The following is a 121,896-nucleotide window of genomic DNA, read 5'->3' as shown; positions in this document are numbered from 1 at the left end:
CTCAATGTGACTAGTGAAGAAATACTCAGGCACATTAAGTCCCTGTAAACTTGTCATGTTTACTCCTTTTTTGTACAGATTCAGTAAACGAGATACACACATTCATTAGTGAGCTTTAGAGGCACTGGTAGGTGGATTTTTTAGGCAAAGCTATACTTGTTGTTTCCTCTTGTTTCTAGTATTTATGCTAGGCTAAGCTAACCAGCTGCTGGCTGTAGCTATATATCTAGTGAGCCGACATTGTAAGTGTCAGTCTTCTTATCTAACTCTCTGCAATAACACAGATGTGTTGTGGGGTTTGTTACATTCTGACAGAGCCAGGAAGCTGTTTCTCGCTGCTTTCTGGTTTTATGCTAAGCTAACTGGCAACTGGAATTAGCTTCCCAGTAAATGGACAGACACAAGAGTGGTAACGATGTTCTCATCTAACTCTTGGCAATAAAGTGAAACATTTTTTCCAAATGTGTTGAACTTTTTCTTTAACTGTCCGAGCACAGAGAACGTGATGAGCTGAGATATTTCCAGCAAAGCTACAAAGAAGAAAAAGGTTAAAAAGCCTTTTTTTCCAGTTTTATTCATAGAAGAAATTAAAAACTCCCCATGGAACATAAAGCCTCAGGCTCTTTTTAATATTTGAGCTTTAACACCTAATAATGACTATTTTCTACATTCACATTTCTCTCTTTACACCCTTTACTTTGTTTAGCGGCTATATTGGTAACCAGGCTGACGTGTGTGGGACACAGTGCCTGCACACGCTCCTTTGATCCCTGGCTGCAAACCCACGATAATGAGGTGACTTTATGATCATTGAGAATTTATGCTCATTGGATATAACAGTTTTCAATTCAACAAATTATGAGCCTTGTCCGTCTGACATTTTCTCTACTTCTCCCATTGCAGGAAAGCCATTAAGTGAGAGGTCTTATGAAGTTTGCTGTGGGTGTGACAAGTACTCATAAGGGTTTAGATTACCTTTGAAGTGGCGGCTAATCACTGTGGTGAAGCAGTTTTGGCTCAGTGGCAACAGCTGCTGAAACAGATGAGTTGATTTGGAGTTGTGGCCTTTTGGCTTATGGTTTCTACAAGGCAAGGTGGCACAATAGAGATTCTTCTAACATTACATGTCAGATTTTTGTCTCTGTCCCTTAAATGAAAGAGCCACGGTTGAGCAATCAGTACTAAGACGAATACAATGACAATCTTACACACAAACTTGGAGTGCAAGACATCATGACCTCAGTGGCTCCAGATGGAGGGTGATTCAATTTTGTGACAGAGGTGAGGATAGAAGTCACTTCTCTATCCAAGTGCCAGATGCTGAGTGTAACTTTCTCTATTATTATTTTTATTTTACGTGATGAATTTTTGGAACAATCTAGGAGGTGACAGAATCTGAAATTTAAGACACATTTAAGAGACACTTACGTCAAGGAACTGTTCACCCATAGCAAATGGTTAACTACAGTTATATTTGGTGGGAAAAAAACTTGCTCTTTTAGGGAGCTCTCATAGTATCCAAGAAGAAGCAAAAAAATTGCAACATGTATATACAGATTCTGACCTATTAAAAAGCAGTGCACTATTGTAACACAACATACACAACAGTGTGTTCAATGCACCACCATTTCTGTTGAAATTAACCTTTTGCTACAATCCGTTGGGGATGAATGTGCCCCAGGTAATGGCCATGCTGAACAGCCTGGTCTCACTGAAAAGTCGTTGAAATCTGATGCTTGGTCAGATCAGACACTAATGAAAAAAGCTGTCCTTTCATGGCATGATACCCGGCCAGTTGCAATGATAGTTAAATGGTGTCCAGTGGTGTCAGAGAAAACTTACATGACGGACAAGAACTGAAGTTAAGGCAGCGAAAGTCCAAGTAGGGTGGGCGGGAGCGGTGGTGGATGAGTCCAACAACTACCATCTTTAACTCAGGGGTTTGCTTCCGGTAAGAGTGTAAAGCCAAACCCTGTTCTTTTTTTCTAAAGCCAACCATGTGTGTGTGGTGGCAAAACATAACCACGTGTGTTTGTTGTTGAAGGAAAAAAACCTCAAATGGCTGTGTTGCACCGACGTAGTGCGTTAATTTGAAAGAGACTGTATGCACACAGTACATTTCCTGTGAGAATGGAAGTGTATTTTGAAAGAAGACAATGCATGTAACAGGCTGAAGTTAACATGGCTTCCCAGAACGTCAACAACCAACGCAACCAGGGTACACTGCATGTCGAATTTGGATGTGGGAAGTCTATGACCAAATGTCGATATGTGATGAGGTTGGAGTGAGAATGTGTTGTGCTGAATGGACGCTATGCTCTCTTTCCTCAAGCTGCAAAGATGTAGACCCTAGATCTCATATACACAAGCCTAACATGATAATTACTTATTGATTTATTATGGACATGACCTCAACCATTACACAACCGTATTGCCTGTTGTGTTTCCTTGTTTGTTTCGTCCGAATTAAGACAAAACAATACTTTAAAGACGAAACAGTGTAGCTTACTGGTAACCTGTAACTACAATTTTGGAGTGGAAGAGGCACAGTCCTGATAGTCTTTAGCTTGCCAACTTCTGGCATGAGTCAAAAAGTTTGTCATTTGTAGTTTGACCCTCAAACAACTTCATGTTCCACTCCGTAAATCCATCAGCAAACCACCCGGCTCCCAGACCATCTATCTAATCTCCGGGAGCTAATTGCAGCACACCAGCCAGATCATAGAGATAACTTTGGTGTTCCTGGACCTTTGCTAAACTTGTATATTAGTTTGAGACTTGGCCAACAAAAACAAAACCAAGTGATGCCTCTTGTGACTGACTATTTTTGTCCCATTCTTATGAAAGTACTATAATTTAGAACTGATATACATATTATAAAAAACAGTGTCGCTTTTTTAAAATATGTTAAATATTTTCCATATTCCAATTCCAATGTCTTAATATTCGTAAGAACAAAAGGTTCATTGCGCTTTGAAAGGGTGTACTTGCATTTTTTTGCTGTAATTTTAACATTATATTATTGGCTTAAATGTACTTGAAATCACAATAATATTCTTTATCCCAGTTATTTCTAGGACAAAATAGTGTCCAACAAAAGCAGTTCTCGTGACAAGGCTATGTATGTGATGCCAAATATATTGTGAGAGATTGTGCAAAATTATAAGATTACGTTAGATTTGAATGACAACTGATTGCAGCCACAAAATCAAACAGCAATCCATACTTTTACAAAAGCAGGAAATTGTCACTGCAGAATGTAGAGTTATAAATGAAGTGCTTGAACTCCTCACACCTAAACAACAAATAAGTTGTGTGTCATTGCTGTCCAAAATGATCCATGTGACTGTTTTCTGATCTGCTATCTGCTATTTGTAGGTAACTAAATCTTTAGTTAGGTTGTGGTCATGGTTAGAAGAACCCAAAACTGAGCTGCTGGTAGCAGATTGGATATGAGCTGTGTTCTCCAGCATCAAAGTCGTGCCCTTTGTGCCCCCAACCATCTTCCCTGACCTCCTTCTGAAGAGGGTTTGTGGCACTATAACAACGTCAAGCTACTTTAAGAGCCCAGATCCCAAGGGGCCGGTTGGAAATCAAGCCTCGTTTACTGTCGCCTTTGCTTCTAAGAGAAAAGAGTCATTATTCACATGACCAAGAGACACTGCTTGTCATGAAAACATAAGCCTTGGTTGTTTTAAGTGTTTGATCAGATGATTAATGTGATTGTTTTTACTAGTGAGGACAGTCAGAAACGCCATCAAAAGAAGACGCAAGAGCAACATTAGTTTTTCTAAGCCCATTAGAACCAATTAGACAAACCCACACTGAGTGATAACAGAGCCTGATAGCCCCCTGGGTGGAGACAGATGTTATCTGGCTCCTTCGTTGAAGCAACATGAACTTTAAACACACCAGTGTTTTACTGAAGGGGATCCCAGTCCCAGCAGAGTCCTTGTATGACACGGCGGTGTCAAAGAGCCCCTTGTGATCCCTTCAGGACCAGTAGGAGGTATTTTAATAGCTGTCTGACCCATGGTGGCTTTAGCCTGCTGCCATCTCTTTAACAGCAAAACTATTGTGCAGTGACAGAGAAAGTAGAGGAGACCCTAAAAAGACGTCCGGCAGTTCTTTTTCTGCTGTTGGCTGCTTGTCAGTCATCTTGACGAGTTATGGTCTTTCCTGAGGCTGAGATGAGAGTCCTCAGTGAAGTCCCCCTCACTGCCAGATGTACTGTGGTTTTATGCTTTTTGTAACCACTAAAAGCTGATACGACTGAATCAGCTTTGCAAACATACACAGGTCTACAGTTAACTTGAGCTTCAACTGGTGAACTTTAACATGCAAATTCATGCCACTGACCAAGCCTTCTCGACAGCTGTTAACTAGGAACAGAGAGTGAGAGGCAGGAGCTGATTAGAGGGCGTTAACATTCTTCAATTTCATGAAAGAAATAGGTCCCAAACGGTTGACTGTCAGCATAGCCTTGCAAGGTTTAGGGCTGATTTAAAATAGTCGTAAGTTTTTATTCCATGAAATGATGATTTTTAGAAGTTTGGAATGAAATGTCAATGTAGACAATGTCCCTACAGGGTTTATAGCCTGCAACTTCATACCAGTCATTTTGAACTGAAGAAGCTTCTTGGATGAGAGGCGAAACGTCTTCAAGAACCGCAAGCAAGTCCAGTTGCCTACGATATAGCACTTACCATGACCTGGATGACTGAGAATCTTCACCGACAAGTCATTGTAGACACCACCACTGATGTGTATCATAATAGCACAGTTGTATCATTTACTCTTCATTGAGTGACATACTATAAATTATGAGGAGAAAATGTGAGGGGGAAATACACACCACAGTACATAGAAACAGTGGCACCCCCAGGAATTTTTCATAGGGGTGGCCAGATGGGGTTACTGAAAATCTTGAGGTGGAACACCAAAGCTAAAAGTCATAAATGAATTTCAGGGCTTCACTTATGCTGTTGAAGTATATAGGCAAGTTGAAAACTGTCAATATGGAGAGGAATCACATACTAATATACCTTAGTTTCTTATTTTACAGTTAGGTTATGAATTCTAATTATCTGATGTGCATGGGTACATCTTTGAGTCCTGTTTTAATGTATTAAATGTTTTAATGTGTTATGTACACATGTTAGGCGATTCATTGTTACTCAAATAGGATGGTTGTCATTTTCCTTAAAAATACAAATAAATAGCTTTACTATATAAGGAGAACTTTGATGTCAAGTTTCTCAAGAATCATGGGTACCCATAAAACACATTTTCATTCAGCTATCTTGAGATAAGAGTTCAGGGGACCCCTTTGAAAATGACCATGCCAGTTACTCCCTTGGCAAAATTTAGCCTAACTTTGGAGTGTTATTTAGCCCCTTTACTAACTAAGCTATGCCGATATGGTTGGCTGAGTGCATCACAGCCTCTTTATGACAGAACTTTTGGCCTCCAATTATTTTTGCCCGAGGGGCTTGCAATTGCATGATGGGGGCCATTGTCCCCCTGGCCTTCCCTTAGGTGTACCATTGCAGAGAAAAATATTTTTGAAGTGACTTTTCAATGCTATGTACACCACAGATAAAACTCCATTCACCTGTTTTGTCCATAGCCTAAATAATGATAATGATAATAAAACAAATATAGCCTATAAAACATAGCCTGCATGTTGTGTGTTTAATCTTAATTATTTTTATGTTAAACTTAATAGCTTTATCCTCTTATAGGATCTTTATGTCTGGCCTTAAATAGCCGCACTGCCTGTGTGGATGTTGTATAGCTTTAATATTCTCGTGGGAAGCTGCTCTGTACTTTCCTTTGCTGCAAATCAAAACTCGTGAGCACTTCACTACAATGCTGCATGTTTCTCGTTGGCTGTGCGCTCCGACGCGTCACCATCTGTCAACCAGCAGCAGAGGTTCATGCATGCGTCCTCCCCCGCTCTCCTTCCATTGTAGAAACAGCTGTAGACCGTGAACCGTAGAGTGCGGGTCTGACACGGATTACCTGGATACCGGCTTGAAGTCTGGGTGGGCATCAGTGAGCGAGAGACAGAAAGGCAGCGCGCCTGTAACTTTTTACTGAATTAAATTATTTCTTTTTAATGGAAACATCTCCTGCAACATCAACCATGGCGAGCCGGCTTCTTCACACTCTGTATTTATTACTGATTCTGGAGTCGAGCTGGAGTAAAATCGTGCTGGAGGATCTTGGTGAAGCCGTGCGTCAAGGTGCCGATGTCTCACCGGCTGTGGAGGAGCGCGTCTTGGCGCACGAAAGCGCAAACCGAGACATGGTCTCTATCAACATGTTCAAAGTGTACGAGAAGTACAGTAAAGAGCCGCAGAGCCAGAGGGACGGAAACACCGTGAGAAGTTTTAAAGCTGTCCCGAGTGAGTGACCACAGCGTTTATTAATGACCTTACAGGAGAGAAATAAAATAATATTCACTGCTGGTGCTTTGCTTGTCAGTAGGGAAATCTAATTCTCATCATGTATATATGATCTCATATACATTTCTCTAAGCTTAATTTAAAGTCCCTTGGGTTTCTTTAAGTCACTGGAATTATTATAAACGAATTAATATTGATTGGCCACTTTGTGAAAAAGTCTAAATGAGTTTTGAAAAAGTAAATTTGTATTTTGAAGGCTGCTTTTGTGTCACTCATGTTATAATAATTCAACTGATACCCAGCTACATAATAGGCTTCTAGACAATGGACAAAATGCTTATTTCCTAAAGCACTTTAAAAATAGGAAAAGGAGCATCAGCATAGCCCATTCTTATTTATCTTATAAAAATGAATTTTAAAGATATGTTATAACAGTTTTATGCCACTTATCCTTGAATGAAAGTTAAGGTTCTTGTAATCTTTAAGTTTTATTTTACTTTATTTTTTATTTCTGTTACGCATTTCATTACAGATGAACCTTTTACAAATTGAAAATACAGAAAGAAGGCAGAAAGTTTATGTTAAACTTGCAATCTCCAATCTTGTGCACAAAATAATGGCTTAGAAAACAATTTGATGTTAATAATTTTATCAGTGCAACATCCTAAACAGCCCAAACACAGGTGTTTGGTCAATCTCACAGCAGCTCTCACTCCCCTTTGTGCTTAACATCTTCACCTCCATGCTCCGTCTGCGTTATGATTTAGTGATCTGGGGGACTTTAAGTCTGAGCACTGTTAGTTCCCCGGTAGCTGCTGCAGCCTAGGTGTTAGACAAGAGCCTATTATCACACCCAGACACCGGCTGCACAGCGAAAAGCCTCAGAGGAGCTCTTTCTGCTATAAGCATTTCCATATGCCTGCGACAGACCTGCTGGACCGATCCAATGTTTGTCTTTCAGGCTGCGGTGGAAGTGTGGCAGACGAGGTTGAACTTCAAGAGTATAGCCATCTAGGATGAGGCTTTTGGTGATTCGTGAGGCAGGCACTTAAGCGTGCCGCGCTTAATATTTTCCATGCTGCCGCTTATGTCAGTCAGATGTGTTGAGCAACATTTTGCAGAAGACATATTGGATGTTGTTGTTCATGTCAGTCAAACAAGCCAGGATGAGATGATAGAGGAGGGGAAAAGAGGAGAGGGGGAAAGGTTCAAGGCAGCAACTTGATCGCTTTAGTCGTCTTTATTGTTCATTTCAGAGAGAGATCCTACTTCATGGCTTTAGCATATGTTTGACAAAACATCTGTACGGTTGAACCGGCGAGCACATCACTGTTTATGAGTCCTTTTTAAAGCCAATAGATAAATTAGAAAAAGCATGAGAAGAAGGTTGTTTTCTCAGAAGAACGTGTTTTTCCAGTCAATCTTCTCATTCTTCTTCTGATCTCTTTTCCTCAGGAGTCTTGCACGGGAAAGAGGTGTTCCAGTTCAACTTGTCCTCCATCCAAGACTCAGAGCTCATCCTCCTCGCCTCTTTTCATTTCCTCCACAAGCGGCCCCGCCACCACCAGCGACCGTGGCGTTTCCGAAGGCCTCGCCACTCGTCCAGCGGCCTCCAGCATCCTTATCCTCCCTCCCCACTTCTCCTCTTCCACGGATCATCCTCAAAATCTTTTGCAACACCTCTGGGAAACATAACTCTGGCGCCCTTCAAGAAAGGCTCTTGGCAATCAAGGGATGTTACAGCAGTGCTGAAACACGCCAGGGATGTCAAAGAACTTGTGGTTATGGTGGAGTTTGATATGGGGTTTGGGGCAGCTAGGGGGCAACAAAAGAGCCCTCATGGCCAAGAGCGCCTCTCTCCAGCCAATCTGCCGTATATCTTGGTATACGCTGATGATCGAGCTATAGATGAGCCGAACAGTGTGGCCAATTCACTCCAGCGGTACGGACCCTTCCCTGTAGCAGAAGACACCTCAGCTTCAGCCTCAAGGATTCGGAGGGAGCTTCATCTCCAGATCCAAACCAACGACATTCCAGAAGTCCAGTACAACACTATGAAGAATCATGAATTGTGGCAGAACACGTATTTCCCAGCGAAAGCCAAAGCAGCAGTGAAACCGGGAAGGAAGCAAGGTCAGGAGAGCAGCGAGGGCCTGGGTAAGCCTCAGGTGCTGAGCTTCGATGAGAGGACGATGAAAAAGGCCAGGAGGAGACAGTGGAGCGAGCCCAGAGTGTGCTCCAGGCGCTACCTCAGGGTGGACTTTGCTGACATTGGCTGGAGTGAGTGGGTTTTGGCGCCAAAGTCGTTTGATGCCTACTACTGCGCCGGGGCCTGTGGATTCCCCATCCCAAAAGTGAGCAACAGAAGCCTTTAATTTACAGGGTTCATTATCCTTTTTGAATTCAGATAAAAGAAACACACCAAAAACAAGTAAAATGTTTGTATGTAAATTAATTTTTGGCTTTATTTTTATAGTTATAAAAGTAAGTTCTGAGAGTATTAATCCCTTTTCCTCCCACTCATTTCCTTAGGTGGTGCGTCCTTCCAATCACGCCACCATCCAGAGCATCGTCAGAGCAGTGGGAATCGTCCCTGGTGTCCCCGAGCCGTGCTGCGTTCCAGAGAAAATGAGTCCCCTCAGCGTTCTTTTCCTTGATACAAGCAGGAATATGGTGCTAAAGGTTTACCCCGGCATGTCTGTGGATACCTGCGCCTGTCGGTAGGGCCAGAGCCACTGGATGTGCGATTAATGAAGATAAAAGATCACAATGGGACGTAGATGTAGACTGAACATTTCCACATCAGAGAGGACAGTCGAGGATAAACTGATACGACGCACAGAGCACCAGTTCTTGAGTCTCAGTTTGAGAACTCTTTTCTGAATCTTGGACTAGTCTCTGTCATGATCAGACGTTGATTCAACTTTTTACAGCTTATCTAACAGTTAACATAGATTAGTCTCAATTATTTAATCTCTGAAAGCAGTTTTAAGAAGTGCACTTAATAGAAACCTGTGTATGTAATGTATTAACCAGCTGGACGCTGAAGTTAAGACACAACTCCTGCAGGTATCTTCATCTCTGTTGATCCTTCTGAAACTTTTTTAGTCCTTTTTCACTTTTATAAAGTGAGCTTGCCTGTTTTATTATTAGAAAAGATAAGACTTGATTTTCTCTGGACTCAGACCTGGACTCAGACCTGGTTTTGGACTTGGTTACAATTTGGAGACTGCATTTCAGAAGTTTCTGTGTCCTCAGCCGCTTGCCCCTCTTTGTCTTTGGGATTCAGTGAACTGCAAACTGACTCATAGACTCAGGAGGGTCTGGGAGACACAGCATGGACATTTACACACTTACATCCTATCTGATTAATCAACCCTCATTATGTAAATACAGTAGTTACTAACTAAATGGTACTCATTCTTAAGTGTTGTGTCAGACTGAGTGACGCATTGTTTCCATGAACACCTCCCGTATATAAGCAAGAAGCGGTATTCATGCATGAGAGGCAATATCTTCTTATCTGAACTATATTTCAGTTTGTTTATATCTTGTATATAATGAGTGTATTTTGACACCTACTGAGATTTAATGTACTGCAAGTGTTGAGTAGTTTCTGCACCATGTTACAGCACAGGGGAAAAGCAGTGCGTTGCCACCACCTGCTGTGCATTTTGGGTAAGTTAAAGGAACTAAGACAGTACTGTTTGTTAAAGCTATGTACAGTTTGTAATAATGGTAGATTTCCATAGTAATTAGAAAACAACAAATGTATCTGACCTTATAACTGTATGGTTAAAAGTATATTTGAATAGTTATGTGAAGTGTGCTTTAACGAATTATAGATATAATGTACGCCTGGAAAGGAAATAAACTGATTTGTACATACAGTCAGACGTGCTTTTCGACTTTCTTAGGTTTTATATAAAGAGTATAAAGTATAGGCTTTTTGTACACTTGACATATATCTTATTATAGGTTACTATCTGTCGATACTACACCTATACATTAGATCCTGGGTCTTCAACAACGGGTCTGTGACCCCTTGGATGTCCTCAAAGTTACTGTGAAGGGGGCTACCAAATTACTGTTAAGTAATTTCAGTTTTAATTTAAGTTTTATTTTGTTTTTCAAACATTAAAGTAGGTCTGAAAATATACATTAACATAAATCCGACATTTTATTAGAAAAGCCAAATTGGCCTATTCATTAAAAAAGATTACAGTACAAAACACTGATGGTAGGCTGTTACCCATGAATCCTTGTGCAATCGTGTGAGCTATCTAACACTAAATCATTGTGCAGCACCCATCCAAAACAGCGAGGTGACCTAGTTAGTTAACAGTTATGTACTATTGAACCATATAAGCCAGTCAGCTGAATTATTATCCATTGTGGCTCACAGTATTGTGAGCCACAGTGGATTATATATAAAGTATTAGTAAGTTCAGAGGGCCAGTGTACTTCTTGCAGCTTGTGTGTTCATCTCCACCCTAATAAACTGTAAACAGAAGCTCTGACTGTGTCCCAGTTTCACCAGAACTACTTAGTAGGTGTCCTGTATCAGATTTGAATGGACACCCTGCAGCCAATCAGAATCGGCTATCAGAATCTGAGTATTCCCCCACACCATGGTATAATGGACTTAAATTCATCAGACAGACAGAAACATGACTTTCAGAGAATTCTAACGTTGCTCCATGTGTGCGGGTGGATATGTAAATAGGCAGCTGTTTGCCACCAGTTTACCAACTCAACTTTATAAGGTGATAATGTGTCAGCATTGTGTTAACAGTTTGTTCCTCTGCCCCAAAGTAGCCAAAAAGTTAATGCCGCTTTAAAGATCTATTCATAAAATAGGTAATTGGAGAGTTTAAATGTTACATGATGGTCTAAATGTTTCAAAACCTTTTTCATCCTGATAAGTAAGAAATTCTGGAAGAAATGCGTTGATACTTTTGAACAACTTGAAAACAGCAACTACTGGGACTCAACATTGGCCATTGCAAGCCTCAGTATAATATTAATATCAACCATCGAACAATCACAAGCTATTCACCAAACTAATATAATTTAATGGGTTTTTCCTGCATATTTTTCAACCCAGTAATTTGGCCTAAAGTAATGTGATCTTTCTCAGTCTACTTTCCCTGCTGCGTTTGTTTCCCTCCTGCATGCCGACATTATTTGCTGTATCCATGCCAGTAGATTTTGTCGTTGCCTTTCATCACTGATTGACTCCATAGAGAGGAACTTGAAAGGTCCACAATGAAAGCATTTTTATGAAACCCGGCATGAACCAAGTACTGAGCGACTGCATGGGTGAAAGACAGAAATTCCAAGATAGGCCGGACTCAGGCCAACGTCCTCAGACACATTGGCTTGGTTCGGGCTTAAACCACCCACAGAAACAAGGGACGGATCCCACCATTGATCATCATGTGTTGCATTTGCTGGTGGTGTGAAATGATCTCTGCTCTCATGCCTATCAGATTTTATAGATTCCCATTATAAAGCTATATCAGTTTCAACATGTTTTCATGTGTCGTTCCGAACGTCTGTTTGTTCCTTGCTTAGAAGAATCCTGAGGAGCAAAGGAAATGTTTGCAATACAGAAGAGGAAGGTAGAAGTTAATGATTGCCAACATGGATAAACAAAACACTAAAAGAGATACACCTACATAACCTTACACTTAATATGGTACAAAAAATTACACCTGCTTTACGTAGCATTAAAGTTAAGGTGCATTTAAGGTGCTGTCATACATGAAGTGGTTGCTACCCCCTCCATTGTTTTCAATGTAATGTTGACGGCAGCCATACTGCTGAGGACAACAACACAATAAGGACAGGGAGGATAGTGGCCCCTCTTGTGAAACATAGACTGTATAAAATAATGGACGTAGCTACCTTGATATCACCCACTGATTTGTGGACTGCTGTGTTTGGCATTTGCCATCTTAGTTTTTTTGGAGCCAGAAGTGACCATATTTAACCAAGAGGGTGGAGCTGTGGAGGAACGAGGTGTGAGTCTGACTCATAAGCCCCTTTTACACTGCCAGATTTTCCGCGAATGTTGGGCCGTTTTGCCGGCAGACTGCGAGCGTTTAGACACACAGAGTGGGATTGGTGAGTTGATCCAAGGTGCCCAATTTTCCGCCTTGTAGGGTAGTCATATTGGCGCAACCCTTTTGGTTTAAACAGACCTAGGCGGCCTTCCGCAACAGGAGGAGCTGTTGATGACGCCGCACGTGCGAACCACTGGCGGTGGCTAAACAGAAAACAGCTGATAGCAGGAATTAGCGAGAGCTAGTAACAAGAGGGAAACACAAACCTGACAGACACTGTAAAGATGAGCAAATGGGGAGACAAAGAATTGCGCACCCTCCTTGTCCTCGCAAACAAAGAGACCATTAACTGTCAGATGACAGGAATGGTGAAGAACAGGCCGACTTACGAGAGAATTGCCCAAGGACTGACCAGCCGCGGCTTCCCTCCCACGTCACTGTTTACATCACATGCTGAGTTACACGTTTTGTTACTTGCTCAAGCCCACCATTGCCCCGGAAAAAGGCACATTCTGTATAAACAAAGGTAGTGTTTTTATACTGCCAATGCTGAATAAAGACTGATTGGGCTTTCCTGCAAATTTGCACAATTCCTATCTAAAAAGGGCTATAGACTGTAGCAAAGCCTTGCAGATAACCTGTTGCATAAGCAGTCCTGCCTTTCAATATGTGTAACGTTAAACCTGATAAAATGTAAATAAGTGAGTTATACAAAAATTCAACCCCCATAGAGTTCATCAAAGTTGAAAATAACTATAGAGACCCAAACTGTTTTTTGTACAGGTGGTAAACATGTTTCTTTCTGCTGTAAAGCTGGGCATTTTAATATGGGCTTCTATACAGATTGATTCTGTTTTGGAGCCAGCCTCAACTGGCCATTCGATAAATTGCAGTTTTTGGCACTTCGTTTATAGCGTTATTTGTCAGCCTCAGAGGTTGCCGCGTGTTGTGAAGACACAGCAGTGGTTCATCGTGCTGCTTTTACTAGTATCTGAGTTCCCTCTTCACCAGCTGAAAACAGACAGATCAATGGAGAAAAATGATCTTGGCGCAACATCAGCATCAGAGTCTAATTATTCATCTGGTACAGTAAACAATTCATGACACTAGTCAGCAAAACTTTCTAATCGTGTCATATTGCTTAACCTTTCCACTTTATTATGCTACAATTGGCTCTATTTAGCTATGTAGCTACTAAGTAGATAGAAGCAGCCTGTAGTGCGCAGGCTAGTAGGATCGTTTCTAGCCTGCTCCAGAACAAATACAGAACATTGACGTTGTTTGCTGGCGGCCATAGTGGTAGTTGCTCACTGTCTGAAAGCACCTTAAATAGTCTGTTCACACTACGAAAAACAAAGCTACACCATGGCCAGCTACATTGTCGCTGTCATTGACGTAGTTATGTCATCATGGGCTTGTGTGCGTCTGTGAACATATAATTGGTTGATGCCTCACCACGCCATTAGAGTGCTGACAAAAGTTGAGGCCAGCTTAACTTTGATATGTAGCATGTCTTGCCAGTCATGTAGCGTCAAGTGTTGGGCGTCATGTCAGCGGCTTCCATTGAAAAGAACTTGTAGCCTGTTGCGTTGTCACTGGTAGTCTGAGCGCAGCATAAGGTGTGTCTGCATTACAGCAGGAAAACAAAAATCTTTGCATATTCCACTTTGCATGTTCCACCTCCTGGTGGCACTGTACCAAAGAACGCCAGCCACAATGCTTATGTTGCTAGATGTAGATCTGCATGGTGATATTTTGCCAAGCAAATATCTCTTTTGTCTGGTCTGGTATGAGGTCAAATTATGATTTTACAGTTGCATTCAAATGTCCATAGTGTGTAAGATTTGCTGCTTTTTGCATTTGTGACAGCTTTATATCACTGATTGACTTACAAGATCATTTCTCTTGCACATTTCAATAACTATCTGTCAAATATGTTACCTTCCTTTTCAGTACCTTTGAAAGGATCAAGATCATTAAGTTTTAACCACATTTTGGTATCTGGAACATGTGCCTGACCTGCAATATGCAGCGGTTAAGCACAACTAATCTGTAAGAAATATGTGGCAATGGTGGCGGTAAAGAATGCAATTTGCTGTTGTGTTTCTTGTAAGCGTTTTGTTTCCACTGGCCTCAACACTTTCACCCTCAAGCTGGGAAAAGACTTTCAATGGAAATGTCTGTCTCTGAGTAACCTCACAGTTTCCTCTGCCTCCCTCATTATCGCTGTCAAGTGTTTACAGTGTCTTCATTAGCAGCCAGCCCTCTAATGATAACAGAGCTTAAAAGAAGGCATCAATGGCAGTGATAAGCTTGGCCAAGCTACTATTTTGGTGACACAATTCCCCCTGTTTACTCTGGGAGCATGGGAGCGGACATCAGGACTGTGGTCCTTGCATTGGGGATCTCCATTTTCAAACCTTGCCGTCGCAAAGCTGGGAAGAAGGTAAAGTTTGTGCAAGCTCAGTGGCTTAGAAAGGATCGGATTTCAAAATGTGGAGCTCCAGATCATCCCTGTTCCAGGTGTCTTTGTGTCTGCTGGTTTCTGTTGGCTCCTGCACCTGTAAAGCTCTCAATAATGACATCCAGAGCGAGATCCCTGATGGACTCTACTCTCATCTGTCAGAGGAGGACCTTCTGGAGGAGGAAGACACAGACTCCAGGATGGAGAACCTCCTGGGAACCATGAAGGAGGGCTTTCTGAGAAAACTCAACCTGTCAGACGTTCCTCACGAGAACAGCAAAATCTACCCTCCTCAGTTTATGATGGAGCTCTACAACAAGTACGCCTCGGACAGCTCGGCAAACCCTCAGTCTGATGTCATACGAAGCTTCACTGTCCAAGGTACATGAATAGGGTATAAATCAGAGGTTTTTTATAAATTATTATTTTATATTATATAAAGCTCCAAACCAGTGGTTTCCAACTTTTTTGCCCCTGATGCCTTTTAAACGAATCCTTTCTACTTGTGACTACTCATTACCATGATAAAAGCTGATCTTTTTCAGTACTATTAGAGGCCTCAAATGCAAATTGTAACGCAAAAGTTTGAGGCCAAATTTATAAAACAACAGTATAATTTTTCTGTCGCAGAATTTGGCTTTTTCAAGTTCCTAATTATGTCACAGACCCTCAGATGTATCTTGTGATCCTTATAGGGGCCCCAAACCCTTAGTTGGGAACCACTGCTCTAAAGTAGCCCGTAGCATTTTTATCATTGAATAGTTACAATACAGTAATTTATTTTCCCATGATAGCCTAATTGCTACCTCTAAAGACTGGTATGCTTGTATTTTACCAATAAATGGCCAAGTAGAAACATATTGAAATTTGAATTTTAAACACTTTTTTATAATTAAATATAAACTAAAATGATACTATTGTACATAATTTTCCATTTTTATCAAAAGAGGGTGAAACAGTTTTTGGACATATTTATAGGCTATACAGTCTAAGCTTCAAACCATTCAGATGATGTTGAGGCAGACTTGCTTCAAGACACGCTGTCAATGTCAGCGGTGTACTCTCATCTGGAGCACATAATGGCCCTGTAGCTTACAAATGTTGATAAAAGATGTTTTAGCATAGGTTATCAGCCTTTAGCAAATTCAGACTTCTGTCTCTTTACAACATTAAACATTTGGGAGGACCTTTTGCGTGATTAAGTTTGTATTTCCCTCTGAAATTGGAAGCTAGCAGGCAAGGCTAACAAGCTTCCACGCAGAGAGTGAAAGCTAGTTAGCTTAGCTTGCTAGCATTAGCACGGTAACACCTGCTGAGTCATTGACAGCTACAGCACACTCCGTGTAGTGTTCGTCCTTCATTATATAAAGGAGGGGGTCTAACTACTGTTAGCTGCGTCTCTTTCATGGGTCCAGTCCAAAGTCCAGCCTGCGAAAACTCACAAGTAGTCCTGTGACCTCAGCATTCTTCATGTTACTCTGTAATCATGACACAAAGTCAACATGATCTGTGTGTCGTATTGTTGGTATCTTGATGTAAAGGGGTTGGTGGTCATGCGAGCTGACTCTTGTGACTAAGAAAGGGTCAGCAATTAGGTTTAGGCAACACAGCTCCTTGGTTAGGGTGAGGAAAAGACACGACTCATGTGACAAAATAACTGCACATTGACTTTTAGTTTCACACTCGACACAAACGCCAATCTCCTGGGTTAAAGTCCTTAACCCGACCCATCCACCAAAGCAGACTCAGTATTTATTCTATGTCTGTTGCTCTAATAATGATGCAGATGGGTTTACATTGAAGCTGCTTTAAAGTCCAGTGCATCTTATATAGATGCTTATATAGATGCTATCGCGTCACTATAATGACACCGGGGCACCTTTTACCATTTACCCCTTTCACCCACTGCCCCAGGTGGTGTATATTAATGCACTTGGAGTGAGACCAGGTTGAAGTAACTAACATACAAATCCAGACAAAATTTTGTAGTAACATACAGATTGCTCAAATCGCAGATGAGGCAAAGCATCGGCTAACTGTTGGAACAACAGTGATGTCAACATTGTCTGTCTAAACCAAAAATTCACACCTGCTGAAGAATATAGGGGCACAATCAGAAGAAAATTAGTTAATTTGATTTATCTATTTTGTAATTAAAGTTTTGACTAAATCAGTATAAAAAGTCTAAAAAAAAAAACCCCACAAACAATACATTAACTGATTTTTTTTTTTTTGGGGGGGGGGGGGGGGGGGGGGTTACTTTAATGCAATTCAGTTCAATTCAAAACACTTTATTTATCCAATTTGTCCTTTGTCCTTTTAATTCCATTTGGCAATTAAAAGGCACACAGAGTAGCACAACAGCACATACAGACAATTGACAGGACAACATAGACAATAAAAAGGATGCTACATGATATGCAATAAGGTGCTGGAAGTGCTTAAGTCCATGAAGGATTTAATTTTGGTCAGACAGCTCAAATCTAGCTGCTCTACGATAAACTTAGAGCGTTTATTTGACCTCTGACCTTTTCTTATCTCCAACAGATATCCCTCTCTCTGAGACAAATGGCACAAAGTCAAAGAGCAGGCTGCAGTTTAACATCAGCATCCCCACCCACGAGAAGCTCACTACTGCTGAACTACAGCTCTTCTTCTTCCCAGATCCCAGGTCAACGGTCACCTACCACAGATTCAAGACCACCGTCAAAGTCTATGAAGTGGATTACAACAATTTCACATCCACCACCCAACTGCTGGTTGGAAAAGAGGTGACAAGCTTCGAGAGCATGTGGGAAACATTTGAAGTGACTGCGGCGATTCAGAGCTGGATCAAGTCGGGCCATAGAGCAACTGTTTTTGATGTCGTGGTGGATGGGAAGGACTGTGGGGCCTCTAAAGGTGAAGAAGAAGGAGCAGGCTGTTTGAATATGAGCGTGTCTGTTGGAGATAACACTTCAGCGGCTTTAATCATCTTCTCAGATGACCTGGGTAGCAGGAGGAGGGAGAAAAAGAAGGAACTAAGAGAGATGATCCTCCACGAAGAAGAAACCATCTTACACTCAGGTGCGGACTGGAACAGAGGAGATCAGCTTCCAAACAAGATCCCGGAAGAGCACCTACGGAGAAAGAAAAGAAAGGTAGAGAGAGAATACTGCCAGCGGACCTCTCTCAAAGTCAACTTTAAAGACATTGGCTGGGACAGCTGGATCGTGGCGCCTCCAGAATATGACGCCTTTGAATGTCGAGGACTGTGTTACCACCCGCTGACAGACGAAATGACCCCATCAAAGCACGCCCTTATCCAGACGCTGATCAACATCAGGAACCCCAAGAAGGCCAACATGGCATGTTGCGTCCCCATCAAATTGGACCCCATCACAGTCATGTATCAGGAGAACGGACGCCTCACTATCAGATACCTTTATGAAGAGATGAAGGTGGCAGAGTGTGGCTGCAGGTAGTCAGAGAGAATTGGTTTGCTCTGGTGGTAGGACAGGTGATTATAATAGTGCAAATGCTGCATTTCATTTAAGTCTGTCTGATGTTCATTTCCTGCAATGGTCCAGTAGAAGAGAAGTACCACAGGTCTAACAAAAAGATAAGATTTTATTTATACCAAGGAATTAAATGATTGTGCAACAGTTGCATTACAAAGTAGGAAACAGTGCAAGAAACATGGACGCCTCTATTATCTACCATGCCTGTTAGCATTTCACATGTCATCACCATCAAGCACGAACCAAAGGAGACAGATATCTTTATATTGTGTATTTAATACTGGTTATATGTACATAAAAAGCTTGCCCATACACTGTCTTGATCTAATGTGTTATAACAAAAAACAAAATTGTATTATGCAGTAAATAATGTAAAACAGAACAGAAAGTGTGTAAAAAGCAACAGTATTTTGGTGGTTAACAAACATCTTTGCATTGTGATCTCACATATGTGAAATGACTTCTACCTCTTAACACCGCATTACATGGTGGTAGCACGTAATATGTAAAATTACATGGTTTGAGCACGGCTGAGTGTAGGCACCAAAACTACTTGGTTAGGTTTAGGACAAGATTATGTTATGGGGTAAAATAACTTATGTTATGTACATGTTATGTTATGTTCTTATTTTACATAGGACACAAACAGTGCTCTCCCAGGTGAAAGTCCTGCATTTCTTTGACCCATCCACCTCAGCCTCCTCCCTACATGGACTTTCTCACTCATTATACAACCTAAGGGTTTGGATTGTTAACCACTGCCTAATGCGTGACATCATTGAACCAGGGAATTAGTGTGTTTACCATGACAAACAATCCTAATTGACTTTGCATTGGCATTTTTTGTAATTTTTACACACTGACACCGATATGTAAGGTGATGTGAAGAGGTCACGGTTATTTGTATTTGTGAGATCGGGTTGCATTCATTTTTTTTTTTTTTTTTTAAGATTAAAAAAATCTTGCCAAAGCAGATCTGTTAGTAATGTGAGTTTTGTAAAACAAATACAATAAATAGATTTGCTGGCATTAATAAGGTGACATTTAATCACAGCTGTTCGTCTGTTAATCCTGTGCTAGTTTTAATGTAAATCTGTACATTACTATTGTAACTGTAATTTGTTTATGTTAATATACAGTACAGGCCAAAAGTTTGGACACACCTTCTCATTCAATGCGTTTTCTTTATTTTCATGACTATTTACATTGTAGATTCTCACTGAAGGCATCAAAACTATGAATGAACACATGTGGAGTTATGTACTTAACAAAAAAAGGTGAAATAACTGAAAACATGTTTTATATTCTAGTTTCTTCAAAATAGCCACCCTTTGCTCTGATTACTGCTTTGCACACTCTTGGCATTCTCTCCATGAGCTTCAAGAGGTAGTCACCTGAAATGGTTTTCCAACAGTCTTGAAGGAGTTCCCAGAGGTGTTTAGCACTTGTTGGCCCCTTTGCCTTCACTCTGCGGTCCAGCTCACCCCAAACCATCTGGATTGGGTTCAGGTCCGGTGACTGTGGAGGCCAGGTCATCTGCCGCAGCACTCCGTCACTCTCCTTCTTGGTCAAATAGCCCTTACACAGCCTGGAGGTGTGTTTGGGGTCATTGTCCTGTTGAAAAATAAATGATCGTCCAACTAAACGCAAACCGGATGGGATGGCATGTCGCTGCAGGATGCTGTGGTAGCCATGCTGGTTCAGTGTGCCTTCAATTTTGAATAAATCCCCAACAGTGTCACCAGCAAAACACCCCCACACCATCACACCTCCTCCTCCATGCTTCACAGTGGGAACCAGGCATGTGGAATCCATCCGTTCACCTTTTCTGCGTCTCACAAAGACACGGCGGTTGGAACCAAAGATCTCAAATTTGGACTCATCAGACCAAAGCACAGATTTCCACTGGTCTAATGTCCATTCCTTGTGTTTCTTGGCCCAAACAAATCTCTTCTGCTTGTTGCCTCTCCTTAGCAGTGGTTTCCTAGCAGCTATTTGACCATGAAGGCCTGATTCACGCAGTCTCCTCTTAACAGTTGTTCTAGAGATGGGTCTGCTGCTAGAACTCTGTGTGGCATTCATCTGGTCTCTGATCTGAGCTGCTGTTAACTTGCCATTTCTGAGGCTGGTGACTCGGATGAACTTATCCTCAGAAGCAGAGGTGACTCTTGGTCTTCCTTTCCTGGGTCGGTCCTCATGTGTGCCAGTTTCGTTGTAGCGCTTGATGGTTTTTGCGACTCCACTTGGGGACACAGTTTTTGCAATTTTCCGGACTGACTGACCTTCATTTCTTAAAGTAATGATGGCCACTCATTTTTCTTTAGTTAGCTGATTGGTTCTTGCCATAATATGAATTTTAACAGTTGTCCAATAGGGCTGTCGGCTGTGTATTAACCTGACTTCTGCACAACACAACTGATGGTCCCAACCCCATTGATAAAGCAAGAAATTCCACTAATTAACCCTGATAAGGCACACCTGTGAAGTGGAAACCATTTCAGGTGACTACCTCTTGAAGCTCATTGAGAGAATGCCAAGAGTGTGCAAAGCAGTAATCAGAGCAAAGGGTGGCTATTTTGAAGAAACTAGAATATAAAACATGTTTTCAGTTATTTCACCTTTTTTTGTTAAGTACATAACTCCACATGTGTTCATTCATAGTTTTGATGCCTTCAGTGAGAATCTACAATGTAAATAGTCATGAAAATAAAGAAAACGCATTGAATGAGAAGGTGTGTCCAAACTTTTGGCCTGTACTGTATATTTAGCAGTAGTTGGTAAGTTACTGCCATACAGACAACATTAATGCTGTATTGCTAATGTTGCATCTACCATAAGAGAGAAAATTCTATATTGCAATGCAGGCTGGCTGTAACAAACTCCTGAAGTCATGAATCTGCTAAATATATAATGAGCTCTGCTGCTTCCTGCATGTCAGAGCTGCTACTCCTAACACAAAATTCAGACTACCAAGCTTTCAGTGGCAAGTTTTTATTGTACTATTTGTCTTATGATGTCTACATTTTGTTTTTGATGCTGTCCTACCCCGAAATCAATAAAAAACTTAATTGTTTATTTCCTACTTTTTTGACTTCCCATGGTGACCATATACCAAAAGGGCAAACGATTACTTTTGTCTGCAGCGTTAAACTAATAAATATCAGCAGTGCCTTTCACACACTTTTTATTGACGCCTTCTATCCTTGATTGGAAAAATAAATGGATTAAAAAAAATTGCTCAGTTTCTTGTTATAACCTTTTTATGTGATCCTTTTCACTTCATAACAAGATGTTTTTAATGTTATAGATACTGAATCATACTTTTTTTTCTTAGCATGACAGAATTATATATCAAAATTTATATATCAACCAATGTATCTTGTTAAAATAAACTTTTTATTGTTGTAACATAAATTGGTATTTAAACATCCAATGTTTTTTATGGTGTTAAGACGATGTAAAAATTGTAGCCCATGTTGGCTAGAAAAAAACTGTAGTGCCTGGTTTACAGGTTTACATATGGTTTAAGTTTTATTTGATGCTAATTTAGCAACTACTTTTGAGTTACAACAATAAACAAAACAGAAGATGCTGTATCAGCTCCAACAGCAACTGCTGCTCCTATATTTTCTCAACCAAAACTATCATACATGAGTTCCCACATGACAGGACAGTTTTCCAAAGTGTTTTCTCTGCCCTACAACAACTAAGAGGGATACACAATATAGAGCATGAAGAGAGAAACAAAGTTGGATAAACTACATTTTAAAATTATTAAGTAAAATAAAGCAAAACAAATAGTTAACAAAATGGTGAGGAGAGACTCTGGCCCTACGGAGTCTGCTTGCTGAGAGTGACAGTGAGCAAGGGCCTTTTGTAGGTGAAACAGGTGCCACTGATTGTCCCAGGAAGCTCCCAATCAGTTAACTCATCCTATCCAAAGAACACAATTCAGGTACACAGGACACTACATAAGTGATGACAAAATGTACATTTAAATATAGATGTTATTCTCAGTTATTTGAATTAGCATAACATTTCAAACTTAAAGTGCTCTGGGATGTTTCACCTTAAATAAATGCAGCAGCAGCAGCAGCAGGGATTATTAAGAGGCCGTTTACACATGGCCGGCTATTTTCATAAACGGACATTTCACCGTCTTCGTTTTCAAAAAGATCTTCATTTACACTTACCCGTGTATATATACACAAGAGCATGCCAAACCTGTAGGTGGCAGTGTAACGAGAAGCTCAAGCCTTCCATGTATCCATTGTCACCATAGCAACATAGGTCGCACTTTTTACACAGGCGCAAGTTCCAGCTCCGTTTATCTCAGTTTACATGCAAACGCGCAACCAGAGTTCTCCAAAATTTCCACTCTGGCCGGAGTTTTTAGAAAGACTTGTTTTCAGAGGAGAAATCTCCGTTTGCGTGTAAACGAAGGGCACAAACGAAGGAAGATGTCTCCGTTTATCAAAATCACAGTGTACGTGTAAACAGCCTCTAAGTCCCCACAGAAAGTGTAGCTGCATCCAACTGCTCGTTAGATGATAGTGACAACAGCTGTGCATCATTGTATCCCAGCTTAAGCAGTGACTGGACTCTGGACTCTCAGCTTTTCACATTGTATAAAGTTGAATCCTGTGGATCAACATAGGTTTTACCAGTTGCGACAGCAGGGGCTTGTATTATTTTCACCTTGTGAGTCTGTATGCGTGTGTCATCATGGCAAAATGTGGTCCTAGACAGGAACTACCACATTTTGAGTATTTTGCCAGGTGTATACATGTCTTTCTGTCTCTTTGAGGACAGATTTTGTCTGTATGACAGCATCACAACTGTACAAGATCACTGAACGTTACAGGTGTGTAGTTGACATCACAATGAAAGCTGAGTTCAAAAATTGGCATGGTCCGAACAAGGGCACTAGAAGTAGGGGGGTGGGAAAAAGCAAAGCCACTGGCAATCCAACTCTTTTCAGCTTGCTACGGTTACATGATGGCTTCTCATTCGGAATGAAATAAATCTGAATGAAATCATTCGGAATTAAAGTTTTTCCAGGTAGTTTACATGAGAAATATTCATTCCGAATGAGGGTTTACATGGGAGATCAGTTTAATCGCCTTCATTCAGGTCTGCGCAAGGTTTGGGGCAGGGAAGGTTTCTGATTGGATAGGGGGCGGGGCAGATGTTACGTGTTTATGTTTACCAGAAGAAAACACTGTAGTCCTCGCTCCGGATAAAGCCTGATTTATGGTCCTGCGGCGTACCTACGACTTACCTACGTCGTTGCCGTGACGCCGTCGTGAACCTTCGAACTTCTCCGTCACTCCATTTCGTCGCGGTGCAATTCACTGCCAGAGCGATAGGAGGCTGCGTTCCTTTCCTGAATGGCTATCGTCGTCTCTAGTTGATTTTTTGTTTAGCTTCCGGCTTTTCCGGTCACAGAGAAATGAACGCGGAGCACAGACTGATGGCTCCGTCCGTATCCGTATTGAACGTTGAGCATAAATGGGCCTTAATACTGCAACATCTACATTGCAACAGAAGATGTTTAAAGATGGCGGGGATGGCGAAATCTGGAAATACGGAACCGGAAATGCGTTGCTACCAAGCAAACCAATCACAGCCCTCTCAGTCTGTGCTGGGTCTGCATCGCCTCGACGTGTAGTTACATTTTTGGGGAGGTGCACGTCAGGCTACGCCGGGGGCTACGGCGAGCCTTCTGCGTAGCCACGTACCCTACGACGTAGCGACGTTGTTGATTTAACGCAGGACCATAAATCAGGCTTAACAAGATGCTTGACGACGCCATTCTTAGTGCCTTTTTTCGGGCGTGTTTTGCTTATATTCTTGAAGCAGCAGTACGACAACAACCTTGTTCTGCTAATGCTTCATCTGTTGAGGAGGAGAAGGGAGATAGAAGACTGTGCTGTGGCGAATGGAAACCGGTGAGTGCAACGAGTCCGACTGCTCTATCTCAGCCCGTTGCTATGCAGCCCGTTGCTATGCGCGCTATATACGTCATCGCACCAGAAGGGCAAGGAAATGAGCATGCACAGAAAGACTGGAATGAACTTAAAGAGGAATGAGTGTATACATGCACACAAAATTCTTTTATTCGGAATGACAAACAGAATAAACCACCCCCTTTAATCGGATTTAATTTTCAATCGGAATGACCATTTTTCAGTCGGAATGATCGTTTACATGACCACTTTTAATCGGAATGGCCTTTCATTTCGATTAAAAGCGGAATTAAACTGTCCATGTAAACATACTGAGTGTTAGCTTTGTAAATATTTGAAGTCAGTGACACGTCCTTATCAGAGCTCAAACCTCTGTGATGAAACCAGTGAGGGGACAAGTTCATGCACGTCCTTTCTGGTAACCCAGAATTACTCTTGTCCCAAAATAGCACCAATAACAAAGTTTCCCATTTTAATGTCCACAAAAATAATTGGCTCAGTTGACTTTTGCTTCTCAAGAGATTCCCCCTGTCATCAACATGTAACAACAGAGCCATATTAAAGGTTCTGACATTCAGAGCATTAATACAGCAGCAAACCAGTAATTAGGCTCGTTCGAGATGAACTGCGCCTCGCCTGGAAAGTAGACGAGAGCAGGCGGCCGCAGCAGGGGGCGGTGACAAAAAGCCGCGGTGAAGTCGAACAGTTTCCAGCAGCCTTCAGTCCATACAGGAAGTCACAGACACACTCACATCCTGCCTGGAATGATGTCAATTCATTAAAAAAGTGATCAGACCCATATATCAGTTTGTTTTTAGTCTCCAGTTGTTTTAATTATGATAGATTAATTTATTAAAATAAAGAAATCAGACAAATACAATCTTAATCTCTAACAAAAATGAATAGTTTATCTAAAACGTCATATTGTTGAGTCAACATCTGAACCAGTCAGCTGTTAGATCAGGTGAGAGTCAGGCGGTGCAGTCGGTGGAGAGCAACTGCAGCGCCTGGCTCTAAAAACTGCGGCCGCCTTGCTCTCGCGGTTTTATCACCGTCCACTTTTGTAATACGTCAGAGCAAGTCAGGATGAAGTCGGACACAAAACTAACCGGCATGGATTGTGCGCCGATCGCCGGTAATCGAGTCTGCACAGGCCTGGCTCATCTCAAATGAACCTATTGCTAGACACATAGTGCAGTTGTGGAGGAGGGTGTGGTTAGCAGTTGGCTGCAGGAGAGAGAGAGGGGTGTGGGGGGGGGGATGGCTCAGGAGAGTAGTGGCAGGTGAGTTGATTGGGACAGCTGCTGCTGATTAATCTGACTGCTCTTTCTCCCCTTTTTATGCAGTAATGTGCTGGTCCTGGAGCGACGTCTGCTTTACACAGGAAGGAAACCTCTGCCTGTGTGTTGGTTCAGTTTAAAACGTAGCCTACTGAAGAGCATGTGCCGCAGGAGCCGGGCAGCTGCGGGCACATATGATTTATTAATTAATTTAATGATTGTTGTTCGGAGCAGACAGCTCCAGACTGTAAACCTATCAGGGGATCTGTGTGTCAATGCTGGGGAACTCACAAACGTAGCAAGACGGCTACAGTAGTGTCTGAGCAGAGAATGAAGTCTCCTGTGTGTGTGTGTGTGTGTGTGTGTGTGTGTGTGTTTGTGTGTGCTATAATCCCAAGCTTGTGCCAACCCTGGTTAGTACCGTTAGCTTAATCAGCACTGTTGCTGCTGGCCAAAAGTGTTTATGGAGTTAGCACTGTTAGCTGCAGCTAGCCACTGGCCCAGCCTCCTCTATTTTGGAAACTATGTCCAGACAATTCATATGCTTTGAATTTTGCATGGAGGTCCTTTCAAATGTCTGCATTAGCGGTATTAAATCTTGAGCCTGTCTTAATTGACCTTTTTGGTCCACTTATGGGCAGTACAAAAAGCTGTAAATGCAAAAGTTACAAATTATGATCTTTCACAGTTAATATATTAGCAAACAAAGGCTCATTTACACACTGATTTACACAGTTTCCACTCCCTTTATTTCAAGCTAGTTGCTAACCTTGTCTGTTAGCTGTTTGGTGTTGGGCACGTAGCCTGTAGAGGGTTTTTGGAGCTTCAGCACTGAAAATAGCTGCCTGCTGTATTTGAATTTCTGGTCTTGTGATATAAGAATCTCAGCAGGCTAATTAGCTTACCAAGATAACTAGTCCACTGTGTATAGCTGTAAATTATCCAATGAGATTATTTCAACCAATACAGCAGCCTTGCCCTGAGAGAATATTTCTACATCTGAAATTCCACAATGTGTAACCTGTCCTTATATTTGACACATGAGGGCATAGTATGACACAATACAGTGTTCAGACATCTTGACTGGTTTACAGGGAATTGGCAGAGGGAATTGTATTATGTAAAGCAGGAGGCTTAAAAGTTAAGACGCAAAGATTAGCTGAGCACAGTCTAGCATCCGGAAGAAGATGACGGCTGGCTGCATATTTCTGAACTGCAAAACTGTCTGACTCAGAGTCTCACAAGGTCATTGATGTCGGGTTCAAGTTCAACATACAGATTTAGCACTTCAGCAAATATAGTTTAAATTAAATGTAAGACAGAAAACCTGTCACCTTGGGACTTGCAATGGACACCTTTTTATTAAAACAAAAAATCTAACAAGGGGAAACATTACTGTGATAAAATAGCAGAGCAGGAGAAAATGGAGAATAAGCAAATAATTCAGCATTTGATCCAGATTAAGACTTTCCAGTCACCCTTCTGTTCCTATATCCAGGGTGTGTATTTGTGTGCTTTTTTATTTATTTATTTTTTACCCAATCTGATCCTGTGTATATTTTAAGAAGGCTTTGCCACGTGGAATGACCCAGACATGACCCCTAAAGCTACCAACAGCACCAAAATACACCACCATAAGCTTTCATAACAGACAAAAGAGAGGGAGAGTTAGCGTGAGAGTTTGTGATCAGGCTTTCGCACCAATAATTCCACCGTTAACACATTTTACCTGCCTCTCAAACCAGTTTTGTATCTAAAAGAAAAGTTTCAGTATAAATATGATAACGTGACAAATTCAGAAAATGAAGGCTACAGACTGTAAATCAAGCCTAAATAAGACTACATTTTAACTGTTAGTAATAGTAAACTGTGTCAGGTTCATTAAGCCTCCTAGTCAAAGGACAAAAAAAACAAATGCATAAGAGTCCAATAAAAATAAGAACCCACACATGCAGTGGATTTGTGTAGGAAAGGAAAACACACTGCTCAGGCTCCCGTTTACCAATTTTTAGTCTCTGTTATTGTCTACTGGCTGAAGCACCAAAGATAATGCGATTAAAGGTTTATTGGGGACAAAAGCCTCTTATGTGGATGTTGTTGTTGTCCAAAAAACTCATGACAGTGACAGTGTTCCCTCCTACAAAAAAATCATCATCTTTCAACACGAACAAATGAGCTAAAGCAGCCCAGTGAAAGAGAGGACTGAGTAATTCTCTTTCTAGCAGTGATGATGAGGACATTGACGATGGCGCAACACACACCACCACTGCTATTGGTGCTTCTTCTATGTACTCTATCTGTCAGTTCATCATTCCAGCCTGCCCTGGTGTTAGAAATGGCCAAGATTCTTTTAGAAAACTACTGCTTTCCTGAGAACCTGGTTGGGATGCAGGAGGCCATCCAACAAGCCATCAACAGCGGAGAAATCCTGCAGATTTCGGACCGAAAGACCCTGGCATCTGTGCTCACAGTCGGAGTACAAGGAGCGCTTAACGATCCGCGGCTGACTGTATCATACGAGCCCAATTTTGTCCCAGTGATGCCACCGGCGCTGCCGTCTCTCCCCAAAGAGCAGCTGATCTGGCTGGTGAGAAACTCTGTCAAGCTGGATATACTGGACAACAACATTGGATATTTGCGGATAGATCGGGTCATTGGGGAGGAGACAGCGGCGAAGCTTGGATCTCTGCTGAGGGACAACATCTGGGACAAAGCTGCTCAGACATCCTCATTGATCTTGGACCTGAGACATAGCACAGCTGGAGAATTGTCTGGAGTTCCCTTTATAATCTCCTATTTCTCAGACCCTGAGCCCCTCATTCATATTGACACTGTGTATGACAGGCCCTCGAATACAACAAGGGAGCTGTGGACCGTGCCATCAATAGAAGGTGAAAGGTATGGAAAGAAGAAAGACGTAATTATTTTGACCAGTAAGCGTACCGTGGGGGCTGCTGAGGCAGTGGCATATACATTAAAAAACCTAAAGAGGGCAATCACAGTCGGGGAAAGGTCTGCTGGTGGGTCAGTGAAAGTCCAAAAGATTAGGATCCCTCAGTCAGAGTTCTACATAACAGTTCCTGTGGCAAGATCAGTTAGTCCGATCACCGGCCATAGCTGGGAAGTGAGTGGTGTTTCCCCAACAGTCAACGCTATCGCCAAGGAAGCTGTCACAAAAGCCAAGTCCCTTCTGGCTATCAGGAGCACTATTCCAAAAGTTATGCAGAGTATCTCCGATATAATCAGGAGGAATTATGCTTTCACTGACAGAGTCCCAGCTCTTCTTCAACATCTGCAGTCCACAGACTTATTCTCTGTTGTCTCCGAGGAGGACCTGGCAGTCAGACTTAACCAGGACCTCCAGACTGTGTCTGAAGACCCACGACTGATCATCAGATATGTGCAAGACAATGCTGCTATTACAGAGGAGGATCCTGCGCTTGACAACCCCCCAAATGATTTGAATTCATTAAAGAAACTGGTCGATACAACGATCAAAGTGGAAATTCTCCCACACAATACCGGCTATCTCTGCATTGACAAGTTTGTCAAGTGGTCTGCAGGGGCTAAACTAGAAGAGCTCATGGCTAAAAAGATATGGGAGCCCCTCAAAGACACTACTAACTTGATTATTGATCTACGCTATAACACTGGTGGATCCTTTACTTCTCTTGCCCTTATACTGTCCTATCTGCAGGACACTACCCAGAAGCATCATTTTTTCACGATATATGACCAAATTCATAATACAACAACAGAATATGACTCTCTGCCTCGGATTATAGGCCCATCCTATGGCTCCAAACGTGGGGTTTACGTGTTGACAAGCTACTACACAGCAAGTGCCGGCGAAGAGTTTGCCTACCTGATTCAGTCACTCCATCGTGGCACAGTCATTGGGGAAATTACATCTGGTACCCTGATGCACTCAAAGACATTTCAAATAGAAGGGACAGATATTGCCATCACAGTCCCTTTCATAAACTTTTTAGACAACAATGGTGAATGCTGGCTAGGAGGGGGTGTGGTTCCAGATGCCATTGTCTTAGCCGAAGAAGCTGTGGATCACGTTCACGAGATTGCAGATTTTCACCAAGGGCTTGAGATACTCATAGAAAAAACTGGGGAACTGTTAGAAAACCACTATGCAATCCATGCAGTTGCACTAGAGGTCAGGAAAGTGCTGCTGAGCAAATGGTCTGAGGGATTGTACTGGTCAGTAGTTGACTTTGAATCTTTGGCATCTCAGTTGACTGCAGACCTCCAAGAGAGTTCAGGTGATCACCGCATCCATGTCTTCCACTGCGATGTTGAGCCAGAGTCACTTCATGACGTCCCAAAGATCCCAACTGCTGAAGAAGTTGGATATATAGTGGAAGCATTGTTTAAAATTGATATTCTGCCTGGTAATATCGGCTATCTGAGGTTTGACCTGATGGCAGATATAGAGGTGGTAAAAGCCATTGGGCCTCAGCTGATAAAATTAGTGTGGAGCAAGATAGTAAACACAGATGCCCTTATCATTGACATGAGGTACAACACTGGTGGATATTCCACAGCAATTCCCCTCTTGTGCACCTATTTCTTTGATGCTGAACCTCTGAGGCATCTTTACACTGTCTTCGACCGCACCACAACCAACATGACAGAGGTCATGACATTGCCTCAAATCAGAGGTCAAAGGTATGGGCCCACCAAGGACATCTACATCCTCACCAGTCACATGACGGGGTCAGCAGCTGAAGTGTTTACCCGCTCTATGAAGGACCTGAATAGGGCCACAATCATTGGAGAGCCAACAATTGGAGGTTCTCTATCAAGTGGAACCTATCAGATTGGGGACAGCGTCCTGTACGCCTCCATCCCTAACCAGGTTGTGTTGAGTGCAATCAGTGGGAAAGAGTGGAGCATTTCAGGGGTTGAGCCACATGTTATAGCCCAGGCAAATGATGCTCTTCCTGTGGCACAGAGAATCATATCAGCAAGGCTGAAGAAAGATCAAGGAAAATAGATCTTCTTGTTGTATTCTGAGTATTAGTGAAAGGTGTACTATGCAGGATTTGTTTCTAAAAAAACAACGTACTCATGCATAAGTATTCCCTCTCAATCACCACTTATGACCCACTAGAAGTGTGTCGCGGCCTAGATTTATTATTTCTTCAAATTTTCTGTTTTTGGGACATTATGTGCATGTACCTTCACAGCGCTTAGGTGAGGTTGGGGTTTTATAAAAAAAAAAAAAAAAAGCCCAACCAAATACTAGACTATAAGCAGCAAATAAAGCAAGGTGAACTGCCAAATGAGAGTGAATCTGGGGTTGGCTTTTACTTTCAATTTTGCTAGTGAACGTGTAAACAAACAGTAACCAACAATCCTGCATAGTATTCCTTTAATTTTCTGGTATGTAGCCCCCACTTCAATTTCAAAGTCCAATTTATATGTGTGGCATGTGTAGCACTAACCAGATACACGGTAAATACAATTTAATAATTGAGTAAGGTATTTGATAATTACTCCTTAAAGGCAGTAATGTACCACATAGCTTTTCTTGCAATTTAATTATTTTTTTGTCTGGTTTTGGTTTAGAGTTTTAGAGTCCCTTATTCCTTCAACGGTTTCAGAGGCCTTTTCACAAGAAAGGAGAAAATAATCTTTGTACATTTTACATCAACATAGGTAGCTTTAATACAAAATGACAATCCTCCACAACCTGTATCTTTTACATTTATGCTATACCTCCCAGAATCCCAGGCAGTTGTCTCCACCTTTGAATTTATTGGTACTTTTAAGGTGTTAAGCTGATGCCTTCATCCAAGGGACTTGCATTAAGTGTTTATGGATACAATATAAGTCTCATTACAAGAAGGAATTTATTTGCTGTGGTTATAAACAAACCTCAAATGTACTTATCTGTCCCGGCATTAAAAACACTAAGAGGATATATAGTCTGATAACCCACGGATATTACAACAGCCTTGTTCCAGTGGAGCAGTAGCTTAAGTACTGTGAATATAACAACTGCTTATTAATAATACACCAAATATCATTGTTTCTTGAATTAAATTGCACTGTTTTTATTTATATGATGACCTTATAACTCCCCACCCGCATGTATTCATTTATATCATGTAAAGTTGCCTTTATTTTGCCTTTACATACATATTAAATACCATGTGTTTATCCAGTACATATTCTGTTGACCCATGTTAATGTATGAAATTATTTAATACATATGTAAATGTATGGTGATGTATTTCATTATGTTAGATTGTAATTTCTTGGCTTAATTTCTTGATTGTTTGCTGAAGTTCTTTGCACTGTGTTTTTTTCAGTATGCTGTAATAATGTTTCACTTTTTCTGTTCCTTTACAAAAATGCACCAGCAGAGGGCACAAGTATCAAACAAACCTAAACAGAGTCTTGCTGATCACTTCAACACCATTACAGTGGGGAGTCATCCACCACCAACTGAACAACTGCTATTAAATGTGTACCATTTATGAGACAATAAACAAATTCAGTGGTTATTAGTGGAATTATATTTGATTTACTTTACAGGCATTAATCGGAATATTCCTCTTTGGCTATGAAAAGTAAATGAGATGCTTTAAGTTAAATGTTTAATTAAATGGCAATCGTGAGTTCTCACATGCTTTATTTTGACATTTTCTCCTGTTTTTATCTTCAAAAATGGCACAAAAGTCACACACTAAAGATTCCACTTACAAACACTGACACCAAAAGTGCTTAATGAGTGAACCCACCAACCTTAATCCCTTTCTCGTCATTTGTCAAGTACAAAGCTTGCCTTATTTGACACAGGTAGCTTTGGATAGGTATTCAAAATACCTTGTGTAAATTTAAGACGATTATCTTTGGCAACACCTCCTTGTTACTACACACCTTCACGGCTAGGCTGTTATTGCCTTACAGAAGCACTTGGGATAATGCGTTTAGTGGTTTATTGTGGGGCAAATCCTCTTACGAGTGTGTTAACAGAAACCTTGCAGCCAAAACAGTGCCATTTGACAAAGCACCTCTCTGGAGAAGGAGGCTTGGCTCAACAACCTCCACTTCCCATCTACTCACTTTTTGTTTGACTAAACTTAACAAAAATGGCAAAGGCTATTTTCCTGTTGGCACCTCTGCTAGTTTTGGGGAATGTTTTCTTTATCCATGCTGCGTTTGATTCCAACCTCATCATAGATATGGCAAAAATTGTCATGGACAATTATTGCTCACCAGAGAAGCTGCAGGGGATGAAGGAGGCAATTGAAGCAGCCAGCAGCAACACGGAGGTTCTCAACATCCCAGATGCTGAAACCTTGGCAAATGTTCTCAGTGCTGGAGTCCAGACCACAGTCAGTGACCCACGCTTGATGGTCTCCTATGAGCCAAACTACGTCCCTGTGGTTCCCCCGAAGATGCCCCCCTTGCCCCCTGAGCAGCTCATTGCCGTCCTACAGACTTCGATCAAGCTTGACATCCTGGAGGGCAACATTGGCTACCTGAGGATCGATCACATCCTTGGGGAGGAGGTCGCTGACAAGGTTGGCCCTTTGCTCCTCGACCTGGTTTGGAATAAAATCTTGCCAACATCAGCTCTCATTTTTGACTTGCGCTACACTGGAAGCGGAGACATCACAGGACTCTCCTATATTGTGTCTTACTTCACTGAAGCCGAGCCTGCACTTCACATCGACAGCGTGTATGACCGTCCCTCAAACACCACCACTAAGCTGTTTTCTATGCCTGCACTCCTGGGGCAGAGATATGGTGTTACTAAACCCCTTATCATCCTCACCAGCAAAAACACCAAGGGCATTGCTGAGGATGTCGCCTACTGCCTCCAGAACCTGAAGAGGGCCACCATTGTGGGCGAGAAGACCGCTGGGGGCTCTGTAAAAGTTGATAAAATCAAAGTGGGCGACACTGACTTCTACATTACCGTGCCAACCGCAAAGTCAGTCAACCCCATCACCGGCTCCACCTGGGAGGTTACAGGTGTGACCCCTGATGTGGAGGTCAATGCAGAGGATGCCCTTGCGACTGCCATCAAGATTGTCAACCTCCGTGCCCAAGTTCCAGCCATCATTGAGGGATCAGCAGCCCTGATTGCCGACAACTATGCCTTTGAAGATATCGGGGCTGATGTTGCAGAGAAGTTGAGAGGGCTACTGGCAAATGGCGAATACAACATGGTTGTCTCCAAGGAAAGTCTGGGGGTGAAGCTGTCTGCTGACCTGAAGACCCTGTCTGGAGACAAGAGCCTGAAGACCACGAGCAACACCCCAGTCCTTCCACCCATGGTGAGTCCCTTGTACACAAGATTAATGGGGTTTGGTTCTTTAAACATTCTTAATAACATTCTTATTTATTGACAGAGCTTGAAATGCTCTAGTATTCACAACTTTTCAAAAAGTATTGAATACATTGTTGTAGTAATGTCAGGTAGATGACCAATGAAACATGTTTTTAATGCTTCTAAAGTCAAATTAAAAGAGAAAATTTGGCAGTACATTGGGTAAACATGTTTAGTCTATAAGGGATATGATATCAATAATACAATCTGGAAACATTTGTAATGTTCAGCAATTCAAATACATTTAATAATATGTGAAATACAAGTATATGTAGGTAATCTGCTGTTTATTTATTTATTTTAAGTGAGACTTATTGGCCATGCTTACAATCCATGTGTTGACTTGCCGCTTCTTCCTCTCCCACAGGATTATACTCCAGAGATGTACATTGAGCTGATCAAAGTCTCCTTCCACACTGATGTATTTGAGAACAACATCGGCTACTTGCGCTTTGACATGTTCGGAGACTTTGAGGAGGTCAAGGCCATCGCCCAGATTATTGTTGAGCACGTCTGGAACAAAATTGTCAACACTGACGGTTTGATCGTTGACCTCAGGTGGGTGATCCTGCTCATGTAGCAAGTCAAAGCTTCTGTCCAAAATGTCATGTGTCCATTCCAAAAAGCAAATGCCCATCAGTCCATGATTAAATAGAGGTGACTTAGTTTGCAAAAGTATTATTGTTTAAATAAGGATTTATCTCTTTACTTAATGATCATCTACATGTCATTTTAAAATATGGACCACCAACAGATAAAGAGGATGAACTAATTTGAAGATAGCTTCTTACGTATAAACCATGTTGTCAAGATATACTTTATCAATGCCTGTACTTATGCAAAGTTCATTAAGGATAATTTAATTATTATTTTTTTAATTGTCTGCAATTGTTTTGCAGGAACAACATCGGTGGCCCAACAACAGCCATTGCAGGCTTCTGCTCTTACTTCTTTGATGCTGACAAGCAGATTTTGCTGGACAAGCTGTATGACAGGCCGTCCGGCACCACCATCGAGCTCCGAACCCTGCCTGAACTCACTGGTAATTTACAAAAAAACCCCCTAAAAAGTCATTATATTTTACTGTGTATAGCACCACAGATTCCTGTTAGCAACAGAGGTAGCAGCTAGCTGGTAATGTTTTCTCCGGAGGTGGCAGAGACCAAAAACAAAGCTAAAAGGAATGTTATATTGGACTTATTTCGCCAGGTGTCGAGAAACATGACTCCAAATGAATGCTAACATTGCTCTGTATCTGGTGTGTCTGGGTGTGTAAAATTAGCAACTGCTTGCTAACAACTTTAGCGGATCATTTGAAAAGGTCACCAGTGTTTTGTTTCCACTGTGTTTCCATTGGACCCTTTGGCCCAAAATCAGTTACATGAAGGCTCAAAAATACAAGAATAAAGGTGCATTTGACCTTTTTAAGATGAACTGTCCTATTAGCCCAGTAAGCCATAAAGCTGTCTGGATTATTGTCCATATAGTGATAGGTCTTTAAAGAGACAATTAACCCCAAAATTAAAAATACACTCTCACCTGTTAGTATTTATCAGTCTAGATTGTTTTGGCAGAATGTTGGAGATATCGGCTGTCGAGATGTCTGCCTTCTCTTGAATATAATGGAACTGGATGGTCCTCAGCTTGTGGTGCTCAAAGCACCAAAAAAAATACATTTGAAAACTCAACAGCAATGTCTCTTTCCTGAAATCATGACCCAGTTACTGCGTGACCAGTTGCCAGTTGAAAATCCATAGACCTTGTTGTGAGCAGTTTCATGTAGGAACTATTTTCCTTCACCAACCCAACTTCACCCACTAACTGCATCATCCCGCAAAATGAAGCCTGCATTTCCTTATAGACGAGAGGTTTGGGCTCATGACGTAAGATGTAAACATTAATGGTGTCCTCCTCAGCTTAGCTGTAGCATTAGCTAGCTCAGTGATGCTAGCTAAGGTAGCAGTAGATTCATGTTTCCTTCTGCATGGTGATAGGTTTGCTGGGTGTAGTTTGGTAGAAAGAAAGTATTTCCTACATGAAACTGCTCACAACAAGGTCTGTGGATTATCTGGAGTCACCCTGTCACGATTTTTGAAAAGAGACCTTGCTGTTGAGTTTTTCAGATGGATTTTTTTGGCACTTTGAGCACCACAAACTGAGTGCCATCTAGTTCCATTGTAATTGAGAGAAGGCAGACATCCCTACTGCTGATATCTTCAACACTCAGCAACTCACACCAATACAATCAAGTTTAATAAATAGCACCACCGGTAATATGAAATACGTGTAGTTTTGATTTTGTTGTTTCTTCAAAGTTGTTTTTAAGGCAACTTGGTCAGCAAGACAGCTTTATCTCTGCAATGCTTATCTGTTTTCTGCAGCCTTTTGAAGGGAGGCGTGATTGCTATAACATTGCTTCTACTTGTTAGTCACCCTTCATCTTTTTCTTTACCTAAATAATTTCCTACCATTTTCACTATCCACCCATCATTTCCATGTCTTCTGCCTCAAATTGTTGGCATTGTCCTGCCTCCCTCCTCTTCCCCAGGAACAAGGTATGGCTCCAAGAAGAGCCTGCTCATCCTGACCAGTGGAGCGACTGCTGGCGCCGCAGAGGAGTTCGTCTACATCATGAAGAAGCTCGGCCGTGCCATGATCATTGGAGAGACCACTGCCGGGACTTCCCACCCACCCAAGACTTTTGGTGTTGGTGAGACTGACATCTTCCTTAGCATCCCCACCGTCCACTCCGACACTGCTGCCGGGCCAGCCTGGGAGGGAGCTGGCATCGCACCTCACATACCTGTCGCAGCTGACGCCGCCCTTGAGACCGCCAAGGGCATCCTCAACAAGCACTTTGCAGGCCAGAAGTAAACCATGTCCTGAACAAAACCAGGGGGTTTGCAACAGTCACTTTTGCTTTGGCCAAATAGTTTCAAGATTTCAAAACTAGACTGGTCTAAGAAGTAAAGAATGTAGATTAAGTACAAAGTACAAAGTGTAATCTGTTGTTCATTATGTCAAAACCTAAGCCTTTTTAGCCTGTTTGTAATGTAGAGCAAAGGTTCGACAGTAGGATCAACTTATAGGTATTATTTCTGTTGAATTTTACTGACTGCTGAAGGTTGTAAGAATGAATGGTGCTGAGAAGCCGATTGTTTTGTGTGTCAAAGATCAGTTGTAACATTAAAACAACTTTAAAAAATTACATTTTTGAGAAATCACATTTAACACAGATTAAGCACACACCAAAAATGCTTTCAAACTATGTTTGCGATTAATGAATTATGTTAGATTTTTGGATTTGGGACCTTTTGAAGTAATACACTTATTGCTCTGAGCAGCAAATCATCACACGATGTCCTCATTGTGTACGGGAAAAACTGTATGCCCAGTGGTGAGACACAATAAAAAAGACAACTGAAATATGAAAGTGTGTGTCATGTTTTACATCAACAGAGGAGGCATCACACAGACATGAAAAATCTGTATTTATCATTACAAAAGTCCTTGAATATACTGCGTAGGCTATCTATTCTACACTGAAGTGCAGGTAGTGCCCTTTATAATTTGATGCAGTTAGTTACTACATCATTAACCAACAGCTGTGAAGAGTAAAGAGAAACAGCACATTTCTTTTCGTAATGCTGCTAAATTGTAGCTTTAACTTGCCAAAAATGGAATAACATTACAGACTTTGATATCTGTACCGCAACAGACAAAGTCTTGGTACGTAAAGCATTCATTCAAGAGAGAAACAACATCAAGACTGAAGGTGAACTGTACAGCAGGGACAATTTGATTTAGGGGGTGCTCTTGTGTCACAAGATTACACTGAATTTAAAGGCAATCATATCAAGGACTACTGGACATGTGAGTCTTTGGTGGATGACAGTTCAATCAGGAGATACAGAAGATTGTAGTAAAGATAATATCTAATAAAGAATATTGTGATCGAGGGACTTTGAGCGACAGCAAGATAAATCCCCCCATGGAGTCCAGACATTGGTGGCTGATGTCTCTGAGGCTGCTGACTGCTGAGGTGGATGAGGCCGATGAACCCGTAAAGACTAGGTGGTGATGTGGAGGAGGAGGCCGCGCACAACTGCAGCATGAAGGAACTATGGTGAAGAAAGAACCATATTTAAAATGAGAAGCAGTAAGATGATAGGCTGACAGAGAAGGTGTGTCACCGTGCCGATGAGTTAATTGACCCAGACAATGACACCTAGAAATAGTAAGTGAGAATGTGTGCAAGAAGTGAACAACAGGGTGAGAAAGAACACTTACAACCTGAGCATGAAAAGTATTGTCTTCCTGACTGAACTTTCATTAGAGCTTCATCTTCAGAGGTTGGAGTCATTTAAGTTGTGACTGATGGGACCATGTTGATTGGAACAAAAAACAGTCTCAAAAGAATTTTGATCCCATGTTTTAAGAACTTGTCATGTGGTCCTGAAATACAACAAGGAAAATAAACTAAAAAGAAATACACACAAGAACCAGAGGTGGGACCAAATTATTGTTTTGCAAGCCATAAGTAAGTCTCAAGTCTTTGCACTCAATTCCCAAGTCAAGACTGACAAGTCCCAAGTATTAAACTTTGACTTTCAAACAACCCAAACAAGACATAATGCACCATTCAATAATAGTAATGTCAATATCAGATTTACAATAATCATGAACGCTTTTTTAATTTCCATTTATCTTTTGAAAACAAAAAAAAGTTTAAAAGTTACTTACAGTCAGGTCCATAATTATTTGGACAATGATACTGTTGTCATCATTTTGGCTCTGTACACCACCACAATGGGTTTTAAATGAAACAATGAATACCTGCTTAAAGTGCAGACTCTCAGCTTTCATTTAAGGCTTTTTTCAAAAATGTAGTATGAACCGTGTAGGAATTACAACCATTTCTTCACACAGTCCCCCGACTTTAAGGGCTCATAAGTATTTGGACAAACTAACATAATCATCAATTAAACAGTCAGTTTTAATACTTGGTTGCAAATCCTTTACAGTCAATGACTGCCTGAAGTGTTGGACCCATAGACATCATCAGATGCTGGGTTTCTTCCCTGGTGATGCTCTGCCAGCCCTTTACTGCAGCCGTCTGCACTTCCTGCTTGTGTTTTGGGTGTTTTGCCCTCAGTTTTGGCTTCAGCAAGAGAAACGCATGCTCAATTGGATTCAGGTCAGATGATATGACTTGGCCGTTGCAGAACATTCCACTTCTTTGCCTTAAAAATGTCTTTGGTTGCTTTTGCAATATGCTTCAGGTCAATGTCCATCTGCACTGTGAAGCATCGTCCAATGAGTTTTGAAGCATTTAATTGAATCTGAGCAGATAATGGTGCCCCAAACACTTCAGCTTTCATCCTGCTGCTCTTGTAAGCAAGACAAGACTTCACTAGAATAAATACAGAGGGTTTATCACAAGATGCAAACCATTAGTTAGCCTTAAAAATGGAAGGCCAGATTAGAGTTTGTCAGAAACCATCTAAAAAGCCTGTACAGTTGGAACAGCATACTATGGACAGATAAAACAAAGATCAACTACCAGAATGATGGGAAGACAAGAGAAGGAAGAAGGGAAGGAACTGCTCATGATCCAAAGCACACCACCTCATCAGTGAAGCATGGTGGAGGTACTGTTATGTCATGGCCATGTATGGCTGCCAGTGGAACTGGTTCTCTTGTATTTATTGATGATGTGACTGCTTACAAGAGCAGCAGGATGAAAGCTGAAGTGCTTGGGGCTACATCATCTGCTCAGATTCAACCAAATGCTTCAAAACTCATTGGACGATGCTTCACAGTGCAGTTGGACAATGACCTGAAGCATACTGCAAAAGCAACCAAAGACATTTTTAAGGCAAAGAAGTGGAATGTTCTGCAACGGCCAAGTCATATCATCTGACCTGAATCCAATTGAGCATGCGTTTCTCTTGCTGAAGCCAAAACTGAGGGCAAAACACCCAAAACACAAGCAGGAAGTGCAGACGGCTACAGTAAAGGGCTGGCAGAGCATCACCAGGGAAGAAACCCAGCATCTGATGATGCCTATGTGTCCAACACTTCAGGCAGTCATTGACTGTAAAGGATTTGCAACCAAGTATTAAAACTGACTGTTTAATTGATGATTATGTTAGTTTGTCCAAATACTTATGAGCCCTTAAAGTCGGGGGACTGTGTGAAGAAATGGTTGTAATTCCTACACGGTTCATACTACATTTTTGAAAAAAGCCTTAAATGAAAGCTGAGAGTCTGCACTTTAAGCAGGTATTCATTGTTTCATTTAAAACCCATTGTGGTGGTGTACAGAGCCAAAATGACGACAACTGTATCATTGTCCAAATAATTATGGACCTGACTGTAGCTGTTAAGCTAACATTAGCTAAGCATTAGCTCACTGACTCTGCTGACATTTGCTTCGACTTACTGTTCTATGTGCAACTTTCAATGTCAAACAAAGTTGGACGTTGTACATCGTTAGCAATTTTGACCCGCACATTTTGCATACTTCATTTCTATTTTTGTTGATCAAAACATTTTTTGTACTTGAACACAGTCTTAGGTCATAGGGGGAAGGTATCAAGTATTTTTAGGTCAAAAGACCCAAGTCCAAGAGAAGCCATAAGTCACTGGTGTTCAAGTCCAAATTAAGTTGCAAATCTGTTTTCAATGGCTCAATTTGAGGCTAAAGTCATCAGATTTGTGGCTTGAGTCTGACTCAAGAACGCATTTTTACTGTTGTGCATGCCATAAAGAAACCAAACTTTAGTAGCAATTATCAAGTCTTTCAGTGTCTTCTTATTAAAAAATAAAACCAACTCTAAGTGTGTCTCAGGTATTATAAGAGATGGCTGAGGTCATTTGTATTTAATGGTAACAGACTTGAGCTTAATTGTACACAAACCATTATTTATCTGTGGTGCATGCACCCAGAGAGTTGGGTGGCTCTTACAGAAGAGAATATACTATATATGTACATATATATATATATATATATATATATATATATATATATAAAACACCTCTTATTCTGCTTTAAGTCATGAATTCGTGAGTAAAATATTTTGCGTTCAGCATTCGGTTTTGTTATTGTATTTGTGTTTCTCTGTTAAGCAGAGTGCGAAAGTAATGATTGTGATTGACTGTATACACTGGACGTGGGTGTTTATAAGTACGTATGTGGTACATATGCTCATATGTGAGCGGATGTGAAGATTTATGAGTGCATGCGAGACAGAGGAGCCGGGCTCTGGAAAGCGCTGGACTTTCATTTGTAAACCACAAGGATCGGGGAGGGCGGTCAGCACACATCAACATGACTTGAGACTTTAACCAGGGGCCAGAGGGTTAAACGGTATTGTGTTTGTGTGTGAAAGGGGTTGGGTGGTCTGAAGCTTTAAGCCACGCAACTAGATTGACTGTGTGAAGAAGTCATGCCACTACCAACTTTTTAAGAATCTGTTTCGTGGCCTGGTTTGTGTGACAAGACAGCAGATTAAAGTTCAGTTCTACAAACATTTCCTAGTGAAAGAGTGGCTCTGGAGGAGGAAACCTCAGCAGGCATAGCTGAAGAACCAGCATTTTTGTTGTTGTTTGTTGGTGTAAGTATTAGCTGTAATACCAGATTTCAAATAAAAAAGGCAAACATAAACAATGCAAATAGTCTCCTGCAGATGAAGGCAATTTGAATCGTCAGCAGGAATGGCGGACCCCGCCACTATCATTAATAGTCTTGCTGAGAAAATGCTTATCATAAGGGTTTGATCTCACAAAGAGTTTAAGAATTATAACTTGATACAGATACATGGTGCATTTTCATAACACATCACAAATTGACACATTAACCCTGAGTCCATGTCACATTCCATCATATCCTCATACGTTGCCTCATATGATATCCTACGAAAATGCACACACAACTGCTCATATGATATCCTAGGAATTGGCACTCCACTAATGACGTTATGCAATTACTATAAATTTATACGCTCAGTGTAAAGTCACGTAGGTTGGGTTTAAGCAAGAAAGTTTGTTTCGTTATGTTAAGAAAAAGGAACATCATTGGTGGTCTTTTGGTTTAGGAATAGAAACATGGTGACAACGTAGGCTACCTTAAAATGACTCAGAGGTCATACTGTCTCGAACACCAGTGTCCTGGGAAAAGTCCTGTGTTTTATGTCCCATCCACAACCTAACCTACCTCCTTATGAGACCGCTTCCCCTTTTTATTCTTTAATCCCATCAGCGCATTGGTCACATGAACACAACCTTCCAAAATATGTGGGTTACACAAGAATTACTGGCTCATTACGTAGGATATATACGAAGTTTGGTGCAATTATTTGTGGTAGGAAAACATATGAACAGTACACAAGAACAGTATAAGCATTCAGGAATATTGTGCGAACAACAAATATAGTGAGACAACACATTCTCACTCCGACCTTGTCACATATCGATGTTTGATCATGGACTTTTCACAACCAGAATGTGAAAGGTATCCTGGGTGTGTTGAATGGTGACGTTCTGGGACAATGGGTCACGTTTTGCCTGTTACGTGGATTGTCTTCTTTCGTAATACACTTTTGTTTTCACAGGAAATTTACAGTTTCCAATCTGTCTCTTTCAAAATAAACGCACTACGTCAGCACAACACCACGAATTGATGTTTTTTTTTTCCTTCAACAACTAATATACGTTGTTGGGTTTAAGCAACAAAAACAGGTGGTTAGGTTTAGGAAAAGAGAACAGGGTTTGGCCTTATAATCTTTCAGGCCTCAAACACTGCTCTCCCAGGTGAAAGTCAGTGTTTGTTGTCCGGTGCTCAGACTTCCGCCACCTTAACTTTCGTTCTTGTCTTGCCACATGTCCCCCTGAAGACGCAGAGCGCTGTTAAATTATAATGGCAACCGGCCGTGTATCATGCCGACGTTAAGGTACAACTTTTTTCATCAGTGTCTGACGCCGCAAATCAGATTTTGACAACTTCAGAGTGAGACCGGGTTGAATGAGAGGAACTGGAAGTTCAAAGACCCTTGGCAGGTTACTCCGGCCATGCTTACAGAAAGGATGAGGATGGTTTACAAGACAAACATGCAAATAATGTGTGTAGAATTTTATACTTTGCACAGCTTGATAAATCATTTAGCTTTTCATGAGATTAAGAGCACAGTTTATCTCTGCAAATACTACACATCCTAGGGCAACCCAGGCAATCGTGTTTAAAAGGCTGTTGCAATAAACAAAGTAATCAGAGTACTATCAAGAAATGTGTTAGCCAGATTGCTTTTCATCTAAAAAAGATCTTTATGATGCAATCTATCCCTCCATCCTCCAAACTTTACCCCATGTTATACTGAACATCATAACTGATTAACAATGTGTGAACCACCTCCATTTGTTTGTACAAAAACAGATTTTATGTAAGTGTATGTTTGTTCTACCCTGTAAATATATTTTCCACATTACAGCCTCTGGTTTATGATGGTGTAATTACAGAGGATGTTGCTCTTCATGACTCCTGCTGCTGTAATTAACTGGTAGCTGCAGAGAAAACAAACTTGCAGTGATTAATGAGGACAAAATGCTGGGAAACTGCATAAATGCACACATTGGTTTAAAGTCGTAAGACTAATTTATGTTAATGTGCTTCAGCATTCAACAGAGACACCTCAGAATTATCATCCTATCCTGCTCTGCGCTGATTCTCCGCAAAATGCGCCAGTCTGCCACGTGAGGGAGGCGCAAAATGGGATCTTGACCCATTTTTACTCTTTCTCTCTCCTCCTCAGTTTGAAATATGAAACCTGGTCCATTTCAGCCAAGTCTGTCCCTCGGGCTCTCAGTTCCTCCAGCGCCAACACTGCTCTGCATTATCCTGCTTCATTTAGCCTTTTCAGACCTCTTTTGTCACTTTGACAGGAAACTTTTATCCATATTTTTTAGGAACCACCCAGTCCATCATTTGTAGCTCCCCTTTGACGCAGGTTTGGATTTGTTTCTGCAAAGATTGTTTTTAAAACTTTTTTTTCCGGCTCACTGCATGTGGATTCTGAAACATCCCAAACTTTCATCTTTAAGTCATCCCCACTGAGAGAAAGCATCTCTCCGGCTGGCTTTCTGACCGGGATGCGGGTGGCCATGATTGTTTACTGAGCTCGAACTAACAGAGACGTGGAAGCATCGCCTGCATCCTTTTCTTTTGTCTCGGTCGCATCTCTGCCTCTTTAATCAGATAACTGTCTCTGGGATGTAAGAAGGCGCTCAAACTTTTTTTGCTTTTTTGCTTGTTATCCACAAAGGAATTAACTTTTATTTTTCCTCGAGGAGAAACTATGGCGAGACTTTTGTTGAACATGCGTCTTGTTCTGGTTTTATTCGGATTATTTTTGCTGTCTTCTCCATCCGCAAGAGCCGAGCCGGAGCAGCCGGACGAGGAGGAGGAGGAGAGTTCCTGTCAGGGCGCTTTTGACCTGTATTTTGTGCTTGATAAGTAAGTGGAAACAGCTTTGAACTGTTTTATATTCATAACGACATAATAAGTATATCATTGGGTTGCTAGCCTACAGCAGTTTCAGTGGTGAAAGACGCTAGCAAAACACCGAAAATAAGCTAACATCTGCATTTACTTTCATGTTGCTGTTAACTTTATTGCGGTGTGTTATTTTAGCCCGGTCATGCTGTTAAGTGAGGTTAAAAACAGGCAGCTTTTCCTAACATGGGCTTAAATAAAGCAAAGTTTCAGTCTTTAATGTGGTTGTTAAAAAAAAGTAGATAAAGTTAGCTTTTTGATTTAGCTTGTTAGCATTATTAGTTTGTCTGTGCGGGCGCGTGCGGGCGCTCGCGCGATGACGCTGGAAAGGAGGCTGACTTGCGGAGTACAGTTTGCTGAATAAGCAAAAAGAGAGGTGACGAATTGGATGCAACTAGAATTATATCTCTCTTTCTTCTCAATTTAAAACCCCCACCCTCCTTCTCCACTTTGTTTTCTTATTCTCCTTAAAAAGAAAAACTTAAAGAGAGGTTGTTCTTTTATTCCACTCGTGCTACAGGGACTTTTTTATGCTCTTTACTCAGTGACTGCTCACCGTGCACTCTTTCATTTCCACTCTCTGTACGCCCACATAGGAAAAATGTTGTGGTTGTGTGACATCTTAGCGCTGGACTTCAGCTGAGGAGAAAATAAAATGTCAGGAAAAGCAGGAGAAGCCGCTTGAGTGCCTCCTTCTCTTTCAGTACCCTTACTGTACGGTCCATACACATTCAAGTGCACTAACTTGTGTTTTCTGACATAATACCATACAGAAATCACAAATTAAAGGCTACTTGTTGCATTTTAACAGCCTTACCTCATTGTTGCATTCATTTTAGAGATGCAGATAAAACCATAATTACTGTAACCAAACACACCATCATCATCATCAGAAGCCACTGGGGCTCCATAAGGAACCATAAGGAACTTTATTGCAGCTTAATTATATATCCTGAGTTTGCTTAACCTTGACTTAAAGCATATTGCTGTATCAGCTCTTCTCCTTCTCCTTGCATTAATGGAGCACTGCCAGGAGTGGGGAGGGGAAACAGGAAAGGACAGGAAGCAACAACATTTATGGAAAATGTGGTCTTAATTTGGAGAACAAAATGTTGCACGCAGCACCTTTAAAGGCCTGTTTTTTAGGGGGGAGTTTGTCTACAAGATGTCCCATACAGATTAACATCACTTCTGACCGTATAATATCTTAAATGACACTGGATTGATGGTTTTATCAAAAGGGCATCCAGTGGGAATCAATGTCTAGTGACAGTTTAAGTGCCTTGCTGTACCAACTGAACTTCGCAGCACCTTTGACATTATTCCTGGCTCTTGATTCCTGAGCCGAAGTGGACATAAAACATGGAACTGCATCCCAGATGTGGAGGGCTGCATTTGGCTTGTGCTTTGCGGTAAACACTGACACATGCTGCAAATAAGGAAACAGCCTCTTTGTTTTTTTCAAAGTCAGATGCTATTGTTAGCTGGTCTGCGTGCTTTGGTGCCCAATCTGGGGGTGACTAACATGGTTTAGACATGGGCTGTGGACTTCAAATGGGAGGAAGCTCATTAGAGACCTGCCTCCACCACCACGCGATTTCATCCCTCAGGCCTGAGTTGGTTTTATGAGACTGAACTCTCTGCCCTTTTTGATTCATATAAAAGGCGTGAAGTGTTTGAGAAGGAGCTTCAGCAGAGGATACAGAGTACTGAAATGCTGACATCCTTCAACTATTTAAGACACAAATAACCACTTTTTGTCACTTATATGGCTTTTCCATCTGCACTTTGGCCACACCGGATCATACCCCGTTGATTTTTGGTTTCCTCTACCAGTTTAAATGCACAGAGTTGTGCCAGAGATGGACCATCTCCGAAGTTGGATCAAAGCATGCCCACATCCCAGCTGGTTGCGGTGACATCATATGGGCTTTGACATCATTCAGGGAGTATTTGGGGTCAACATTTGTCAGTTCAGTGGTTTAGTGATATTTTTAATAGCCTCCTTCGTCATCCCATCTGCATTTTTCAAGCAATAGGCAGTAGATGCCAAGCAAAGCTGTAACAACTCCCTGAAAACCCATGATGATAAGTAGCAGACTACCAACAACTGCTGCACAGCACAGTAGTAAACAGTGCTAAAGAGGGTGCTGCTTTTAAACACCATTGACTTAAGAAATGCACGTTATCAGTTAAAGACGCACCTTCAAGTGGGTAATCCTGAGCAATAATGCATGGATGAGACTTCACATTTGAGTCAGAAAACCAAGATGTTGTTAGTGATACCACTTCTAACCAGGTCAGCCACTGTTAGCAGTACCAGTTGATCCACCGCATTACACAGTATTTTGCACATACAAACACTGCAGCAAAATCTCCACAGACAGAGGTTGGATAGTACTGTGTGGACGATAAATGAGACATAAATGCTAATAAACAGTATAGTACTGCAGCTTTGACCACTGTTGATGGGTAGAGCAGCCATACTTGATTTTGCAGTAAGGTTTGGTGGGGTTCCTCTGACCTTCTGAGTTGAAGATTTGACATCAGGAGGCGTTCCAGTTGAAATTTGCGACTGGGAACTTGGACAAAACTGAATTGAGCACTATGGTTGAGCAGAGGGGAAAACAAGGCTGACAGTTTTTATACTATGGCCACAGAGGATGTCTCTTATTAGCTATGTATCTCTCATTGAAGCTGTTTTGAAGCTGTTTTCATCAGTAATAGCTGCTGTAATATCAGCCCAGTCCCCTTGTAGGTACATCCTTACTGGATAGATGTGTAGCACACAATTTAAGTCATCGTTAATCGCCTGTGCTGGCAGCTCCAAGGTGAAAAGTAAAGCTTTAACCAGCTGTGTGTTGATAATGTAGGAATAATTGACAAGTTTTAACACCTTACACAAAGTACAACTGAGGCTAAAGGGAATGTCAGTTGTCTTATTAAGATATTTCAGTCAGGATCAAAGTGGTGCACCAACCAACTGACATTGCCATCCCAACAGAGAGAACATTAGCACTGAACATTCATCATCAGTAGACATGATTAGGGGTGTGGCAGATTTGTCCAATATCAACACCATGTCTGCAGATGGGATAGGTAGTGTTAAAGTAGAAAGAAAATGTATAGACAAACTGTAAAGGTGATGCAGTTGGTTTGTTTGATTGAAAATGAGAAACATGCTTTGGGCACTGTGTTGTAGCATTGTGAGCTTCACAGTAATGAGAAAAGGTAACTGCTGCGTTGGCTCATAAAGTTGACTCCAAAGGCATTTATTGCAGACTCGGGCAGATGATGTCATTGTACAGCTCAAACATGTAGGACAGTGCTGTCTGAGATGGGTGGCTGCAGTCTGAAGGGTAGAGGAAGTGGCTAATGCCTGTATGGTTGCCAGTTTGAATCTGGGACATCTGGGACTGGGTTTGGAAAATTTAGGCTTGAATGAGACACTCTATCCTTCATTGCTAAATGACCTGCAGAGGTATGTATGACATCCTAAAGGAAAGTAGAGGTGTTACAATACCCATTAGGCGTCACAGGCAGCAACACAACAACCACTGACAGGATGAAAAGCTTGCAACTAAATAAATGTACAGGTTGGTTGTTCCCTCAAGTCCCAGCAGCACATAGGTGTTGAACTGTGACTTTAGCACACAGACAGTAATAACTAATAGGACACAGCTGGTGGAGTCAATGGGAGACTGCCAACACATATGATGGTCGAGTAGGAGGAAAAACAGTCTGACACATTGAACCAAACCAAGAGCCACCAAATGACAACCTAAAAAAATTATAAATCAAGGGTGTTACATTAAAAAAAAAACTATATATGGTCCTAGAATCCTCCTTAATATGACACACAGGGAGACCTTTCAAAGGGTTTTATGTTCTCATTAATGGTTTTTCCCTCGGTCAAATGTTCGGTGTATGTTTCCCTGGGTCAGTATGTTGAAATCACCTGCCTTCAACTGACAGCCTACTGATGATTTACTCTTTGAAGCCTATGTCTTCCTATTTGTGGGCAATATTTCTTGAATTTAGAGATTAATATCTCCACAGTGAATGAATGGATTTTTAGCATTCACACTGCATTTGAAATGTCCATATCCCTTTGTTTTTTTGCAGTTTAAACTGCAAAAACAGCCCTTAACAGTCTTTTTTTACTCATGAGACACATTGTCAAATCAACACAAGGCTAGAAAAGGCCCATGGGAAATATAGGACCCTGGGAACAAAGGGATGACCCTGCTATAGGCGCACCCTGTCATCTGCAGTTTACGATGTCAGATATGTCCCCGTGTTGTGGTGGATGAGACATACAACACCACTTAACTGATTTCTCCTCTAACCTAAATAAAGGCACAGAGGAACTAGACTAAAAACTCTGCAGCCATGCTACTGGCTCTGTGAGGCTGCACTCAGTCCACTGTGGTGCATGGGCATTAAAAGTCATTAAATGGTCTTAAATTTGAAGTTGTGAGGCCTTAGCTGCCACAAACATTTGATCCAAATCCATTTATCCGTCTTTTAATTTTGTTTTGTTAGAATCAGTTAAGCTGTTCTGCATGAAAGTCCACATTTCTCAAGCCTGTGTTGTTGTTTTACTTTATACTTGCATTTACCCGTTGGCAAAATTCACATATATTTGAACCTTTATACCTACCTTGAATAAATTTGGTTAAAAATGTCTGAATAGATCTTAAAAACCATTAAATTTTAGCGGCTGATATCTTTAGACACCCTGTAAAAGCTAACCTCAGCATGCTAACATGCTCACACTGACATGCTAATATGCTGATGTTTAACATGTATAATGTTTACCATTTCAGCCATCTTCAGTTAGTGTGTTAGCATGCTAACACTTGCTAACAGCACTAAAACAAAGTACAACTGAGGCTGATGGGAAATTTTTACTGATATATGATCACAAAGCAATGGATAGCATCAAGTAAAATTCGACCTGATGATGGCGCTAGAAAAAAAATCAAAGGATCACCGAAGTTATCAGGATTCATCGACTGGAAACCATGAATGTTTGTACAAAATGTAATGGCAATTCAACTAATAGTTTTCCAGACATTAGTTCTGGCCCGTAGTGATGGACCAACCAACCAAGAGATCAACATTGCAATCCCTCAAGCAACACTAGCCTAACTCTGCTAAAAGTGTGCATACAACCAAAAACAGTCAATGGCTAATGGTAGTTTCGCACCCAGAACTCAGGAGACATGACGCCTACATAGTGAAGGGATTTTTAGGAATCTAAGTTTTGAGGAGATTTGCTTGTCAGTCAGTTTAGCTATCAAATTCTGAAACTATAGGCCTTAAAATAGTCACTGTGGTCATTTGGATTTCGTGTATACCTTTAAGCCCTACTGCCTTATATGTTTCAATGAGGATGTATATCTGCTGATTCAGAGCAGGCGGGCCGCAGCTTGCTGTTTTATATGGAACACAGAGCCAGAGGAACGGTTTTGGGTGTGTTCATATGGGAGATAAAGGAATTCACCTTTGGGTCAAAAGCTCACCTCTTAATGAAGACTGCATTTAACCACGTTGTTTATGTTGACTGGGCACAAATTAGAAGCATATACTGCACAGTATTGCTATCACTGTTGAATTTATGGATGGTTTAACAATACTAGAATTAGCCCCGTAGTAGTGTTTCATTAATTCACAGATAATGAGATCAACAGGCATGCGAACAGATACATGTATTCTTACAAGTGATCTTTCCCTCTTTCCTTTTGTGTCAGTCTCTGTCTGGTTTCTGACACTTTTCCACAGGCTCTTTCCATTTATCTTGTTTCCACCGGACTCCCATTACCGCTTCAGTCCACACTACTCATTGCCCTACTTGGTGTTACTGCAGTATCATTGTTTAAATATATAGTGATACAGTATTTTCTCAAGACTTTAGTGCTTCCATTAATAATAATCTATCTCTGGTAGCCCTGGGCCAAATCACAGTCATTTCTGTCTTGTCTTTGTTTTTCAGAACACTAATAATGGCTGCAAAGCGTTGTTGTTATTATTATTGATGTTGTCACAAGTTGGCGCAGTGGTTGGTTTTTCCGCTGACTTGCCAGGATTCAGGCAACATGACCCAACGCCCAAACTGCAGCTGCAGTCCATAAATATTTTGGATATGTCTCGAAGTGGAATACGTTCTAACTGTGGAATGACACCCGCTCTGTGTTTTGTCATTTTCAGCGTGCAGCCTCAGTGTTTTCAGCAGGAAGACATGTCTTGTTAAATGGGATCGTGCTGTGTGAAGTGCCCCAGGAACAAAAACAAAACAATAGGTTTTAAAGGGAATGAATGCCACTCTAAAGCTTATCCAGAACACCTGGTAAAATCTGACTTAATCGACAAAAAAAAGTTCATTACAAAGTCAGAAAAAGAAAAATCTGAATCTTTTGACACATCTCACATGCCTCTCCACCAGCTAGTTATCCAACAGTTTTTTTCCACACAATTCCTCTCGGTTTTGGAATAGACATGCAGCATTAGCTCAGCAATCACGCAGTAAAGACTTTGACTTCTGCAATGGCTGTAAAAGTAGGTTAGTGGTTTTAAACAAACAAATCCTTGTGCCCAGTCAGTTAAATTGGAGCACCATCATTGGTTGCAGGCTGGGGTGGTGTGGGTAGGCCCAGCTGGAATGGCAGACAGCCCCTTTAGTGGAGTTGGGATTTCTTTTTCCAATTTTTTCTTCTCCGACACTTTGAACCGTGAGAAACGAAGCTGAGAGCCACTTCTGAGATTTCTGACCGATGGAGCTTTTTCCCACATGCCGTCATCCTGCTGCCCTCTGGGAGAGAAGTGCTTGCTGGGTAGTTAAAAGGGGACTTGGTTGAGAAATTAAAGAAGACTTGATATCAAACATGCTTCAGTTGTAATATCCTTTGCTGGAGTTACAGGTTTGCAGGCATAGCAAACAATTCTCAGACTTTTCAAAATGGCCACTTTAGGGCCCTTAGCACAACATGTCTGTATGTTTCTACTTTTAAGGCACCTTGAAGCAGTATTAATTCATATGCTTTGCCACGTGGGTACAAATAAACAAATATTAGCAGTCTAAAATGCTAAACTGATGGGGACGGTCATTTGTTGCAAAGGCGTGTAATTCCAAAGCCCCAGTGGTCCAAAAATGTCCCACTGGACTGAAAGCACATTTGTACAACAGATCTGTATCCCAAAATCAAATGGCCATTGCTCCAAAGGGCCTTTCTCGAGTGGCACTCTACCAAATAGAAGCACATGGCTAATTGTTACTGTTTGCAGAATGACATAACCGGACCTTATGGTGCGTTCCAGGCAACCCGTAACCTGTGTTTTTACAACCTTCTATCTGTGAAAGTGCACTGCAACAGTAGTCAAAGCTGTAACTTACCACCCTAAACTCGTACCAGATTGATGCACTCCCAGTTACGCTCTCTGACGTCACACAGCCTTCTAAACAACAATGGCAGCAATACGAAATATATTTCCAAACACACAGATAACGTAAAATAAAAAGTATAATAGCATCTGTGACCTTATGCGCCGTTTCTCCTCTGTTTCGCTCAAATGAGCAAGGAACCGGCACCTTTGGTGATAGAAGTGATCGTAAACAAACATAAACCCTGCATAGTCCGCCATATTGGTTTGACAGTTTGGTGTGATTTGCCTGGAACGCAATGAAGTCGTGAGTCGTGACTTGAAGTGGTGACTTACGGGCTCAGAAACTTTCCTGGAATGCAGCATTAGTGTGGCCAAGGCCTGGTTCGCCCTAGTCTCCCTCTGATTGGCTAGTACTCAATCAATCAATCAATCATGTATTTGTTACATGGAATTATATATGTTGCCTTCATTGGTTGGGTGGGTTAGATTTAGCCATGATGAGTGGGATTGGTGAGGGTTTGGGTAAGAATATCAGGGTAGGCCAGAGAGAGGAAGATCAAGGCGGGTCATGCCTTCACCATATTAGGAAGGTCCAATGATGTCATTGTGCATAATAATTAGCCATGTGCTTCGGTTGGGAGAACGTGTGGTGTGTTTTTGGAGAATACACATTTGTTTTAAGGCTAACAGGCTGTCGGACAAATCATTTTTGGTCAAGTACAGCTCTATTATGCGGTAATGCAATGTACCTTTTAAATAAATCTTCACTTAACTGTATTATGCAATACTAATATAACACTGGCAAACATTAATTCAGACTTGGCATTCGATGTAATGAAACATCACAACAGATGTGATGCACAGCTCAAGAATGCGTCAGCTAATTGATTTACATACTGTATGGAAATTAATAGAAACCAGTGGAGGACTGGAATGTTAGAAAAATTACATCCACAACTCTGCATCTGTTGTATTTCATGGCATCGCCAGCTGTATTTTAAAAATATCACCATAAATGTAGAGTAAGCATTAGCCTACTTGTTTTGCTATTTTGTTGTCCTTTACTTTTCTTGTTCTGTTTCTGTCTGTCTGTCTAACTCCTTACCCTCATATATCTGAACTTTATGCTCCCCTCAAAACACACACACACACACACACACACACACACACACACACTGTCTGATTCATTTCCTGCAGAGCCAGTCTTGCAAAATCATCCAGTCAGCAGAAAAAGACATTATTAAAAATGACTGAAGATGTTTGTATCCTTCAGGTCTTCTCAGACCCCTGGGAGATATCTAGCAGAATTCCTGTCTCCTCTTGACATGGTCTGTTTAGCACCGCTGAACAGTAATGATGCGTATTACCTCCCTTTGTGCCCAGAGCAATTTGGAAACAGTAGATCACTGCCCTGAATGTTACATGTAGATATACAGATCTAGCAGCAGAGGGAATTAGTATTCAAACTAACTTAGGACAACATGACTTAGAGGTGATTATAACCTCAAACTGCAGAAAACGTCTAGCATCATCTTTGTCAGTAACAAGAGCCATGAGGATGGTAAAACAGGCGAGTGGTGCCTGGGTGGAGTTGAAGTTGATTGAGCCAGCTGCAACATCATAGCTGAATGGCTGTCGAATAAGCAAACCAAACCTCATAAACACTCCTTAATGTCATATTAATGAGGCAATTTTTACCGCAGAGCGTGGATAGTTTTAAATTTTGTTCGGCATCTGGACTAAGATAAATGCAAACAGACAAGACCAACACTGGTCAGTGGTTCCATAGAAGTAAAATCAACACAAAAACACAACTGTTAGGGGATAAGATGGAGAGAGATGCAACAGTGGTCCTCAGCTAGACCTGAACCAGGAACACTGTGGCTCATGATCCATTCCTTAAAACCTCAAGGCCACATGGGCACCCCAGCTTTTTAGATGTGGTAATGCTGATCAGTGGTCCCCTGTAAAAATGAGGTAAAGTGAAAATATTCAGGTTATTCTTAGGCACTGTTCGTGCATAAGTAATGCACCACAATTTTTTGTAAAACCCATGTAATCATGGTCTTCCCGATTACGTTGAAGATTAAACGTGCAGACAAAGTAAAGAGGGAGAGATTGTGTAAGGAGGCAGGTTGTGGTGGTGGATGGGTCAACCAAATATAGGACTTTCCACCAGGAAACTGGACTTTGGCACCATGTGAAACCAAGTGAACTATGATTATTTCAAGCTATTCCATCATTATATTTCTTTTCCCAAACTTAACTTATGTAACATAACATTTAATGTGTAAATTTTTGTCAAGTATGTAATATGACTACACACAACCACGTTTCTTTTCCTAAACCTAACCTCCGGACCTTTATTTTAAGTATGTAACTCTACATTATGCATGTAACATCACAAGGCCATTCATGGGGCATTAATATGTAAGAAATAATATATGCCATTATATGAGGATGCAAGGAAAACCAAATGCTACATTGTTGCATTTAGTTCTGGTTCTGTTCCTGTTCACACTGACTTTTTACAAATACACCCAGAGGAGTAAATGTAGTCATATCTACTAACACATAATTCATTGATTGGACAGTTAGGGCAATTGTCATCCTGCATCATCAGGACCCACATGGGGAAATCAAATTCTGACTGACAGAAGTGTAAGCAGTACTTTAATGCTTGTGGTGTGTGATAATTTTGGGCCATATTACTGTAGGATCACTGTCACACACTTTTAAATGGACTTAATGAACTGACAAAGTACACAAAGTCAGATACAATCACAGCAGCTTTTTAATCAGGGAAAATACCTGCGCTGATGTGCATACTTGTTACCCTGGTTACCAAATGACTTGCATAAATGGCCTTATACATTTTAAGATTGCTTCCTGAATAGATTTCACGATCAGCAGATGGATTTATTGGTGGTTCAGCTATTGAAAAATTACATCTGCTATGGTGAAATCCAGTGGTTGGTTTGTTTTTGCTTTCACACCACAAATGAACCACACCAGAGCCAGTTTGGAAGTGGACCGAGACCCACCTTTTCAAACAGTTTAGTTTCAGTTGTTTGAACCACACCTGGGTTTAACTGACAGCTTTCACACTGGTATGAATGACCAGTATTAATCTTGTAAATGGACCTGAGTTTGTTTTAACTGAACCAAACAGATTAGGTGTGAAAGCACATTTAGTTAGTTGTTGACACCTTGCTTTGGTGTTTGGTGCTGTTGGAGCTTCGGGCTGTTTTGTGTGCCAGCTGTGTTGGCTGAAGCGCACTGAAGCAGCTTGGAGAGAAACTTGGCTATTAAGTTGAAGTTTTCATCGAATCATCGGCATGTTTCCTCTGGCAGACAAAGTTTGCCACAGAGCCAACAGATTTTTTACGTTATCTCACTCCCAGTCATCTGAATGCACTGTAATCTCACTGATAAGGCTTTTTATCTTTCCCTTGCTCCTTCCTTCCTTATCTTCTCTTTTGTTTCTTTTTCTCTCAGTTCTCAGATGGCTTACGGCCATACACATGCTCCTCATCTTGCTCAGTGAATCTGTCCAATCAAGAAAACACTGTTGCTCGGCTTTGACGATTTGCTGTGACATAACTTCAAACTGCTGTTGGGGCTTGATCACTTTGTCGGCAAATCATAACGCCCCTCACCTCTCAAAAACCTTTAATTTCTGTGTCCAAACCCCAAACCACTGAACTCGAGGGCTCAACTCAGACCATTAAAATTAGATCAAAGGATTTAGTGGGGAAAAAGACACCGCATAAAATAGTTTCTTCAAGGATCATAGAACAAAATGGCCCACTTCCTTTCCCAACGCTGTTTGGACAGGTGAGTGAAACTGCAAGCTAGGTCTCGATCCCACGACTGCAGCCACCTCAGACAATCAAATCCTTCCAAGGCAAACAAGAGCCATTGTGGTTCAGAAATAAAGATAAGCAGCTGAAAACCAAATGTGGGAGTCCTCATATTCACCCTTATTTTAAATAAATACTCAAAAATGATCCCCACACCTCTACATGACTGTTAGCTGCAGGAGAGTTTTACCAGACTCTCTTATTCTTTTCCCCTCCTCTGTTGCTGTAATGGAACTATTTGCAACAGAAATTGGCGCCTGCCATTCCTTCAGGTCAGAGGCCGTGTGTGTGTGTGTGTGTGTGTGTGTGTGTGTGCGTGCGTGTGTGTGTGTGACTATTTCTGTTTGCGTTGCACATTTTGTTGTACATCCAAGCTAAACATCTCTCTTCCTCCACCTCAAGCTTTTTATATTTTGGGCGGATTTTGTTGAGCTTGTAAGGTCTTGTCCTCTTTCTTTGCTCAGTCAGCCTTGATGTGGGGGGACGAGTCATGTCATTAGATCAACAATAACACTGAGAAAATGCTTAGCTAAGATAATTAGTTGCCATAGCATTTGTTTCTGACTAGACAAGTAAAAACACTGAAACTTACCTAATAAGTACATGTTATTGGGGATGCTTTTATTGTGTTTGGAGTCAGGGTCCAGATAATACCAGCACGGGTGGCCCAAGGGAACCCAAACCTGAACCTCTAGCTTTGGCTGAGTTGCAGTGCTCTACTGTTTTTACTCAGAAAGTTGCTTTTCTTTTCAGCAGCTTGTTGCCTTTTGAGCAATCAATGTGCTTGCTTTTCTTGGATTTTAAGTTGACGAAGTTTGAGTGTGAGCTGGCTCTTGTCTCAGCTACCGTTGCTGGTGTTGATTCTCCTTGAAATGCTTCTAGCTGCAGAGTGTTTGTTTTGGGTTTTAGATGCCAGAAAGTTCAACATCTGCAAAAGTAATGGCTGATTAATAGCTCTGTCAACAACTTGTATATGTCACAGTGAAAAGCTGTTTCGTTGCTTATGTAAAGGGACAGTTCTCCCCAAAATCAGAATTACATAAAGATTGTGTTGGAGTGAGTTGCAGAGCGTTGGAGATGTGGGCTGTAGAGATGTCTGCCTTCTCTTGAAATAAAATGGAATGGTGCTCAGTACGCCAAAAAGTTAACTTTTGAAAAACTCAATAGCAATGTGTCTTTGCAGAAATCATAAGCCAGTTACTTAAAATAATCCATAGACCTTGTTGTGAGCAGTTTCATGTTGGAACTATTTTCTCTCTGCACCAGTCAACTGTATCACCACACAGAAAGAAGTGCTAGCTAAAGTTAGAGCTCGGCTGAGCAGGATGCCATTCATGATGCAGTTGGCAGGTGTATTTCGGTGGAAAGAAAATAGTTCCCACATGAAACTGCTCACAACAAGGTTTGTAGATTATTTTGAGTAACCAAGTCATGATTTCTGGAAAGAGACATTGTTGTTGAGCTTTTCAAATGTATTTTTTGGTGCCTTGAGCACCACAAGCTGAGTGCCATCTAGTTCTATTATATTTTAGAGAAGGCTGACATTCGGCAACTCACACCAAAACAATCTAGGTTGATAAACAGCACTACAGGTAAGAGGAAGAATACATATTTTTAATAGTGAGGTGAACTGTCCCTTTAAAGCGGAAAATTGGGGATAAGTAGAATAAGAACACACAGTATTCATCTTACATCGTCCAGTCTACCAAATAGAGCATTTAGAGCCCACTTTGGCAGGATAAAAAGCCCTGAATAACTGAGATGGGAAAGTCCCTGGTGCTCCCTGGCTGTATCTACCTCCCCAAGCCTGGCCAAATAATTACCCCTCTTCTGCCAAGCAATAACACAAAAACACCATAGGGTATAACCTCCGAGACACTCAATTGCAAGGCAAATAACATTAGTCACAATTCATTTCCATCTCAAGTTTTGGCCGCGTAACAGGTGCTCCTTTCCAAAGCAACCCACAAGACTAAGGATCTGTTGGTTCCCGTCTCTTCAAGTATCCAAATAATCAAAATACATTGAACAGAAAATAAACGTTGTTGGTAGTAATCTCATTTACTGAACAAATGTTATCTCATTAGCCCGAGGCATGAAAAGCCCATAAGCCAGAAACACTTCATTATGTTTATTATGCCTAGTGTGCTGGGAACTGATACAACTACAAGGTAAGCTAGGACAACAGTCACTGTTTAGTCTGTTTCCCATTAACTCCCATACACACTGTTTCGAACTGACAATTTCTTGCAGTCAACAATCAAAGTACAAAAAAACAGAAGTTTTGCTTTCACAGGAGTAAAGACTCCTCAGTGGACTCTGTGTAAATGGAATCTCTCCAGTGAATTGAAATCCAGCTAATCCCTGTGGATAAAAATGGTGTTGACCTCCTGTCCCACACAGGGAAATAGCAACACATCAATGCTGGCCAGTCCCAGTGTGTCTAATGCCGTTACATCAGTTAGTCGGCACCTAGAATAACATTCAGTCAGCCTTGCACTGTATGCTAAGTTAAGCCTCATCCTCTAAACAGGCCTCTAGTTTGACCACAGTCAATTAGCTCATTTCCCATGTGTCATCTCTCTGGCTCCCTTGTTAGCTAACGGATGACCTGCTGACTGGTCACATCATGTCGGAAGCCTTCCTTAATGCTCCCACTTAATAAAATTGCCACAAACACACACACATACACACATACACACAGTCTGCCCAGAGGAAATGAAGGTAGCTCCATAGGGAGTTTTTATTTTTGTCCAGTTTTATAGCAGTTCCCCTGGGGAGACCTGGACCTATTTCCTCAGCCTTCAGGGCCTCAGTCAGGATATAAGAGGGTGCTAAATTACACGCCAGACCACGCTACAGACTCTTTTATCTCAACAGGCCCCTGACGTATAGTGCGGGCTAATTGTTTTAACAGGATGGTCCATGTTCTTTATGAAATTTAGGTTTAATTTCCTTCCCTCTATTGTTTAGTTTCAGATAAAGGATGAATTTGCTTTCTGTTCCTAGCTAGACAGCTAAATAGCATTCTAGCTGGTATTGGCAACTATGGAATAAAAGTAATTTTCTTTTTGTTAAATTAACAAAAAACAATACTTTCTGTTATTATTTGCAACAGATTGTTAAGTTACTGTAACAAGTTGTTTTTTGGCCAGAATACATCACAGCTTGTTGGTGTTGTGGCGCTAATCATTTTACCCCTTGTCGTTTTTTGGCTAACAGAGCAGTTTTTTTCTTGTTTAACTGCTCTACCATATGGAGGTAGTGTGTGTCTGATAGATGGCACAAGTCCTGATGTTCTGATTGAGTTCTGGCTGAACAATTAATGTTTTAATCACATATCTATGTAAAAAATTATATTTTCCAACTGCTACAGTCATTTAATATATCTACAATCTCGGATTAAGGGTAACTGTGTTTCACACTTTTTATGCTAGCTGTATTTTGATTAGCATCGAACTACTTTTGCTTACTCTTGTTACGATTATGTTTTCAATCCTGTATGATTATTCATGACAGTTGAACACAACTGACTATTATTATTTTTTGTCCTAGGTCTGGCAGTGTGAAGAATCACTGGGAGGAAATCTACTACTTTGTGGAGAATTTAGCTGAGAAATTCAAAAGGTAAGAAGCACTTCATAATCAGGTATGTAAACATACATGCTAACATACAATAAACCCATCAAATATGCAGGAAAAACTTGAATTACATAGGTGAACTGTATACTATAACATTTGAAAGGTTTCACTACTGGAATGTAGGTCTCCAGACACTTAACAGCCTTGTTGCCTTTGTACTCCACTTCCTGTAGCTCTGAGATGTAGATCACTGAAGAGAAACACACACGTTACGCAACAGTCACCCCGGTAAAGTAAAATAAAATCTGTCCCTACAACGACAGCTCGCCATATGCTAAGTCACTCAGCATTCAGGCTGATGTTTCACTCTGTCTCTGCAGTAGCTGAGCTGATGTCAGCTCGGGTTTTACAGTCTCTTCAGACTTGAGGCAGGAACATGGTACACACAAATACGCAAATGACAATGCCTGGCCCAGCAGGCACAGATGTGCAATCCGGGTGGGTATACTCAACATGTGCTCTTATGCATTACATCAGTCCTCAAGAGTGCGATAAAGACATAATCAGAGCGTTTCCATGATCACACTAGTAAACAAACATGGCAGAACTCTGCGCAGAAGGATAAAAAACATAAACAATGGTATGTGTGTCTGAATAAGGAGGTGATAAAGTGTCTTGAATATGCCTTCACACATGGACATGTTTAGCTAGAGCTTCATCAGACTGATAAGCTGTGTTTGTCCAGAGCAGAAGTGAACCCAAACAGAAGGGGTCAGTTGTGTTTCATGTTAAAGCGCATCTAGCGGCAACACTTAGACTGGAGCTCGCACTATCGTTGCATTGTGATTTTTAGATGACACACTACAGAACGCAACAAGGCACGAAGCGTCTACACAGGCATACCGATGTGGACCGGATGCTTCCAAAGGACAAAGCTGACAAAAACCACAGCATGATTATCCCTAACTGACAACACTAAACAAACAGACTTTAAAGTTTATCCAAGTGACAGAAAACACATCTTTAAATCCAGGCAACCCAGAGAAAATTGGCTGTTAAGGTTACGTGTCATCAAGGTTCATGTAATTATCTATAATCTGCATCCTTTTTTGTTTTTGTAGCACCAGCTACACTGATTACACTTGTCAGACATGCAAACCAGTGCATGTTTTGCAGTGAACATCAACATTAAACTCAAACTGCACCTTTTAACGAAACATCTGTGAGTGTGTACCCAAGCTGTTGTGGACTGTAGGCTGTCAGTATGTTACTGAATCAGTGTCCCTTTGGACTGTGGCAGAGACTGCTGGTAGATTTCACTGTAAGCTAATGGACAAAACACTCAATATCATGATCCATTGTGTACATGGTCACTTTTATATGATGTCAGATTAGTCTTACTCCTTTAGAGCGTCATCCTGTATTTTGTAACTATTTAAGCAAATGAAGGGACTGTAAATATGACTTAAGTATTTGCATCCTCTCATGGCTATAATATGAACTATATTTTAATACAATACAGACTAACATGCTAAATTTCAACAGATGGCTTTCAGCTCGTGGGTGGTTTTGTTTTGTCCATACCACTCGAAAGCCACAACAACACCTGGAGCTTTGTGGTTCAGCCATAGCAAAGAACCAACCCTCCTTTAAGTTCCTGTTTTAAACAAACATGAGGACGTTTCAAACAGTCCAAATCTGCCTTCACTTACTTTCTCTCACATTTTTTTACTTCAGATAGCTGTGCATGTGTGTATGTTTACATGCATATAATTCCTTTCTAAATATAAAATTTCACCAGTAAACAAAAATAAAAACTTTTCCCCACATCTGAGGGTCCAGTGAGATTGTTTGAGCACCAACATTTGAGTCATTGTCACGCACAGAGGGTTCAGATCCTGCACACTGGCACCAATCTGTGCATGGTGTCACTTTGTGTCTTAGCGTGTTGAGCTGCAAGAAGCATTTCATACACAGCCTGTTGGAGCAACCTCAAAGGGAGCACAGTCATTTGTCCACGATGAGATATTTATTGTTTAAATGAAAGGACTCCTACATTGTTTGTCTGGCATGAAAGGACAGCACAAGATGGGTTGCTGCCAGCTATTTTCTGTGTCTGAGGAAAACAATATTTTGCTTTCGCAGAAATAGTGTAGCACAATGTTTCTAATTAATCTCAGATGTCGTAGAAGTGTTTATGTTACTCACATGTTGTGCAAGGTGGGAAATCACCGGCCAGATTCTGTTGAATTTTGTCCTTGACACAAATCATCAGTAACTGGTTTATCCATGGGGATTTTTCTACTGCACTGCCAACAGTGTGGGCTGCTGAACGACAAGTGTGATTATTTTTTTTCTATTGCAGTCCTATGCTGAGGATGTCCTTCATTACATTCTCCTCCAGAGCATCCACCATCATGAAACTGACGGAAAACAGGTAAATAAAGTTACATCAACATAAATTTTCAACGTAATTACTTAACTGCAACTCACTAACCCAAGCTGCATATCTGTTGTGGATAAATGTTATTCTAGCATGGAATGCTGTTACACAAGATGAACAATCAGCCGTAAAATAAACTCAAACTGTTGCACCAGAGTGAAAGCAGATGCTCTCTGAACTGACATGAAGCTGAAAATTGGCCTGTGTCACCGTGTGACTGTTGCTGCAAAAAACTCAGTGTTATTTTTGTGTGAGAAAGTATCACGGAAAACTGTGTCTCCACTTCCAACAGAAGTCTGCGTAAGTGCTCCAGTGAAAACAATGAAACAGAATCGGGTGAAAAACATTTGTGAAGGACAGAGACATAAAAATTTACACAGTTGAGAGCAACTATAGTGCTAATTGATGGGAAAACAGGGAAAAACACAAGAACTGCAGGGAGATGGATTAGTTAGAATAAAAAAGAGGCGGTCTACATCCCATGGGTGTAGCTTGTGGTACACAGGCACAGGTAATGTAACATGCACTCTTCTAATTATAAGAGATGGCACACAAGACAAAACAGCAGTTTACATGTTCCCCCATCCAAACCACCTCTCGTCTTCTCCTCCTTCTCTGCAGAGTGGACATCAGAAAGGGGCTGAACGCTCTGAAGAGAGAGATTCCTGGTGGAGACACATTCATGCACCTTGGGTTGCAGAGGGTAAGCCTTTGTTGTGATGCCTCCTTTTTGTGTTATTTTACACTGAGAGTCAAACAAAGAGCAACTCAAAGTGCATTGAACTGCAAATTTAAATGTCAAACCTCGGTATTTCCTGACTTTTTGTCCATGATGTCTCCTTATTTAAAGGCAAATGAGCAGATTTACAGGGAGAACTTTGGTAAGCATCATATAACTCATTTGTATAACAACTTACTTCAGGCTAAGTAATGAATAATGTTGAATTTATAGCATTACTGTATGTTTCTTCCAGGCACTGCCAGTGTTATTATTGCACTGACAGACGGAGAGCTGCAGGAACATCAGCTCATCACTGCGCAACAAGAGGTACCAACAAAAACGTTGCACCTAAAATCACAAACTATGCACTACATACCCAATATGTGAACTATTGTTCATACTTGAGTTGTAACCACCTGCCACTTCCTGAGAGCCTCGTACCAATTGGAGACATGAAACCATGGTAACTCATCAGCTCAACTGGCATCTGCATGCATGATGAATCTTTGTAGTTTCCGTTCACATCTGTAGGAGTAACTTTATTTTGGCTGTCATTTAACATCATTTCACAGGCACAGATAATGATATGTCAGCTAAATGCTAACATCAGCTGAGATATTTTAATCTGGGTCAAAGTGGCGGAGTGACCGACTGACATCTCTGGAGCCAGCATGGCTAACAAAAAGCCCAAACCACGTTATACCCAAAACAAAGCTCAATAATCATGTACTGTGTCATCTCTCTGTAATGATACCCCAAGCACAGTGCTTCATATTGTGTTCCTCAAATTGCACATCAGTCAGCAGACTTGTGACCAGGGTTTATGCTAGACTTTTTTTTTTTTTTTGATGGCCAATATGGCCGTTAATATTCCAGAATTCCAGCCATATAGATAAACTACAGGACATATAATTTATATAGCCGTATAATAGCCTACATTTAAACAGCAATAAAACTATTCAAATTAAATAACTTATAAAGTTAGCTAAATGAAGAAGCAGTCTATTGAACAGAGTGACTAATCATGGGTTTAGTGGCAGAGGCAAAGGAGTAAAAGGACTTGGTACACCAAGCGTCACCATAAATCAAGCCCGCTATTCACCGTCTGGCTCGCCATGGTGGAGTGAAGCACATCTTCGGGCTGTTCAAATAGGAGACCCTTGGTGTGTTGGTGGTCTTCAAGGAGAGCTTGATCCGTGATGCCGTCACCTAACTTTACCAAGAACATTAAGAGGAAGACCTATGGATGTGGCGTATGCTCTGAAGATGCACACTCTACACTCTGTATGGCTTTGGTGGAAAAATAGATCCATAATTAAAATCCTAAAACCTGGTCTGCATAATTAAAGTTTAAGTTTAAGGGTGACTTGGTAACATAACTTATAGAACATACATTATTAGGCTATTTAATATACTATGAATGAATTTATTTATGTATTTGGTAGATTTCCCACCAAACATTTTGGTTGCTGATATTTTCATTTGCCAGACAACTAAACGCGATTCCAGCAAAAGTTATTCATCTCTTTAAGTAATAATGACTTATTGATGTTGCAGAGTTGCCCTGGTCGCTGTATCCTGTTTTCAACATTGTTCTCACTGCTGCATTGCATTGTTGGGTATTTATGCTGGCGTAGTGTCCAGTATTTGCATACTGTAATATTTCACCACAAATAATATGCAATTCACATACTGGTGGTATCATACTAAGGTTTGTGACATGCTAAATAATCTCACATACTGTTTCAGCCTACCAAATAGCATGCCAGTATGGAATTTCGGACTCAGCCCAAACCTGCTGCAGTTCTATCTCTGGAGACAGATCATACTTTCATTGCTTGAATCCCAGTTTTCTGGAACTTATTGGCTTTATTGCTTGTGTCTTCCCACAGGCAGAGAGAGCCAGGTCTCTTGGAGCTATTGTTTACTGCGTTGGTGTCAAAGACTTCAATGAGACTCAGGTAACGCCAGTGTAATAAATCTGCTGTGCTGCATATGGTAGCTTTGCACTTATATCCCCTAAGAGTTATATATCTGGTTTGCAATAAAGACAGCACCATACATGTACTGTACCACATGTGCTCAGGAATCCAGACTTGTGGAAAAGCTGTTACTTTCATGTTGCATAGTGCGTATTCAGTGGCCCCTGTGCAATTTGGCTAACCCATAATTTAAAATTTCCTGAAAACCAGTCCAAGTAAATTTTAACCCCGAGCTGCCTCTTAAGGATGCCAACACACAAAGCTGGACTGGAGAAACGTCTGTAACTTCAATAATACTCAACAGCTAGCTTCAACATGATGATGGGAGGATGAATCAGGTTCCTGTATTTAATGTGAAAGATATATGAGGCCACTTGAGGGCTAGTCTCACGTCAGTAACCAGACGTGGTCTCCCTCATGTTTAATATGAGCTCCATTTGATTGGTTGTAAATGGGTCTATTACCTGACTGTGGATTAAATGTGATCATTACTGTGAATAGGATTTCCTGGTTTTACAGTGTGTGTAAGCAGTTCTTCATGGAGACTCATTGTTAGGATCTTCCTATCCTGGAACGTCTAAAATTATGTCACTAGTGCATTTGAGGTCGATTTCAGCCTGCTATGAAACATCAGCCACTCAATGTCATGTCTAGCCATAACCACAGTTACAGAGAACACAATTTTCCACAATGTTACTTATCCAGTCAATTGTTCATTAATCTTTTTTGTGAGTTATTTAATGTAGTTGCTTAAATCTTTTCCCCTTTTTCCTCCATCCACATCTCCATCTCTACCTCCCTCTCTCTCTATAGCTGGCCACCATTGCAGACACCATCGAGCACGTGTTTCCTGTGTTGGGCGGTTTCCACGCCCTCCGGGGAGTCATTGATTCGGTAAATAAACTCTTCTCTGTGCAGGGGAGCATTCCTGTAGCTGAAGCTCACAAACAGCGGACGTCCACATTCGTGTATTTATCCTGAGACTGTCTTGCATTGGTACAATTACCTTTTATTACTCCCTTGGGTTTCGGGACTTTAGAAAACAGTCTAGTATGAATAAACAGGAAACCTTGTTCTTCATCAGCCATCCAGTCTCTAAACTGGTTTGCAATATGCTAGAATTAAAATGTAACACTGATTTATAGCAAACTGTTGCTGTTTTGGATGAAGATTCAACTCTAACAGTACATAAACACTGTTTTTTATATGCACCAGGCAGAACTGTAAGTCTTTGTGTACACTGGGCTCATGAAACACATGCACATATTCAGAGAGTACAGTACGGGCAGAGTGAGGAAACTGCAACTTGCAAAATGAGAGAAGCTAATATTTTATCAGTTTCTCTGTTAGTCTGTTAGCATAAAGTTTTTCTGTCATAACATCCTCTAATAAGCTCCGCCCCCTGCAGTTACTGTTCCTTTGCTGTTAGGCTTCCCAATCTCACACAGCACATGCAGTTTACAATTATAATATTACAGATTTACTACTTCACAACATTATAGTGGAGCATACTGATGTGACCATAGTTGTCAAAATAAGCACAGTATAGATGGATGCACAGTCATAGCATATGATTAAGGAAATTACTTAATTCTTAGAGAACTCTAGAACATGTTTATTGAGCTTGCTAAAAGAATACCTCAACCCCAAATGACCATTTAGATTTGAATTATTCAGCCTGTGTTACATTGAATTCAAAGAAAACTTTTCTCTCATGCCTCCAGTAAACAAAGAATCCAAAAACCTGCATTTACAAACTCAAACACAACTCGTGCAGTATCATCCAGCTCTCATAATCCCAGTCGTATGCTTAGTACTTCCCAAACACATACATTTTCGCTAAAACCTTAGTGTTTAAAACAGAACTGAAAGTGATACTTCTCCATCTCTTCAAAGCCAGGCTCCATTGATAATTACAGTAATTTTACCTCAGTGAACACTGGAGCTCATGGTTTTCCACTGCTGTGATTGGTGTTTTGTTAATGTGTTATTGTGTGACTTTGGTGAATCCAATAAACCCTTTAAAACACCAAAATCACACAAAACTAACTAACTGAGCGAGGCAGTGGTAGACCAGCAGCTCCTGTGGTCATTACTGTAAAATTACTGTTTTTGTCGGTGGAGTCTGGCTTAAAGAGAGCGCAGATGAGCTTCACTTTCAGTTCAGTTTTAAATGGTAAGGTTGTAGCAAAAATGCATGTGTTTGGGAAGTACTGAGTATACAACTGAATGAATGAGACTTGGATGACACTGCAAGAATTGTGTGAGAGTTTGTAAATGGATATTTTGATATCGTTTTGCTGTTATTTAACACGGCCCCCTATAACTTAAATTCCCTAAGAATTTTCTCAGTGTTTGGATTCTTCATTGACCCAGGCATGCGCGGAAAAAAAGTTTTCTTAAGAAATTCAATGTAACATGGGGTGAATACTTGATATACTCATAATCATTTGGGGGGGAAAGTATTTCTTTAAATTTGATAAACCTGTCTGTTACTTCCAGGCCAGCATTAGTATATGTGTAGACAAAATAATTGCTGTCTTCATTTCCCCTCCAGATCATCAAGAAGTCCTGCATTGAGATTTTGGCAGCTGAGCCCTCCAGTGTGTGTGCAGGAGGTGGGGAGTTAGAAACACACCCACACACACACACACACACACATATGCATACACACTGCATCTCTGCTGTGTCACCCACACCGGTGCCAGCCTCCCATCATTTCTTGAACTGTATTAATTTCTGGCTGGGTGCCCCGTCTCCCCTTCCCTCACTCCAGTAATGACAATCCCAGGCTGAAAAATTACCATATATGGGCATCCAGGTCACTTACAGGAAACCTATGGGGACAGGGTCGTGCTGTGGGGATAATATTATAGGGTGTCATTAAAAGGACTGGCCGTGAGAGAGCAGCGGTGGTGATATTGGCTCCAGCTGAAATGTAAAATGGACAAAATCCTTTAGTGTCCAGCCAAGAGAAAGATTATGACAGTTAAAGGAACATTAAATGGACATTAAAAGGCACAAATGAACAGATAAAATTTGATTAAACACTTCTGGCGAGAGCAGAGGGACTTTTACGGCTTCTTACATCTGCATTTGTTTTTTTATTGAATTGCTTTCGCTCTTTATGAGATAAAATATTACTCTTGAGACTGAATAGCAGTCGCTGGCCTGCTGTGAGGAATGTTCAGTTCAGTCTTATCTTCATGTATTTATAGCTGAGTATTTTCCCTGTGTTACAGGCAACATTGCAATATTTGAAGTTAAATACATAGAAGCCCATTTACTGTACATGCACATTTACACTAAGTAAAAGTAATTTAAAAAACATGATAAATGAATGAAACACACATTTTAGTGCCATTTTCTGCATTCATTGTGTTTTCAAATGAACCACACTAACATTCTTAAGCTATGTTCAGACTGCAGGAAAAAGTCGCCCAAATCTGATTTTTTTTTTTGTTCATATGTGACTTAGATTTGTTTTATTTATATCCATGTGAACGCCGCAAATGACTGGGAATCTGTCCTCTTCAAATCTGTTATAGTCCTAAAATCAGATACAGGTCTAATTTCTTTGCATTGCGCTCTCAGTCTGAACAACCATATCCGAATTCATGTGTCTTTTACATCACTTACAGATGGATTGCCTGAACTGAGTGTGTTGCCGCAAGAGTCTTGTAAAGAGGTGCTGACAGATGTAGTTAAAAGTAGCCCTTGACATCCTGAAATTTTGGCTGAAATTTGTTTTAGAGAAGCCATTCACATCACAATCCCAGCACTTCTGGCTCTGACTCCACACCCACACACACCGTTATTGCACAAAGAGCCATATTTAAACATTTAGCTCTCTTTCTCTTTGTCTTTTTTATTATCTCCTCATCATTCCGCTGGCCTCCGCTGCACATTAACTTATAAATGAAGCTGTACACTGACTTCAGTGGTCTCCATGTTTACTTCACCCTGTTGTGATTGACTTCTTTGTTATTGCTCTTTTGAGCATGTGGGTCAGTTCAGGACCATGACCGGTTCACACCGTGAGCTGATATTGGCCACTTTTAAAAAAAGGATCATAATCATAAAGCACTAAAGCTTGCAGTGTGACCATGCTGATTTGAGGACTGGGGCCAATATCCTAGCTCAAGTGTCACTGTCCTTATACAGACAAATACACTGAATTAATGTAGGAAGCCATTCACAGTTTAAATATTGCCCATGTAACCATGCTGGGTGTGAAATGTAACTGGTCGTGGAAATGATGACCGAAATCATGTTTAATACATACAGTATAGAATATCATCTTGCTTGCCAGAGAGCGTAAAAATGTCAATCTGTGTTGTGTAACCAGAGTCTTTCCAAGTGGTGGTGAGAGGAAACGGATTTCTCCACGCCAGGAACATCAACCAGGTGCTCTGCAGCTTCAAAATCAACGACACTGTTACAGTCAGTGAGTACACCTACACTTGTTCTTTCATGTAAAGCCAACTTGTTTGAAACAAAGTTTATATCAGCCTCTGTTTGGGTCATTTTCAGTCTTAACAATAATACAGATGAAGGAGTCAATTTTGCATTTATTCGTGTTGTCCTTGCCTCCTAGATGAAAAGCCGGCACGTGTAGAAAACACATTCTTACTGTGTCCAGCTCCTGTCATCGATGAAGTTGGGAAGTAGGTTACTCTCTTTTATGATTTCACACGCATCTTAGATCACATTCTTTGCCTCAAACACAGAGAGACACATGTATGCATACACATGTGTACTGGCACAGACCATAAGAGGCCTGCCATACATTAGCTCCTTTTACGATCCCCATCCGTGGCCACATTCCTCTTTTCTAGATCCCAGAGCAGCTTAGCAAAATATAAGGGGCTCTGTAGCCATGCCAGCACATGCAGTGGTAAAGCCTTCATGCATTTGTCCTGCTTCTGTCCCGAATTAGAACACAGCACTGAAAACAACTGGAGACTTTTGGTTTTTGGCTTACATAGACACCAAGTAAGTCAAGACTAGAAACGTACAAATCCAAAGTGACTTGCTTAATCATTGGTATTTGAGATTTATCTGTTGTTTCTTTGTTCTTCATTGACTTCAGATCAGAATTTGTATGTATAATGTGAAAGGGGCAGTTTCTAGTGACAAACCCACAGAGGATTATCAGCCAGCTTTGCAGCTCGTCTCAGCTTTATAGGGCATTTTAGCATTTTTCATCTCATTGTTTTAGTTTTATGACCCACAGCTATACTGTTTTGGTTCAGTCTCACTGCTCATATCAGTCATTTACAGCTGCAGCATGAAGCTGTTTTCTGCAATAAAAGTTCTAAAAGCGCACTGTGTGCTACCTGTCCAGCAGCAAACAGCAGACACTGTTTGCCAGCATGTTCGCAACAAAACCCTGTTCAGACCAAAGATTTGTATCAAGATGAGCTGACACTTACAACTCCTCACAATGTGCCAGCCTGGGATGTTCTGAAACCGGTCAGTTTAAACCAATGCCATTAGTTGAGACAGTGTATCGTCTGCATAGCAATGACTCTTTGTACTACTGTTCCAACTTTTGGCTTTGGCACGTACATGGCACAGACTCAGGGTCAGTAGAATGGGAAGCTGTTGTCAGAGAATGCCACAGCGAATGAACACACCGTCTGCTGACAGTTTGTAACTGACTTGACCAGCTGACTTTGCCACAAGCTGATTGGCTGTTGAAATAGGTGACATGCCTTACGTTGTAAAAACAAACACTGGTGACTTGACAAGCTGTGTCGCAGGTGACACCATAAGCCAGAAGGGCCAGTTCACACCTCTGGAACTTTCTTAGGTGTTCTAGTGTGGTGTTGAAGTGGTTTCGTTGTGAATTTTTGGTCTGGATTGGACTTAGCAACTTAGTAAGATGATAATATGTCCATGTTGTGTTTAAAGCTTGTTGTGGTGCCCTAAATTGGCTAGAAAAAAAATCAAATGAAAGGCTTTCAAACTACTGTTTAATACACAACAATGTCCCAATGTACCATATACAAGTCAATACAGTGCCTGTCCCTAAATACCTGTACTGTTTTGTCACTTGGTACATGTACTTTGAATGATTGTTGAGAAAACTCGTGCATTTAAGAGCCTGATACCAGGTCTCAAATCAAACTTTAATGGGACTGTATAATATTTTCTGTTCTTATTATACCCAAATGTAGTGCTCCTTTGTTTGGTAACCGGTCATTTTGCCTGTGAGAAAACACACATTTTGACCTGAGCTGACGTACACTGCTGGCTTCAGACTTAGTTAAGTAGATCTGATTACAGTGGATTGTATTTGTTAGTTAAGGATCAGGTCTGTGGACACACGCATTAAAAGACAGTGTGTTTCAATCACTTCAGTGCTCTCTGGCTCACTGGAGGAAAAGACAGAGGCGGCGGGATGTGAAATCTAAGACAGCCTGGGTTGGTATACTCCAGCGTTTACCAAATGACAGTCACACAACTTTTTGGTGCAACCCGAGCGGCGGCCAGAGTCGCTCTTCATCAGCTGGCTGTGCTCTCTTTTTAGAGCTCAAGCACGTTCCAAGATCAACAATCCACAAACCTCTCTAACCTAAGTCTTTATGGGAAGAAAAGTACAACAGGCCACAGAGGACAAGGTTCAGTGGACGGTGGTTAAAGACTTTAAACTGCATGGCTAGACAAAGAGGGGAGGAGAAGGCCTGTTGGCCCATATAAGACCCTCTTTTCACACAGTTTCTTGACTTGTAATGGTATTTGTGATGGTCATAGTATACTTCTATAATTATAATACAAATAACTTCATCTTAGTCTCCCACAGAAGTTATAATTTTAATGTATTATTTGACCTGTCAGTGGTGTGGAAAGAGAGAGAATATGATTTTAACGGCAGTGAGGAGAGATTTAAACAACCTGGACTGATGACTGAAGTTTTGATTGATACCTTAGCAGAAAGGTCGTAAAACTGAGGGTACATCGTGTGCCTTCGCTTCCATTAAACGTCCCATTAAGCCGGATTTGCCTTTGTATATATTTTCTAATCTTGCCTTAGTTCTCTCAAACTTTCCATCCCCTTAACACTTAACCCCCTGACTCTCCAATCCCACACTTATCTTTTTTCTCCTCCCCCTTCCCTTTCTCTCTACCTCTTGTCTTTAATTTTGGTGCCACGGTGGCTCTTTTCACCATCTGCTGTGCCTTGCTGGTTGTTTCCAGCCCCCTCACCCACCCCTCTTTTTTCTGGCCGTCTGTTCATTTTCTGTCTGTATCTGTCTTTTATTTGTCTCTGTCACACAGAAACTTTCTTTCATCCCCTGTCAGTCTTTCACTCTCTTTCAACAGTCTACTCTGGCTGATCAAAGCCATGTAGCAGCTAGCCCGGTCTTTCATGTGTGTGTGGTCATATATTTGTATGCAGCATGACTCTCGGCAGGGTGGAAAACCTTCAGAGAGTGTTTGATCCATTAATACCTAGACTCGGAAAGTTAGTTTTTCACTAATTAACAGCCATTCTGTCATGAAACTGATTTATCTCTGACAGATATGTTTAAAACCCCAAACTTTATCACTGCTGCGCTGCATTCTGGTCTGTTGTCACATAGATTGTGTATAGAAATTAGTCTCTCTGCCTCTCTGGATATGACATTATGTCACCGGTTATACAGAAGAACACACAAAGTAAAAATGTCACACTACCTGTTGAAGTCTTTTAATGTAGATTTGTTTTTAAAGCTGGGCTGATTCACACCGCCTTATGAGCAGCAGACGAACTCTAGTGTTGTGTCTGCTATGTCCCTTGTAAGTGTGTCTGTGTGTGTTCATGACTGGACGGCTGGCCCTGTCTGTTTTACTTCCGCGCCTAACAGCTGTCAGACAGGGTGCTCTACAACTAACACTTCCTCCTAACTACTTTATTTCCTCCACATCCTCAAATTCACACTGGTCAGTTGTCTCTGGCTCTTTCCTCTCTTCTGTTCCAGGTCTCTGGGCATTCTTCTGACAGAAATATATCCAGTAAAAGATTTAATTATAAGGCTGGCAGTGTTTTATTGCCTGTGTAGCCAGAGCTTGTTATATCATATTGTCACAAAGCTCCATTGTTGTCCTAATGAAACATGTTCCTTTGTTACAAAGAATGCTGTAGTTTATTTTGACTCAATCCCGCATTCACCTGACAGAAATACTCACTAGAGAACCAAATCTGTGTTAATCCGCCACTAAAAACAGCCCCAGACAGATGCTGTATTTATTCCTGTTTGAGTAAGTTTTGCTATAACACGACAGCCAAGATCTCTAAAAACAAAACAATACATGTGTGACCCAAATTTAAATAATCATGTCTTGAAGAGACAGAGTAGAGAGGTTAGACGGTTATTGGGAGACAAACTAACATACTTTTGTTTTGGGCCTTTCATGGGATTTGTCGACAGTAAAACAAATAGAGAGTAACACTAGCCTCATGCTTTAAGCTACACCCATGAATAGATATTAAGGTCCACTGTGGTTGTCAAATAATGCTGCGGTGGTATTAAAGGGGACCTATTGTGCTCCTTTTAAGGTTCATACTTGTATTTTGGGTTCCAACTAGAACATGTTTACATGCTATTATGTTTGAAAAACATTTGTTTACCTCATACTGTCTGTGCTGGAACATCTGCATTCACCCTCTGTCTGAGACAATCTGTTACAGGACCTGTCTCCTAAAGCCCCCCTCCTGAAAAAAGGCCAGTCTGCTCTGATTGGTCAGCATTACCAGGTCTTCCGCATCTGCACTGTTGCTGCCTCTGCACCATTATTGCAGCTGAGGAATGACTGAAATGGAGTATAGCGGAACTTTATGCTGCAAAAAATCACCAATACAAGCTACTAAATACATTCAGATATGTTACAGCAGGAATATGATCCGAAATTGGGGAGAAATTAACAACGTCAGCAACTAAGATTACTTGTTTCCCTGACGTTAGCACGTAGCTACATGTAGCAGTGTATGTAATGTTAACACCGGCAGTAGTGTGACTGGAGTAGATGACCATATACGGAAATTTGTCACAAGCTAATGTGATTTTCTCACGAAAGAATAAAGAAACAGGAACAGAATGAGGTTTGAGGTTTTTTCTTACAGGGATCAACTTTACATAAGTTTGCCTCATTATTTGACACTATAGAGAAATCCATAATAGGCCCCCTTTATAGAACCTAAAATTTGTCATGAAATGCTTTCCAGTGCTATTTCACTACTATTTTATGTATGCCATTTATACCAAACTGTATCCAAAGTTGTGTGATCTTAGCACCCACGTTTTAGTTGCCTAAACTTAAACCCTAACTTAAATTTAAGGCAGTGGATTCCAGCTGGTCCAACCACAGGGTCCAGGTTTCTCCTTAGTCATCACTTCAAGGTCCACACAGTTCAGCATCATACTTGCATTTGGCCATGTAGTCGTGCTACTTTGTTGTCTCTGTCAAGTAGCCGTTTAGTCACTCACTCTACAGCAGGAAATGACACTTAAAATAAATGCTCTGAGCTGGAAATTCACTGCACTTTAAAATGAAATGTGTGTTTGACAAACTTGACATGTTTGTGAAACCCTTGTGTTGGGACCCACTTTTGGACAGCAACCCACCAATTGGGAACCACTGATTTAAGGGATGATTTTCATCCAGGTACATATGGCCATACTGTGCTGTATGTAGGTGGTCACATCTTTTACCTGCTCACACTAATGCATTGAACCACTCAGAGATACAACAAAAACATTAACAGAAACTGCTCTTTCTTTGGCTCTTAGACTGTTTTGAAGTTTCAGTCCCTTAGAGCCCAGCTGTTTATTGTCAACAAGGCCCGTCTGCTGTTGATCATGAACTTCACCCACCAACCGAGCTCTTCTCTCTTTCCCCCCTCCTTTTGTTTAAACCAGACAGACAGCTCACTGAGACAGAGTAAAGACAGGTTTATCGGTCAATGACCTGCTTTCCATTTGCCAGACCTCTCTCACATCCACCTGGTCCTCCACTGACTAAGAGCAGGGGGTGTTTTTTTTTAGATGCATACCTTTTATCCACATGTTTTGAAGATCTTAACGAGAACAGGCTCCAAGAAGGCCACTGGAGGTCACGTGAAATTCTCAGAATTGTTTTTCCTCACTCAGAGGAGGAAGGGATCCTTCAGACCATCAAGAAAGACTCACTCTGTTCCAAAAATCTTCGAAGGCTAGGAGAGGAGTTTGGACTGGAGGACGGGCAAAGACATGTTTTGACAAGGAGTTTATCCCTTATGTATGAGAGGAAAGAAGTTTTACTTTGGTGTATTTTACATTCCATGAAAGGAAGTGATTTTGTAGCACCAAGTGGAGATCACAGACTGTAGCAGAGATTGTTCTCATTCCTGAGAGTGAAATTAGTATGGTGTCATGTCTTGGAAAAATACACAACTCGGCCAGAACCATAAAAACAAAATCTGAACGAGCAGGTTGTGGTTTTTTTTTTTTTCCCATTTCGTTGAAGTTCATCTGTCCTGCTTTGGCTCGTGTGCCTGCTGTGCGGCTCAGTAGGTCACACGATCACACCTACAGTTTGTTTATTCTCCTTTGGATTTCAGCCACAGTGGAAAACTCAATTACATGTGAAACAGGGCTCGTAAACAAAAGCCACTGGACTCACTGAGTAGCTCATTTATTGGGCACAGTTTTGGTAACATGTTCTTCTGCCAGGTTGGAGATTTTGGCAGCTGAGAGAGAACACCAATCTGAGTCCAGCAGCCTTTGAAAAAATAACTGAATCTGATTATTAGCCTAGACGTCTCTTTGTTCTACCTCTCATAGTCCCTTGTGTTTTGTGGTTGTTTCCTGTTGGTTCAAATTACATTCTGACTTCTAACAAACTACCTCACAGTTTGCAGGCGGTTTGGTGACGTTATTTGGTGTGAACCCAAGTTCAAGTGACATCATCCTGGTCAAACAAATGGAGGTTGAGGAGGAAATGTTTCAGACTAAATAAACTGCTTCAAACATGCTTGTTTTTATTGTTACATCCCAACATGACGAAATAGTACTGACCTGCCCTGAATATGTCTGTTGTTTTGTTTCAGGGTGATTTATCTCCAAGTGAGCATGAACGACGGTCTGTCCTTCATCAGCAGCAACGTGCACATCACCACCACAGAGTGTGTAAGTGGCAGCTTTTATAAATCTGTTAATACATTCAAAGGGGACCCACAATACTCATTTTCAGGTTTATCCTTGTATTTTGGATTCATCAACATTTCCGGGTCTTCTGCATCTTGGTGTCTCTGCATTACAACCAGGGAATGACTGTAACAGAAATAGCTGCATTTTTTAATCATGATAATAATCACCAATAAAAGCTTGTAAACCAAAATCTTCCAACCCTGTCGCCAGAAAAAATGTTGGTGTTGTACATTTCTGTAAATTACAGATATGTTACTGTACATTGGCACGTTCTTATGTAGCAGATACGTTGAAATGTTAGATATAAACAATGCTGTGGTTAAAGTGTAACCAAAAACCACTTGGTTATGGTTAGGAAAAAAAATCATGTTTTGGCTTAAAATCCCCAGTTTAAAGGCCAAAATCCCAGTTGGAAATGCAGCGATGTCTTGGTAACAAAACAACCGCTGTTCATGGCACTATCCCTGAGGGAAAAACAGTGACAGGTTGATAAATCATTAGTGGTTTTGTTGTTTGTTGGTCTCAAATAGTGTCTTGTCAGCTAGTATGCTACATCCCTTAACAAACACTGATATGATATGAGTGAAATGTCCAAACATAATGTATTCCTGGTGTGCAGAAATGTACAATTTCCAATATTTTCTTCTGACAACTGGGCTGAAGTCTGAATAACCGATTACAAGCAGGAATACGATCTGAAATTGGGAAGATATTAACAGCACTGGCAACCAAGATTACATGTTTCCCTTACGTTAGTATGTAGCTACATGTAGCAGTGTATGTAATGTAACCACTTGTTGTAGCGTGCCTGGAGCAGATTGCCATGTAAAGAAATCTGTCAGGAGCTGACATCAGCTGGTTGTGAGAGTAGATAAAACAGTTGAGAACAGAGTATTCAGAACAGTCAAAGGCCTGAGGTTTACATATGTTTACCTCATTATTTAAAACTGTGGGCACGTTTAATATGAACATCTGAAATTATAACATAATGTTTATGACAGAAAAGAAGGAGAAGCATAATAGGCCCTGTCTGGCCTACATTAGTATTAAATATTATTCAAAGTGTGGTTCAGTTGGATCTTATTACTCAGTATTTAATTAAAATTAAATTTATAAATTAAAACTCTTGCAATTTTACAAGCATTCATAAACATGTCTGATGGCTGAAACAGATAGAAGTTGTTTTTCTCTACAGTTCCTCTTGGAGTTGCATTATAGTGCAGTAATGCAAAAAACATCATGCAGTGTGAGAAGTACTGTTTTAATTTGGAGTTAATATGGCTTAAGATACTCTTGTTATTTTGAGTGTTTTGTAATGTGATAAAAGGGGTTTCCCATTACTTTGCGTATTGCATGTGGTTTCCACCCTTCTTCCTTCTGCTTCTTCTGTCCTCTCCAACTTTGTCCCTTTTCCTAGAAGTTTGTTATTTTATTCTCTGCAGTCAGTCTCTGTACTCCCCGTTCTCTCTTTCATCTTCCCTTTCTCAATTTTGTTATTTTCCCTCTTTTTTTTTCGGGAGCCAAACCACAGGGGCGTATAGTAGCAATCCACCCAAAAAAGACTCTGAAGCCCCGGGGGGGGGGGGGGGGGGAGCAGGAGACAAAAGGTTAGAGAAGAGGGTTCATGACTGTGAGACTGCCGCTTCAAGTCTCAAGATTTGGGTTGTGAAAGTGAAAGACAAGTAGTCTGTCCTTGAAGTACCCTTGTGCAAAACTTTACCCCGCAGTTGGAGCACCTCCATGTTAATCCTCCCAGGTGTGTGAATGTATATAACTGAGTCAGCGTGAAGCCGGGTGGAGCTTCATTCCCTACAAACCAAGATTAAACAAGATGCAATTTAAGACAATTTAAAGCAATTTAACAAAATAAAACACGTATGTTGGAGCATATGGGCCGGAGCCACAGCAGATTCCCACCCAGCCAAAAAGAAACATGCTCTTTGAAGCTGTTCTCCCTCAGTCCATGTGACATCATAGCCATGAAAACACTGTGAATTCAGACTGCTATGTTGTGGTTCATGATATACAGGGCTCAATTAGACATACCATTGCAATTAGCCGCTTCTCACCACTAAACTCAACCATATAGGCTGAAGTCACACCAGGCTCAAGGAGGCACAACAAGTTGCTAACTTGTGATGGGTAGGCCTGGACCAATAAACAACATGCACGCTAAAGTCTATGGATAGATCAAGAGTGAAAACAAACCCCTCCCCAAATCCTCACACTGTGCCACTTTGAGCAGTTTAAGCCTTTGTAGTCCACAAAATGTGCCCATATAGCCTGAGAAAACACACGCATTGTATGTGCAAGAGTTACAAGACGCAGATGTGGTCACTATCTGTGGTTCGCTAAACCATTCACAAATTCTGCCTGTCAGCTGTTGAAAGTTATAGAGAACTTGCTGATTGAGAAACTTCTGAGGAAATAATAATTAGGTCCCAGTGACGACGGACCCCACTGCTGAGATGAGATAAATCCCCCGTGTCTTTGCCACGAGATAGATAGGGGGAAAGTGTAACCACATGTGATCCTCATCTGTGGTCCGTAATGGGAACCACGTTTGGCTCATGGACGCCTGCCTCGCTTAAAGTGAGCAACTGATGGATTCATTCAGGGATCACAGCTTACACTAACCACTGTCATCGAGAAAAACAAAAACATGAATATTTACAGTGACAGAAGTGATGAAGAAAATACTACTAGCATTATTACCGGGTGTGTGACATCCTCTGCTACTCTTTAGTCCCACCTCTACTTCTGTTACTGTAACTATTAACACTGCACTTACTTTTTAAAATTTCTTCTCTTCCCTCGACTACCACTTAGAGTTGTAACAATTAATCGATTGATTGTCAGCTATCAAATTAATTGCACACTAATCTAATAATCAATTAATCAGTTTGAATAATTTTTTAAGGAATAAAGAAAACTGAAAAACAGAAACTGATTATCTTTGAGTTTTGGATGAAACAAGACATTTCAGGACTTCATCTTGGGCTTTGGGAAACACCTACTGACATCTTTCAACCTTCTCTGATATTTTATAGATCAAATAACTGATTGATCAACTCAAAAAATAATCAACAGATTAATCGGCAGAGCTACTACGACTTACAGGCCAGCTGTGTGGGAATGTCTTCTCTGTACAGTAGCAATGTTGCTCATGTAGCATGTGTTTACTCTCCAGTTTGACGGCACCATTCTCCTCATCACCCTGCTGGTGTTGTTCCTGCTGCTGGCTCTGCTCTTCCTGTGGTGGTTCTGGCCTCTCTGCTGCACTGTGGTAAGAAAATGTAAACTACACTCAGGCAGGGGTCGATTTTAAACAGCAACACTTAAATTACAGTTATCGAGAGCTTCAAAGAGGTTTGTCTGAACTCCAGAGGGCCAATAAGCACCTTGGGGGTCCTTTTTGAAAAGAAACATAAAGACTCTCAGGAGGTCCTCTGAGATGTGATTAATGTCTCTTATTGTTCCACAGGTGATTAAAGAACCACCTCCTCCACCTCCTCCTGAGCCTGTGAGTCAAAACACACACATACTTACCCACCACTTCTGAGGAAGAATGTGTCTGATTTATATAGTACAGTTTTAAAAAGCAACCACACAGTAATCTTAACAAGATTAGAAAGTATTTAATAGTGGAAAAAAGACCGCTTTTGTGTAATTATTTGTGCTTTAGGAGAGTTCAGATGATGAAGATGGCATGCCCAAGAAGAAGTGGCCCACTGTGGATGCCTCATATTACGGAGGAAGAGGAATCGGAGGGATCAAGAGGATGGAGGTGACAAGTCCCCCAAAAAAGTAACAGAAATTAGACCACTGCTTATATTTTCTTGTATATTCATGTACTGTCCACTGTCTACAGGTGCGCTGGGGAGGGAAGGGCTCGACTGAGGAGGGGGCTAAGCTGGAGAAGCCAAAGAATGCTGTGGTGAAGATGCCAGAGCAGGAGTACGAGCCCTTTGAGCCCAAACCTAAGAAACCTCACAACAAGAAGCCGCCTCAGAGCCGGAAGTGGTACTCGCCCATCAGGGTAAGCACAGTCGCAAGCAGTTTTTTGTATTACCTCGGAACAATACGGGAGAATCAAGTACGGACTTTTTCCAGAGTTCCCCTTTCACACAGAGTTACCTTACAACAGGAGATTGCCTGTGTACCCTACTGGAAATAGTCAGTTTGGTTTAGGTGAGGGGTGGAGCCTGGGTAGAGCATGCATGAGGAAGGACATGATGCAAAATGTAAGGTGCAGAAATCGTAGTGTTTTGTGAATTCTCTGGACAGTCACCTGCTTCATTCACACGAGTTCAGTCTGACTTTGTACCAGGGAGCTGGGAGGGTAAAGTCTGTTTAATGTGCAGTCAACTTCTTTCAGACATTTGAGTTCTCACATACAACTTCAGAACACATCTCAGTGCATCCTTGCTGCCCTGCAACAAAATGTCAGCTTTTCAGGAACTCAAAAATCCGCCTTGTTTACAGTTTGACCACTGTGCGTTTTTGAGCTCTTGCCTGGCGAGTTTCAAATAACTGCGGGTGGTAGAATATTCTCAACCCACAGAGAAGCCTGAACTCCTTCAACTGAAGTTAAAACATGAAAAGCACCACGAGAGGAGCTGCAAAGTTTTCACAAGACAGCAGGGAGGAATAAAGCCTGCTCGGGACATATTTGTGTATAATTAGCTGCATAAGCACAAAGTCCACCAACTATCAACGTGCACACATAACCAAAGTAATGTAACATATTCTCCAGACAGAGAGCCATTATTGGACTTGGCGTCAGGGCTGTTTGTGCTTTAATCGTACACTACAATAGAGCTCTGTACAGCACCACTGGTCTTTCATACAGTAGCAGCACTCACTGTTATCTTACTCACTGCTACCTTACAGCTTTAAAGAACGTAATTTGTATATGACACAGACTCCAAAAAGCAATGCAGTGATTCATAGTGAAACAGAAACTGAAGGAAAAAAGTGACTTTACACACTGACCGGTCACTGTGTGTTGGGTTGTATTGCTCCCTGTGCAGCTCTGTATTTCTACACTTGAACCTTCCTCTCAAGTCAACGTGTCCTCGGACAAAGGTTTGTATGACATCCCACAAATTCGTAAAGTTATGTAGGTTATGTTTAGAAAAAGAAACATGGTGACGAGGTACCTTAAAATGACTCAAGGTTCACCCAAAGTTCACACAGTTCTGAACACCAGTCTCCAGGGGAAAGTCTGGTGTTTTGTGAGCCATCTGCCACCTTAACCTGCTTCCTATGAGACTGCTTCCTTCTTTATTCTCGTCAGTGCATTGGTCACATGATCGCAGTCTTCCCAAAGACGTGGCCTGTGCATGATTTACTGGCTCATAATTAGGTGGGATATGTACAAATTTTGGTGCATTATGTGAATTGATAAAAAATATACACTGCTTGACTTCACCAGACCGTTGGTGCAAAAAGGATTAAATGCAGGCATCATTTGACTGGAGATGTTTTGCTGCTTCTTGGCGCTGGGTTATTTTGGTCAATACCTTGAAGGAGTGGAAGACCAATACCAAGCCTTACCATCAACCGAACATTTACTTTCATCCACCATGTTTCTCCTTATATGACATCAGCTATCAGAGTCATCATGGTGACTTTCCAAGTTGTTGCTCCAACTTGAGGAGGTGTTCACTGAATTTTCCCTGTTGGAAACTCATTTTTCCGATTATTACGACACCACATGAATGAAGGGTTACACCTTATGTAAGGAAGGAGAATCTCTTTGACTCTGTTGCTGAACTGTTTTGTCCTTTGTTCCCTGACAGATTGTTGTATTTGTGAAAAGAACCACTTTGATAAGTGCTTTACTTGTGGCAGCAGGGATTCACGGGGAATTAAGGTTCATGTGTCTTAAGTTAAAGAAACATGAATCAAAACACGGCCAAGTGACTAATCAGCACAGCTTCAACCAGAGAGGAAAGAACCAATCAGTCGAATCAGCTGCTGCCGTGTTTGTTTGGGATTAAAACCTGCAGACTCTTGCCTTTAAAGGCACACTGCTGAGGACCACAGACCAAATGTTCGCTGATACAGTAGAAACAGTGTTAATAGGATTTGATTAAGTTTAAGATTGCAGTGTGGGAGAGTTTGTCGTCCAAATGCAGCCAGCTGTTAAACCTCTCCCCTCTCCTCTGTCCTGTTCAGGGTAAACTGGATGCTATCTGGGCCCTGTTTCGCCGCGGGTACGACCAGGTCTCCCTGATGAGACCCCAGCCCGGGGATCATGTGAGTACCTCAGCAGTATTTCATTTCATTAAATGCTTTTATCCACACCCTCTGGAACTCACTTCCCCTGTTCCACATATTTCGCTTCCAGTTCATCCCTCCTGCAGTGATTTATACCTGTGATGACCCACAGCTGTAGGCCCTCCTTCTCCTTTCTTCCTCCTTCCCATCAACATTCATCAGTCATGTTTTTCTCGTGTTTTTCTCTTTTTTATATAGCTCTCCTTCTAAGGTTTGTTCAGTTTACTGTTAAACTTGGATTAAAAGTAAATTGCTCTTTTTTTGCCCCCTCCTCACTGTTGCTTTGCCATTCCCAAACAACATATATGCAGTTTACAAGGATAAACGTGTCAAAATGTTAAAACAATGAGTCCTTGACTTCAGACAGCGGCAGACTAAAGCAGGCTTCTCATTTTCAGCCGGGACCACTGATTTTAGATTTGAAGGGTTTGTTTTTTCACTAAATAATGCGGTATGAAATGCTCCATGGCTTTTTGGGTTAGGTCACTACTGTAGGTGGTAAGCTAAAAATCCATGCGTAGGTGCAGATATTTATCTCAGAGGGACAAAAAGCCCAACCCAACACTGACCCGGCGTACACTTGGTTTTAAAATGCATTTCGGTGATATGAACACAAGTGCACCACTTACATTCAGATTTTGTTGCTGCCTACTTATGCTAGAAGGTCAAAGGGCCCTGCACACAATCATTACGTTAACACTCTCCCCAGTCATATTTGCAGTTGTGTTAGCTTAAAATATCGCTGTCACCAGAATCCAACCAGAATCCAAAGGGCCAAACAATGTATGGTCACACAACACTTCATCCAATTTGTCGTAAAATGGGCAAGTAATAAAGTGTTGGTGTGATGTCACCAAAACAACCCCCACATCCTGCACTGATGACCAATTTTCCCGTTACCTCCTTGTCTGGGATCATCGACTGTTTAAAAGAAGTGCACATGGTTTGCAGGCTCCTGTTTTGAAGCTTCAAGTTTGGGTTTTATGCCATCGCCATCTTGATTTTGGGGGGGGGCCAGAAGTGACCATTATCAGACAAGAGGGTGGATGGAGCTGTGGAGAAGTGAGGGATGGATCTGACTGAGAACCTGAGTACACCGCTGTGGTAGCATACCCTTCTTTATCGTCTATTTTACTCTAAATGGGGCCATGATTTACTAAATAAACATAATGATGTATTGAACAAGACTTGAAACTAGTGATTGAGACCAAAACCAGGTGTTTACTGAGGTAATACATCAAGTGATGGCCAAGTAGGGTCATTATCTTTCTCGTAGACTATACAATCAGTCTTCTTTTTACAACTATTGAAGTCGCCCCCTGCTGGCCATTAGAAAGAATGAAGGTTTAAGGCACTTCCACATTGGCATCATTTTTCGAATTCAGAAATAACTCTTGTGGGAGACACATCAGGATACAAAAGCATTTACACTACAAAAAATAAGAGGTCAAGTGTATCCCAGACCACTTTGGCAAGTGGTTTGAGTGATCGCATCACAATGCACCTTGGTAGTTGTTAACAGCTGTATTTAGTGCTATCCACTCTTGACAAGATGCATTTTAAATCCAAGTGTAAACAGGGTAAATATGTTCCAAACTAAAGTCTTTTATTATGTCCACAGTCTGAAAATGCTTCAGTCATCTGTATCCATTACTCATCCCGTCATCCTTTCCTCCATCTGTCTCTCCGTCTCATTCACTCCTGGCGTTCCTGTGCTGGCTAACACCTCGGCTGGCCTGTCTCCATCCCGTTGAGCCAGCTCACACCTGCTTCATATTAGACGCCATAAATCAGATAAAAAGCAGAACCGCAGCTCGCACCCAGACACATCCTTGTAGCTCGATAGGAGTGTTTCCTGATGTGTTCGTGTGTGTGAGATGGTAAAAAATCTCTCCTCTTCTCATATTAGGCACGTGGCTTAGTTTTAATGCGGGGTGCCTTTATATTAAAAAGCCCCAGATAAGATATTTGGTCAAATGTGGAGAGAAGATGAGAAGGTCACTGAGTACAGAAAGTACTTCCAGGATGTTTTAAATCTCCCTGACACATTTAGCAAAGTCAGTCTTAATGTTCAAACGTGTTCTGGTTTCCCACTCGCTATTGTTGATGGGCACCTTGTAAATCACTGGCATATGATACAAGAGGAATAAAAACTAGTTCTTCGCAGGCTGCCTGGTTTTTAGGTACGTTAGCAGTATGTTTAATTAGCAAGCGTTAGCATCATTTAGTTTAAGTACAGCCTTGAGGAGCTGAAGACTCCTAGTGTGCAACAACACGATTCTTGCCTTCTTCATCTACTCTTCTTCTCTTTCTCCTTTTCATTCTTTCCTGCCCTCCCTCAATCTGTTCTCTACCTTTACCATCGCAACTCTCCACAGCCGACTCTCCCGCTGATCAGGCCCCATCCCAAGCTCTAGTTAAAATCATGCCTTATTAGCAAAAAATTTCCAATGATCTTTTTTAACAGGAATTCCACTTTTAAGAGTGTTTTCTTGGCACCACAATCAGGAACAGAGACAGGATTAGCTTTCAGCTTTCCCTTAGACGAATGAGACAAAAAACAGTCGCCATTAGCTTACGATTACATCTTCACCAAAGCAAACTGGCACTCAGATAAAAAAGATTTCAGATTTGATATCCTTAGTCAAGTAATTTCTCTTACCCAGTGAAGCTTTTAGCAATTGCTGCATGCGTAAGCGCTGCATGACGCAATGCTGACTTTCTCAAAGAAATCGTGCCTCTCTTTCCACTCAAATGATGTCGCCTCCTCAAGTCATTTGCGGTTTGTAACGAAGCGGCAGAAACATCTCTCGGGCCAGCAGGTCGGCTCATTTCCAGGTAGTGTAATGTTTTATTTCATTGGGAAAAGAGTGAAAACAAGCGCAGGACACCTCTGTCCTTGCTTTAAGTGTTACCTGAAAAGCTATTTGGTGTTAAATTTCCTGCCACAGTCCCACCCAGAACTAGCTGGCAGGGTTACAAATTAATAGGAACATTTACTCTTTACACGAGGCCGAGTTGGCCGACTTCAGTCTGGATTCTTCATTGGTCATTCTGTTGCCATGGTGCGCTTTTCAGAGCCAGAGCCGATTGCCACAGTAACAGCTGAATGTCACCCCTGGGACCGGCCTGGCCACAGTACTGTACAGTGTAGTCATGAGGCTAAAGGAACACTTCACCCACAAAATGATCTTTTGTATACTCAGCATGTATTATGTTGAATTCAAGAAGAAAACTTTTGTTTTTCTCGTATGCTCTCTCAGTGAACGAAGAATCCAAAAACCAAGAACATTTCTGATGAACTGAAGTTAACAGGGTCTGTGTCTAACTACAGCAAAAACGTAGATCTCACACAACTCGTGCAATATAATCCAATTCTCATTTATCCAGTCATATGCTCAGTACTTCCCAAACATGCATTTTCACTAAAGCCTTACTATCTAAAACACTGCCACATAAACAATTTTTAAACTCTACTTGTGCATCCCATTGAGCTGCCAAGGCGCACCGCTAGGGATGAGCGAGTAAACCATTATCTGTATCTGTATCTGCTGAAGCAACTAAGTCATCTGTATCCGTACCTGTACTTTAGGTGGACGGGGTTTATGGTGGAAGTGGGTGGAGTTTAAATTGGAAGTGGGTGGGCCCTGACCAGAAGTTGTCATTTCAAGCCTAAAATTAACGTGGGTTGATCAGAAGTTGCTATATTTATTTTTTATTAGAGAAATATTTATAGAACAATCTTAGAATTAGGCTACAGATCATGTTTGATCACAAAAGTAAGAGACTGAACACAGCTACCTAAATTCGAATTGTCCTTTATCACAAATACAGATATTGAGACAAATTTTTACTCGTATGATACTCGTATCGGATACTTGTTTCATCCAAGTATTCAGCTCAACCCTACGCACCACTCATCTGTGCATGAGACAGTTTATGTCAGGGGTGTCCAAATTTTTTTTGAATGTTGGCCACATTAGAGAATGTGAAAATACCTGGGGGCCAACTGCTTTTCACATAAAAAATAAGATAAAGACAACTGTTTCATCTTTCAGTAAAAAAGTATTAAACTTTCCACCATTGTTGGACTTGGGACATGTGTGCTACCTGCTTGAAATGTCTGCTGCTGTGTTTCCATTTGTTTGCCAATTTATCATCACATTAATCTGGCCAGCGTAGTTCCTACTTGGTGCATGTCTCCAAACTGTGTGATAATTCTGCCAGTGTCAGGTAAATGGAAAAAATGCTAAATGAACTTCCTTGATCAACCAATACTGGGTCATTTTAAGTCAGTCCACGGGCCAGACTTTGGTGCACCAGATTCATGTGAAAGTGTTGTAAACGGTAATGTTAAAAAATGTGCGTGGTTGGAAAGTAGTGAGGATACAACTGGATAAATGAAACGTGGATTATACTGCATGAGTTGTGTGAGAGCATTAATGTTTTGATATAGTTTTGCTGTTGTTAAACTCAGACACCTTCTACACCCGTTCATAATGCGTATTCTCCCTTTTTTGGATTCTTTGTTTGCTGTGGAGGCATGTGAGAAAAACAAAGTTTTCTTTATGAATTCAACGTTACAGATGGTGAGTAACTGACATAAAAATGATTGGTGAAGTATTCATTAATGCTGTAAAGTTGTTAGTTCTTGCAAATGAATGCAATCACACTAAAACAAAAAATTGACCTCCGTAGTGTTCATACAGTACACAGTACTGACTACACACAAACACACTTTTTCTTTTTTCCAGCAATGAACTCAACAACCCCTCCTCTTGTTTGCTTAGTACAGGCTCTGTACAGTGTGATATAGAGCAGAGCGGTTGTGTGTGTGTGTGTGTGTGTGTGTGTGTCTGGGTGAGCCTCAGAGAGTATCATTATAAAGCTCATACTCATGGTTTGGCTCACAGAGAAACTCAGGACTCTGTGTGTGTGTGTGTGTGTGTGTGTGTGTGGACATATACTGTATATAACCACATAATTCACCAGTGATAGAGCCGAGTTAAGATCACAAGGATGTTATCTACATTGGAGACAGGAGTTAGCCATTATGAGAGTGTGTGTCACCAAACCACATCCATTTAACTGACGTCAGAGTATAAAATATGAGGTAGAGCGAGTCCTCGCTCTCTCCCATGCACATTAACATGAGCAGTTAACTGGCTAAAGGACATGAGGTAATACCTAAGGCAGACCACTGCCAGGGCTGTCTCCACCAACCGACCATGTCTCACACACGTTGTGCCCAGGCCTAGACAATTTTATGACCTTGGTAAGACTGTAGACAGTGGAGGAGGTCAGTGAGAAAGAACGAGCGAGTGTGGCTTTCTTTAATCCAGGAAAACGTTCATAGATTCAAACCGCAGCTGGGCGCTAACAGAATGATGTACATGAAGCGAAACTGGATTTACAAAAAAAAGAAAAAAAAGAAAAAGAACTGGACTCCAAATGCAACTCAGTGTTTCTCAATTCAGTGGTCTTCTTTCTCTCAGATTACCTGCAACAAGATAATACACATTTAAAGGCGCTTTGCACCTTGTTTTTATTTAATTGACAAGCTAATGTCTTATAGAGGTGGAACAAAGCCATTGTTTTGCAAGTCACAAGTAAGCCTCAAGTCTTTGCACTCAAGTCTCGACTCAAATCCCAAGTCCTAAACTTTGAGTTTTGAGTCTTAAACAAGTCATAATGCACTCTTCACTAAATGTAATGCCAATAATATATTAAATTAAAAACAAAAAAACATGAGTGCTTTTTAAGATTTGTATTTATTTGTTAAAACAAGTTAAGTACACACATTGTTATAATAGTCCAGGAATGATTGCCATATGACGGCATGGTGGTGTAGTGGTCACAGCAAGTGGATTCCTGGTTCAAAACCCAGGGTGGGGGGGGGGTTTGAATCCCGGGTGGGGGAGCCCTTCTGTGTGGAGTTTGCATGTTCTCCTTGTGTCAGCTTGGGTTTTCTCCGGGTATTCCAGCTTCCTTCCACAATCAAAAAACATGCAGGTTAATTGGTGACTCTAAATTGTCTGTAGGTGTAAATGTGAATGTGATTGGTTGTCTGTCTCTATGTGCGATAGTCTGGCGACCTGTCCAGGGTGTATCCTGCCTCTTGCCCAATGTCAGCTGGGATAGGCTCCAGCCCCTGCAACCTTCAAGAGGATAAGCGGTTACAGAAATTAATGAATGGTTGCCATATTTGATGGAATTCATTGACTGATCCTTGAGTGGAATATCTGAGCTTTTCCAACTTCAAGCCATGACATCATTGATTGTACAGAATGAGACGCCTTGCTAGCAGTGATAAAAAGGCCAAAGCAAGTGTCTGGGCTCAGGACAGACCCAGATCTCTTTGGGCCACACCAAATTTTGCCAACGCTGGCTCTGGGTCTGTGGTTTTATTACACGTGAGAAAGTGTCTCAAAAATCTAAACCCTAAATCATCTTATCCTTGGGCATGGTCAAAATGAATGGAAAAGAGTTGCTGGGTCCCGATTACACCGTTGACAGGTTGTATCAAATTCAGGGAACAGCTGGGCAAGTCTGATCCTTGACAGGTGAAGTCTGTGAAGTATTTTAAACTGAATAACATTCTGTCTGACACACAGACAGGCTGAGTGGGTCCCAACCACAACCAACCTCCAGGATTCTAATGAAATCCTCTCACCAAAGTCATCCTCCCATAACTTAATCATTAGGCTAATTACTGTAAGTCTTTCATAGCAAATACCACTATTAACCAGTACCACAGCAGAATGAGTTTGTATGTTTCTATCCTGTCTTGTTTTGTATAATGTAAATGTAGAAGTTGTTAAGTAGTAACTAGAGTACTTTGATGTAGTAGGCGACATCACCAAAGTTAACATCGTTTTTTTCATCTATGGGTTTGGGGGAAGGTATCAAGTATTTTAAAGTCAAAAGGCTCAAGTCCAAGTAAAGTCACAAGTCACTGCTGTAAAAGTCTAAGTGGAGTTGCAAGTCATTTTTGATTTTGTCAAGTCGGGTCTGAAGTCAAATTTGTGACTCATGTCATGTGACCCAGTCCACATCTCTGTTTGTTCACGTAATTAAAAAAAAGCTTGAAACATGCCCCTTTCATATCTGTATGTTAGATAATAGCCCCCACCAGTAGCTGCTTATCTTAGTGTAGCACCAGTCACCCAGACCAGCTGAAAAAAAGACTGATTCTTCATTAGTTTTTCAATAAATCCAGTCTGGGATGGAGCCTAAGTACAGAGCTAGTGTCGAGTGTTTGTGTTGCCTAAAGAATGCAGCCTCTACACTTCTCTTCTCTGTGGGTATTTCCATGAGGCATGAAAACAGTTTAAGAATCCGAGAAGATCCTCACCCTGGCTTTTTTTATCGATGTCTAGGAATGCCAGACTGGATAAGTGGCGACAGACCAGAAACTGGTGGTTGCTGCGAGGTTCTTGTCCTTCTCGAGTCTGTTTATTCAACTTTTTGTTTTCGCTCACAGCAGCTAATTTACAGGCTATGAATGGAATGTGTCCTTTGTGACTGCTTTTTATGTGATTTTGTGAGGAGTGTGTGGTAGATGTCGACTTGTTCGGCTAAATGGGAGAGGACAGGAGTGGTTGGCTGGAGTAGAGGGCAAAAGTTTAGAGTGGTATATTTAAGAATTGCCTCATTTCAATTTGGTTTATTATCATTTTCCTCTTTCTGGTATTGTTTTTTGTCATTACCTCCAAATGCCTTCTCTCCCTTTGTCTTACTTTCACTCACTTAAATTGGATTCTATATCTGCGAGGGTGTTACACTACCGTAGACAAAGAATAGGTCCAAGACGTGGCCCTGTATCCTGTGTTTATTCATGATTTTTCTCCATAGACATATCAGTAAATATAAAGTTTTTAAAATCAGGCTAAAACACAACAGGTACAACACTTAATGTGTTCCCCACAGCTTTGTAAGAGACATAAATTCCCTCATTTTCCACTCTGTAAAACTGTGGTCCTGTGGCTCCAATCACTGGTTATTAGCAGATTAACATTACTTCACTCCGCTCCGACTGCCAACCACATGCAACTATGGAGCGGGTAGAGTTACTATGGAAACAGCGACCTCTGTGAACTCGGATGAAGCTCGTGGTTAGTGTAATATTTTACAAGCAGCTCAGGAGTGAAATGTGATTTCTGCTGGAACAAATTCATTTGTTTTACAGTCTGATCACTGTTTACAACTCCGCTGCTACCTTTTACCCCACCCTCACTTCACCCACCCACCTGCGCATATACACACACACACACACACACACACACACACACACATACAGCCTCTAACCTCAATCCTTTCCTATCTTTTTTGTTCTCCATATGGTCTCATCATGAGTATGAGGGAACTTTGGTAAGCGACAGTTCTCGGGACAGAACATTGGACTAACGGGGATAATTTGTGTGGGGGCGACAAAGCGGGGATTTGAGTGTAATCTGGAACACCAGCTGGCCATGCACACACACACATACACACAAACACACAGAGAGCAATGACTGTACCATGACCACGTGGTGGACCGATGTCACTGCCCTCTTAGCCCAGATGTGCCTCATATCAGTGTGTCTTTACCTGAAGATGTGAGTGTGTGTGCATTGCTCCAAGTATCAATTATTTATCAAAATCCAACCCACTTTCACGTTATATATACTTTCAATGTTCTTTTCTGTAATCCTTGTTAAAGCCCTCACTGAGTCAACAGTTTCCATATTATCATTTAAACACCACCAGTTGTAGCAAGACTCAGAGTCCACAGCCATGTGAGCAGCTCTGTGAGGCAGCACTTGGGCACAGTGGTGCTTAAAGCTAAATGCTAATGTAATTGTGATGACATGCTCACAATGACAATGCTTACTTGCTGAATGCCTAGCAGGTACTATGTCTATCATATTCACCATCTTAGTTTAGCGTGTTGGCATGTTACCATTTGCTAATTAGCATTAAAGGGATTGTTCTGTTGTTATTTTGAGGTGAGGTTGTATAATACTTATCCATAGTCAGTGTATTACATAAAGTGGATGTCAGTCCCAGTTTGGAGAAGCAGGCAAGAGTACCGCCACAGAAGCTATGCAATGTACTGCTGTGGATGGGGGCAGCAGCAGAAGGTATTTTAGCCAAATAACAAAAAGATCCACCTAAAAAAAACTATATCATTTTAAGTGTATGCTATATTTAGAATATTTTCACCGCTTTACCTTGCTGCAGACAGGGAAGCTGTTAATGGCCTTAGTACCCATCTATGCTCTTCTCAAAGCACCAGGCTCTTTTACGAAAACAGTTTTTTAGCTTGCTCAACACGGAAGCTGCTGGTCTGCAGCTGCCTCCATCAGTTAGTTAGTTTGTAGTATTGTCTGACTTTGATGAATTGGAACTAAATCTGTACTACTCCAAAAGCACACAATCAGTGCGTTTACATGCACGCAGTAGTCGAGCTAAGCTCATAGCTCGGCTAACCAGTCAAGTTGGTCTTCTCGTCTTGTCTGAGTATACATGCAGAAGAGAAAATCGAAGTTCTGACCAAGTACGTCTGACTAGTTCCGGTTCTTGTTCAGAAACTTTTTTAAACAAATCTGTGTTTCGCGTTTTCGCAGACTGCTGCTACGTCATCTCCTTCTTCTTTTGGGTGAAAGCCCGCGAAAGAAAAAGTGGTGCATGCGCAGAACGGCGAGTCCAACTCCAGCCGGACTAAGTGGATACATGCAACAGTAGTTAGATTTTCAATCAAATTATCTAGGTGTGTTAGTGGAGTTACGGATAGTCCAATTTCAGTTGGACTAAGCTGTTTACATGCATTTAATAGTCCGGTTTCAGTCGCACTAAGCCAGTAATGTAATGTATGTAAATGTACTGTGTAACGCAAACAAACTATGTGCACCTGTATGTTCAGCATTGTTAAGTTACTGTTTTTCTCAATAGTCTGGCTTTGAAGAGAGCAATATAGCAGCTTCAGTTCCCTATCGGAAATCGTTGCCTGAACAAATTAATTTGGACCTGATGTTGGCCCTAGATAAAAAGTCAGGGGATCACCAAAATTATTCTTGAGACCATGAATGTCTGTATAAAGTTTCATGGCAGTCCATACAATAGCTGCTGAAGATTTTCAGTTTGGGCCAAAGCGGTGAACCAACTGGCAGATCAATTCATCCCTAATCCATCCACACTAATATCTAAATCAAATTTACAGCAGATTTAAACTCAAACTGTTTCTAATCGTCCATGTCTCATTCCTTTCCTTCAGGGTCGGTGCATCAACTTCACCAGAGTGAAAGAAGAGTCAGCAGCAGCCAGGGCCCCACCTCGCACCCCGATCCACACACCCATGCCCCCACCACCGGACTACCGCCCTGTGACCACCCCCCCGTCTCCCACTGCCGCCAGCCCTCCTGCCAGATCACCCCCATCAGGCCAGTTACCCCCAGGACCACCACCAGCCCGCACACCCCCGGGGCTTCCCTCTGCCCCGCCATCACGCCCCCCGCCCACCCTCCGACCCTGAATCACACAGACAAACCCCTCCCCACGCACCCGCTTTGATATCACAGACTTACCGCTCTGTTGACCAGATCTTTCAGTTTGAAGGTCTGGTCCTCGCTGCCAAAGATATTCCTGCTATAAGCCAAAGATCAGCAGTATTTTCAGTCCCAGTTGTTCTGTGTTCCTCTTCTTGTATGGGAGAGAGTGTCAAGTCAAACTATAAACTGGCAGTTTAAGTCACGTCAAACATGCTACCACCTAGCATGCTAAACTCAGGAGGAAACGGAATACCAGGGAAACTCCATGCCCATGTTTATGTGCAAAAAGTTTGACTTGTCAGTTTGTCCCACACAGAGGGTGAATGTGGTGATTCGGGGAAATATTTACTTAGTGTTGGCGTTTGTGAGATCAGGGAGGATTGTTGCTGGACAGCAAAGCATGTAGGGACAGGAAGTCCATAGAAGAATACTGCAATGGATGAAATTTCTTTGTTGTCTTTATCCACTACTGAGCTAGGCCATAGATTTTCAGGAGTTAAGGCGAAAAGTAGGTGGTGTATGAAAATCTGAGAAACCAGGTGAAACCTGGGGCAGAATGGATTGGCTTTTTTCTCCATTGCTGTGACAGTGAATCAGAGATTTTGTGAATAAGATTTCAAAGAAATTTAAATTGGTCACGTTGTTAACAGCGTAACTGTTAACTCAGTAACTGAGATACTGAGATCTGATTTACTTTTTTGGACATTGTTATTTGTTCTCAGTGCCAAAGTGATTTTTTTCTTCAAATTTTTGTGATGTTTCTGTTGTCCAACAACATGCTAACATATTCCCGCCCTTTAAAAGGACATTTCCCCCCTAAAATCAAAAATGGATATGTTTCCTTTCACCTGTAGTGCCGTATATCAGTCTAGATTGTTGTGGTGTGAGTTGCTGAATGTTGGAGATATCAGACATGGAGATGTCTGCCTTCTCTCCAATATAATGGAACTAGATGGTACTTGGCTTGAGGTGCTCAAAGAGTCCAAAACATGAATCTACTCATGGACGACAGGCTTGTGCTCATATTAGCACTAGATGGAAACATTAATGGTGTCCTCCGTGGCTTAGCTGTAAGGTTAGCTAGCTCGGTGGTGCTAGATATGCTAGCAGTAGATGCACACTTCCTGTTGTGGGGGGTATGGTTGGTTCAGTTCAGTAGAAAGAGAAAAGTTCCTACATGAAACTGTTCACAACAAAGTCTGTGGATTATCTTGAGTAAAGAGGTCATGATTTCTAGAAAAAGAGACATAACTGAGCATCACTGAGTGCCATCTACTTTCATCATATTGAAAAGAAGGCAGACATCTCAATGGCTGATATCTCAAACACTCGGCAACTCACACCAAAGCAAATAGGATTAATAAACGGCGCTGCAGGTAAGAGTGAATATGTATTTGTGATTTTGGGGGTGAACTGTCCCTTTAATACAGAAATGATACAGTTACATGATTTGTGGTCCAGTTTTTGTACCATTCAGTGACAGGGAAGTGTACAGATGTTATATGGAGGGTATGTTTTTACAATATGTGTTTGAGATGCGTTTTTGAATGTTACGTTGGTCGATATCTATGAGGCTTTGGATTTTGTCCTTAACCACCTTTTCATGTTTCATTGAATTTAGAATACAGCAATATATATTTTTGTTTTTTTATTTTGGTATCTGCGCACATAGACTGCTGGACAACTACAGTACTTATTTGGGGGTTTTTTACCATTTGGATATTGAAATCGAACAACCAGAAATCAGGTTAACGTCTCTCCTCACCTGTACTTTGATACCAATATGTGTGTTTTATGTCTTCAGTTTTATCATCACCGGTCACATTGCAACTGCAGGGCAGTTCAAAGAGCATCTAATTTATTTTACTCCCCGAGAGAAATAGAGGAGAGTACTTGAATATCGACAAGGTGTCCAACCACCAAGACGGACACTGTGCGCAGAATTTAGAAACACAACAGCTAGCCAGTTAAAAGTCATATAAGGCTTACCAGCATTTCACAACCCCTCAGCTACACTGATTTAAAACTGAATGTGATCCCGCCACAGTTTGTCTAACTCAACAATTTACAAATTATGTGAATCTTGGTGTGCATTACGTGCTCCATAGCTAAGTGCTAGCAAGTGAAAAGGCACCTAAACATGTTAGCAGTGACTACATGCTAAATACGGGGGGAAATGACCCCCCAAAAATGAACATGAAAAGAAACTTCAGGGTGTAGAAAAGAGGTTGAAAATGTTGGTATTCCTTGTGTATCCAGTGCCTTCTGGAATTTTATTTCATGTTTGATTTTTTTATACTTTTATTTTGATGTACGTCATTCAGTTACGTTGTGTACCGTTGTGTTACTATGGATTCATTATCGCTCTTAGTGCCTTAAAGTTAAGCTACAAGAAAGATGCATATGTTCTTTAACTAAAGTTACAAACCCTGATACAGTGCAGTTGAGTTAGAACAAATTTGAAAGACAAGGTACAACATGTTGCTATCTAGGGCTGCGTTATATGGAGAAGTACAGTATCCCCAATATTGAGAAAATATTGTAGCAAAATCAATATTGAGGTATTAGGTGTTTGGAACCGTGTGAACTTTGAGTCATTTTAAGGTACATCACCATATTTCTTTTTCGAAACATAACCACATTACCTTTACTTGCCTAAACCTAACCTCCATAACTTAACGTCAATTGCTTAACTTCACGTTAAGTACGTAATGTCATTCCTGGGGCGATAATTCGTAGGATATCGTACAAACTGTTGTATGAGGAACGTTGCTTTACTGTATTACAGCCTTCAAAACTAGGAAAATACCATACTTATCAATTACGATATCCAAAATCTAAGACAATATCTAATGTCATATCATGGTATCAATATAATTACCATAAACAAATCATACCTGGGTAAGACAAAATTGGATAAAAAAGCAAAGTATTGTTAATTTGGACTCAGCAGAGCGCGTCCTTGTTTTACCTCTGCTCTGATGAGAACATAGAGATATGTGTGATAGATCTTCCACTCATTGCTGCACAAACTTGCTGAACTAAGGTTTGAAAGAATTATTGTTTGACAGACGTAAGAGGCTTTGTTTTTTTACAGTGTGCTAATTCGGTTGAAAGAATTTCAGTATAAATGCAGCATTGATGCAGGATCAGTGTTCGGCTCCTGCAGAGGCCGTCAGAGCTGTGTCATTCTTAAATAAGATGAGATATGTTAATCAGTGTTTTTTTTACACGTATAAACAGCAGTACTGAAGCAAATATGAAAGACGTATATGATTTTCTATTGTTGGTTGACATGACTTTTTTTTAAAACAATATCAATAAAGGTTGATTTCCAAGCTTCTACCAGACAGTGCCTGTGTGTGATTTCTGCTTGGACTCGTGTGTAATACAGCATTCTGTGTCCCGCCTGTCTCATTTCCCTTTTGCACCTCCACCCCTGTGAGTTTGTACAGTGGATAACTGTACCATTCACAGTTAGCCCTGTATACTACCCACATGTACATTTTGGCTGCCCTCATAAGCACAGAAACATAGTTAGCTTAGCCTATTCATATGAAACTGACACTGTACCTGCAAAGAAGCCCTGGTTGCCAGAAATAGACCTCTTAATTTATGATAGCAACTACAGGTGTAATTAATGTCATTAATGACATAACTGTTATGAGGTTCCACTGACCCTGACAAATGAACCAGCATGCATAGAGGCTGCCTTCAAATTACACATGTGAGCTCTTGGATACGATATCGGAAGTTCTGAGTCAACACTGCTGCTAGGCAACAGCAACATTTACGCTACTGTCTGCATCTACTAAGGCAAAAAATTTAGCAAGCTGTGAGTCAAATAGTTATCTGCAGCTAACTGTTTTATCTGTATTTTATTTCAGCAAAAAAAGCTTTGATACACCTGTGGCGAGGTGGAGGTGAAAGGATATAAAGCCAATACTGTTACCAAGAAAAGGGCTCGACAACGCCACCCTGGGAATTTCACCCAGGGAATTACTTCTTCAATACAAGACACACAGGTTCGTTTACTCAAAAGGGGCATGAGACGTGGTTCCAAGTTTTAAAAAAAATAGACTTTTTATTAAACAATCATTTTTCTTTTAAAAAAACGTTCACACAGGGAGGGGGAAAGAACCTAATCAGGGCTGAGGCCTAGTGAGTGGACAAGGACTAGTGAAGGGGAAGGATCCACCAAAAAAAGAGAAACCAACTTAAATCACCAGGCACACGTGGCAGACACACTCAGTGAAGCAACCCACTCCCAGGAACACAGCGGACAAGACGGAAGGATGGATACCACCACCAAACACCAGCACCACCACCACCGGCCTCCAGCAACTGAAAAGGAGAATGATAAAACAAATTAGTGGGGTTGCAATGAAACAAACAAAATCAATAAATCAAAATTTAACAAAAATTGTAATTAATGGGCAGATCACAAGTCTAAACTTAACAAAATGTAACAACTAATAACTGCCCAATTGAAATACTCAAATATAGACAAAGCAAAAAAGAAATTAAGGCTAAATAAAGAAAACAAACCCCAAACAATTATCCAATTACATATACAAAATCTCTCAAATTAACCTAATTAACAAATAAATTATACAAACAAACAAAATCAGGTTCAACCCAAACAATATAAAAATAAACAAGCTAATAGAATATAACCCACACTCTCACACACTCATTCACTCAAAAAGCGGGGGACCAAACCCCGGTTAAAAATAATGTCTCGGCCCGCGACGGGCGGACGAGCAACCGTCCTGCTCCGGACGTGAAACAGAGCAACAGTGCCTATGGCGGAAGCAGAGCTGCGGAGCGGCTTACGCCGGATTTCCACTGGATGCGTGTCCGTTGCGGAACGGCAGCGCTGGTTATCCGCTGCGTGCTCCGCCGTCCGTCAATACCCACCGGCTGCGTTTGCTGTGCGGTGCAGCTCCGCCGAAAGACATCTCGGTGCACTGCCATGATTAATATCTCCTCGTCCATGGTGTTCACGGGGTGAAATGACGTCTGAAAACCTCTGACCTGTTGACTTCAGGCCTGCCTATGCCCATTATGTAGTTTTTTAAGGTGTAGTGCAGGGAAATATGATCCGCCGTGAACACTATGTATTTTATTTTGAAAATTAACCGGATGTTTTATTGTGTTTCTGTGCACGAGTTCCTGCCCCGCACGATCTGCTCTGTGCTGAATTGCTGCGTTGTGCTCCGGCGTCCGGCAAAAATAGAAGTCCTGCGTATCTGTTGCGGAGGGCTCCGGAGTGCCGGAGCTGAGACGGAGCCGGAACGCAGCACAGCCGCAGCTGGTGGAAACAAACACATTGACTAGAATGGAATCCTATCGGCTCCGCTGCCGTGCCGGAGCGCAGACGCAACCAACACGCATCTGGTGGAAATTGGCCTTTACAGTGCCGCAGCGTGCCACCGTGCCGTGAGGACAAGCAGCAGCAGAGACAAACGGCAGACGTGATGGAGGCAAGCAGGAGACACAACAGGAGACAAAGCAGCAGCGGCGACAAAGCAGCAGCGGCCCGATAAGCTGGCTACAGTTAGCACCTAACCAAGAAAAATGCTATTAGCATGGCTAAATACACTGAACATGATGCGGTGCGTGCTACAATACACATAACATACCTTTTCCGCAGCGCGGGCACACACACACTCACACGAGAGGAGGGAGGGGGAGAGAGGGCTCCATGCAGCCACCAGCGTTTACCTGCGACCACACTAGCATTAGCCACCTGATAGCATCAACTATACTACAAAGAGAGAGTACACTTACCACAGCCAACAAACGCAGCAGCGCATACAGGCGGGCCAGAGCAGCACACAGGCAGTCGCCCTACAACACAACACCAATGCCTTAAGCACGTGGGCAAACAAACGACCAGCGAGGTGAAGCAGCGTGCAGCCATACCTGTCGGACCAGACGACCTCCGACCCGGAAATGACGCAGAGGCGACGATAGGAGCGCAAAGGAAGAACCAGTGGGAGGACTGCCGCTTTTATACCGGCCCACCTCATTAGCGGCCCCCAGCGGCGCACATTGTAAACAATGACAATAAGCACCTCTATGCTGCTACACACCCACAACCAAACACAAAACAAACACCAAACAAAAAACCTGTCCAGTACAGTAATGGATCATTTAGCAGCTACAGAGCCAGTTGGTGGAGACCAAAATGAAGCAAAAAGCCGAGTGAATTTTGAACTTACATTTCCCAACACAACTCCAAATCAATTTAATTCAATTCAATAGAACTTTATTAATCCTTGATGTCACTTGGCCGACAGACATGACACACTCCACGTTGGTCCATGACCATTCATCCCTGATCATCTTTTGTGACGTGCGTGATGTCATCAGGTTATTCTTGTCCTATTTGTATCCATCCATCCATCCATTTTCATCTTTATCTCAGGGCAGGGACCAGGGCTGGGTCACGGGGGCAGCAGGCCAAGCAACTATGCGAGTCACTGAAACAAGTTCCTGCAAATGTTTCACAATAAAAGTCTGTTTAGAAAATGAAGGGATTCTCTCAATCGAAGTTATAATGGGGCTTTAGATTGAAATGATGGTGCGATACATTTAATGTAACAGGGCACATGGGAGCGGATTACAAGTAAAATTATAGCTGCTGCGCAGCGATGGGTTGGGTCCGGGCATTTTTAGGCAATTCTAACCAACAAGCAGAAGAATTGGAAGACATTTAGGAATTTAGCAACATAATTTGCCTTTTCCATCAGCTGAGGTTTGAACTGACAACCTCTGAGACTAAGAATCAATTTCTATCTCACTGAGCTAATTAGTCAGTGACAAGTTATGTGTAGCTTCACAAATTGACTAAGCCAGACGTGCAGGTTTAGCAGCCGTCCATGCATGGAATTTATTTTAACAATGATTGATTTGCTTCATAAGTGAAAAACTGATGTTTAACTAGTTGAGCTTTGTGCAAAGTGAGAAGCCTCTGATGGTTTCACACTGAAGTATTGACACTGGATCTTTGTGCAGTTTGGTTTATTTTCAAGCATGAGAAGGCAGATTTTCTAGCAGGAAGAAGACTTGAAGATGCTGCACAGTGATCAGTCACGCTCAGGCAATTTTAAGCAATAAACTGGAGCACAAGAAGATGTTTAAATTACAATGAGGATTCTGCACCAGTTGAGGCTCGAATACACAACTTCTGGAACCTAAGACAGTCATCTACTGCTCTGAGCTAATTGGCAAGTAGCAACTTAACAGTGGCTTCACAAACTGAGTAAGCCATTCACTGTTGTGCAGGAAAGCAGCCATCCATGCATGGAAAGGCAGATTTGAAACCACTAAAAAATTCAGTTATTAAGACAAAAATCTGAAAATACACATATTGCATCTAGACAGCATGGAGATGTTGGTAATTTGTAACATTGATTGATTTGCTCCATAAGTGAAAAACTGATGTTTAAAATTGCCATTTTTACATTGACTCCAATTGTTCACATTAGAGCAAAATTCAAAATGCTGTCAAAAATTCAGTTTTTGAGATAAAATTCTGAAATTTGCCATGCATCATCTACCATGACTCTAGAATTTTGTCATTTTTTTTTCATGAACACTGAAGATTTATTTAGCAAGAATTTGCATGTATATGTTTACAGTACCGTTTACAGTCAAACATTTTGATGCACTGTAGGCTCAATTTTTGATAAATCAAAAATCGGAGAAACATAGTTTTTGTAGGACAGTCTGAAGATGCTCTGTAGCAAGTTTGGTGTCAACAGAGCAAAAATTGTGGGAGGAGATAGGTTTAAGAAGTTTTACAGTTTTTGAAAAAAACGGAGTGATGAACTTCATAATTTTTAATAGGTTTAAATGTACAAAAGTTTCAGTATTGGGGCTACAGTTTGATGAAAGTTGTGAAGTTGTAGCACGTATGGTTGATTTGTTGTGAATTTTCAAAGTTTCGAACTTTAGACGCTTGCTGTAGCACCACCATCAGGACTATTGGATTGAGTTTACAGCTGAGGATATCTAGCATGGGACTGGACCTTTGTGCAAAGTTTGGTGAGTTTTCACCCATGGGAAGTATGATTTCCTTGGAAGAAGAAGGAGAAGAAGAACTAGGATTACAATAGTGTCCTGGCAGCTTAGCTGCCCGGACCCTAATTATAAGAAAATATAAAATACAAAAATGCAGAGGCAATATAATGTGGTAGGTAAGAGTCCCACAAATATTTTTTAATATTCTTACTTTATGTCCGTCTCAATTATAAAGAAGTAACATTGTTTGCTAGCTTGATGCTAATGGCAGTACTCACCAGGTTTTACTGAAGTGCCTCTGCTGTTTCAAGTCATAATTTTCCCTTTTTACTCTGTGTGGTAACATCCCTAGAGGAAATATCAAAAATCTGGGGTGTTGTTGTACAGTTGTCTATGGCAGCAGATTACTCTGTTTCTGTTGGTCAAAGTGACGGCTGTGATGTGAGCAGTCGTGAACGACAAAAAGAAAATCTAACATGCTAGACTCTCTGTCGGAATGTCATGAGGCGTCCCAGACGTGGCGTCGGTCGTTGTTTACTATGACACACTACACGAGATGAATGGATTATTGCGCATGACACTCATTGTCAATTACGATCAGAGCCAACAACCTACCACATAGCGTCGGGCTGTAATCGGGCTGATATCGTGTTGTGTGAACCCGGCATTACACTAAGTACAGTAACCACAATTTAATGTTCACAACTAGTAACAACCAGTGGGTTCCCCAGATCAGGGTCACTCCCTGGGCCCAGTTTTAGAAACAACAGATCTGTCAAAATATATAAGATAAGAAGTGTTTTCAAGGAGCAAAAGCAAAACTAGTGCCTATCAGAGTAACAATAGAAGTAAGATAAGTACAAGAGTTACCAAAATGAACTACAATGGTGGAAAAAGCAGACTTAAGAAAATTATACTGCACGCTATTGTTGCTTAAAATCTGCTTTAAGTCTAAGTAAGCATGTGTTTGGTTCCACAGCTTGTTTCTGTCACTCCCATGTGGCCCAAAAAAATTGGTGCTTTATTACATTTGATTTAGTGTACCCAAAGTAACCCAAAACAAGGTAAGTTGTGTAACTTTGAGAAAAACAGAATTCTTCAGCATGTCAAGGTTAGCCAGAGGCACAAATACCCTGCACTTGTAATGAGTTCCATCCACTGACTCCCAGCTCGTCTGTTATGGAAGGGAGAACCAGAAAAGTGGTCTCACTGTAGAGGATTTTTCCTCATCCTTTAATCCTGCTGAGGCTTATTTCCTGATGGATGGAATGGTGCTTTCCAGTGAATTTCCCCAAATACCTCTTTCCTTTTGCTGCGTTGGGTTCACCACTGGCTCCCTTCCGGTCACGAGTTTAATGCTAACCTTTCTACCTCTACCTCCCAAATCGCTAAGAGGCATTCAGACGGTAGGAAATAATGGAATTGCTAGACCTGCATTCAGGTGTGCCCATGTGTATCTGAGCATCCCCTTTAACAGCCAAGGATGCCAACAATCAAGGTGTCACATTATAATTTAATGTGTATAAAAACACGTTGTGCACTGAGGGAATATTCAAAATCTGTTCCTCTGGTCGGTAATGAATTTAATACAGCCCGAATAGCCATGAGCAGTTCCAGCTGGATAATTACTGTGGAGTCTGCGTTTTTCCCCTCTGTATGCAGAGGAGAGAAGGATGTGGGATGTTGAAAGGGGTGAGCTGAATCAGAAAAATGGAGTAAAGAATGGAGAAAATGAGGCAGACGGGCAGTCAGTCCTCCAAACAGAGCTGAACAAACCGAAAAGCAAGAATAACAGCAGCTGGGACGCTCCCTCAGAGTCAACTGTCCAACTCTCAAAGCTGTCTGTCTTTGTTTCATTAATTCACACTCCTTTCTCCAGTCATTAGTCACACTGTTTCTGACAGCTAGCTTTTTCTGCGATGTTCCCAAACTACCCCACAATTCATCCTACAACCTATGTCACCAGCTGGTCAAAATCCAAGATGGCGGTATTTGCGAAATAACTTATGTAGAGGCTCGTCGTTGATAGAAAAAAACTGCCTGTGATATCAAATGTTAATCTTAGTCACATGATCGCACTAACAATGATTAATCTACTGAGTCTGAGCTCAGCCACACACCACTGTAAATGGTTAGTCAACAACCCTCAGGCTGTGTCCAAAATCCCTTCCTTGCTCACTGTAATAGAGTCTGTTAACATTAAACTCCAATTAGTAGCCCGGGCTATTATTTTCTTGAAGTCAACAGGCGTTTATTTGGGACAGGCCTTTAATTTATTTTGTGCAAATGTTGCTCAGCAAAGATGAAAAAATGATGAAATTGTTTTTTTGAACTCATGAATATTACTTGTATAAAAATTAGGCTTCAAACAATGTATCAGTCAGCTCATTTAATCTAGCTCCAACAGACAGAGCACCTGACATACCGACTGAGGACCCTCATGGACTGAAGGAATATGAATAACTTGCAGGGTAATTGAGGAACGGACACATGTTCTGGGAGGCACCATTTTCTTTTCGTCATGCTGGTAAAGCTGAATGACTTACGGTCTTCTCCGGGTGTAAATTGAAACGAACCAATCATGTCTTGTCTTTTGACAACTGACTGAACCCCACACACCTCATTCCTCCCCTCACATCACTGTCCGGGCCTGACTCTTAGCATGAATTAGGTCAAATGAAATGTCCCTCGAGACAAAAATTATAGGCTACTTTACAGTTAGCAGAAGTAAGGCCGTCACTTTCCACCGTTGCCTATGCGCTATGGGCCTACAAAGAAAACTACTGATGGAGGTAGTGGGTAAACAACCCTTATTCCGTCATTCCTGCACCAACGAGGCTAGTGTGTTTTTCTACTGATATGCTGTCTATGGTAATGAATCACATAGGCTAACCAAGCCAATGAAAAAAGCTAGCTGTAGGCTAATTTAGGCAGTAAAGTTTACTTACCTGTCGAGAAGAAAGCAGGCAACTTCAGTGTCCCTTTTAAAGGAGCAATAAGCAAAATCATTTCACCGCCAGGTTCGCTGTTGTGTACTGCCTGTAGAGCAAAACAAAGTGTGTCATGAGCCACTCCTCCCTCTACCTCTGCTCTCCAACACCCCCCACCCCCCCCACTCGCCTCGTCTGTGCCGGCGAGTACCGCAGCATCTCCACGGACTATCACATCCAGACGGTCCCAGTGTTTCTTCCGCAGGCTCCGCTTCACTCAGCTTCACTCAGCTGCCCGATATACCCGCTGCTTCTTCCCACATTAACCTGAATAACTAAACCAGGGCTCGGTGCTCCAGTTGGATCCAAACAAAGAGCCGCTAGCTGGGAAGCTAGCAGAGGCTAACTGGCTGTGTTGGCAGCTGAGTGAAGTGGAGCATGAGGAGGAAGCACCGGTTAGCCCACTCACTCGCCACAGGGGCGAGGAAATAAAACCTAAACAGCCAACTTAGTTTGGCTTAGTTTAGCAGTTAGCGATGTCTTTCACTCACTCTCAGTCTCTGCTGTGTTTAGCTATTTCCCTGCTTTCCTGTTAGTGTTAGCACTACTCGGCTGCCACGCTAACGCTCCAACTCCAACTGAGCCGGGAGCCGGGCTCACATGAACGTACATGAACGTGCAGCCGGACCGGTTTGTAAACAATGGGCTGGAGATCAACACAGAGAGAGGGTGTGTGAGGTCATGCTATACTCCAGATGAAATTACACCTCTTATTCTTCACATAGCAATTTTTTAATTCCTTCAATCTAGAAATGAATTTCACTTATTGCTCCTTTAAAACCATTCTCCTTCAGCAGCTCTTTCCACCTGGGAAGGCTACCCTGAATTTGCCGGTCACGTTGCCTTTTTGATTCCCTTTTGCACTTTCTTGGCGACAAGGATTCCATCTCCCGTGATGCTGCATTATGCTCAAAGAGTGGGACTTCGTTATGCTGCAGTAGTGCCGCGGTAGTAGCAAAGCGCCTCTTGCTCCTCTCCTTCGGCTTCTCAGTCACACAGCGCTGGCCTGGCTCTCAATGAAAACATCGAAGGCGGGGCTGTATGTCCCTTGTTGGCGGATGTACTTTCAAGATGGCGAAACGTTATGGAACCCCCCAGACGACTTACCCGCCCCATGTACAAACAAATCCGAAATTCTCCTTTTATGAGAATAAGTCAGATTATTGGTGGAGGTAATAATACACCAATGATGACATGTTTATGAATGCAAAACACTACACAATGTCCCTTTAACATGTATTTCATCTGCTCATAAAACTCTGTAGGTGTATGTTATGTGTTAAGTAATGTTGTTCTAGTTAAACTAGTTAGATTACCTACCTCTGGCATGATGCTGTTACACCTGCTGGGTAGTTTATTAGCCAAAGTACTGGCCATGTTTAGTTTTGTAAAAAGGAAGGTTAATCAACTCCACCGTCTTTTTTACAAAACAAAACATGGCCAGTACTACCTTAGATGTTGTAATGTACAGATTTTGGAACACCAAAGTACATGTTGTCAAGAGCTCTTCATCCTTAGAACATTTTAAAGGAAATTAAAATTCATCAATATAGTTTTCCCTCTGTTTTTCTAATTTTTTCGCACTGTGTTCTATGTACTTTCTGGTTTTTATTGGATTATTTTTCACTGACTGCTCAGTGTGCTTCCTGTTGTCATTTATCTTTTGTTGTATTTTTCTGTATAATGTTAGTTTAGATTGTTTGGCAACTTTTCTCCATCTTTTTTTTTTGTCATTGTCTGTTTTTCATCTTACGGTGAGGGGAAGTCAGTTTGTATGAGCCTGTGGCTCTCCTGACACATTTCTTATTTTTTCTTTGTGTGTGCAAAAAAGCCAAGCCTAAAGGAGCAGCACTGGGCTTTGAGGCCAATTTGACATAGTGGCCAAGAGTGGAATTACACCATCCAGTTCTGTCATGTGATGCCACGGGGACCCAAAAAGACTTTTTCCCATTGACTCACACTGTGAGAGAGACATCTGTAAATCAGTGGATCCTTTTTTTTTGAGCATCACAAGCCTTGTGAAATGACTCATTTCACTATCAGGATTTAGTCCTATAACATTTCTATGTTCTCTTGACTCTCAGACGAATGAGCAGGGCCCCTAAACTGTGAAAACTGACAGTAGCACATGTGTTGTTTCCAGACTCTGGTGTTTTCAGTTGACTTCAATGGCAGGCTATAATTTTTTTCTAAAGTTGTTTGTAGCCTAATTTATTCTACAAACAAAAGTCTGGGTACACATGATAATAAGTGGTTATTAAATGGTTCTGCAGCCACATCACAAACAATCATTTTAAGGCAGCTCTGTGTTTCTAGTCTGGTTCACAGATATTCAGACAATATTTGTGGGGAGTGGATTCCTCCGTCAACCACCGTCATGAAGCAGGCAAGGCTGAAGTCAGATTTGTGCAAAGCATCCACAGAGCATATCATTATATAAAACCTAAAACAATATACACACTAGGCTAATGAGAGGTGGAGGAGTTATTGCTGTGTGACTGTGATTGTTAGTGAGCGGCCCAGGAGGCAGCTGCATCATTAAGAGTAGCTGACATGTTTACTGCTGCTGGGCTTTCTCCCTCTGTAATATTCCTGTCTTTCTGACATCCAGTCCTCTTTCTTTCTTTCTTTCTTTCTTTCTTTCTTTCTTTCTTTAACTCTCTCTCTGTCTCTTTCTTTCTCTCCAAGCTGCAGAAAACCGAGGCCCATAGGAATGTGCTGATGGCTGAGTGTTTCATCTTGGTCTCACATTACCGCCCAGACTGAACCTCACTGACCCACACACACACACACACACACACACACACACAGATGCTGGTATTTGTCATTGTGCCTGTATTTTGATGCCCCTGGTATCCACGGTAACCGGTGTGAGTGCAAACAGCAGGCTGGAAAGATGGAAAGCTGTCCTGTAAGCACAGTGGTGGGTTTTCTCTCGCAGTTAAAGCTGAGTTTATGTGACCATGCTCACTGTGTCTGATCCTCTGCGTACTGCGACACGGGGAAAACGTGTAATGCTTTCTGGACTCATTCAGCTGGCTCTCTCTCTCTCTCTTTAATCCAATAAAGTCCAGTGACAGGTTCATTTGATGCTGTTTATAGTGCTGCTTCTCACATCCTGTGAAACCATATAAATTGCCCAATTACTTTATGATGTTATGCTTTTGGTGAAAATATATTATACTGATTATATTTAGCTTCATTTAAAGGGCACTTTTCTAAAACTGACTCAATGAGAATTTAAACCTTATATGTAAATTATGCCTCACTTACCCACTACATGTTTGAATATTTACAATATTATATTATATATTCTCTTTTGTCTTGCATGGGTTTTTATTCTCCTGAGATCTTTTCTTTTACGTAATTCTTTTACATATCAACAGTGGATCATGTAATAACTCTTCCTGTCATTGCAGATCCAGCCAAACTCTCCTGTCCTGCAGTGACCCCTTTAAGTAAGTAAGTAAGTACTACTGTAACTGCACAGCTTCATTTGGTGGCATTTACGTAACATTACAGCTCAACAAGTTTGATAAAGTGCATTTATAATGTATTCTCTCACCAGAGAATCTGTAGGCAATTTCAAGCCAAAACTTGGCACAAAAACTGGTCCAAACCAGGTTAAGTCTACAGCGTTGTTACCATGGTGATCTAGCCAGGTTAAAAGAGATCCACCTTTAGATTCAACGTACATCCCTAAGAAACTAATCTTGGTTTGTGGTACAGCCCTCTGGTTTGCTTGCTTTTGAACTGAGTAAACTTAGACTTTTATACTAACATTCCATCTGTCACTCGTGTCTATGACTGCAAGCTATTTAATGTGTTGACTACCACGGGACTGAGGACACAATCCAAAATTCAAATGTTATGGGTGCATGGTGGCTTAGTGGGTAGAGCAGGTGTGTCATATACAAAAGCAATGTCCTTGCTACTGCAGCCATGGGTTCAATTCCGGCCTGTAGCTACACGTTTGCTGCAAGTCATCCCCTCTCTCCCCATTTCACACTTAGGCCCAATCCCAATACCCCCCCTTGCCCACTACCCCTTGGCCCTTGAAATGAAGCAAGGAGGGGTATGGGTTGAAATCTTTCCCTAGGAATTGGGACACCACTCACTACGTCACTGCGTCGGTTACGTTCACGCATACGTAACTATTTTAAACAGGAAGCTGCGAGCCATCTACATTTCCAACCGGCATCTACAATGGAGTCTCATTCATCCTACCGATCCCATTTGCTGCATTCATCATGCTTCGTTTGATGAACGACAGATGACAGGGGACTTCTGCTAGCTAGCTAACCAGCTAACATTACGAGGCAGCATAGTTAAACTAGCTGGCGTGTTATCGTAATGTGAAAAGTCCAACAATTTTGCAGAACAGGACAGATGACAGACACCAGATAGTGCGAGCTAGCTAGCTAACAAGCAACCTGACCTGGTAGCGTTAGCTATGTATGAATTTTTTTCCCCGTCTTTTGCTCGGTGGTAGCCATGGCGACGTCTACCCCTCGCTGGCAAGCCAGCATCTGAAATCCCTCGCTCTGAAGGGCTAGTTTCATACCCACTACCCCTCGTTATGCCCCCTACCTCTACACGCAAAAAGGAATTGGGACACCACTACCCTTCGCGGGAACACGCAAATGTAGGGGTAGGGCCAAGGGGTAGGGCTAAGGGGTGGTATTGGGACGGGCCCTAAGACTGTCCTATCTAACAAAGGCAAAAAGCCAAAATAATAATCTGAAGAAAAATTCTCGTGCTTCAAACTTTTAACTTTGATAGCTAGCGACTCAACAACACAAAAAGCAGATACAATAGGACGTAACATTAGTTTTCTGGTTTGTTAATTATGATCTGAAACTCATGCACAGTGGTCTTTGGCCAGGGATCATGTGACGTTCTGTACATGACCACAGATAAGCAGTGTAATTTTGTACACGCTACGTTTCTCCAACAAACGTGTATATATTTGGCTACTGAATACTGGGCCACTTGCTAATGTCTTTTACACACACTAATAGCATGCAGATCCAGAAGTCAGTCACTTTTTGTCAAAGTCTGATTGTTTAGGCAGCATTTGTGATCTTTGGTGGTTAATGTCCTTGCACAGCTTGATACGCTAATGCACTCCGCTACACTTCCATGCCATTTTGCCTGTGCATTTATGCACATCATCACTGTTTACAAACTGTATAATAAGGGTCTATTTTCTGAGCTGTTACAGTTTTGCTTCAGTGAAAAAGCTTGGATAAACCCACTGTGCACTACCTGTCCAGCACCAAACCACAGACAAAAGTACTTGTGGTTTATATCCAATCTCCTACCAACAGTCAACACTGATTTCCTTTACTCATTGTTCTTTTAGTCATTGTCAGCAGTGGTCAGCAATTGTCACTCCTTTGAGTTATTTTCAGAACAGTTGTATATAAGGTATTGAAATATACTTTTTGGGACTCAGAAATGATAATGTTGCCCTTTTCCTGAGCACTGCTGTTTTAAATGATATGCTGCTTTATTAAGCTGGTCGTAATTTAGCCTTCAGGCTCTGTGGGGGGAGAAATAAAAAGTAACATAATCATGCTGACACTTGGGAAACAACCTCCAAATTATCAAATTTGCACGTCATTGATTTCACGGTATTTGTGTTTTTGGTTTGAGCTGAGTGTTTACAGCAGCCCTTTCCACAGATACGCTGAATTCATACCACCTGGCTGTTAACACTCAACCAAATCATTTGCTGCTCTTCAGTTATTTTCCAACACTGATGATGTTGTGGACTTTGGAAAACCCCGAGTGCCACAGAGGCCGACGAATCTACCACTGAAAGCTACTGAGTCACATTGATGCAAACAGTATGTGTGTGTGTGTGTTTGTGTGGATGGTGGGTTTATGCAAGAGTTATTTTGATTCATGACGGTTCCCATCAGTTTGTCATTTGTTTCGTTTTGAAAATTTCATTTCAGTTTTTATTCTCAAAAATGCTCTGTTTGGTAACAGTTCATCACTGAATCTCTGTGGAGTGTTTGGCTGTTTTATGTTTGTGGTGACAGGTTGTTTTTGTATATATTTCAATTTACTAAATTAATTTTAGTTCTATTTCCACTTGCGTCACATTCTTTATCCATGCAAAGATGCTTCAGCTGTGATTCCTCAGATCCTCCAAACAGCACAAGTTACAAGAAAGACAGTCAAAAACAAAGATGAAAAAGGAGACGCATTCCTACCAGCAGCAACACGCAATTACAGACATGTTGTCCGACATCTCTGAATGGGTCCAATTAGATTTGATGTCATGCAATTTCCTCATCCTATGTGTGTGTGTGTGTGTGCGCAAACAGTGTCATTACTGGGCAAAGATGTACAGTTTGGTGGCTGGTTTGTTTTGTATGTGTGCATGTGCACAGGTGTGTTTTGGTGCCAGCAGACATGTTTTGTGTGTATGTGTGTGTATGTGTGTGTCTGTCTACGTATGCTGAGATCTGTGGTGTCTGTGTTTCATTGTCAGGAAAATTAGTGTGACAATGTGACAACATCAAGGGCTTTTGGCAAGTGTAATTATACAATTATATTTCCAACACATTTTTGGCATTACAACTTTGTTTACTCGTCTGTGCATCAAACACAACATGTTGGATGCTGCTTCTCAGACTTATCAGACCTTTTGGTAACACCCTCCCCTAACAGTGATTGTCCAATCATAGGTTTGCAATTGAAACTGGGCACCACAGGTCTGTCACATATTGGATTTCTGCTCTAATGTAAGCCATAAAAGGTTAGCGTGAGATAGAGCGCAATTAAGTCCTGCCTCCACCATGGCGAAAACATCACCCTCCAATGACTTTGTATAGAGGGCCCCGGGAATGAGTCCTAAAACCAGGAAATGAGTTGGCATTTTACCACTCACTGTCCCCTCATCTCAAAGTCAATGGGTTTTTTAAATGAGTTTTTAGTGGGATGTCTGACATAAGGTCTGTGGTTAAAACAAGCTTAGGAGACTTTCACGTTTAGTTCTACGACATAAAAATCCATCTGTAAACTGTGAACTTTGAAGCTTCTATGTGTCTTAAAAATGCAGTTGCTGACAAGTGATTATATGAGACTACAGAACATCATCATGCTGAGCCGTGCCAAGCACAGCTTTATAGTCTCGTGATGTGTTGACATTTGGTCATACAACCATACTGTACAGTAGTTTGTTTATAGCCTAATGTCAGCTTTTTACCTGTGGCGATTGCATTTAAGCTTCAGTAATCATAAAAGTGGTGTTCATTTGCTCTTGCTGAACAAAATGTGTCAGTATCATAAACATTTGTTTGCTGCAGAGCTTGATTTTGGCAAAAAATAAAAATAAAAAAGTCAAAATCCCATTGGCTTTTTGGTGGCAAACAACACAAAAATGCCTAAAAGCTGCTTTGTGATGAGATGCACCACCAACATGGTTAGGAAACCACGCAAAGTTTTAACAAGCTGCTGCACCGAAAAACTAAGCTTTAAAGCAAAAAGACGCGAGGCATCAGCAGGAAGATATGGGAAAACTGTGAGATCTTACACTCAGAATGTCAACATGCAGCAAGCATTTTGCTACGTTAATCAGACAAACTGTAGAGGCTGAAGCTAACTAAGCTATGTAATGGCAGAGATTGTATATAATATTCATAACTAAGTTGTCATTAGTTCATAATCACCCTTAAATAAGAATTGTTGTATTTTTGTTACCTTAGAATGAGCTCTTCCTCAGGAGTCTGCCATGTTGTTGTACAGTAGCCCAAACACTGCCTCTAGATAATGCTATTTGTGTTTTTGCCTCAGCCACTGTAGTTCTCCTACACGCTTGGTGCACAGAAGAAGTTTCAGTTCTGCAACTTTACCGCTAGATGCCACAAAATCCTACACACTAGAACTTTAACTCTGCTAACAACAGACGTCATTTTAGACCACAAAATCAACAGTTGTTGGCTCTGGGTTGCCTATGAGTAAAATTAGGGACACATTGTTTGAAAACTTGCTAAAAACTTTGAGTGGGTAAGCTGCCACTATTATCATTTAAAACTGCAAGAGCGGAAAGCTCTACCAATGGCAAAACAGTAACTACGGAGTGGAAAGTTCAGCAAAGGTTAATGCTTTGCCTGTATGGGTCCAGACCTTTGATTCCACCCACTTAACTGAGTTGGAGTTGACTGATTTGTCTAGCATCGTGACATAAAACTTGTTAATATCACCCGACATCTTAAATTGTTTTTTTGTTTTTTGTTTTTACTTTATTTTGCTTCACTTTAAACCCCAGCAAAGCAGGTTTGTTGGCATGGCTACTCATCAGTGTGGACTTAAAATGATGTTAGATTCAGGCGGATATGTTGGTCTCTAGTGATTGGTAGGAAAATCGAGCCCCCTCCCCAGGGAAATCAGTTAGAGTGGACTCAGTGTCAGACTGAAGATGGAAACAGAGCTGAACGAGTAGCACGAGATTCTGTCTGATACCAGCAAGTCAATTGTAAGAAGATCCAAACAAAGGGACATGTAACCGCTGTAAAAACATAAAGTAAAAAATAAATAAACACAACCCACACGCTGTTGATATCACGTCAGTCTGTGGGTGTCTGTGGAGCAGCAAGTGGTCGAAAAGGGTTAAAAAAGAAAGAAAGAAGTGAAGCAGCCACAGTGCCAACTGTGCTTTGCTCAGCACTGAAAGGAATTACAGTTCTGTGATGCAAACGTGGCACCAGGAGCTGCCCTCCACAGCCCCCCCTCTACACACACACACACACACACACACCTCCTCTTTGCTTCCTCCCTCTTCCTGCCAAAGCCAACGCGACCACTCAGGCCCCAGGGGCAACTTGTGTGGCACAGAACCCCCTCCCCACATCCACCTCCACTTCTCCATCTCCTCCTCCCCTCACATGCACTCAGTAAAGCACAGACGTACATAATCAGCTCCCTAACTATCTTCTAACTTTACTTATCTCTTATATTCAGCTTATGTCATGATCTTTGACATCTTCATAGCACCATAACAACTCTGTAAAGAACTCCTTGAACTCCTTGAACTCTCTCCACAGCACCAAACTGACAAAACAACATTGTTCTCTTGTGCTATTTGTGTTTCCCAATAATGAGTCACTAGACTCTTCTGTGACGAAACTCCGACGGTCATCCAGGTTAACTGTAGTTTGACCCAGACTGTCTCCAGTAAGCATTATTATACCTTAACAACTTTTATTAGTGTGCAACCCCCCGACCAGGAAGTGGGAAGAACAAGTAAGATAAACAGAAAGCACAGCTTGATCCAAGACTCCCACACACATTCATGCGCGCACACACACATTTACACACATATGGAGTTGGTTCGCAGGGATCAAGAGAAGTAAGGGTGGACTGGTTTAAAGGGAGGTTTAACAGGGATTTTTGAAAACAAGCATGGAGATAAAGTAGAGGTTCATTCAAACCAAGAAAAATAATGACACATTCTGTGTAGGTGTTTCGCTGTGTGTGAAGAAATTTATCTTTGCTGATGTTTCCCTTTGCTCAAACATAAACATACTTACAAAAGATATATCACATTTAAATTTAGTTGATAAAAGCCACCACATGTGATACAGGGCTGCCAGCAATCTGATGTAAATGTAGTTAAGGGCCTGTATGGAAAAGTGTGGGTGGGGAAGGGGACTGAAGCACATGTTTCATTTTAAAAAAAGCGAGGCCCAACCCTGTAGCTGGTATAGTTCATGTCACCATGAGTATATAAACAATTTAAGATGGTGTGCTCATACTTAAAGCTTAGAATTGTAATCTTGCAACAATTTACACATAGCCAGCAAATCTCTCAATAAAAGTGGAGCGATGTATCCTTATACAACTGTTTGTATGATATCCTACAAATTAGCAGCCCACGAACAACGTTATGTCTTTAATGAAAAGTTACGTAATTAAGGTAAAGTTACAGAGGTTTGGTTTAGGAAATTAAAGTTGTTTTGGTTAGGGTTTGGAAAGGAAACATGGCGACTACGTGGCATGTAGTGACTCAAAGTTCACTCAAGGTTCACGCAGTCCCCTGGGGAAAATCCCAGGGGAAAGTCTTGTGCTTTGTGACCCATCCACCACCCGAACCTGACTCCTGAGTGGACAGCTCGTGACTGCTTCGTTCTTTACTCCCTTCAGCACATTGGTCATGTGATTGCAGCCTACCAAAATATGTATGATTATGCACAGATTATTGGCTCAGCATTACGTGGGATACTTGCCAATTTTTGTGCATTACGTTTTGTAGCAAAAGGTACAAACAGGTCATGAGAACAGCCTGAGTTAATTAGCAAACAAACAAATATGCCAATTGAGTTTTAGGTCACCAATATGGAGATTTTTTTTAAAACACCTTTTAAGGTGCAGATTTTTCAAAAATTGTTTATCTGTGTGGACATGTAAAGCAAAGCATTTGGGAACGGATGATGTCATCTTCTCTATTCAGACATGCCCATTGTTGAATTGTGTAATAGAGTATACCCTAGAAGAAACAACAACGGCTGACTACTGATTTGCTACTTTATACTTATACTTAGTATTGCTGCACCATATCATGAATGAACAGAGGCATCTGCTGTACCCGGTGTTTTTGCTCCACCTCAGCATCTGCAGTTTAAAGTTTGCCAGAACTTCAGCAAAGCGTTAGTTCAGGCAGAACACGATGCCAAGCTCAGCTCACATCGCAGCTACATCAGCCAATCAACTAATGGATCAGCTGATTGATGAAAGGGAGTCAGCTGATCAAATGATTCCTTTCTATGCAACCAATTGGCAGATCTCATTCAGGACGCCCTATTTAAACTGCTGTGGCCTGCCTACTGTTGCTGCTTCCTCTGCAAGCCGCTTTGCAACTGGCCTCCACCCCAGCTCCTCCTTTTCATGCTGTGTCTGACTTATCAATGTCATTTGTGTTTGTCTTTGATGCTGGCTCGGTTCTGTTCCAGCAGCAAAGACTAGAGGTGTTGTTCTCCATGGAAGGGCAGGGAGGTTTGCTCTCTCAACCTTAAGGCTTTCCACGTAGGCGTGTGGAAGGGCAGAGAGGTGTGCTCTCTCTGCCTTAGGCTATCCATGTAGGCATGTGGAAGGGCAGAGAGGTGTGCTCTCTGCCTTAGGCTATCCATGTAGGCATGTGGAAGGGCAGAGAGGTGTGCTCTTTCTGCCTTAGGCTATCCATGTAGGCATGTGGAAGGGCAGAGAGGTGTGCTCTTTCTGCCTTACTGTGCATTCACACCAAAAGCGTCATGAGTGTCATAAGCAGCCGGCAGCCATTCATTTTCAATGTACGCTTGCTACGAAGGGCTTCTGGAGCGTCGGCAGCAGCGAGCAGCGCGATGCCAGTGACCGGAGCGTCACTGTGAAGTTGAGAGAAACTCAACTTTATGCAAATGAGCAGCGTCGCCGCCGACGCAGCAGCGAGCAGCAGCCAACTGCAGACCGTGAATATTCTAGGCGGGACAGTGAAAGAAAAAGAAAGGGAAGACGAAAATGGAGGAGAGGTTGATTGTGGTGGTCTCCGGTTTCCCAGTGCTGTATGATGTGTCTCTATTTATTTACAGAGACATCCAGAAGAAGTCAGATGCCTGGAAAAGGGTATCTGAAATTGTTGGTTTGTCTGGTAAGTAAAAGAGGCTCGTGTCGATCCATGTAAACAAATGCAAAGCACATAAACAGGTAGGTTAGTTAGAATGGAACTGAACACATCTGCAGCGCAGCTTGAAAGCCCCGCCCCTTGACAGCCTTCTGCAAGCCCTGCCAGAGCTGCCAGGCAGCGCAATGCCAGCGACCTGAGCGACTGCTGGCACTCATGACAATTTTGTTTTTTCGTTAGGCTATCCACATAGGCGTGTGGCAGGGCAGAGAGGTGTGCTCTCTCTGCCTTAGGCTATCCACATAGGCGTGTGGAAGGGCAGAGAGGTGTGCTCTTTCTGTTTTAGGCTTTCTGCATGGACCTAGGAAAGGCAGAGAGGCCCCAGAACAGAGCCATACTGGCAAATATAATACTGCAAAAGTTAATAAATATCCCACTCATGACCTTCCTTCTTTCACAGTGATGTGCTCTCCAGTAGGTGTTTTGAAAAAGGTAATACTAGCCTGTACACTTTACTACCTTTGTGACAGGGGAGACTGGCACCAGCAAGCATTTGGAGTCATTTTTGCGTTATAGTGTGGAAGATATAGAGATATTTTGTAAAAGGTAAGGACAGAATTGTTTTTAAAATGGAGGGGGAAAAAATAGGCTATAGGATATTTTCAAAAATATCTGTATAAACATGGGCTTAACCCCACAATTTTTCTCATCCCATCCTGAATTTCAATAATAAGTCTTTTTTTTTTTAACAATAATGCTCGCTTTTAAATGCAGGCATAATATATAAATCCAGGTTGTGAAAAAAAATAAAAAGACCCAGCAATGAATAAATACATAACCCCCACCCTTTTCTGACCCCCACTCCCCCTGATTTTTTTTTGTACAGCCCCTAAAAGACTTCTCCAGTTGTAATATACTCATCCCAAGAACACCACCGGTATCCAGTTTTAGAGTTTTGGAAAGAACTGTAGACGCCTCAAAGAACAAAGGCACAGGAGACATGAGCAGAGACAGGGAGGGCAGGATGTGACCAAACTCAGGGACCAGATACAAGTCTGACATTTACATGGTGGGCACATTAGGCAACAGAGCAGCCAGGACACCCACAGTCTGCAGTGTTTGACTTCACTGGGCTCTGTTCTTGTCCAACAAATGTGCTCATGTGCAAACTTACTTTTCCAAATTTTCTAGGTATACTGCAGGCCTGGTTTGCATTAACCTCATATCCCATTATCATGCTTATTTATTTCTCATAGAAAGTAAATGGAGGAGAACTCCTTGCCTCATGAAATTTCATCTGGCATTTAACCACTGTAATCCAGCATGGATGTAATGAAGAGCCCAGAGTTTGAACTGTGTTTAAACATCTGTATTTTGGTTGCAACTATCTCCTGTGTGTACACATTAAGTTATATGCTTTAACAACTTTTGTTTTTTCATGACCAAAGTAATGCTTAGTGGGAACACGCACTGTCACTACTGGTTTCAGTGGTACCAATTTCAGTATGAAGCTGTCACCATGAGAGGAGAGAGACATACTGTACAGAGGCAGATAGACAGGGACAGATAGTAATGGATTTGAGTGACCCAGTGGATATTTATAGTCTGAGGAAAACGACCACAGACTAAAGAAAAAGTGTAGGTGTGGCATGACTGTATGGAAAGTACAGCAAGGAATATGCAGAGCAAACGATATAAAATCACACTAAAGCCTGCACAGTGTGAAAATGATGCTAAATCACACAACACACACCAAGCAATTACTGCGCCTGACACCTACAATAAATACTTCATTATTCATGGGTGGAGCTGTGATAATGTGACAGCGTTAGTGCTGTTAGGTGAAATACCATGAGCTAATAAATCTACTGTTAATCAGAAATAAATACAGGCTGTTACTTACTGCTGTGGAAGCCTGCAGCTGGTTTCTGTCACTGTGCTGTACTCTAATCTCATCCCTGCTTCTCTGTCAACAGGTGAAAAACTGATGTATCAAACTTGTCCTATTGCCACATCATTAAAGGAATAGTTTTTGCAAAAATAGCCTTCACTTTGATACCACTCTCATGTTTGTACAATAGAGGTCTTCTCAGGTCCTAGAGTCGTCACCCAGGCCCTAGGATCCAAGAAGAAGAGGAACCCGAGACTCAACCTGGGACCTGTATAGTTTCGGGTCAGTGTTTTATTATGGTCATTTGCGTTCAGGTTTGTTCCCATTCTACTAGGCTGAGTAAGGATCAGATTACAAGACTGAAAGTAAGGTGTAAAAAAAAGAAAAGAAGAGGCAGCGGCAGCGTGTTGGAGGTGGAGCGGAGGAAAGATAGATACCTTTTAACTGAGGTGAAAAAAAAAGCTAACAGATCAAACGTAGCAGCATCCCCTTTATCTGGGCCTCCTTCATGTAAGTTGTGGATAAAGACAGCAAGAAAGTAAGTGCTGGTTAGTAAACTACCTGTGGCGGACTGTTAACATTTTATAAACTTAGGGACTTTTTTGATCCCTGAGCCATGTAACAAAATAAGTGACAATAGAATCAAATTACATTTTTCACATATTATTGAACATTATGTACAGTGGGATGGGTGACAGTATGTATCTAACATTATGAACGTTGTTAGCAGTAGAATGGCATTTTTAGTCTATAAAATAGACCTGAGTCTCTCCCCTTGCAAACAGGCACTGAGTCGGAACATTTTAAAAAGTTATTGGATCCAAGCTTGGAACAAATTTCTTAAGTCCATTAGAGTTTAAGTTCATCATTTTAGACCTGGACCTCTGGTTAAGTCGGATTTATACTTGTGTGTCATCTATATGCAAAGCCTATGCCGTAGAGTATGCTTGTGGCCTACGCCATCGTGAACATTTATACTTGTGCGATGGTGTGTCTGTGTCACTCTGCAGTTACACCTCCAAAACAAGTGCTGTCAAGTTTAACTGATTCAAAACACACCCAAAACACACATTAATCACACATTAAACATGGCTTATTAGCGACAAATTCAAACACAAGTACACAAATCAGCTTCACTCTAACTTGCAGCATTCACAGACAAAGCACTTGTCTTTATCTGGACACATTTTCCCCACAAATACAGCATGCTAACATTATTAACACAAGCCTATGGCATTTTACATTGTATAAATTAGCCTAGCAGCTAGCAGACATTTCTTCTAGCCTACTGATATAAAGCCAGAGAAAACGGCTACATTTAATAAAGGTAACTTTACAAAATTCAGCTCCATTACAACTCACAAGGTTCACTGACAAAACTGTCTTGCTAAACACATTTTCCTAACAAATATAACATGCTAACGTTATTAGCACCAGCCTATGGCATTTTACATTGTATATATTAGCCTAGTGACTAGCAAAGATTTCCTCTACTCAAATGAAGCCAGGATAAATCACACATAAGAATTAAAATGCTATTTTGTTAAAGTTTTATTGTCTTCACAATATATTGGGTCTTATCTGAGAAATGAAATTAACTAAAAGCTTTGTTTCCACTGAGGGAAATGGTTTTCAGCTTACGTTGCCGCAATGTGTAGTTACATTTCTGGGAAAGTGCACGTCAGCACGCCTACGCCATAGGTATGGCATCGATTCGACACAGGGATATAAATCCTGCTTTAGGGCTAGACCCTCTTTGGGCAGCAGCCTGTTAGCTTAGCTTTGCATAAAGCCTGGAAACAGGAGGAAAAAGCTAGCTTGGCTCTTTCAAATGTAACACAATCTGCCCTTCAGTACTTATAAATCTTGCTAATTGACATGTTGTATCTTGTCTGTTTAGTCCATACAAAAACCAGAGTGTGAACATGACACATTTGGTTTCATGTGTCGGACTAGTTCTTGGCCTGGCACAGTGATTTCCTGGAATCCTCTAATGACCGAGACCCTGCTGGTAAGGCCCTGGCACTTATCCTTACATAAACCACTCAGCTGTTGGTACGACAGATGACGGTGGTATCGATCTTTTCATCAAACTTTTGGCGAGAAAGCAAAAAAGTGTATTTCCCAAAATGTTGAACAAAAATGACTATGCCTTAGTGCAACTATCACAACATTTCATGGCTGAGAAACTCAAGCTGAATCAAACCTCGTGAGCATGAACTCTCCCTCAGAGCTGCAGATGCCATCACCGACCACAGAAAGAAAAACAGCAGTGCAACCTGATAGGACCACATCTAGTGACATAAATTGCAATTTTTCCACTATCCTGCCATGTCATGCGGTTTGGATGGAGCATTATGTAGGCCAGCAGTAATTATGCTATATAAAGAGTATGTGCGCGTGCGTGTGTGTGTGTGTGTGTGTGTGTGTGTGTGTCAATCAAGAATGTAACTACCCTTCTTCTGTCACAGCCAACTGATTTATATGGTGTATTGTGAGGAAAAGAACTGAAGACATCACAGTTAACTGACAGGGAGGCCAGGATGACTTGAGTAACACTGTATCCATGTCATTACACCACAATAATAAACATTATTTTTATGGCACAATTACAAAGTGCCTCTTTATGATATAAAAAGAGCACAGCACAAAATGTTAAAGGAAAAAGTAAACAGATAAATCAATGTTTATGGCTGTTTATGTTCTTTCTGACTAGGGTTACTATTTACACAGCTCACTGTATTTTTAATGATGTGAACACCTACTTAGATCAGATTTAAAAAGCCTTAAAATGAAGGGTTAGCATGAATCAGCATGAAGCATTACTTTAATATGAATGGGCCACCCTGGCACAGGCTAAGGGGCCCAAAGTGTCAGGGGCCCCTGCCAAAGGGGGAACTGCCCATTGGTCTGACATCCCATTGTTCCGACTATATTAAACCCATTGTTCCGAAGTCCCGTGGTTCCGAAATCATCATGATGCCCTGTGGTTAAGGTCTGGTTAGGTTTAGGCACAAAAACCACTTGGTTAGGGTCAGGAAAAGATCATGGTGTGGGTTAAAATGAAAAAGAAATGACAAACACATAAGCTGTGAGCCTGCTCCGCCTCAAGCCTTTCCCAGCTGACCCAGAGCTGGTCACGGCGCACCATCAAGGTAGAAATACGCCCGCCGGGAGCCGTTCAGCACCGCGGACCATTGGACTAATGGGATGTCGGACCAATGGGCTGTCAGACCAATGACATGGACCCGCCAAAGGTCACTCAAATTAGCATGTACTAACCAGTAATAGACTTAAAAAGGCCACAAAGAGACACAAAAAGACAACAAAGAGATGCAAAGGAACTGCAATGAGACACAGTATAACTACATAGAGGAGCAAAATAATCATAAGAGATAGAAAAGGGCCACAAAAGACACAGCATTACCTTAAAGAGACAAAACAACTACAAATGAAACAAAAGGACCCCAAAAAGGGACTGAATTACCTCAGAGAGACACAAAATGACTTCGTAGAGATACAAAACTACAAAAAGAGGCTAAACAACTATAAAGTCTGTATGTCTTGCTCCTCTACAGCACAAGTGGTGGGGCCTTTTGCACATCCCATGGTTTGAGCTGCCATACAGCTTTGTAAACACAAGCTAGACTGTCAGAAAATTAAACCCTGACAAAACGAAAGTAATAATTTTGGTAAATTCTTACATTAACAAGATTGCTGTTTGGCAGCCGACTTAAGTCTCAGTGTCTGTTGTAGCTTTACCCCCAGCACACAAATGTACCATACTGGCATTCTTCCCTTACTTGCATCTGTATTATCGTTCAACAATAATTTAACAGTTTCATAAGGAAAACCAGACATGATGTTGAATGTGATGGATTGCTTTTCCTGACCGTGTTTCTGATCTCTGCATGATGTTTGTAGACCACACTGAAATTTCCTGGAAATTATGAAATGGGATTAATATTTGTAAAAGCTACTGGTAGGCTGTACTTACTAGAAAGTAATGTTTAGCTCAACACACTCAGAGGTTTTGCTGCTGCTGTAGTCTTATTTGGTCTGGTATGAAAAGTAGCTTAGCTTAGAGTAGCTCACTGACTTTCTCTACTTGTGCTACTGACAGCGCTAATGTTTGATAACATTAGTCAAGGTTAGTCACCATAAGCTACTGGTCACACAGATGAAATGATAAAACACGCATCCATTGCGCATATGCGCAAATGCGTCCCCTCGCACAAAATGTGGCCCCCCCATGGAAGATGAGGCCCTACGCACAGTGCGTGTTCTGCGTTTAGGGAGGGGTGGCCCTGCAGGTGAGTCCTAAAACCCGGAAATGAGTCAGCATTAGCATTACTGGTTCTCTTGTCTTGAAGTTAATGGGTTTTTTAATAGGCTTTTGGTTAGAAGCCTGAAATAAAGTATGTGGTTAACACGAGCTTATGAGACTTTCACATTATGTTCTACTGCATAAAATACGCCAGCTTATACCCCACTCATGAATAGTGAAGCTTTAGTGTGTCTTTAAAAGGCTGGTTGTGGCTGAATGGGGAGAGAATGTGTTTAACCATGAACCATGCTGAACATGGCTTTACAGTCTTGCTGAAGTCAAAGGACCATGGTGTAGTTCGTAGTATAGCCTAATGTTAGCTTTTCACTTCTGGCGATTTCATTTATGTTTCAAAAATAATAAAAGTGGTTTTCATTTGTGAGGACTATCTTGCTGATCAAAATACGTAAGTATCAAAAACTTCTGTTTGCCACAGAGCTTATTTTCTGCAATAATCCAAAATCCAATGAAAAAACAATCCA

General features: G+C 41.4%; 5 protein-coding genes across 5 annotated transcripts; all 5 read left to right on the top strand.

Annotated features, from left to right (window-relative positions):
* Window positions 1–5,967: 5,967 nt before the first annotated feature.
* Window positions 5,968–10,300, top strand: gdf10b (growth differentiation factor 10b). Its single transcript, XM_033610932.2, has 3 exons — window positions 5,968–6,410; window positions 7,866–8,764; window positions 8,943–10,300. The coding sequence occupies exons 1-3, from the start codon at window positions 6,122–6,124 to the stop codon at window positions 9,132–9,134; spliced, it is 1,380 nt and encodes a 459-aa protein (XP_033466823.2). The 5' UTR covers window positions 5,968–6,121; the 3' UTR covers window positions 9,135–10,300.
* A 4,460-nt stretch (window positions 10,301–14,760) lies between these two features.
* On the top strand, window positions 14,761–19,046 carry gdf2 (growth differentiation factor 2). The gene is made up of 3 exons (XM_078163502.1): window positions 14,761–14,924; window positions 15,002–15,323; window positions 17,490–19,046. Exons 1-3 carry the CDS (start codon window positions 14,844–14,846, stop codon window positions 18,404–18,406), a joined length of 1,320 nt encoding a protein of 439 aa, XP_078019628.1. The 5' UTR covers window positions 14,761–14,843; the 3' UTR covers window positions 18,407–19,046.
* Window positions 19,047–27,937: 8,891 nt separating this feature from the next.
* irbpl (interphotoreceptor retinoid-binding protein like) lies at window positions 27,938–30,843 on the top strand. The gene has a single exon (XM_033612083.2). The coding sequence runs from the start codon at window positions 28,027–28,029 to the stop codon at window positions 30,700–30,702; it is 2,676 nt and encodes an 891-aa protein (XP_033467974.2). The 5' UTR covers window positions 27,938–28,026; the 3' UTR covers window positions 30,703–30,843.
* Window positions 30,844–32,693: 1,850 nt separating this feature from the next.
* rbp3 (retinol binding protein 3) lies at window positions 32,694–37,486 on the top strand. The gene is made up of 4 exons (XM_033610751.2): window positions 32,694–34,000; window positions 34,421–34,611; window positions 34,953–35,095; window positions 36,602–37,486. The coding sequence occupies exons 1-4, from the start codon at window positions 32,807–32,809 to the stop codon at window positions 36,925–36,927; spliced, it is 1,854 nt and encodes a 617-aa protein (XP_033466642.1). The 5' UTR covers window positions 32,694–32,806; the 3' UTR covers window positions 36,928–37,486.
* A 6,406-nt stretch (window positions 37,487–43,892) lies between these two features.
* antxr1c (ANTXR cell adhesion molecule 1c) lies at window positions 43,893–95,912 on the top strand. Its single transcript, XM_033612337.2, has 18 exons — window positions 43,893–44,563; window positions 59,407–59,478; window positions 61,799–61,870; window positions 62,498–62,579; window positions 62,727–62,757; window positions 62,851–62,924; window positions 64,490–64,558; window positions 65,393–65,473; window positions 67,137–67,197; window positions 68,928–69,026; window positions 69,177–69,246; window positions 75,654–75,732; window positions 78,944–79,039; window positions 79,238–79,276; window positions 79,439–79,540; window positions 79,625–79,792; window positions 81,937–82,017; window positions 92,294–95,912. The coding sequence occupies exons 1-18, from the start codon at window positions 44,406–44,408 to the stop codon at window positions 92,549–92,551; spliced, it is 1,692 nt and encodes a 563-aa protein (XP_033468228.1). The 5' UTR covers window positions 43,893–44,405; the 3' UTR covers window positions 92,552–95,912.
* The last annotated feature ends 25,984 nt before the right edge of the window (window positions 95,913–121,896 follow it).

The sequence above is a fragment of the Epinephelus lanceolatus genome, chromosome 21 (genome assembly GCF_041903045.1).
Source record: "Epinephelus lanceolatus isolate andai-2023 chromosome 21, ASM4190304v1, whole genome shotgun sequence".
In the NCBI taxonomy this organism is placed as follows: domain Eukaryota; kingdom Metazoa; phylum Chordata; class Actinopteri; order Perciformes; family Serranidae; genus Epinephelus; species Epinephelus lanceolatus.
This window is presented reverse-complemented; position numbering and strand designations above follow the sequence as displayed.

Excerpts from the sequence above, each read along its gene's own strand:
- irbpl (XM_033612083.2), top strand. The coding sequence starts at position 28,027 with ATGGCCAAGATTCTTTTAGAAAACTACTGCTTTCCTGAGAACCTGGTT.
- antxr1c (XM_033612337.2), top strand. The coding sequence starts at position 44,406 with ATGGCGAGACTTTTGTTGAACATGCGTCTTGTTCTGGTTTTATTCGGA. Across the intron at positions 79,793-81,936 it reads AGTGGTACTCGCCCATCAGG|GGTAAACTGGATGCTATCTG; the intron begins GTAAGCACAGTC and ends TGTCCTGTTCAG. Across the intron at positions 82,018-92,293 it reads GACCCCAGCCCGGGGATCAT|GGTCGGTGCATCAACTTCAC; the intron begins GTGAGTACCTCA and ends CCTTTCCTTCAG.
- rbp3 (XM_033610751.2), top strand. The coding sequence starts at position 32,807 with ATGGCAAAGGCTATTTTCCTGTTGGCACCTCTGCTAGTTTTGGGGAAT. Across the intron at positions 34,612-34,952 it reads GGTTTGATCGTTGACCTCAG|GAACAACATCGGTGGCCCAA; the intron begins GTGGGTGATCCT and ends ATTGTTTTGCAG. Across the intron at positions 35,096-36,601 it reads AACCCTGCCTGAACTCACTG|GAACAAGGTATGGCTCCAAG; the intron begins GTAATTTACAAA and ends CCTCTTCCCCAG.
- gdf10b (XM_033610932.2), top strand. The coding sequence starts at position 6,122 with ATGGAAACATCTCCTGCAACATCAACCATGGCGAGCCGGCTTCTTCAC. Across the intron at positions 6,411-7,865 it reads AAGTTTTAAAGCTGTCCCGA|GAGTCTTGCACGGGAAAGAG; the intron begins GTGAGTGACCAC and ends TCTTTTCCTCAG. Across the intron at positions 8,765-8,942 it reads GTGGATTCCCCATCCCAAAA|GTGGTGCGTCCTTCCAATCA; the intron begins GTGAGCAACAGA and ends TCATTTCCTTAG.
- gdf2 (XM_078163502.1), top strand. The coding sequence starts at position 14,844 with ATGGGAGCGGACATCAGGACTGTGGTCCTTGCATTGGGGATCTCCATT. Across the intron at positions 14,925-15,001 it reads GTCGCAAAGCTGGGAAGAAG|GTGTCTTTGTGTCTGCTGGT; the intron begins GTAAAGTTTGTG and ends TCCCTGTTCCAG. Across the intron at positions 15,324-17,489 it reads ACGAAGCTTCACTGTCCAAG|ATATCCCTCTCTCTGAGACA; the intron begins GTACATGAATAG and ends TATCTCCAACAG.